This window comes from Bufo gargarizans, chromosome 10 (genome assembly GCF_014858855.1).
Source record: "Bufo gargarizans isolate SCDJY-AF-19 chromosome 10, ASM1485885v1, whole genome shotgun sequence".
NCBI lineage: Eukaryota > Metazoa > Chordata > Amphibia > Anura > Bufonidae > Bufo > Bufo gargarizans.
This window is the reverse complement of record NC_058089.1, coordinates 13645068-13789246: the sequence shown is the minus strand read 5'-3', so window position 1 is coordinate 13789246 and position 144179 is coordinate 13645068. Positions and strand designations below refer to the sequence as shown.

The following is a 144179-nucleotide window of genomic DNA, read 5'->3' as shown; positions in this document are numbered from 1 at the left end:
GAAGACATATTACATGGCCACAGCTCTCTATAGGGCTGCCCACCTCACCCCAAGGTTTGCTACAGTGTATCAGTGCAGGTAATGCTAATCACAATAATAATAATATAACATAACAATATTATAATTCATTATAATACTAATAGTAATAAGTCAAATACACTTTTCATCCCCTAATGAACAGCCAGCACTAACCGGGGTTGACCCCTGTAATAGGCATCTCTTAATGAGTGTGGCCCCCGTCTGAGCCGCCCTATAGCCCCGCTGCCTCCCTCCTCCTGCAGCTATTATAATGCCCCCTCCATTCACAGGCTGTCTCCGGAGGATTATACTGTAATAGCAAAGGAACAGTAAAGAAGAAGAAAAAAGAGTAGAATTCACTTCAATCACAGCTGTTCTGTGAAAGGAAAAAAAGAATTTGTGAAAGTGTCGGGAATAGTGATGATTTATATCAGGCAGGTGCCATACGGTACACAAGAAGCTTTCTGTGCTTAACTAGAAACCATAGGAGGGCATCTGCTGTGTGTGATATAAATGCCGCAGCGGAAGAGTGGAGGCACTAGGACCGCTCTCCCACCTGACACATAGAATGGGGCCCACCCAGGATCCCAACTGGAAACACTGTATCATCTTCTACTGACATTCTGCTGAGTGGGGGTGGTGCAATCACTTCTATCAGCCCACCCCCGAGTATGACTAACATTAACATACGCCAGATAAAAGTGATGGCACCGCCCCCGATTATGACTCACACTAACATGGGGCTGATAGAAGTGATGGCTCCACCCCCGATTATGACTTACACTAACATGGGGCTGAAAGAAGTGATGGCACCTCCCCCGATTATGACTCACAATAACATGGGGCTAATAGAAATAATGGCTCCACCCCCGATTATGAATCACAGTAACACAGGGCTGATAGAAGTGATTGCCCCGCCCCCGATTATGACTCACACTAACACGGGGCTGATAGAAGTGATGGCACCGCCCCCGATTATGGCTTACATTAACATGGGGCTGATAGAAGTGATGGCACCGCCCCCGATTATGACTCACACTAACATGGGGCTGATAGAAGTGATGGCACCGCCCCGATTATGACTCACAGTAACACAGGGCTGATAGAAGTGATTGCCCCGCCCCCGATTATGACTCACACTAACACGGGGCTGATAGAAGTGATGGCACCGCCCCCGATTATAAATCACAATAACATGGGGCTAATAGAAATGATGGCTCCACCCCCGATTATGACTCACACTAACATGGGGCTGATAGAAGTGATTGCACCGCCCCCGATTATGCCTCACACTAACATGGGGAGGATAGAAGTGATTGCCCCGCCCCCGATTATGACTCACACTAACACGGGGCTGATAGAAGTGATGGCACCGCCCCCAATTATGGCTTACACTAACATGGGGCTGATAGAAGTGATGGCACAGCCCCCGATTATGACTCACACTAATATGAGGCTGATAGAAGTGATGGCTCCACCCCCGATTATGACTCACGCTAACATGGGGGTGATAGAAGAGATGGCACCGCCCCCGATTATAACTCACACTAAGATGGGGCTGATAGAAGTGATGGCCCCGCCCCCGATTATGACTCACACTAACATGGGGCTGATAGAAGTGATGGCTCCACCCCCGATTATGACTCACACTAACATGGGGCTGATAGAAGTGATGGCTCCACCCTCGATTATGACTCACACTAACATGGGGCTGATAGAAGTGATGGCACCGCCCCCGATTAAAAATCACACTAACATGGGGAGGATAGAAGGGATTGCACCGCCCCCGATTATGCCTCACACTAACATGGGGCTGATAGAAGTGATGGCTCCAACCCCGATTATGCCTCACACTAACATGGGGCTGATAGAAGTGATGGCACCGCCCCCGATTATGGCTCACACTAACATGGGGCTGATAGAAGTGATGGCACCGCCCCCGATTATGACTCACACTAACATGGGGCTGATAGAAGTGATGGCACCCCCCCCGATTATGGCTCACACTAACATGGAGCTGATAGAAGTGATGGCACCGCCCCCGATTATGACTCACACTAACATTGGGCTGATAGAAGTGATGGCACCGCCCCCGATTATGCCTCACACTAACATGGGGCTGATAGAAGTGATGGCTCCACCCTCGATTATGACTCACACTAACATGGGGCTGATAGAAGTGATGGCACCGCCCCCGATTAAAAATCACACTAACATGGGGAGGATAGAAGGGATTGCACCGCCCCCGATTATGCCTCACACTAACATGGGGCTGATAGAAGTGATGGCTCCAACCCCGATTATGCCTCACACTAACATGGGGCTGATAGAAGTGATGGCACCGCCCCCGATTATGGCTCACACTAACATGGGGCTGATAGAAGTGATGGCACCGCCCCCGATTATGACTCACACTAACATGGGGCTGATAGAAGTGATGGCACCGCCCCCGATTAAAAATCACACTAACATGGGGAGGATAGAAGGGATTGCACCGCCCCCGATTATGCCTCACACTAACATGGGGCTGATAGAAGTGATGGCTCCAACCCCGATTATGCCTCACACTAACATGGGGCTGATAGAAGTGATGGCACCGCCCCCGATTATGGCTCACACTAACATGGGGCTGATAGAAGTGATGGCACCGCCCCCGATTATGACTCACACTAACATGGGGCTGATAGAAGTGATGGCACCGCCCCCGATTATGGCTCACACTAACATGGAGCTGATAGAAGTGATGGCACCGCCCCCGATTATGACTCACACTAACATTGGGCAGATAGAAGTGATGGCACCGCCCCCGATTATGCCTCACACTAACATGGGGCTGATAGAAGTGATGGCACCGCCCCCGATTATGGCTCACACTAACATGGGGCTGATAGAAGTGATGGCTCCAACCCCGATTATGCCTCACACTAACATGGGGCTGATAGAAGTGATGGCTCCACCCCCGATTATGACTCACACTAACATGGGGCTGATAGAAGTGATGGCACCACCCCCGATTATGACTCACTCTAACATAGGGCTGATAGAAGTGATGGCTCCACCCCCGATTATGGCTCACACTAACATGGGGAGGATAGAAGTGATTACACCGCCCCCGATTATGCCTCACACTAACATGGGGCTGATAGAAGTGATGGCTCCAACCCCGATTATGCCTCACACTAACATGGGGCTGATAGAAGTGATGGCTCCAACCCCGATTATGCCTCACACTAACATGGGGCTGATAGAAGTGATGGCTCCACCCCCGATTATGACTCACACTAACATGGGGCTGATAGAAGTGATGGCACCACCCCCGATTATGACTCACTCTAACATAGGGCTGATAGAAGTGATGGCTCCACCCCCGATTATGGCTCACACTAACATGGGGAGGATAGAAGTGATTGCACCGCCCCCGATTATGCCTCACACTAACATGGGGCTGATAGAAGTGATGGCTCCACCCCCGATTATGACTTACACTAACATGGGGCTGATAGAAGTGATGGCTCCAACCCCGATTATGCCTCACACTAACATGGGGCTGATAGAAGTAATGGCTCCACCCCCGATTATGACTCACACTAACATGGGGCTGATAGAAGTGATGGCACCGCCCCCGATTAAAAATCACACTAACATGGGGCTGATAGAAGTGATGGCACCGCCCCCGATTATGGCTCACGCCGGCATCATAGTATGTCGGATATCTGTATGTATCTTTGTATCTATAGGTCTTTATGCGTCTACGTATATATAATGCCCAGTGGTCATTGAATTGTGTTTTGACAGTCGGACAAGGTGCCCCAGCGGTCTCGTCATGCTCAATGCCGTCACCTTCATATCTATATCCACATGAAGGAAGCCCATACATACAAAGCTCCTCTTGTACACAGCACCCCAATATCATGATCACCCCCCCTTCTCTATAAGCGGGTGCTCACCTTCTTACAGGGCGCTCCGCCTGCCGCTCGCTCTATCACTTCCTGAACAATTAGTCCTGTTTTCCCTTCTCATTGGGGACTCCCAAATGTTGTCTGTGTATGGAGAGGGAAGGAAAATAGGTCTCAGCGCCCGTCCCATGGTGCTTTTCAGCTTGAACTTGCATCTGTTCCTTCTTTTCATGTCTCCTCTGTAGTAAAGAGCTGTCACATTAGGCGGTGGGTGGGGGGCTTCTTACCTCACCTTTTGTTTGTAAATTCTTGGCTAATTGGTCGGCTACAGGGGGCTACACGGCCATGCCAAGAGGGGGCTACACGGCCATGCCAAGAGGGGGCTACATGGCCATGCCAAGAGGGGGCTACACGGCCATGCGGAGAGGGGGCTACACGGCCATGCGGAGAGGGGGCTACACGGCCATGCGGAGAGGGGGCTACACGGCCATGCAGGGGAGGGGGCTACACGGCCATGCCGAGAGGGGGCTACACGGCCATGCCGAGAGGGAGCTACACGGCCATACGGAGAGGGGGCTACATAGCCATGCCAAGAGGGGGCTACACGGCCATGCGGAGAGGGGGCTACACGGCCATGCCAAGAGGGGGCTACACGGCCATGCCAAGAGGGGGCTACACGGCCATGCCGAGAGGGGGCTACACGGCCATACGGAGAGGGGGCTACATAGCCATGCGGAGAGGGGCTACACAGCCATGCCGAGAGGGGGCTACACAGCCATGCTGAGAGGGGGCTACACGGCCATGCGGAGAGGGGGCTACATAGCCATGCGGAGAGGGGCTACACAGCCATGCTGAGAGGGGGCTACACGTTCATGTGGAGAGGGGGCTACACAGATATGTGGAGAGGGGGGCTACATGACCACGCGGAGGGATGGCTACACAGACACATGGAAGGGGGGCTACACAGCCATGCGAAGAGAGGGCTACATGACCACATGCACAGGGGGCTACATGACCACATGCAGAGGTGGGCGCTCAGCCACGCGGGGAGAAGGGGTGGTTCAGCTGCAAGAGGAGTAAGGAGGCCTCAGCCGCACATTTGGGGGGGGGGGGGGGGGGGCTCCCGCAAAGCAAAAACTGTTGGAGAATTAAGGTCATTAATTTCCCACTTTCAAGGCGCTGCCACCCAGCCGCAGATAAAGTCAGCCCAATATTCTGCTCCTCAAGTTTCTCCTGATTTTTTTTTCCTGCCGGCCCATTTATCTCCATGCTGTCAATTAGAGGGAAAAGCAAAGAAGTAATTAGGAACTGTGCAATTTTAATTAGCTGTTTTGATAATTAAACTAATTGGTTCCCTTGTGTTTCCGCAATGTGCGCAGAGCACTTTTTTGATATCTGGGCTGACGATTTCCCATCCGTTGGTTAATTAGTCACTTTTGCATTAAAAAGGAGCCTTTCTTAATAGCCTTAATTTGCAGTTGAAAAGAGGATCTACCGTCAATAATTTGTGTAATTGGTAACTGTTTGATTGTAATTTAGAAGCACGGCCGGGCAGCGCTGCATGCCTAATTCCTAATGACTAGGATTAAAGTAGGATTAAATGTTCGCTAGGAAGGATTTTTTCCTCCTATGTAATTGTTGAACACTGCCTCTATTTATGGTAACGAGTATTAATTGCCTGTGTTTTTGGTGGACGTGGCAGAAAGGCATATAATGAGCTATTGATGTATCGCGTCACGAGGACAGCAACGTGAAACGCGCTAGAGGTGACTTTTCTGGGGGGCAGAAACTTAATAGGAAGGACGAGGAGCAGGAGTTGGGAGGGATGAAGGTCATCTGGATGAACTGGAAGTCCTTCTCCATGGAAGTATGATCGCCTAAAAATGGTTGTTTTCCTTTTCTTATCAGAACTTGACCTCAGCAGCAACCTCCTACAAGCTCATGAATAGAATGCCAGAAACAGAGTGAAGACTGACACTGGGACGTGAAGGCCCCATTAACATTGATCAAATGTCTATTTGGGAAGTATCCCCTCCATGTCACTAGGAGATGGAGATGTCTGTAGTGATGGCTTAACGTCTGCTTTGCTTCTCAATACAACTCTACAGTATGTGAGGTACTGGAACCATGAACACTGGAAACCCCCTTTAAGAAAGGGTAAACGGGGATGATGACTATCCTTCCCTGTGTGTGACTGTAGCCTGGTCATGTTTCTAGGCTGTAGGATGAAACCTACAGGAGAACTTGGAAACTTGTAGATTTTGCTCCCGGCTGGACTTGAACTCAGCAATGAAAGGAGAACTGTGACTAGAGATGAGCGAACCCGTGGAAGTTTGGATTCGGGACCCGAACTTGACCCCGAACCCGGACCTTATTGAAGTCAACCGGGACCCGAAGCTCACTTTATAATTTTCCGATATAACATGGTTATAGCGGAAAATAATAGCATTGTTAAGACAGAATGCGAAAGAATATGTCAATTTAAGGGTTAAAAAACACAACTCACCTCAGGCACATGATCGCGCTGCCGCAGTGTTTTCTATCTTCTTTCAGCAGGACCTGCAAAAGGACCTGTGATGACATCACCACGACCAAGTCACATCACGTAAGCGCGGTGACGTCATCGCAGGTCCTTCTATCTTCATTCAGCAGGACCTGTCAAAGAGCCTGCGATGACGTCACCGCGCTCAGTGACATCATAGCAGGTCCTTTGGCAGGTCCTTCAGAAGGAAGATAGAAGACATTGCGCAGCGCAATCATTTTCTACTGGAAAATAATAAAATGACCTGAACCCAGACTTTAGTGAAAAAGTCCCGGTTCAGGTCCAGGTTCCCGAACTCGCAAAGTTTGGTACGAACCTGAACTTTGCAGTTTGGGTTCCCTCATCCCTAATCAGTCCACCCGTCTCCTGGTGGCCGCTGTGAAGACTTCATGCTCAGCTTCTTCCTGTTCTATGAACTTTGTGCTACATTGTATCTTTCCATCATTGACCTGGCAACATTGTTATTAGTGAGATACAAAGATCACACGGAGCAGATGCGGCCAATAAATGAAGAGGATGAAACCTCATCACAGGAAGGTCAGAGGAAGTGTCAGACCTGGTGAAGGATGAGGAACACCGGCTGTACATCAAGTTCCTAAAGTCCAGAACCGTGCTCAGTCCCTCATCCTTGCACCCAAAGTCCAGAGTGTTCTGATTTTAATCAAAAATCCAAAGTTCAGAATTGGTGGGACTGAGCATTGGTCCTCAGTAGGGCCCTGACAACAACCATCGTCCTCCTCTCCTAGACTGCACAGTATTGTCCTTTTTATAGCTGAAGTTTGTGCTTCACAGCTGCTTTTTTTGTACTGTCAAAGGACACAAGACATTACAGCCACTGCCCATGGGTCACCTACCTGCATTTAGATATGTGACTGTAGAGCACTGAAGAGGACCACGAAGACACCATGGTGATGTGACTGGCACTGGGGGCACCAGGTGATTCTTGGAACCCCGAGGTAGTCTCTAAGGGCCACATGTCTGGCATGGGGTAGACTGTAACTAACACTAGCAGCAAATGTGACTATATCAGTGAAGATCTTTCTTGCTGGCTTTGGAGCAATTAATGGGCACAATTGTGGGGGCACCAAGTGACCACGCACAGGTCCCTCTGTAGCTCTGCCTGGCACATGTCCCACTGGGATTGTTGTATGATGCGAAGCAGAAACCAGCATTTAGGCGAAGTGATTTGTGTTTTGGGTCTAAAAATACATTGCAGGAGATTTGTCATCCGGAGGTTTGCGCATCCATCATCCTGTACACAACAATCCCCAGAACTTTGCGCCTCGCCTCCTACGTGACTCTCAGCGACACCTCGCTATATAATAATGAACTACTTTAAATACATTTTTAATTTGAGAACTATTTTGACAAGTGTCATCCGCCGATTTTTCTTGGCAGGAAAGAGGGGAAAATGTCACAACCGAATCTCGTAAAATTATAATGAAAAAATAAACCCAAACGTCACCATGGCAAGAAACAACGTGTCCCATAATATAGTGAGGTGTAAGAGGAGGCGCTAAAATACAGACACTTCGAAGTCTGGGACGTCGGCCATAAATTAATAAAGTGTTATATTATTACCGGAATCATAAAGTCATATTACATCCGTGATTCACCCAAGAGCAGCAGACAGATATTAAAACCCTCATCATGTACTTACCCACACGGAGCAGTATTATAGTGGTTATATTCTTGTACATAGGAGGCAGTATTATAGTAGTTATATTCTTGTACATAGGAGGCAGTATTATAGTAGTTATATTCTTGTACATAGGAGCGGTATTATAGTAGTTATATTCTTGTACATAGGAGCAGTATTATAGTGGTTATATTCTTGTACATAGGAGCGGTATTATAGTGGTTATATTCTTGTACATAGGAGCAGTATTATAGTGGTTATATTCTTGTACATAGGAGCAGTATTATAGCAGTTATATTCTTGTACATAGGAGCAGTATTATAGTAGTTATATTCTTGTACATAGGAGCAGTATTATAGTAGTTATATCCTTGTACATAGGAGGCAGTATTATAGTAGTTATATTCCTGCACATAGGAGCAGTATTATAGTAGTTATATTCTTGTACATAGGAGCAGTATTATAGTAGTTATATTCTTGTACATAGGAGCAGTATTATAGTAGTTATATTATTGTACACAGGAGCAGTATTATAGTAGTTATATTCTTGTACATAGGAGCAGTATTATAGTAGTTATATTCTTGTACATAGGAGCAGTATTATAGTAGTTATATTCTTGACATTGGAGCAGTATTATAGTAGTTATATTCTTGTACATAGGGGCAGTATTATAGCATTTATATTCTTGTACATAGGAGGCAGTATTATAGTAGTTATATTCTTGTACATAGGAGCAGTATTATAGTAGTTATATTCTTGTACATAGGAGGCAGTATTATAGTAGTTATATTCTTGTACATAGGAGGCAGTATTATAGTAGTTATATTCCTGTACATAGGAGCAGTATTATAGTAGTTATATTCTTGTACATAGGGGCAGTATTATAGCAGTTATATTCTTGTACATAGGAGGCAGTATTATAGTAGTTATATTCTTGTACATAGGAGCAGTATTATAGTAGTTATATTCTTGTACATAGGAGGCAGTATTATAGTAGTTATATTCTTGTACATAGGAGGCAGTATTATAGTAGTTATATTCCTGTACATAGGAGCAGTATTATAGTAGTTATATTCTTGTACATAGGAGCAGTATTATAGTAGTTATATTCTTGTACATAGGAGCAGTACTATAGTAGTTATATTCCTGTACATAGGAGCAGTATTATAGTAGTTATATTCTTGTACATAGGAGCAGTATTATAGTAGTTATATTCTTGTACATAGGAGCAGTATTATAGTAGTTATATTCTTGTACATAGAGGCAGTATTATAGTAGTTATATTCTTGTACATAGGAGGCAGTATTATAGTAGTTATATTCTTGTACATAGGAGCAGTATTATAGTAGTTATATTCTTGTACATAGGAGCAGTATTATAGTAGTTATATTCTTGTACATAGGAGCAGTATTATAGTAGTTATATTCTTGTACATAAGAGCAGTATTATAGTAGTTATATTCTTGTACATAGGAGGCAGTATTATAGTAGTTATATTCTTGTACATAGGAGGCAGTATTATAGTAGTTATATTCTTGTACATAGGAGCAGTATTATAGTAGTTATATTCCTGTACATAGGAGCAGTATTATAGTAGTTATATTCTTGTACATAGGAGCAGTATTATAGTAGGTATATTCTTGTACATAGGAGCAGTATTATAGTAGTTATATTCTTGTACATAGGAGGCAGTATTATAGTAGTTATATTCTTGTACAATTGTTCGTCCTGATATAGTTAGTTGAAAATGTACCCACTGGTCTCCGCTTTCTGCTCCTTTTTCAGTCTCTTATGGTCACACTTGCTCTTCGGTTAATAAGCTTATTTATCCCTTCAGGGTTCATGAACCTCTATTGCCTTCTATGGATATAACCGCAGTGTTTATAACGTGACACCTCTTATGGTGATAATAATAATTAGTGCTGGTCACTCGTTTACAGCGACTAATTATCTCTTAGTTATTTTGTCTATATCTCTTAGCTTTGCCTATTGCATCTCCTTAAAGGGCCAGTCCAATCTTCTGCAAATAAATATTAATAATTGTATAATTAAAATTTTTGCAAATTTCTGATATCTTTTGCGTTTTAACTCCTCGACATCTTTAAGATCTCTGTATGCCGTCAGAGAAAATGCTAAAAATTCGGAGACTGAAAACCTTCAGTAGATTAAGGGTTATCCGAGTTATGGAAAAAAGAAAAACCTTATAAAACTCATCAGGACATACATATACATTAGTTAAGCTTGATTTCTTAAGAGAAAACCCCATACTTATACCTTTGCTTGGTTCTGCTATTCATGCTGCAGCAAGGCTGTGGGGGCGTGTACCAACAATGCCTGAGCCCGCCTGCATGGATATTTGTAGGTGTGAATAATCTGCCCTTCCCCGCCCCCTGCACTGCACACAAAAGCAGTCACATGATCATCTCCGAGCTCACACAGGCAGAAGATCTTCCTGTCACATTGCAGATCGATCTATAACTCTAGATATACCTCATATATATATATATATATATATATATATATATATATATATATATACACAGTACAGACCAAAAGTTTGGATACACCTTCTCATTCAAAGAGTTTTCTTTATTTTCATGACTATGACAATTGTAGATTCACACTGAAGGCATCAAAACTATGAATTATCACATGTGGAATTATATACATAACAAAAAAGTGTGAAACAACTGAAAATATGTCATATTCTAGGTTCTTCAAAGTAGCCGCCTTTTGCTTTGATTACTGCTTTGCACACTCTTGGCATTCTCTTGATGAGCTTCAAGAGGTAGTCACCTGAAATGGTCTTCCCACAGTCTTGAAGGAGTTCCCAGAGATGCTTAGCACTTGTTGGCCCTTTTGCCTTCACTCTGCGGTCCAGCTCACCCCAAACCATCTCGATTGGGTTCAGGTCCGGTGACTGTGGAGGCCAGGTCATCTGGCGCAGCACCCATCACTCTCCTCCATGGTCAAATAGCCCTTACACAGCCTGGAGGTGTGTTTGGGGTCATTGTCCTGTTGAAAAATAAATGATGGTCCAACTAAACGCAAACCGGATGGAATAGCATGCCGCTGCAAGATGCTGTGGTAGCCATGCTGGTTCAGTATGCCTTCAATTCTGAATAAATCCCCAACAGTGTCACCAGCAAAGCCCCCCCACACCATCACACCTCCTCCTCCATGCTTCACGGTGGGAACCAGGCATGTAGAGTCCATCCGTTCACCTTTTCTGCATCGCACAAAGACACGGTGGTTGGAACCAAAGATCTCAAATTTGGACCCATCAGACCAAAGCACAGATTTCCACTGGTCTAATGTCCATTCCTTGTGTTCTTTAGCCCAAACAAGTCTCTTCTGCTTGTTGCCTGTCCTTAGCAGTGGTTTCCTAGCAGATCTTCTACCATGAAGGCCTGATTCACACAGTCTCCTCTTAACAGTTGTTCTAGAGATGTGTCTGCTGCTAGAACTCTGGGTGGCATTGACCTGGTCTCTATACTGCGCTGCTGTTAACCTGCGATTTCTGAGGCTGGTGACTCGGATGAACTTATCCTCCGCAGCAGAGGTGACTCTTGGTCTTCCTTTCCTGGGGCGGTCCGCATGTGAGCCAGTTTCTTTGTAGCGCTTGATGGTTTTTGTGACTGCACTTGGGGACACTTTCAAAGTTTTCCCAATTTTTCAGACTGACTGACCTTCATTTCTTAAAGTAATGATGGCCACAACGCAACTGATGGTCCCAACCCCATTTATAAGGCAAGACATCCCACTTATTACACCTGACAGGGCACACCTGTGAAGTGAAGACCATTTCAGGTGACTACCTCTTGGAGCTCATCAAGAGAATGCCAAGAGTGTGCAAAGCAGTAATCAAAGCAAAAGGTGGCTACTGTGAAGAACCTAGAATATGACATATTTTCAGTTGTTTCACACTTTTTTGTTATGTATATAATTCCACATGTGATAATTCATAGTTTTATAGCTTATGTATATCTTAGGTATAGCTTACATATAACTTAGGTATAGCTTAGATACAGCTTAGGTACAGCTTAGGTATAGCTTAGATACAGCTTAGGTATAGCTTTGATATCGTTTAGGTATAGATTACTTATAGCTTAGATATAGCTTAATTATAGCTTAGATATAGCTTAGGTATCGCTTAAAGAGGACCTTTCACTAGTTTAAAAACTAAAAACTAACTATATCAGTGGGCAGAGCGGCGCCCAGGGGTCCCCCTGCACTTACTAGTATGTCTGGGCGCTGCTCCGTTCGCCCGGTATAGGCTCCGGTTGTCCCTTGCTGCAGCGCTGGCCAATCGTAGCGCACAGCTCATAGCCTGGGACTCCCAGGCTATGAGCTGTGCGCTACGATTGGCCAGCGCTGCAGCAAGGGACAACCCTAATACAAAAACTCCACCCAGTACAACAGAGGGAGCTGCAGACACCGGAGCCTATACCGGACGAACGGAGCGGCGCCAAGACATACTAGTAAGTGCAGGGGGACCCCTGGGCGCCGCTCTGTCCACTGATATAGTTAGGTTTTAGTTTTTAAACTAGTGAAAGGTCCTCTTTAAATATAGCTCTGTATGTAATATATAAGTATATCTAAGCTGTACTTTGCTTTGTTCCAGGGCGTGGCGTTTGGTCCTGACGGCTAGTGGAATAGGGCAATGCTAATTTGATGAGGCTGCTGGCGGCCACACAGAGCGCTGACGTTTCGTGTACAGAGCCAGGCCACTCACTAAGGCAGGGATAAGCCTGTACACGAAACGTCAGCGCAGGGAGCTTGCTGGATGACGTCGCGGATCCCGTGACCCACATCAGCACAGAAGAAACAAGACATTATATATAAAGAGAGGGATTAACAAAGGTAATAATAGTAGATTTGTTATAATGCTGATTGGCCTATATTTATATGACTCGGACAACCCTTCACTTTCTATTGCTGGGGGTTTGCTATATTTATATCAGTACTTTGATACAAAGTAATAGGAGAGATTAGTGTTGATCTCAGAGAGGATGGTTTATAGGGATTCTGTCACCAGGTTTCACCCCTGTCAGCTAAACATATGCTGATGTTCAGGGCCTCAGCAGGATTCCTAATGTGGGCTTCTAAATGTGATCCGTAGCCTTATTTTGCTAAAAAACAGGTTTTACTAACCTGTCACTCAAAGAAATAAGGTGCCCAAGGGGATGTCAAGGGATGCAAGGTGCCGGTCGCACCCGCCGCCGTTCGTGCCCAGCGCCGCCTTTCCAGACTTCTGCACCACCTCCTAATCATCTGTGCCGCCTCTCGCTCTCCTTCCCTCCCCCCTCCTCCTGCTGCTATAAGATCTCGCGCGTGAAAACTAAAACGCTAGTGTGAAAGTAGCCTTACAATCCACGCTGAACTCTTCTTGCTCTCAAAGCAGAGGGCTTGTTACAATGTAAAAGTTAGCTAAACATGACGAGGTGTCTTATTATTGGGTTGGGGGCCGAAGGGGGGCCAGTGAATAAAGCTGCTCCATTTTTCCTGTGGTGAAAGTGTCCCGTCTGCAGGGCCCCCAGATTTTGTATTGGGTGATAAGGTCACTTACACAATATAATGTAACCCCAATAATCACAGGTGTGGGGCAGTCAGGTGGGTCCATACGCCCTTACTTTCCTATAGAATTATAGTGCAGCAGCAGGACTGGGAGCCGTCACTTCCCGGCATCAGGACCAGACTGCCATCATGTAAACAGCGAGAGCGAGACTTGGACACGATCGCCTCCTCCCACTCGGCTCTGCTACATCCATGTAGCTACAAAACTAGAGATCGGAGACCAATGGAACAAAGTCTCACCTCCAGACAGACGACTATTGGGGGACAGATGTAACCCCCAGAGTGACCTTTGGGTGAGAGAGCTCTGTGCACATTCACCCCATCCATGTTGGCGGACATGTTTCATTTCTTCATTTTACAAGATCTCTTGATTGCTGTAGGTGAATAGGAACATTACTGACCCACCCTGAGCCCGTTTTGCTTACAGAGCTGAGGGTTTGTTGCTATGTATCAGTGCAAGTCAGAGCTACAGATCAGCCTGGTTTGTCCTGCTGCCGTGTATTGGATTCTCTGCGCTGATACATTGTAACTTTTTTGTTGCTGCATTGAATAAGCCACACTCCATTCACATCATGTGGAGACTGTAGAGGCGAGTGATGAGGAAGATGATGAGGGTTATAATCAGGATGAATATGGTGAAGATGCTGTTGATGATGATGCTGTTGTTAATGATGCAGATAATGGTAACAATGTGATGATTAGGCTGATGATGAGCGAATCAATTTGTAACGAATCGGGTCCATTACGAGTTTCACAAAAATGTATCCCAAAGCTTATATCGGTTCACTTTGTATGAATCCAGTAAAACAGAGCATAGCAGCATTTTCCTGCACATGTAGGTGGGCAAAACCGAAGCTGACATGACCCTGGAAGGATGGGGGGGGGGGGGGGCTTCTTGTGATTGGCTTATAATCTGACCGGGAGATGCGAGCGCAGCGTCGTTCCGTGTGGATGAAGGTGGATGTAGTGTCTGACATCTAGTCTAGTGTAACAGCGACAGTACAGGGACAGAATAGAAAGAAAGAATTGTGTCAGGGAAAGCTGTTTGAGGGAGTGAGGGGCTGGGGTACAGTGCTTAATAATACAGCTGCTGCAGAACCTCATTCTAGCAGTTCTGTGTTACAAAGCCAGCCACCTGAACATTTCTTTTTCATTTGAACAGAGAGAAAGCAGTTTTTTCCCTTGAAACCTCAGGTTTCTACACAGGCGTATTGCCAGCACCTCAATAGCATTCTGCTGCTGAGCAACTGCATTCTTTAAAAAAATAAAATAAATGTTTTATTGTAAAAGCACATTTAAAAAAAAACGCATTGCTTCACAGCAAAAGCATTTTATGGCAATAACATCATTTTTGTACCAGTGAAGTTAAACACAAATTATACCATAGACAGAAATATTAGCAGCCCTTCCTACATCGTTATATTGGTGGTGGGGGAGGGAATAATTACAATAGAGGTTTGCGACTTGTTGAACCCGACTGATTAGATACGGACGATCTATCCAGAGCATAGGTAATCACCCAAAAAACCTTTAAATTACAGAAAACACCCTTGCAATTTTTGTATAACTGTTTCATAACTTTTGTGACGTTACCAAACTTGTGACTATTCATTTAGGAAGATTGTGAGTTTTCATGGGACCTCATAATAAAGTATCTGCAGTAAGGAAGGTTTAAAAATGAAAGACCCAGGCGTTCTCATCCCAGAGGCAGAATGTGGGGAGCAGCAATAGCCGACTGGCCAGAAATAGGAGCAGCAGGAGTAATAGTAGTAGTAACAACAGCAGCTGTAGTAGTAGTAATAGTAGCAGCAGCAGTAGTAGTAGTAGCAACAGCAGCTGTAGTAGTAGTAGTAATAGTAGCAGCAGCAGTAGTAGTAGTAGCAACAGCAGCAGTAGTAATAGTAGCAGCAGTAGTAGTAGTAGCAACAGCAGCAGTAATAGTAGCAGCAGTAGTAGTAGTAGACTGCCGCTGTCTGCCTGACTACCATCATGTTTTATACTGTATGGCTGCTGCTAATCTCCTACTGCAACCACTATTAATGCTACTACTACCACTACTACTACTACACCACTACTACTACCAGCACTACTACTACAATTGCCACTTCTACCACTAATACTACTACCACCACCACTACTACCAGCACTACTACTACTGCCACTGCTACCACTACTACCACTACTACTACCACCACTACTACTACCAGCACTACTACTACTACTGCCACCACTACTACTACCACTACCAGCACTACTACTACTGCCACTGCTACCACTACCACCACCACTACTACCAGCACTACTACTACTACCACCACTACTACTACCAACACTACTGCCACTGCTACCACTACTAGCACCACCACTACCAGCACTACTGCTACAACCACCACTATTACTACCACCACTATTACTACCACTACTCTTACTACTACCACTACTACTGCCACTGCTACCATTGCTACTACTACTGCCTTGTATGTCCCATGCTGCTTCTGCTGCCACTACTATTGCGGCCAATGCCTCATATTACCCCACTCTTTCCACATCCACACTACGCTGCTGCTGCTCCCAATTAAAAGGGAGACCTTTTCCAGGCTTGCTCAGAACAAGCTGCTGTTTCTTTTGACAATTAACACTTGTGTGTATAATAACGGTCATTCTGCCCCCTTAACACATCATTTTTGGATGCTGGTGCAGAATAAGCCACTTCTGACAATTATCACTTGTGGTAGAACAGCATAAAGCAGGAGGAATGGGATAAAATCAGAGAGAATTTCAGAGAATGGGGAGGAATGAGATCTGGAGTTTGTATGTTCTCCCCGTGTTTGCGTGGGTTTCCTCAGGGTTCTCCGGTTTCCTCCCACACTCCAAAGACAGACTGATAGGGACCTTAGATTGTGAGCCCCATTGGGGACAGTTGGATGATAATGTCTGTAAAGCGCTGCGGAATTAGTAGCGCTATATAAGTGTATATAATAAATAAATAAATAAATATGATAGGAGAGGATGGGGATAGAACAAAATCTAATTGGAGGCAATGGCTGAGAACAGTAGAGGTTGGCGGCCATTAGAGAACGGTGTGTAATGGGAGATTATGACGGGGAATGGGACATAATGGGAGAGAAAGAGATGGACTGGGAGGTAAAGGGAAAGGGATATTAATGCCCATTGTGCCCCTTCATAGTAGTAATGCCCATTGTGCTCTCCTTACAGTAGTAATGCCCATTGTCCCCCCTTCACAGTAGTAATGCCCATTGTGTCCCTTCATAATAATGGCCATTGCACCCCCTTCATAGTAGTAATGCCCTCTGTACCCCCCTCATAGTAATAATGTCCATTGTGCCACCTTCATAATAGTAATGCCCATTGTGCCGCCTTCACAGTAGTAATGCCCATTTTGCCCCCTTCACAGTAGTAATGGCCATTTTGCCCCTTCATAGTAGTAATGCCCTCTGTGCCCCCTTCATAGTAGTAATTCCCTCTGTGCCCCCTTCATAGTAATAATGCCCATTGTGTCCCCATCATATTAATAATGCCCATGTGCCCCCTTCGTATTAGTAATGCCCATTGTGCCCCCTTCACAGTAGTAATGCCCATTGTGTCCCTTCATAGTAATAATGTCCATTGCACCCCCTTCATAGCGGTAATGCCCTCTGTACCCCCCTCATAGTAATAATGCCCATTGTGCCACCTTCATAGTAGAAATGTCCTCTGTGCCCCCATCATAGTAATAATGCCCATTGTGCCCCCTTCATATTAGTAATGCCTATTGCACCCTCTTCATAGTAGTAATGCCCTCAGTGACTACTGACCTTGTCCCGTTCCTGAAGATCACATCCAGCTCTCTCCTGCAGACACACATCACTCCGCATCCCTGTGTGGGAGGGGCTTAGGCAGATTCCCAGGCTGCAGGCTCCTCCCACACAGGCCAGCAACGCGATCTGTGTCTGCAGGCTGAATGGTGGAGCAGAAGGCTGGAGAAGGGAAGGAGCGCGGGCAGCAGCTCTGTATTGATGGCAGCGCTCATTGCTTCTGGGCTCTGGCACCCTCCTGACAGTGGGCACCGGGGGCAGATCACTACCCCCCTTCCCCTTAGACATATAGTAGCAGGGAGCGGGCACAGCACATCTAGTCATAACTTGACTACTACCACTTCTACTGGCAATCCTCCTCCTACTACTATGATTACTCCTACACCTAATATTACTACTACTTCTACTCTCACTACTGCTATTACTACTACTTCTACATCATTTATAACTACTCTAACTACTACTACTCCAAACACTGCTATTAATATAACTCCTAATACTACTTCTATTATAACTACTACTAGTGCATATTATTACTACTACTTCTATTACCACTCCTTCTACTCCCACCATATTTACTACTACTACACCTACTATTACTCCTCTACTACTATAACTACTACACCTACAAATGCTATTACCCCAACTACTTTAACTCTCACTACTGCTATTACTATTGTTCCTACTACTACATCAATTATATTACTACTCCCAACACTGCTACTTCTGTTCCCACTATTACTCCAACTGAATATTACTATCACTGCTATTACTAATACTACTATACTCCTCCTATGATTACTCTTTCTTCTCCTGCCTCTACTACTAATAGTAATAATTGTATGCTTTCCCTCTCAACCTTATCTTTAGGCCTCTTGCTCACGACCGTATGTATTTTGCAGTCCACAAAAAATGGAACCGCAAAAAATATGGATGACATCCGCGTGCATTCCGTATTTTGCGGAACAGCTGGCCCTCCATAGAACAGTCCTATCCTTGTCCGTAATGCAGACAAGAACAGGACAAGTTCTATCTTTTAGCGGAATGGATATACGGAAATACGGAAATGGAATGCACGCGGAGCACCTTCTCTTTTTTTTTGCGAACCCATTGAAATGAATGGTTTCGCATACGTTCCGCAAAAAAAAAATGGAACAGAAACGGAATGAAAATGGTAAACTTATTTTTCCCATCCACTGACAGCAAGCAGAGATCTTGATAATGGTTAGGAACGGATGAACAATTTTTAACAGTAGCTTGTGATTATTTACAGCGACGTCCTCAGTTGCGCTTACTGTGAATCCATACGTCCTGGCGATCGCACCGCGCCAACAAGCGGCATCCACGTCCTCCCCTCGGCTTGGCAGCCAGAGCGCCAGCTGTCCCCGTCACTTCTCTCACACAAGGTGCACTTTGAAGATAATACTCGCCATTGCCAAAAGTGCGACTTCTCTGCTGTCAGCCTCTGTGCGGTAAATCCAGGCGCCCGGATTAAGAAAAATTACTGGGGATTCGAGATTCGTAAGCACAAAACAAAAGGCAAAAATTCAATGCAGCGCAGCGATCCCCGAGCAGAGGAAGAAGAGAACAAAAGCAAAAGTGCGCGGGATGAGCAGCACAAAGCCAGCGCGGAGTCAGAGCGCCCCTCGGATTACCGGAGGAGGACGCTCAGCCCCAGGGGACGCCCCAGCTTCTCCAAGTCCTCAGTGTCACCTTAGCTTTCATTATGTCATGGACTATGGGAATTAGAGAGCAGCGCACAACCGCATCCTGAGAGACAGAGAGCGACAGAGAAATAGAGAGACAGAGAGAAATAGAGAGACAGAGAGAAATAGAGAGACAGAGAGAGATAGAGAGACAGAGAGAAATAGAGAGAGACAGAGAGAAATAGAGAGATAGAGAGACAGAGAGAAATAGAGAGAGACAGAGAGAAATAGAGAGAGACAGAGAGAAATAGAGAGACAGAGAGAAATAGAGAGAGAGACAGAGAGAAATAGAGAGAGACAGAGAGAAATAGAGAGACAGAGAGAAATAGAGAGAGACAGAGTAATAGAGAGACAGAGAGAAATAGAGAGAGACAGAGAGAAATAGAGAGAGACAGAGAGAGACAGAGAGAAATAGAGAGCGACAGAGAGAAATAGAGAGACAGAGAGAAATAGAGAGCGAGACAGAGAGAAATAGAGAGACAGAGAGAGATAGAGAGACAGAGAGAAATAGAGAGCGACAGAGAAATAGAGAGAGACAGAGAGAAATAGAGAGAGACAGAGAGAAATAGAGAGACAGAGAGAAATAGAGAGACAGAGAAATAGAGAGACAGAGAGAAATAGAGAGACAGAGAAATAGAGAGACATAGAGAGACAGAGAGAGATAGAGAGACAGAGAGAAATAGAGAGAGACAGAGAGAAATAGAGAGATAGAGAGACAGAGAGAAATAGAGAGAGACAGAGAGAAATAGAGAGACAGAGAGAAATAGAGAGAGACAGAGAGAAATAGAGAGACAGAGAGAAATAGAGAGAGACAGAGAGAAATAGAGAGACAGAGAGAAATAGAGAGAGACAGAGTAATAGAGAGACAGAGAGAAATAGAGAGAGACAGAGAGAAATAGAGAGAGACAGAGAGAAATAGAGAGCGACAGAGAGAAATAGAGAGACAGAGAGAAATAGAGAGCGAGACAGAGAGAAATAGAGAGACAGAGAGAGATAGAGAGACAGAGAGAAATAGAGAGCGACAGAGAAATAGAGAGAGACAGAGAGAAATAGAGACAGAGAGAAATAGAGAGACAGAGAGAAATAGAGAGACAGGGAGAAATAAAGAGCGGGACAGAGAGAAATAGAGAGACAGGGAGAAATAAAGAGCGGGACAGAGAGAAATAGAGAGCGACAGAGAAATAGAGAGACAGAGAAATAGAGACAGAGAGCGACAGAGAGAAATAGAGAGCGACAGAGAGAAATAGAGAGAGACAGAGAGAAATAGAGAGACAGAGAGAAATAGAGAGACAGAGAGAAATAGAGAGCGAGACAGAGAGAGATAGAGAGCGAGACAGAAAAGGAGAACTACAGAGACAGAGAAATACAGAGCGATAGAAAGGGAGTAAGAAATAGAGAGCAGCGTACAACCGCATCCTGAGAGACAGAGAGAAATAGAGAGAGACAGAGAGAAATAGAGAGCAACAGAAAGAAATAGAGAGCAGCGTACAACCGCATCCTGAGAGACAGAGAGAAATAGAGAGAGACAGAGAGAAATAGAGAGCAACAGAAAGAAATAGAGAGCAGCGTACAACCGCATCCTGAGAGATAGAGAGCGACAGAAAGAAATAGAGAGCAACAGAGAGAAAAAGAGAGAGATAGAGACAGAGAAAGTGAGAGAGCAAGAAATAGAGAGACAAATAGAGAGAATGAGAAAAAGAGAGAGCCAGAAACAGATATATATACAGTATAGAGAGAGAAATAGACAGATAAATGGAGAGACATTGAAATAGAGAGACAGAGTGGGAGATGGAGAGAGCGAAAAAGAGAAAAAGAAAAAGAGATACACAGAGAGCAAGAGACAGAGCGAGAAACAGAGAGAGAAAGCATGAAATAAAAAGAGAGTGAGAGACAGAGAGAGAACTAGAGAGCTGGAGCTCAGATTGCATCAGTCTGTGACACTGGAGATTTGCAATCACTTCCATTACTGAGGGCGGCAGAGGGGATCACCGGCCCTTGCTCAGGGGCCACGGGCCCTCCTGCCTCACAGGACGCAGTCATCCTTGACCTGTAATAACTGCAGCCTGATGTCATAACTCTGGGAGCGCCATCCTTGTGCCCATGACTGTGCCATTGTAACAGCTGATACTCTGTGATGTCATCACATGCCCCAGTGATGTCACTGCCCCAGGAGCACCTTTCCTGGGCTTAGGCTCAAGCAGCCCCTTCTGCATAAGGGGCAGTGTTATAGAGCAGCCCAGATCTCAGCTTCCTCCTCCTGTATAAGAGGAAGTGTCATAGAGGAGCCCGGATCTCAGCTTCCTCCTCCTGTGTAAGAGGAAGTATCATAGAGGAGCACAGATCTCAGCCTGTGTAAGAGGAAGTATCATAGAGGAGCACAGATCTCAGCTTTCTTCTCCTGTATAACAGGAAGAGTCATAGAGGAGCCCTGATCTCAGCTTCCTCCTCCTGTATTAGAGGAAGTGTCATAGAGGAGCCCAAATCTCAGTTTCCTCTTCCTGTATAAGGGGCAGTGTCATAGAAGAGCCCAGATCTCAGCTTCATCCTCCTGTATAAGGGGCAGTGTCATACAGGAGCCCTGATCTCAGCTTCCTCCTCCTGTATAAGAGTCAGTGTCATAGAAGAGCCCAGATCTCAGCTTCCTCCTCGTGTATAAGGGGCAGTGTAATACAGGAGACTAGATCTCAGCTTCCTCCTCCTGTAAAGGGAGCCCAGATCTCAGCTTCCTCCTCCTGTATAAGAGCCAGTGTCATAGAGGAGCCCTGATCTCAGGTTCCTCCTCCTGTATAAGGGGCAGTGTCATATAGGAACCCTGATCTCAGCTTCCTCCTCCTGTATAAGAGTCAGTGTCATAGAAGAGCCCAGATCTCAGCTTCCTCCTCCTGTAAGAGGGCAGTGTAATACAGGAGACTAGATCTCAGCTTCCTCCTCCTGTAAAGGGAGCCCAGATCTCAGCTTCCTCCTCCTGTATAAGAGCCAGTGTCATAGAGGAGCCCAGATCTCAGCTTCCTTCTGCTGTATAAAAGGCAGTGTCATACAGGAGCCCAGATCTCAGCTTCCTCCTCCTGTATAAGGGGCAGTGTCATACAGGAGCCCAGATCTCAGCTTCCTCCTCCTGTATAAGGGGCAGTGTCATACAGGAGCCCAGATCTCAGCTTCCTCCTCCTGTATAAGAGGCAGTGTCATACAGGAGCCCAGATCTCAGCTTCATATTCCTATATAATGGGCAGTGTCATCCAGGAGCCCAGATCTCAGCTTCCTCCTCCTGTATAAGAGGCAGTGTCATCCAGGAGCCTAGATCTCAGCTTCATTTTCCTGTATAAGGGGCAGTGTCATACAGGAGCCCAGATCTCAGCTTCCTCCTCCTGTATAAGAGGCAGTGTCATACAGGAGCCCAGATCTCAGCTTCTTTCTGCCCTGGGGTAATTAGTGTCCTTGCAGTTAAATAATCCTCAGACCCGGAGCTCAGCCAATTATGTTTGTGTATTGAATAATTGATTCCGAGGAGGGGGGGGGGAATAATCAGATCCCGGGATAATGAAGTGATTTAATTAACGAGGATCTGAGGGTCTCTGGGAGGAAAAGCATTTCTCCGGCAGCAGCCGAACCAGCAGCACAGATAGCAGGACAAGCAGAACCAGCAGCACAGATAGCAGAACCAGCAGCACATATAGCAGAACAAGCAGAACCAGCAGCACAGGCAGCAGAACAAGCAGAACCAGTCGAAGAACCAGCAGCACAGGCAGCAGAACCAGCAGCAAAGATAGCAGAACCAGCAGCACATATAGCAGAACAAACAGAACCAGCAGCACAGGCAGCAGAACCAGCCGAAGAACCAGCAGCACAGGCAGCAGAACCAGCAGCACAGGCAGCAGAACCAGCAGCACAGATAGCAGAACAAGCAGCACAGATAGCAGAACCAGCAGCACAGATAGCAGAACAAGCAGAAGAACAAGCAGCACAGGCAGCACAACCAGCAGCAGAACAAGCAGCATAGTTAGCAGAACCAGCAGCACAGGCAGCAGAACCAGCAGAAGAACAAGCAGCACAGATAGCAGGACAAGCAGAACCAGCAGCAGAACCAGCAGCACAGGCAGCAAAACCAGCAGAACAAGCAGCACAGATAGCTGGACAAGCAGAACCAGCAGCACAGGCAGCAGCAGCAGAACCAGCAGCAGCAGAACCAGCAGCACAGTCTCCGGGAGATCATTTACTATTATTGCTCCTCAGAATATAATTTCAGACTTCGGGGCCCCCAGCAGCGGCTCCTCACATGACAGGGGGGCCCCGGGGGCTGTAGTTTCCGCGGCGGAGGGGCGGTCTGTGGATGTGATCCGGCTCGGTCTTCTCTCCTCTCCGTGTTGGAGGCTCCCGGTGACGGCGGAGCGGCCGGGCTCCCTGCAGCCCCCGGGGGGATGGTGCTGGACAAGGAGGACGGTGAGTGCACGGACACTTCTTCCTATTACCGGTGCGGGGGCTGTGCGTATGGGGTGGCTCTGTACCCGGCTCCGTACTATCTCTGCTGACTGCTCCCCTCTGGTCCCCGCTGTCTCTGCTCACCTCTCTGTTCCCTTCTCTTTTTGCAGCCTGGCTGCTCACCTCTTCACAGCGGTCTGTACTCCAAAATGTTCCCTACTTTTTCATCACTTTGCTCTGCACCCTGCTGTGCACCCCACCCAGCTCTCTACTCTCTCTGCGCTCAATTCTTCCCCCTGCTGTGCACCCCTTTTTGTACTTCTCTGTGCACCCCTGTCTGTACTTCTCTGCGCACCCCTCTCTGCACCCTGCTGCGCACCCTGCTCTGCACCCCTTTTTGCACTTGTCTGTGCACCCCTGTCTGTACTTCTCTGAGTTGCCCTCTCTACACCCTGCTACACACCCCTCTCTGCACCCTGCTGTGCACCCCTTTTTGCACTTCTCTGTGCACCCCTGTCTGTACTTTTCTGTTGCCCTCTCTGTACCCTGCTGTGCACCACTTTTTGTACTTCTCTGTGTTCCCCTCTCTGCACCCCTCTCTGCACCCCTCTCTGCACCCTCCTGCGCACCCCTCTCAGTACACCTCTCTGCATCCTCCTGTGCACCCCTCTCCATACACCTCTCTGCACCCTCCTGTGCACCCCTCTCCACACACCTCTCTGCACCCTCCTGTGCACCCCTCTCTGCACCCTCCTGCGCACCCCTCTCCGTACACCTCTTTGCACCCTCCTGTGCACCCCTCTCCATACACCTCTCTGCACCCTCCTGTGCACCCCTCTCCATACACTTCTCTGCACCCTCCTGCGCACCCCTCTCCATACACCTCTCTGCACCCTCCTGCGCACCCCTCTCCATACACCTCTCTGCACCCTCCTGCGCACCCCTCTCCGTACACCTCTCTGCACCCTCCTGCGCACCCCTCTCCGTACACCTCTCTGCACCCTCCTGTGCACCCCTCTCCGTACACCTCTCTGCACCCTCCTGCGCACCCCTCTCCGTACACCTCTCTGCACCCTCCTGCGCACCCCTCTCCGTACACCTCTCTGCACCCTCCTGCGCACCCCTCTCCATACACCTCTCTCCACCCTCCTGCGCACCCCTCTCCGTACACCTCTCTCCACCCTCCTGCGCACCCCTCTCCGTACACCTCTCTGCACCCTCCTGCGCACCCCTCTCCGTACACCTCTCTCCACCCTCCTGCGCACCCCTCTCCATACACCTCTCTGCACCCTCCTGCGCACCCCTCTCCATACACCTCTCTGCACCCTCCTGCGCACCCCTCTCCGTACACCTCTCTGCACCCTCCTGCGCACCCCTCTCCGTACACCTCTCTGCACCCTCCTGCGCACCCCTCTCCGTACACCTCTCTGCACCCTCCTGCGCACCCCTCTCCGTACACCTCTCTGCACCCTCCTGTGCACCCCTCTCCGTACACCTCTCTGCACCCTCCTGTGCACCCCTCTCCGTACACCTCTCTGCACCCTCCTGCGCACCCATACACCTCTCTGCACCCTCCTGCGCACCCCTCTCTTACTTCCCTAGCCTTGCACAGATGGCGGTGCTGTGATTGCTGCGGGCTCCTTCGCTCTCTCATCTCTGGGTTTTTTGGGCTCATTGATTCCCGGTGTCTGCAGATTCCTCCTATTAATAGACTGGAGCAGGAGGCATCAGACGCCGCTGAGGGAGAAATCCTTGGGCTGTAGCGGAACTAATTTACTTTTCAAATGAGACATGTGAAGGACGGGAAGCAAGTTTGGGGTTGTCGGCAGATCTCGTCTGGCTGCAGGGACTGGGAAGGGCCGAGGGGGGGCAGACGATTCTCAGGGAAAGATGCAAATTATTTCTTAATTGAAGAATAGGAAATTTTGCAAAGGTTGAAAATCCAGGGTTGAAGGAGGCGACAATGAGACAGAATGGGCGACGTTGTGTGGAGAGTCATGGCTTGTGCACAACCGGACATCCATTCTCACGATGAGCTGTGCGCCTGACACTAGGTTTACTGTAGTCAGATATTAGGGGACCTGCGGACAGGGAAGGGTTAATGGAGTTGAGTCATTAGTTATTGGCCTTAGTTTGTCATCACCCTCATCATCCTCACCACATTACGAGCTGTGTACTTGCAGACGCTGGGTTTACGGTAGTCAGATATTAGGGACCTGCAGGCAGGGAAGGGTTAATGGAGTTGCCGGTTCCTCGGTTTCGGCCTCGGCAGCTGGTGAGGGGCATTTCACCTTTCAGGATCAGTGTCAGCGCCAGCACTTTACTTAAAATCTTTCCAATCCATCTCCAAAAGAGGCTTCTGTGGCTGCAGCCGTCGCTTTTAATAGCCGGCCAGATGTCTGACATTGATCTCCTGTTAAAAAGGTGCAATTATCGGAGAGTAGAGAGCGGCGGCTTCAGATCTGAGAGGGTCGTTATTTGCACTTTAGGATAAGACGGGGGCAGGTGTCTCCAAGACGACAAATGCACGAGAAGGATGAGCTGTGCGCCTGGTGATGGAGTGTGCACCGTGTGCTACATCAGGGGGAGCAGGGGGTACGGTGCTTCTGTCAGGGAGTGTTTCGCCCCCTCCAGCGGCTCGCTATAAGTTCTGGAGATGGTCCTTCCAGTTCTACTGTTTTCCAAAGTCCAGAACTGGACAGAGAAACTTGATCCAAGAACTGTGTAGAACTATATGTAACGGTGTGGGACTGTATGTAACGGTGTGGGACTGTATGTAACGGTGTGGGACTGTATGTAACGGTGTGGGACTGTATGTAACGGTGTGGGACTGTATGTAACGGTGTGGGACTGTATGTAACGGTGTGGGACTGTATGTAACAGTGTGGGACTGTATGTAACGGTGTGGGACTGTATGTAACGGTGTGGGACTGTATGTAACGGTGTGGGACTGTATGTAACAGTGTGGGACTGTATGTAACGGTGCGAGACTATAAGTGACAGTGTGGGTCTATAAGTAACAGTGTGGGACTGTATGTAACAGTGTGGGACTATAAGTAACAGTGTGGGACTGTATGTAACGGTGTGGGTCTATAAGTAACAGTGTGGGACTGTATGTAACAGTGTGGGACTATAAGTAACAGTGTGGGACTGTATGTAACAGTGTGGGACTATAAGTAACAGTGTGGGACTGTATGTAACGGTGTGGGTCTATAAGTAACAGTGTGGGACTGTATGTAACGGTGTGGGACTGTATGTAACGGTGTGGGACTGTATGTAACGGTGTGGGACTGTATGTAACGGTGTGGGACTGTATGTAACGGTGTGGGACTGTATGTAACGGTGTGGGACTGTATGTAACGGTGTGGGACTGTATGTAACGGTGTGGGACTGTATGTAACGGTGTGGAACTGTATGTAACGGTGTGGGACTGTATGTAACGGTTTGGGACTGTATGTAACGGTGTGGGACTGTATGTAACGGTTTGGGACTGTATGTAACGGTGTGGGACTGTATGTAACATTGTGGGACTGTATGTAACGGTGCGAGACTATAACTAACGGTGTGGGACTGTATGTAACGGTGCAAGACTATATGTAACTGTGTGGGACTATAAGTAACTGTGGGACTATATGTAACAGTGAGAGACTATAAGTAACTGTGGGACTGTATGTAACATTTTGGGACTGTATGTAACATTGTGGGACTGTATGTAACATTGTGGGACTGTATGTAACAGTGTGGAACTGTATGTAACGGTGTGGGTCTATAAGTAACAGTGTGGGACTGTATGTAACAGTGTGGGACTGTATGTAACAGTGTGGGACTATAAGTAACAGTGTGGGACTGTATGTAACAGTGTGGGACTATAAGTAACAGTGTGGGACTATAAGTAACAGTGTGGGACTATAAGTAACAGTGTGGGACTGTATGTAACAGTGTGGGACTGTATGTAACAGTTTGGGACTATAAGTAACAGTGTGGGACTGTATGTAACAGTGTGGGACTATAAGTAACAGTGTGGGACTATAAGTAACAGTGTGGGACTATAAGTAACAGTGTGGGACTATAAGTAACAGTGTGGGACTATAAGTAACAGTGTGGGACTGTATGTAACAGTGTGGGACTGTATGTAACGGTGTGGGTCTATAAGTAACAGTGTGGGACTGTATGTATTGGTGTGGGTCTATAAGTAACAGTGTGGGACTGTATGTATTGGTGTGGGACTGTATGTATTGGTGTGGGACTGTATGTAACGGTGTGGGACTGTATGTAACAGTGTGGGACTGTATGTAACAGTGCGGGACTATATGTAAAGGTGCAAGACCATATGTAATGCTGTGGGACTGTATGAATATACGTAACAATATGACACTATGTATAACATGAGGCTATATACATATATATGACCCTACGTACGTGTAATATGAGGTATATTATGTGTATCTATCTATAACTTTGCAAGACTGCATATAACATGAGACTATATATAATCTAGGTGGGACTATGGGGGGCGTTTATTACAGGCAGCGTTTTACGCACCCACCTTTATCCGTCTCCCGCAGGTGTCAGATACACCACAGTTATTTACAGCTGTACAACTCTATAGGGGCCGTCCGAGCACCGGACCCGAGCCTCGGCCAGGAAGTGGCTGGTGTGCATCTTGGTTATGGTTTGTCAGTCTTCTGATGTGAATTATAATGTCTGAGTCCCACGCCGCCCACTTTCTGCCTCGTGACGCCCACTCCATTAGTTTAAGTCGCTCCAAAATGTGTGAAGTGGAGGGACTGACATTTCCTCTCTCTCTCTCTCTCTCTCTCTCTCTCTCTCTATCTATCTATATATATATATATATATATATATATATATGTGTGTGTGTGTCAGATTCTATATAACGTGACAAGGATATTATGTAGGACATTATGAAACTGGTGTAATGTAGAACTGGCTTAGTTGCAACCAGTCCAATTCCACATTTTATTTTTGACAGCTCCTTTGGAAAATGAATTGTGGAATCTGATTGGATGCTATAGGCAACTAAACCAGTTCTACTTCATAATGGTCTCCATTACTTCCAGGGGATGCAGGTAGTGGGCCCGGAATGCATGTTGGTACCTGCATCCCCTTGAAGTAATGGAGGCCATTATGGCACCAAAAATGGTAAAAGGCAGAGTGGACCCAGCATGCATGTGGAACCAACACTTTCTGAACTTTATGGCGGCCATTATGGTGCATAACAGGTAGTATTTGGTGTTAGGTTCCCGTCTTACAGAGATCGCCTTGACGTTTGGCAGACGGGCCGAAATGGTTTTGTACAAGCATCTCACTTGATAAATAAGCGTAGCATTAGCACTATAATATTTTTTGTGACTATGGCATTATTGTACTTTATCTGGTTCTAGCCATGGCAGCGTGCACCTGCGCATTGGGATGTGCTGACTAACCCCCCTTTTGTTTTTGCAGAAGACTATATGTAACATTGTGGGACTGTACATAGTGACTGTAGACTAAATGTAACTTTGTGGGACTGTATACAGTGACAGTAGACTGTATGTAACATTGTGGGACTGTATATAATGACTGTAGACTGTATGTAACATTGTGGGACTGTATATAATGACAGTAGACTGTATGTAACATTGTAGGGCTGTATATAGTGACAGTAGACTGTATGTAACATTGTGGGACTGTATATAGTGACTGTAGACTGTATGTAACATTTTAGGACTGTATATAGTGACAGTAGACTATATGTAACATTGTGGGACTGTATATAGTGACAGTAGACTGTATGTAACATTGTAGGGCTGTATATAGTGACTGTAGACTATATGTAACATTGTGGGACTGTATATAGTGACTGTAGACTGTATGTAACATTGTAGGGCTGTATATAGTGACTGTAGACTGTATGTAACATTGTAGGGCTGTATATAGTGACAGTAGACTGTATGTAACATTGTAGGGCTGTATATAGTGACTGTAGACTATATGTAACATTGTGGGACTGTATATAGTGACTGTAGACTGTATGTAACATTGTGGGACTGTATATAGTGACTGTAGACTGTATGTGACATTGTGGGACTGTATATAGTGACTGTAGACTATGTGTAACATTGTGGGACTGTATATAGTGACTGTAGACTGTATGTAACATTGTAGGGCTGTATATAGTGACTGTAGACTGTATGTGACATTGTGGGACTGTATATAGTGACTGTAGACTGTATGTAACATTGTGGCACTGTATATAATGACAGTAGACTGTATGTAACATTGTGGGACTGTATATAGTGACTGTAGACTGTATGTAACATTGTAGGGCTGTATATAGTGACTGTAGACTGTATGTGACATTGTGGGACTGTATATAGTGACTGTAGACTGTATGTAACATTGTGGGACTGTATATAGTGACTGTAGACTGTATGTAACATTGTGGCACTGTATATAGTGACAGTAGACTGTATGTAACATTGTAGGGCTGTATATAGTGACTGTAGACTGTATGTAACATTTTAGGACTGTATATAGTGACAGTAGACTATATGTAACATTGTGGGACTGTATATAGTGACAGTAGACTGTATGTAACATTGTAGGGCTGTATATAGTGACTGTAGACTATATGTAACATTGTGGGACTGTATATAGTGACTGTAGACTATATGTAACATTGTGGGACTGTATATAGTGACAGTAGACTGTATGTAACATTGTAGGGCTGTATATAGTGACTGTAGACTGTATGTAACATTGTAGGGCTGTATATAATGACAGTAGACTGTATGTAACATTGTAGGGCTGTATATAGTGACTGTAGACTGTATGTAACATTGTGGGACTGTATATAGACATATATAAGGAGTAGTAATACACATATAATATACACCTCCATCATCAGAGCACAATGCTATAAAACAGGCACAGACATTATGAGGAAACTCCACAATAAACTTGACAGCGACAATCTCCCCAGACAGCCCTTGACCCAGGAGCTTACACTCTTATGATAGTGATGTTCATACATAGAAATCCCTGGCAGCTTTATAACAAATGGAGCCGATAATCACGACACTTCCAGGATCTCTGTTTCTGTCCTTTGGTCGGAGTGCCACCTGTGGTATTACTCCAGTCCATGACTCCAGGTGGAGTTCCCCTTGATTTCCAGTATCGGCCACACCTTCGCCCCGGCTCCATCTTGTCTGGCGGCGGCAGAGGTCACCTTGCTGCTCCATTATAGCTGGAGTGGACATGATTGCACCTCCACTAATGCCACTTTACATTCTGTGCCAATCTGTTCTTTCCGGTAATAAAAATTTATACAGACGGCGAATCCTGCATGGCGGCCGCGCTGGAAGTAATTGGAGATTCTGTTTTAAGTAGCATATTTTTCATTACGCCGCAATGAAATGACTTAAAAAGATTGCAGGCCGCGCTGATCAATACTCCTGTGCGTAACGCTTCCTTTAATCATGCAAAGTAAGTGACATTTTCAGTACGTGTAGCTGAGGGCTACGAGCGGAGGGCGCGCTGCCGTAGAGCCCGGAGCCCAGCAGGAGCTTCCCCAGCCAAGAGCAGAGCCGCACATCTGACGGTCAGCTCTTTCAAGACATCACAGTGAACTCGGAAAACTCAAAGCCAACAAGATGACTGGATGATGAGGGTTGTCACACTGGAAGATCTCATGAAAGGTGCAGGAGATGCTACCGATCGTCTACAAATATATAAAGGCCTAAAGGCCAAAGGATGAGACCCCCCCCCCCCCCCCCCCCTCTCACTCCCAGACCGGAACAGCCTGCGGGTACATGTGAAGCACAGCTGGAAGTAGTACTGCCCTATATGTCACCTGCAGTCCCATGTAACACACTGTTGGACTTTTAGCAATTCATATGTCTTGGCCACAGCAAACATGAGTCACACTGCAAACCCATTCCTTCCTGTATCAGCTCTGCTACACTGTGATGCTTGACACTGACACATCACACCCAGAATCGCCCTGTAGCCGTTCCCTAAAGCTTTAAAGAGTGATTTTTGTTTGAAGTTTTTGTCAAAAGTTAATTTTACAAGTGAATATGAGAAAATCAAGATAAATGCCTCTTTCTCCACTTATCAAACTCCTCTGTCTCCTGTGGTGATCACTCGCCCTCAATTTACAGCTAAAATCTGTCTACAGTGAATACAAGTTATAATCTAATGGATCTATCTAATATCTATCTAATATCTGTCTAATATCTATCTCATATCTATCTAATATCTGTCTCTTCTATCTATCTATCTCTCTATCTTATATCTATCTATCTCTCTATCTATCTCATATCTATCTAATATCTGTCTCTTCTATCTATCTATCTATCTATCTATCTCTCTATCTATCTATCTCATATCTATCTATCTATATATCTTATATCTATCTCATATCTATCTAATATCTGTCTCTTCTATCTATCTATCTCTCTATCTATCTATCTCATATCTATCTATCTCTCTATCTATCTATCTCATATCTATCTATCTATCTATCTATCTATCTATCTATCTTATATCTATCTATTATCTATCTATCTCATATCTATCTATCTCATATCTATCTATCTTATATCTATCTCATATCTATCTATCTATCTCATATCTATCTATCTATCTATCTATCTATCTATCTATCTCCTATCTATCTATCTATCTATCTATCTATCTATCTATCTATCTCCTATCTATCTATCTATCTATCTCATATCTATCTATCTCCTATCTATCTATCTATCTATCTATCTATCTATCTCATATCTATCTATCTAAAGCAATAATCTGGCAGCACTACATCCAACTTAAATAAAAAAGGATGCACGCCCGAAGGGACTAGACTATTGCCCAATACACAAAGTAGCAAACAGGCAGCACTCCAAAATCAGTAGAAAATGAAAAAAATGCTTTTATTCACCCAAGTGGATACACAACGTTTCGGCTCAACACTTCTCCAGCTTGAGAAAGGCTCTAGTGTTGAGCCGAAACGTTGTGTATCCACTTGGGTGAATAAAAGCATTTTTTTCATTTTCTACTGATTTTGGAGTGCTGCCTGTTTGCTACTCTATCTATCTACCCTGTATTTTATCTATCTCATATCTATCTGTCTATCCTGTCTGTCTATCCTGTCTGTCTATCCTGTCTGTCTCTTACGTCAGGTCAGGGATATAATATTTTTTGCTGCAATTTGTGTGCTCCGGATTCTCGTACCGGTCGCTGACACATCATTTCCCTTTAAATATTTTCTCTTATTTTCCTTTTATTAAAAATAAGAATCATTTTATGAAACTCACAGCCGAGCGGCGGGGGGGGGGGGGAGTGTTGGCGATCGGTGGGGAGCGGCGGGGATCGCGGGGGGGGGGGGGGAGTGTTGGCGATCGGTGGGGAGCGGCGGCCGCACTTTTGTTTGTTTGGTTCCAGCATAAAACCGAAATTGGCAGAATCCTTTTATTTTTGGGTAGAGTAATCTTTATGTGAAAATATTTGACTTATTACGATGCGTCATAAACCTGTCACTCGGCTTTATGTCAGACAGACGAGCGGCAACAACACGATTAGTTACATTTATAGAGCGAAACCACAGTGTGGGGTTAACCCCGTCACTGCCAGAGCCCGCGACGGAGGCGAAATCCCAATCCACTCCAGGAACATTGTAGAACATGGCAAGAGTGTTTGTTATTATATTGTTACTATTATTATTTTATTTATTTATTTATCTTTTCCGTTTATAACTCGTGTGATCTCAAGTTCTAACTATTTTTTTCCAATTTTTTTTTTTAATTTATTCCATCTGTTTAATTTCTCCTGCAGTTTTCTATAGAAATGACCCTGGAGCTCGTTATCGTGGGGTCTATGGCGGGAGATGATAATACATTAGATGATGATAAACACTTAAGTTGAAAGTAGCCCGGACCCTTTTCCCCTCTCCCCGACTCCTTTTGCCTCTGTAGGTTTCACTCCTGATTTTGGCTGATACTGAAGGGGCCAAGTTCTCTGAATCTTTGCATTATGTTTGAGACGTTTTGACATTGCAAGGAACCAACTTCTGAGACATTTTCACATGATGGGATTGTCACAGCCAAGGAGGGGACAGCAAATATTCATATCGTTTTTCAATGTGTGAATGTCAGTGAATGGAACCAGGGAGGATAGCCAGAAAAATCTGGTATATTTTATTTGCTATTTGTTGTTTTACATTTTCATATTTCTTAAATGTATTTACTTATTAGTAAATAATAACTATTTGGTTTTTTAAATGGTTTTCATATTAGAAATTGTGCATGGAAATTTGTGGCCTTAAAGGGAAAGTCCTGTCAAAAATTTACATGTACTTTTTCTTTATTTTTTGTGGCTATGCGAAACTTGAAAAAGTTTTTACTGTAGCAGACAATTCCCAGATCCAACAGCGTACTTTTCAGCTACACTGTGTAGACTGGGACAGGGTTAGCAGAGTCCTCTCATCTTATTATCATTATAGGGTAGGGTCAGAAGAGTCATCTTGTTTCATTAGAGGGTGGGGTCAGCAAAGTCATCTCGTTTTCATCCAAGGACAGAGTCACCAGAGTCGTTTCACAGTTATTAGAAGGCAGCAGTATCATCTCATGGACATTAGAGATCAGAGTCAGCAGAGTCATCTGATCTCTTTAGAGGGTAGGAACAGCAGAGTAATCTCATTTTCATTAGAGTGTGAAGTCAGCAGTCATCTCATTATCATTAGAGGGGGAAGTCAACAGTTATCGCTTTAGAGGGTGGTTTCAGCTGTCATCTCATCACTTAAGCACAGGGTCAGCAGAGTCATCTCATTATCATTATAGGGAGGGGTCAGCAGAGTCATGTCATTTGTTTATAGGGCAGGGTCAGCAGAGTCATCTCATCATTAGATCAGCAGAGTCATGTCATTTGTTTAGAGGGCAGGGTCGGCAGAGTCATCTCATTATCATTAGCGGGTGGGATCAGCAGTCATCTCATCATTAAAGCATAGTGTCAGCAGCGTCCTCTCATTTGATTAGAGGTGAGGTCAGCAGTCATCGCATTATCATTAGAGGTAGGGTCAGCATACACGGCGTTATGTGTCTCCATAATGGCCGCCACCAGGGAAGTTCTAAACTATAAATAGTATAATTCTCTTCTCTTCTTGTTTTTTTGGATTTTTTGCCTCACTAATTACCTGGTCAGTGTGTTGCCAGATGTTGTGCGCGCGCCGCCTCATACATTACGCTTGTCAGGAACGTCCCAGGAGATTCGTTAATAGGATGCAGCACCTAGAATTTGCTTTATGGAAAACAGCGACTAATTAACACTATGGGGGAATTTATCATGAGGGGAATATCTGCAGTCAGCTCTGCGCTGTCGCACTTTGTCGCATGTTGTTTGATGAATCGGCCCCATCCTTAAACCTTACACTTCTGTCTGGAGGAGCTGCTCCAGCTTTCCTATTCCGCCTCCTACTGCAGGCAGATCGTAACTTTGTAAAAGTGATAAATGTGAAGTGAATCTCATTAACGTAGCAGGCCACGCCCACTTCCACGCCCATATTTCAAAACCGGAGTGAGCGGTGGAAAAATGCAAAAACGTTGATAAGTCCAAAAAGTCACAAACTCCCCATTTTGCAACTTTTTGAACTTTTTAAAGCATGACAAATCAGGGCCTATATATCTATAGATGATGGCGGCCGCCAGTGGGGGCAGGGCTTACAGATGGCGAATAGTTCTACAACCGATCCTACAATAAGAGACTGTGGCCACAACCGCTCGGTGTAAATGGTGCCAGTGATTGGATACATTGTATCATCATCATGCACATATCCGTCCATTCCATCACTGCTAGCGGAGGAAGAGGAAACTAAAACGCATTTCCGATTCTCCTAATGAGATCAATGCAACAAGCATCTAAAATAAATTACACAGGAGCAAAAGTAGGACACAGCTATGCTCAGGGCTCCAGGTTGTATGATCAGAGGCTGAACACCTCCATACTTTACACTGCAGCTGTCAGCACATAGAGGGATGATTACATTATAGCAAGGATGGAAGATTGCACACTGGGTAGTGACTGATTCTGCAGCTCTTCTTCCATTGGATGGGAAACCCCTTTTAAAGGTTTAAATAGCATTTATCATGTAGAGAAAGTTACTACCAGGCACTTCCTAATGTATTGTGATTCTCCATGTTGCCTCCTTTGCTGGCCGGATTTATTTTTTCATCGCATTATACACGGCTCGTTTCCATGGTTACAGACCACCCTGCAATCCGGCAGCAGTGGCTGCGCTTGCAGACTATAGGAAAAAGCACTACCCTATGTGCGCTCCCACGGTCCTGGCCACCAGAGAAGCCGAGGCCTACGCTTTTTCCTATAGTGCGCAAGCACGACCACCGCTGATGGATAATCACAATACATTAGTAAGTGCCTTGTATTAACTTTCTCTACATCATTAATGCCACTTACTGAAGGTGAGAGGACCCCTTTAAGGCTAAATGATCAGGATTGCGTGTGGGAAATCCGCACCGTAGGTCATGTACATTGTATTCTATGAGAATTCTCGTGTACACAATGCAGATTTTTTTTTCTGTGTGGATTTTAAAATCTGCAGCAATTTATTTTATTTTTCCTGACCGGATTTTCTCCATTCACTTCAACGAGGAGAGAAAAATCCACATCAAATCTGCACCGACTGATGCGGATTGTCCACACGGATTTCCCTGCGAACACCTACGGATTTCAGTGCGCACATGAATCCTGAACGTGAGCATTTACCCGAACGCTTCTGATGGGGAACAAGTGCTAAAACAAAGCTGCATCGCCGAGGAGCTGTCAGTGGTGGCGACAGATGTATTATAGGGAGCGGCAGCGTTGATAGCCGCACGCAAACCTGTCGTATTATGTAGCGTCACCAATTCTTAGACTTTACACAATTTGCACCAAGTCAAACATTCGCTTTTACTGGGAAGGTCGAGTAATAGTCGAGGGGATCAGCGGCGGGAAAAGCGGGCGAAAACATAAGAAGGGAATTGCTCATAGTGCAATCCCCTAATATATACATGGTGGCTTCAGCAGGGAAGAAACGCGGCAGCAGATGTAAGGCGGTCCTGTCGGCAGCAGCACGGTGACGACAGACGAGACGTCTGCACTTAGACTTGGCGTTTCTAGTCCATTTCTGACTGTTCACATCTGAGGGTTTGCTACCGTGGAATCCATTCTAGATAATCCTGTCAGGAGAGCGTGCCAGGAGAGCGCGCCGCGTGCTGCTGTGCTTAGGTTCCCGAAGATTGTCTGCACCGGACACAACTGTAGCAAACCCTCAGCTGTGAAGCGTCTAAGGCGACTTTCACACTCGCGTTTCTATTTTCCGGTATTGAGATCCGTCATGTGGTCTCAATACCGGAAAAAAAAAACATTTCTGTTTTGTCCCCATTGATTGTCAATGTGGACAAAACGTAACTGAACAGAACGGAGTGCGCCAGAATGCATTCTGTTCCGTTTGGTTGTGTTCCTATGCGTGCTGCGGTTTTCTTTCTGTCATGGGATGGGGAGCAAGACGGATCCGTCATGACCCACAATGCAAGTCAATGGGGATGGATCTGTTATCTCTGACACAACAGAAAACGGATCCGTCCTCCATTGACTTTCAGTGGTGTTCATGACGGATCCGTCTTGGCTATGTTGCAGATAATAAAACCGGATCCGTTCATAATGGATGCAGATGGTTGTATTAGGCTGCTTTCACACTCGCGTCTGGTGCGGATCCGTCATGGATCTGCACAGACGGATCCGTTCATATAATACAACCATCTGCATCCGTTCAGAACGGATCCGTTTGTATAATCTGTAGCATAGCCATGACGGATCCGTCTTGAACACCATTGAAAGTCAATGGATGATGGATCAGTTTTCTATTGTGTCAGTGAAAACGGATCCGTCCCCATTGACTTACATTGTGTGCCAGGATCCGTTTGGCTGCAGGCAGCGTTTCGGTGTCCGCCTCTGGAGAGAGGAATGGAGATGGATCGGAGGTGAACTGACGCATTCTGAGCGGATCCTTTTCCATTCAGAATGCATTAGGGCCAAACTGATCCGTTTTGGACCGCTGAGCCCTAAACCGATCTCACAAACGGAAAGCCAAAAGCGTGAAAGTCAGTAACGGAAGCGTTTTTGCTGAACCCTGCCGGATCCAGCAAAAACGGAAGTGTGAAAGTCGCCTTGGGTCTGTGCAGGTGGAGACAAGGCTTTGCTGATGATGAGATTTTGGTGGTCGCCGGGATCGATACATTGAGGATAAAATGTTGCAATTCCTCCGATTTCTCATTTGCAGCTTTTTAGATCCATTATTCCGGCAACAAGTAGAGACAAGAAAACTGGAAACCTCATCATTAAGTAAATGCCCCCCCCCCCCCCGGCCAGGAGCGGGCTCGGCTTAGTAGCAATGGCGCTGTGGCGTCTGCAGGTGGCGCTGCGCAGCAGCCTTCAGCCCCCATTAAACCGTGTCAGTAGGATAAAGGCTCTATGGGAAGAGATTGGAATTTATTCAGTAGCACGAGTACAAAGCTGATAAATTGAGGCAGGAGCAGCGGCGGCGGCAGCACCCCCGCTCCGGCTCCGTTCTCTCTTCCTTTTTTTTCTCCCCCTTCCCCGTTTTTTCCTTTTCTTTGCTCGGTTGATTGCGTGTTTAGCTGCCGGGTGATCCAGGAAGGATCCAGCATTCACCGGGGACAGACACTTCCAAAGAAGCCGCCTCCGAGCTGCAGTTGCATTGAGACAGATGATTGTGGGCAGCGGAGGAGGGTCCTCGGCAGAGCCCTGATCTCGCCCGCAGTCTCCCTGCTGGTAAAGTGGGGCGCGATCGCTCTTGTAAAGTGCTTTCCTGAAGGATGTAATTCTCGCTGAGTGCCCTCTAGGTTAAAAGCTGGACAAGTTGGTAATCAGAGAGCCGGGGCTCGGCGGTGGCGGCGGCGGCGGACGCTCTGCTTGGCTGCCTGTGGTTTGTCTTTGCTGTTTTCCTGGGACTGGTTGAGTTGTGTCGGAGATTAAGCGCTGACCCCCGGGACGGACTCCTCTCGGCTCCTGAAATGATGGTGCTAGACAAGGAGGACGGTAGGTGGGCTGATGGCGACCTCTCCTCAATGCATTATAGATGTGCTTCAATATATATGCAAATGGGGCCGGGATAAATGTGTCTGCATGTGGCCGGCGAGCTCCATAACAATGGCTCCACTACGGCTGGAAGTTGTGGGGGTGACGGCCGAGCGCCGAGCGTCTCCGCCGGCTGCGGATGAACTGCTCCGAGGCCAGACGGGACATTTCCATTTTATATTTAGGAGGAGGAGACAGGGTTAATGAGCGAAGCACTGCACCCCCCAGACCTCCCACCATATGTCTGTAGTAAAGTTATATAGGGATCGCCAAGGTGATCATCACCCCCATCATCCCCATAGGAAGATAAATTTCTCAATAGAAGAGTACCAGAGATTAGAGAGTTACATGGAGAGCGGTGATTAGAGAGTTATATGGAGAGCGGAGATTAGAGAGTTATATGGAGAGCGGTGATTAGAGAGTTATATGGAGAGCGGTGATTAGAGAGTTATATGGAGAGCAGTGATTAGAGAGTTATATGGAGAGCGGTGATTAGAGAGTATTATAGAGAGCGGTGATTAGAGAGTAATATGGAGAGCAGTGATTAGAGAGTAATATGGAGAGCGGTGATTATAGTTATATGGAGAGCGGTGATTATAGTTATATGGAGAGCGGTGATTAGAGAGTTATATGGAGAGCAGTGATTATAGTTATATGGAGAGCGGTGATTAGAGAGTAATATGGAGAGCGGTGATTAGAGAGTTATATGGAGAGCGGTGATTAGAGAGTAATATGGAGAGGTGATTAGAGAGTTATATGGAGAGCAGTGATTAGAGAGTTATATGGAGAGCGGTGATTAGAGAGTTATATGGAGAGCGGTGATTAGAGAGTTACATGGAGAGCGGTGATTAGAGAGTTATATGGAGAGCGGTGATTAGAGAGTTATATGGAGAGCGGTGATTAGAGAGTTATATGGAGAGCGGTGATTAGAGAGTTATATGGAGAGCGGTGATTAGAGAGTTACATGGAGAGCGGTGATTAGAGAGTTATATGGAGAGCGGTGATTAGAGAGTTATATGGAGAGCGGTGATTAGAGAGTTATATGGAGAGCAGAGATTAAAGAGTAATATGGAGAGCGGTGATTAGAGAGTAATATGGAGAGCGGTGATTAGAGAGTAATATGGAGAGCGGTGATTAGAGAGTATTATAGAGAGCGGTGATTAGAGAGTTATATGGAGAGCAGTGATTAGAGAGGTATATGGAGAGCGGAGATTAGAGAGTAATATGGAGAGCGGTGATTAGGTATATGGAGAGGGTATTAGAGTATGGAGAGCGGTGATTAGAGAGTTATATGGAGAGCGGTGATTAGAGAGTTATATGGAGAGCGGAGATTAGAGAGTATTATGGAGAGCGTTGATTAGAGAGTAATATGGAGAGCGGTCATTAGAGAGTTATATGGAGAGCGGAGATTAGAGAGTTATATGGAGAGCGGTGATTAGAGAGTAATATGGAGAGCGGTGATTAGAGAGTAATATGGAGAGCGGTGATTAGAGAGTATTATGGAGAGCGGTCATTAGAGAGTTATATGGAGAGCGGAGATTAGAGAGTTATATGAAGAGCGGTGATTATAGTTATATGGATAGCGGAGATTAGAGAGTTATATGGAGAACGGAGATTAGAGAGTTATATGGAGAGCGGTGATTAGAGAGTATTATGGAGAGCGTTGATTAGAGAGTTATATGAGGAGCTATTATAAATGCTGACAAGGTGACACATATATCAGTACTATTCACACACAATGTATATTCTGGTACTGTGATCAGGACAGCGATTAACGGTAACGAGCGCAGAGATTGGAGGGGATCCTTGTGTCCCCACCTGTTATAGAAGTGTCAGGATCCAATGGTCATAAACGGAGAGTTATCAGTCATAAAACGACCGCCATCTATATGACTGTAATGCTCAAAGTATCCATCTGTCTGTGCAGCAATGGTGTATTATTAGTATATTGTCCCATGACATGTATTATATACAGCACTTTATATGATTTATTATAGGAGGTCAGCTGGAGAGAGGATGACTGTAGTACAAGAGAATACAGTCTATGGCCCCCTGTTATCAGCCATTTCAGGGGAGAGGATGACTGTAGGACAGGAGAATGCAGTCTATTGCCCCCTGTTATCAGCCATTTCAGGGCAGAGGACTGACTGTAGGACAGGAGAATACAGTCTATTGCCCCCTGTTATCAGCCATTTCAGGGCAGAGGATGACTGTAGGACAGGAGAATACAGTCTATTGCCCCCTGTTATCAGCCATTTCAGGGGAGAGGATGACTGTAGGACAGGAGAATACAGTCTATTGCCCCCTGTTATCAGCCATTTCAGAGGAGAGGATGACTGTAGGACAGGAGAATACAGTCTATTGCCCCCTGTTATCGGCCATTTCAGGGGAGAGGATGACTGTAGGACAGGAGAATACAGTCTATTGCCCCCTGTTATCAGCCATTTCAGGGGAGAGGATGACTGTAGGACAGGAGAATACAGTCTATTGCCCCCTGTTATCAGCCATTTCAGGGGGGAGGATGACTGTAGGACAGGAGAATACAGTCTATTGCCCCCTGTTATCAGCCATTTCAGGGGAGAGGATGACTGTAGGACAGGAGAATACAGTCTATTGCCCCCTGTTATCAGCCATTTCAGGGGAGAGGATGACTGTAGGACAGGAGAATACAGTCTATTGCCCCTGTTATCAGCCATTTCAGTGGAGAGGATGACTGTAGGACAGGAGAATACAGTCTATTGCCCCCTGTTATCAGCCATTTCAGTGGAGAGGATGACTGTAGGACAGGAGAATACAGTCTACTGCCCCCTGTTATCAGCCATTTCAGGGGAGAGGATGACTGTAGGACAGGAGAATACAGTCTATTGCCCCCTGTTATCAGCCATTTCAGAGGAGAGGATGACTGTAGGACAGGAGAATACAGTCTATTGCCCCCTGTTATCAGCCATTTCAGGGGAGAGGATGACTGTAGGACAGGAGAATACAATCTATTGCCCCCTGTTATCAGCCATTTCAGGAGAGAGGATGACTGTAGGACAAGAGAATACAGTCTATTGCCCCCTGTTATCAGCCATTTCAGGGGAGAGGATGACTGTAGGACAGGAGAATACAGTCTATTGCCCCCTGTTATCAGCCATTTCAGGGGGGAGGATGACTGTAGGACAGGAGAATACAGTCTATTGCACCCTGTTATCTGCCATTTCAGGGGGGAGGATGACTGTAGGACAGGAGAATACAGTCTATTGCTCCCTGTTATCAGCCATTTCAGGGGAGAGGATGACTGTAGGACAGGAGAATACAGTCTATTGCTCCCTGTTATCAGCCATTTCAGGGGAGAGGATGACTGTAGGACAGGAGAATACAGTCTATTGCCCCCTGTTATCAGCCATTTCAGGGGAGAGGATGGCTGTAGGACAGGAGAATACAGTCTATTGCTCCCTGTTATCAGCCATTTCAGGGGAGGGGATGACTGTAGGACAGGAGAATACAGTCTATTGCCCCCTGTTATCAGCCATTTCAGGGGAGAGGATGACTGTAGGACAGGAGAATACAGTCTATTGCCCCTGTTATCAGCCATTTCAGTGGAGAGGATGACTGTAGGACAGGAGAATACAGTCTATTGCCCCCTGTTATCAGCCATTTCAGTGGAGAGGATGACTGTAGGACAGGAGAATACAGTCTATTTCTCCCTGTTATCAGCCATTTCAGGGGAGAGGATGACTGTAGGACAGGAGAATACAGTCTATTGCCCCCTGTTATCAGCCATTTCAGGGGAGAGGATGACTGTAGGACAGGAGAATACAGTCTACTGCCCCCTGTTATCAGCCATTTCAGGGGAGAGGATGACTGTAGGACAGGAGAATACAGTCTATTGCTCCCTGTTATCAGCCATTTCAGGGGAGAGGATGACTGTAGGACAGGAGAATACAGTCTATTGCTCCCTGTTATCAGCCATTTCAGGGGAGAGGACGACTGTAGGACAGGAGAATACAGTCTATTGCCCCCTGTTCTCAGCCATATTCAGTAAAATGCTGCAGGACAATACTGTGATAAATGTGAGGAGATTTCAAGCAGATAAAAAGTAACGACTTCATTCCGTTAATTGTAACCACTGATATTCGTGTCCTCGTTACATTATATCTTAAATAGAGGACGATGACACCGGCCGAGGTTCTTTTAGGATAGCTTCTTTCGTGGTGTTTTATTTATTTCCCAAAAAATCACCGCAGACCAAGATCCGCTAAACATCTGCACATGATACATTAGGTATGCTTCAAAAATACATTGTTTCAAAGATATCATTGTTCATTACACCTGGAATTTTTTGCCTTATAACTAAAGATGACCCGTCCACACCGTGTGACATGCGTACATTGTGTAGGATGACCCCCTGACACATGACCCCACTGCGTGCGCAGACGCTGTGCCGTCTCTTGTCGATATCTATTGATTTTTCTGTAGATCATTTATAACATTAAATGGAAAATCACTAGAAAAATGTGAAAAACGTCTCAGATCACGCAGATTCATCGCGGGTCGCACCGTCCTGCAGTTTGGGCGCAGACCCATTAATTTCTATGGGACTGCAAGAAATGCGGACAAGGCACGGATGTCATCCATGTGTCAGTCCTGCATACTGTAGAAAATTTCCTATTGGTTAGAGACAAGAATACGCCGTTCTACTATTACACCGGCGTGAACATGGTCGGTATCTGTATTTTGCGGTCATGTGCATGAGGCCTCATGGAGATGTTCTCCTCTGTTGGTCATGCTTTCTTGTATCCCAATAAGGCCTCATGCACACGGCCGTTGTTGTGGTCCGCATCCGAGACGCATTATGTGCGGCTCGGGTGCGGACCCATTCACTTCAATGGGGCTGCAAAAGATGCGGACGGCACTCCGTGTTCTGTCCGCATCCATTGCTCCGTTCCGTGGCCCCGAAAAAAAATGGGCTTCCATTTTTTGTGGATCCGTGATTTGCGGACCGCAAAAAACGGAACGGTCGTGTGCATGAGGCCTAAGGCTACGCCGGTCTTTTTGTAGTCACACAGGTGTAGATTGGGCTCAAAGATTAAAGTCGTGTATGACAGCGCAGTATTTCTCGGAGGCGTTATCGGGCCATAGTACACACACGTGGGGGCGCAGTGTATCCTGCAGAGCCAAGCAGTGAGGGGAGCAGGGGCTTGGGCCTTATTCACACCCGGTGCCCCTTTCCGATGCTGCGTTTTGTTGTATTTCTTTCAAAATATTACAGAAAAACTAGTTTATTGAAATGTTAAAAATATCACTTAAAAAATCAAAACACGATACATGAGAATCCAGCAATACCGAGACTGCACGCCTGGAATCATTATTATTATTATTATTATTATTATCTTTTTTATAGAACCATGAAGTTGTGGAGTAACTTATGATATTCAGAATCAATATTATTATTATTGTCATTTATATTCTCATCGTTTGGATTTGGTTTCTAATTTTATTTTGTTATATTTTCTTTCTATTAGTTACATTATTATCTTTATTGTCGGCTTTGGAAGGATTAAGAGAGAGTTCACATCACCGTTATTTTTTCGTTCTTTTGATCCATCAAAAGAACAGAAAAATTAAGGAAAAAGCTGATACTGTAAAAAAACGGATCCTGTGTATGTGATATGCACATTTGGCATCCTTTTGAGGCATTTCTTGTCTGAGATCCGTTTTTTAGACAAATAAAAACGGATTTCAGGTGGAAATGGCTCAGATGTATGGCAGATGTGCATAACTGACGCACAGAATCCGTTTTTTTTCTTTCTGTAAGGCCTCTTTCACACGACCGTATGGCCACTTTTTCCTGATCTGTTGTTCTGTTTTTTGTTTCCGTTGTGGTTCCGTTTGGGTTCCATTTTTCCGTCCCGTTTTTCCGTATGGCCTATACAGTATACAGTAATTACATAGAAAAAATTGGTCCGGGCATAACAACTTTCAATAGATGGTTCTGCAAAAAACGGAACGGATATGGAAGACATACGGATGTGTTCCATTTTTTTTGTGGACCCATTGACTTGAATGGAGCCACGGACCGTGATTTGCGTACAAGAATAGGACAATGCTCAAAATCTAGCGGAACGGAATTGCGGACATACGGAAACAGAATGCTCACGGAGTACATTCTGTTTTTTTTGCGGACCCATTGAAATGAATGGTTCCGTATACAGACCGTATACGGAACGCAATAAACGGCCCGTATACAGAACGCAAAAAACATTCGTGTGAACGAGCCCTTCTTCTGACAGACCAGAAGAACAGAAAATTAACGGTGAAGTGAACTCTCGCTGATGCAGCCGTTTCTGCTCCGAGGGCCACACTGTCTGATTGTGCCGCCACAAGAAAGCTTGAAGGGGCTCTCCAGTAGTGAAAAGCATCATGGCTGCTTTTGTCCAAAAACAGTGCCAGCCCTGTCCGCAGTTTGTGTGTGATGTAATATACGGATCACTTCATTGGAGCAGAGCTGTAATACCAGACGCAGCCTGCAGACAGGGGTGGCACTGTCTCTGGAAGTGAACAGACACAATTTTCAGTCGTGAAGACCCTTAGTAATGGAGGACACTTCTGGCATATGGACAGTGTATACCGGGCATATATGATGGGTGGGGGTTGACCACTACTTTAGATTCGGGATTCCCTGTGCTAAAATATCTGCAGAAACCATAAAGACACTTTGTGCATCAGAATCGATTTTAGGATATTCCCCTTGGTGCGTTGGCGGTGTCAGGTGTCCAGTGTGACCTGTAGGGGGCGCTGGTCGGAGGAGTCCGCTTTGTCATGGGCGGTGACAATTTTTGTGTCTGTTGATTGACACATTTGTTACTCCTTAGCCACACCCCCTGTATTTGGGGTAACGCAGTGTTTGCAGCTCGCTTCCTAGCGTCCCCCGTCCTTGTCTACCATCAGATGCAACAACCGATATGGCCCCCACGGATTATTATTACCCAGCTTTCCCAGAGGCAGATAAAAATAAGAATACAAATATTACACAATGATGAGGATTGATTCTGATTCAGGATTTGGGGTTTAGTGGCTGATACATTGCGACAAACACACCTCACTATAGTCTATGAAAACGCAGATCCTCCTGAGAGCGTCATGTCCTATGATGGAGATATAAACCGTGGGGAAGATGTCTGACGAGGGAGGAGAACAACAAGTCCCAGATCAGATCCGCGACTTGTGATCTCCTGCCCCGGATGGGAGTAGTCAGCCACTCTGCTGTGATTATAGACTTGCTTTGTGCTCATGTCCAGTGGTTGGTTCATGTTGGGGGTTGTAGTGCTCGGAGTACAGTATATAGTATAGTATTAGAATTGTATCATGGTCATGTCCAGTGGTTAGTTCATGTTGGGGGTTGTAGTGCTCTGTGTAGGTGGTATAATAATCGAATTTTATTATGGTCACATCCAGTGGTCAGGTCATATTGGGGGTTGTAGTGTTCTATGTCAACATTGATTGGGACACTAAGCTCTGCTGCTCCTGTTACATCCTCCAGATCCCATTCATTTATGGTTTGCAAACCTCTAAAGACTTGGTCGGTGAGAGGTGGATGTTTAGGAAAAAAAGAGCATCTGATTATTGCACTTAAGAAAAAATTGTTCTTCACAAAAAAAGGCGCAAGTGGCAGAAGAGAAAATGGACTCTGATCATCAAAGCTGTGAATGAACAGGTCAGAGATGGCAGCGCAGTCACAGCATAAGAGGAGCCAGACAGTAGATTGCAATGGGTTGCAGGACTGAAATGTTATTTCTTTGTCTACTATGTAGCCGATAACACAGCCCTGTGCATCATAGAGAGACAGTCTACTATATAGCAGATAACACAGCCCTGTGCATCATAGAGAGGCAGTCTACTATATAGCAGATAATACAGCCCTGTGCATCATAGAGAGACAGTCTACTATATAGCAGATAACACAGCCCTGTGCATCATAGCTAGTCTCCTATATAGCAGATAATAGAGCCCTGTGCATCATAGAGAGACAGTCTACTATATAGCTGATAACACAGCCCTGTGCATCATAGCTAGTCTCCTATATAGCAGATAATAGAGCCCTGTGCATCATAGAGAGACAGTCTACTATATAGCTGATAATACAACTCTGTGCATCATAGCTAGTCTCCTATATAGCAGATAATAGAGCCCTGTGCATCATAGAGAGACAGTCTACTATATAGCAGATAATACAACCCTGTGCACCATAGAGACACAGTCTACTATATAGCAGATAATACAACCCTGTGCATCATAGAGAGACAGTCTACTATATAGCAGATAATACAACCCTGTGCATCATAGAGAGACAGTCTACTATATAGCAGATAATAAAACCCTGTACATCATAGACACTCTACTATATATCAGATAATACAACCCTGTGCATCAGAGTGACAGTCTACTGTATAGCAAATAATACAACCCTGTGGTCATAAAAAGACGGTCTACTATATAGCATATAATACAAGTCTGTACAGAGATATAGTCTGCCATAGAGCAGATTATAAAAGTATGTGCATCACAGAGACACAGTCTCCTGGACAGCAGATAATACAACCTTGTGCATCAAAGAAAGACAGCACATGTAGAGGCAGTGTACTGTAGTATGTGTAGTATGGAGAGGCAGTGTACTGTACAGCAGATAATACAGGTCTGTGTGGTATGGAGAGGCAGTGCACTGTACAGCAGATAATACAGGTCTGTGTAGTATGGAGAGGCAGTGCACTGTACAGCAGATAATACAGGTCTGTGTAGTATGGAGAGGCAGTGTACTGTACAGCAGATAATACAGGTCTGTGTAGTATGGAGAGGCAGTGTACTGTACAGCAGATAATCCAGGTCTGTGTAGTATGGAGAGGCAGTGTACTGTACAGCAGATAATACAGGTCTGTGTAGTATGGAGAAGCAGTGTACTGTACAGCAGATAATACAGGTCTGTGTAGTATGGAGAGGCAGTGTACTGTACAGCAGATAATCCAGGTCTGTGTAGTATGGAGAGGCAGTGTACTGTACAGCAGATAATACAGGTCTGTGTAGTATGGAGAAGCAGTGTACTGTACAGCAGATAATACAGGTGTGTGTAGTATGGAGAGGCAGTGTACTGTACAGCAGATAATACAGGTCTGTGCAGTATGGAGAGGCAGTGTACTGTACAGCAGATAATCCAGGTCTGTGTAGTATGGAGAGGCAGTGTACTGTACAGCAGAGAATACAGGTCTGTGCAGTATGGAGAGGCAGTGCACTGTACAGCAGATAATACAGGTCTGTGTAGTATGGAGAGGCAGTGTACTGTACAGCAGATAATACAGGTCTGTGTGGTATGGAGAGGCAGTGTACTGTACAGCAGATAATACAGGTCTGTGTAGTATGGAGAGGCAGTGTACTGTACAGCAGATAATACAGGTCTGTGCAGTATAGAGAGGCAGTGTACTGTACAGCAGAAACTGTGCAACAACTACAAGTGGACTTATGTTGCTTTTTTCATACTTTTTGTGGACGGTCACTTACCTGATGCCCGTCTTTGCTGATCTTCGCATGGAAAAGACTGATGAATACATTAGACGCCATACTGAAGAAATAATGGGATGAGAGAGAAGAGTCAGGAATAGATGTGACTGTAGTTAATGGGACAGAAATAAAAGTCCTTTGTCTATCGATCTATTGATTGTGCTGCTCTTTTTATTACTTCAAGTGAATGTTCCTCTTCAGTCTTGAGCGCAGCTCTGGAGACGCCGTAAATGTCTGCTGCACGCTTCATTCATTGAAACGTCATTTACTAAAAACTTCATTCATTGTATGATTTATAGTCACTACAGTACCGCACTTTACTATCTGCAAGGATTGTATAGCTTCCTGGTTTATGAACAGAATGCCAGAACGACAGTGAAGACTGACACACACAGCACAATAAGACGGTATAACACTACAGGATGATGCGCCATTTAGGGTGGGTGGAAACTACTACGGGCTCTGTAATTCCGCAGACACAGAACATGAAAATCTGTGGCAAATCCTAAAATTCTATGTGGATCTATCAGCATGGGCACAGTTGATGATGTGATCGTCGTAAATTAGGCGCCTCCTCCGGCAGTCCGCGTGCCTATGATGAAATCTACTCCAGTCCCTGACTGGAAACAGACATCAATTTTAGTGAAATTTTTTTGGGGCGATGTCCTTACGCCCCCGCCACTCCCCAGTAGCAAGGACTGAGTAAAAACTACTATGTGACAAAATTTTGTCGCATTGGTATTTAAAGAGTTACACCAAGCTGGTGTTAAGTAAATGAGTTAGTGAATGACCCCCAATGTGTGACTGTTTCCTCCCAGAGGATTGGATACATTGTAACAAACCTTCCCTGTGAGCAAGTCTAGGTTAGGGCATCTGACTGTAAATAAGAATGTCTCCATTCACTGACAGCAAGCAGAGATTTTACCAGCAGTGTTTTAGACAGTTGCAGAACGCTTTATTCACTGTCAGCACGTGACTGACAGAGGCTTCCATACTTGGCCCTTGGTGTCCCCGGGGCCCCGCACCTGTCTCTTCTGCCCTTGCCTGTACATCAGCAGCGCTCCATGTCTGGCTAATGTACCCGGATTAACTCAGCTGTAAATTGTGTCTTCTGGACATCTTTCTGGAAGATTCCTGGTGATTCATGATTTGCTTTTAACGGCTATTGGTAAATGTAGGAGGTGATGCGATGGGCATTAGCGGAGAGGATGCACAGGAGCATGTAATGCAGTCAATACTCCGCATTAACTACCGGGGCCCAATTACAGGAGCGGGAGAGTGGCTTTTAAGAGCATTAGGACTTGCAGAAGAGCTGAGATCACCTGCCGCTTCTTACCTAAAAGCTTCACCCTTTAGAGTCCGGGGAGCAGCTCAGTCGAGGACACCGCAGGCGCGCCGAGCACCAGGGACCTGCCCCGGCGTCCGCAGGACTGACGCCCCCACCTCTAAGGGAGTATATATGGAATATTTCTACACAGTTTCGCCGGAGTTCACGTTTGCAGAATTTGTGTCAAATTTATCAAATGTTGCAGCTTGTTTGATACATTTGTCGCATCTTTAAACCTGACCCTTATTTGTCCAGAAATCTGTCTCCAGTTTTTACGCCACCGCCTAATGGGTTTTCCAGAAATCACATGATAAATCTGGAGTGAAACATGTCTGACCACACAATGTAAAACTGGCAAAAGTCTCACAGTTGGGCGCAAAACGGCACCTGCGCCAAAATGTGTGACTCATTTTCTACCAGAAAACGGACGCAGAACTGTGGAGATTTCCCCTCTGAGAGTAACAGGGATCAGTCTAAGGGTGCAATGCTCTGCAATCTTCTAGAGGGGCCCCATTTCACATAGACGCTATTATAGCCTACATTTAGAGCGCTCTGGTGCCCGCTGTAGTCACTGCAATGTAGACTGGGGATCCTGGGGGGGATCATTCTCAGGCCCCTCTCCCCCCAGAGTGATGCACAACATGTGCCCGTCCCTATAATTGCCCAGAATATATGGGAATCACATTTACTAGGTGACCTTCACAGTACAGGGGCCCCGGGCCCCAAAGGATTCTCTGGTCTTTGGAGAGGATATTCCAGTCCAGCACAGCAAGCGGCTTTCATACTGCATAAACTGTGTCTTTGTCTGCTTGCTGTCGGTGAATAAAAACATTCTTGACCTAGTCCTGTACAGACAGCTGCTTCCTACAGGCAGACAACAACTATTAGCCTGGAGCCCAGGAGACAAGAGGGGGCCCCCTGTTATCAGCCACTACAGAGGAGAGGATGACTGTAGGACAGGAGAATACAGTCTATTGCCCCCTGTTATCAGCCATTTCAGGGGAGAGGATGACTGTAGGACAGGAGAATACAGTCTATTGCCCCCTGTTATCAGCCATTTCAGGGGAGAGGACGACTGTAGGACAGGAGAATACAGTCTATTGCCCCCTGTTATCAGCCATTTCAGGGGAGAGGATGACTGTAGGACAGGAGAATACAGTCTATTGCCCCCTGTTATCAGCCATTTCAGGGGAGAGGATTACTGTAGGACAGGAGAATACAGTCTATTGCTCCCTGTTATCAGCCATTTCAGGGGAGAGGATGACTGTAGGACAGGAGAATACAGTCTATTGCCCCCTGTTATCAGCCATTTCAGGGGAGAGGATTACTGTAGGACAGGAGAATACAGTCTATTGCCCCCTGTTATCGGCCATTTCAGGGGAGAGGATTACTGTAGGACAGGAGAATACAGTCTATTGCCCCCTGTTATCAGCCATTTCAGGGGAGAGGATGACTGTAGGACAGGAGAATACAGTCTATTGCCCCCTGTTATCAGCCATTTCAGAGGAGAGGATGACTGTAGGACAGGAGAATACAGTCTATTGCCCCCTGTTATCAGCCATTTCAGGGGAGAGGATGACTGTAGGACAGGAGAATACAGTCTATTGCCCCCTGTTATCAGCCATTTCAGAGGAGAGGATGACTGTAGGACAGGAGAATACAGTCTATTGCTCCCTATTATCAGCCATTTCAGGGGAGAGGATGACTGTAGGACAGGAGAATACAGTCTATTGCCCCCTGTTATCAGCCATTTCAGAGGAGAGGATGACTGTAGGACAGGAGAATACAGTCTATTGCCCCTGTTATCAGCCATTTCAGGGGAGAGGATGACTGTAGGACAGGAGAATACAGTCTATTGCTCCCTGTTATCAGCCATTTCAGGGGATAGGATGACTGTAGGACAGGAGAATACAGTCTATTGCCCCCTGTTATCAGCCATTTCAGGGGATAGGATGACTGTAGGACAGGAGAATACAGTCTATTGCTCCCTGTTATCAGCCATTTCAGGGGAGAGGATGACTGTAGGACAGGAGAATACAGTCTATTGCTCCCTGTTATCAGCCATTTCAGAGGAGAGGATGACTGTAGGACAGGAGAATACAGTCTATTGCCCCTGTTATCAGCCATTTCAGGGGAGAGGATGACTGTAGGACAGGAGAATACAGTCTATGTCCCCTGTTATCAGCCATTTCAGGGGGGAGAGGATGACTGTAGGACAGGAGAATACAGTCTATTGCCCCCTGTTATCAGCCATTTCAGGGGAGGAGGATGACTGTAGGACAGGAGAATACAGTCTATTGCCCCCTGTTATCAGCCATTTCAGGGGGAGAGGATGACTGTAGGACAGGAGAATACAGTCTATTGCCCCCTGTTATCAGCCATTTCAGGGGAGAGGATGACTGTAGGACAGGAGAATACAGTCTATTGCCCCCTGTTATCAGCCATTTCAGGGGAGAGGATGACTGTAGGACAGGAGAATACAGTCTATTGCCCCTGTTATCAGCCATTTCAGGGGAGAGGATGACTGTAGGACAGGAGAATACAGTCTATTGCCCCCTGTTATCAGCCATTTCAGGGGAGAGGATGACTGTAGGACAGGAGAATACAGTCTATTGCCTCCCTGTTATCAGCCATTTCAGGGGAGAGGATGACTGTAGGACAGGAGGATACAGTCTATTGCCCCCTGTTATCAGCCATTTCAGAGGAGAGGATGACTGTAGGACAGGAGAATACAGTCTATTGCCCCCTGTTATCAGCCATTTCAGGGGGGAGGATGACTGTAGGACAGGAGAATACAATCTATTGCCCCCTGTTATCAGCCATTTCAGGGGAGAGGATGACTGTAGGACAGGAGGATACAGTCTATTGCCCCCTGTTATCAGCCATTTCAGGGGAGAGGATGACTGTAGGACAGGAGAATACAGTCTATTGCCCCCTGTTATCAGCCATTTCAGGGGAGAGGATGACTGTAGGACAGGAGAATACAGTCTATTGCCCCCTGTTATCAGCCATTTCAGGGGAGAGGATGACTGTAGGACAGGAGAATACAGTCTATTGCCCCCTGTTATCAGCCATTTCAGGGGAGAGGATGACTGTAGGACAGGAGAATACAGATTATTGCCCCCTGTTATCAGCCTTTTCAGGGCAGAGGATGACTGTAGGACAGGAGAATACAGTCTATTGCCCCCTGTTATCAGCTATTTCAGGGGATAGGATGACTGTAGGACAGGAGGATACAGTCTATTGCCCCCTGTTATCAGCCATTTCAGGGGGGAGGATGACTGTAGGACAGGAGAATACAGTCTATTGCCCCCTGTTATCAGCCATTTCAGGGGAGAGGATGACTGTAGGACAGGAGAATACAGTCTATTGCCCCTGTTATCAGCCATTTCAGGAGAGAGGATGACTGTAGGACAGGAGGATACAGTCTATTGCCCCCTGTTATCAGCCATTTCAGGGGAGAGTATGACAGTAGGACAGGAGAATACAGTCTATTGCCCCCTGTTATCAGCCATTTCAGAGGAGAGGATGACTGTAGGACAGGAGAATACAGTCTATTGCCCCCTGTTATCAGCCATTTCAGAGGAGAGGATGACTGTAGGACAGGAGAATACAGTCTATTGCCCCCTGTTATCAGCCATTTCAGGGGGGAGGATGACTGTAGGACAGGAGGATACAGTCTATTGCCCCCTGTTATCAGCCATGACTTTGCTCCGATCTCTTCTGCTGCTGACCTCTTATAAGGTGCTGATTTTCAGGGTTGGCTCTGCGGATACGTTCAGCTTACATGTAGTTATTACATCATTAGTAGACTCTAACGATGGCGGCACATGATATTAGGACACTTTCCGATATCCTGCACCTGGTGGCGGAGCCTGCGGTCTGGGAGGCCGCGATATCTGGCTCCTCCTCCTATGGCGTCTTTGATGTTCGTCTGGTCATGGATTCTTCTCCCTCCAGCAGCCGCGGACCACTCCATGCTCCTGTCCCCAAAATGGATTATAACAAGCAGCTCTCAGAAGCGGCCGGCCTTTGCCCCAGTCACACGAAATGCGATTACCGTCTGCGCCGCCGTGGCGACTCTCATTAAAGGCGCCTTCACTTTGCCTTAAATAAAAGTAAAACCTCAGCGCCTCCTTGGATGTTTCCCTTCCCCTGCTCTCTCTTTTTATTATTTACTTAAATTCTTCAAGCGCGACACTTGGCGAAATTTGTACATTCATGAAATGATTGATTTGGAAGCAATATTTCACATAAATACGCGGCGGCGATCTATCAGCGGCTGTAATAAAGCCGGGCTGCAGGCTGTGATTTTATTTTCAAATAATAAGAATTGCTTTATTCTTTTTACTCGGGTTTCCATGGTAATTTGGTCGCGGCGCGGTGTTATATTGATTCAGAAAGTGGACAGTAATATTTCTTTTGTGTTATTCCGTTTCTTGGGGTTGATTTCTAATTTCCACTGTGAGATTACTTTTATAAATTTCTTAAGTCCTTCTACGTTTTTTACCTCCTCGCGAGGACGGGTAATTTTCTCCTGTTCACCGCTATTTGGCGAGCTTATTGGTTTGCTCTTCTTTTAAATTAAACTTGCAGCTTTTCAAATACCACAATGACATCGACGTCTCTGTCTGCGCCATTATTGGAGAGGAAATATGGGTCTGTTCAGTGGCTGATGATTTGCACTCGAGCCTTTGTTCGGGCGCCGCACGTGGAGGAAATCGCTTGACGTTATTATTATTTTATTATTATGTACATTTTTCAGATTACTTTATTGTTTAGTCTTCGGCCCCTGCAGATTACTGTCGCCATTATTTCTGGAGCATGACCGCCATGGCCAAGGCCAGCGTTGCACTGGATGCTTCCCTCTTCTGTATCCTCCTTCTATGGCGCACTGACAAATAACTGTTTATATATGTAATCTTTATATAAGAAGTGCATAAATAATACTGCCTTACACTGGCCGCCATGTATGATGCCATCACCATACACCGCACAAATGTTGTACTCCATCGTGCCCAAGTGACCGAATAATTGCTCCAGATATAAGAAAATCTAATAACAGGGTTATATCGTAACCAAATAATGCAGTGCGGTGCCACCGTCACCATACTACCGCCAAAAAATACTCAAATAATACCAACATGTAATGACCGACTAACAGCTCCGTGTATAAAGTATACATCTAATAACAGACTCTCTTTTGGGCTCTGTGGTGGTCTCTGTCTATTTCTCTCTCTCTGTCTATTTCTATCTCTATGGCTGTCTCTCTGCCTCTTTCTCTCTCTCTGTCTCGCTCTCTGGCTGTCTCTCTCTCTCTCTGCCTCTTTCTCTCTCTCTGGCTGTCTCTCTCTCTCTGTCTCTCTCTCTCTCTCTGGCTGTCTCTCTCTCTCTGTCTCTCTCTCTCTGCCTCTTTCTCTCTCTCTGGCTGTCTCTGCCTCTTTCTCTCTCTCTGGCTGTCTCTCTCTCTCTGCCTCTTTCTCTGGCTGTCTCTCTGTCTCTCTCTCTGGCTGTCTCTCTCTGCTGTCTCTCTCTCTGTCTCTCTCTGGCTGTCTCTCTCTCTCTCTGCCTCTTTCTCTCTCTCTGGCTGTCTCTCTCTCTGGCTGTCTCTCTCTCTCTGTCTCTCTCTCTGGCTGTCTCTCTCTCTGGCTGTCTCTCTCTCTCTCTGGCTGTCTCTCTGCCTCTTTCTCTCTCTCTGGCTGTCTCTCTGTCTCTCTCTCTGGCTGTCTCTCTCTCTGTCTCTCTCTCTGGCTGTCTCTCTCTCTGTCTCTCTCTCTCTGGCTGTCTCTCTCTCTGTCTCTCTCTCTGGCTGTCTGTCTCTCTCTCTGTCTCTCTCTCTGGCTGTCTCTCTCTCTCTCTCTTGCTGTCTCTCTCTCTGTCTCTCTCTCTGCCTCACTCTCTGGCTGTCTCTCTCTCTCTGCCTCTTTCTCTCTCTCTGGCTGTCTCTCTCTCTCTCTGTCTCTCTCTGGCTGTCTCTCTGTCTCTCTCTCTGGCTGTCTCTCTCTCTGGCTGTCTCTCTCTGGCTGTCTCTCTCTCTGGCTGTCTCTCTCTCTCTGGCTGTCTCTCTCTCTCTGGCTGTCTCTCTCTCTCTGTCTCTCTCTCTGGCTGTCTCTCTCTCTCTCTCTCTTGCTGTCTCTCTCTCTGTCTCTCTCTCTGCCTCACTCTCTGGCTGTCTCTCTCTCTGCCTCTCTCTCTCTCTCTCTGGCTGTCTCTCTCCCTCTCTCTGTCTCTCTCTGGCTGTCTCTCTCTCTCTGTCTCTCTGTCTCTCTCTCTCTCTCTGCCTCTTTCTCTCTCTCTCTGCCTCTTTCTCTCTCTCTGGCTGCCTCTCTCTCTGGCTGTCTCTCTCTCTCTCTCTCGTCTCTCTCTGGCTGTCTCTCTCTCGCTGTCTCTCTGTCTCTCTCTCTCTCTCTGCCTCTTTCTCTCTCTCTCTGCCTCTTTCTCTCTCTCTGCCTCTTTCTCTCTCTCTGGCTGCCTCTCTCTCTGGCTGTCTCTTATCCTGGTGTAATCGGGCATTAGCGGATGCTGTGGATCTGTTATCTGGCGGTGCGCGGGGTGAATTGGCAGCTTGGAGCGGTGACCGTTCCCGGACTCCGGACTCTTCTCGCTGTCGCCTTCTCCTGATCTTGGAATATATTAATATCCAGGATCGGTCTGACAACCGCTGACGGCCGCCACTGCTGGGCAGTTACCCCTCCCCCACCTGTACTATTACCATGTGTAATATTTATAGTGAAATAATGTTTTATGTAAAGAGTTTTTTCCCTAGCCCTGCACCGTGCATAAAATACATGGGTCGATGACGTATTCAGCTCTGCTACATCAGTATAATCATATAATATGAAGAAACACGCGGCAGACATTGTAATCTGTCTCATCCTCAGTGTGCAGAATCTATTCATTTCAGGAGTCGCCCATGAAGCTCAGTTCACCTGATGGGATTTGATAATTGGACAGTTGAGCGGTAATCTCCCCCCTCACCGGAGCCATGTTTACAAACTGATGCTGCAGTGTGGAACGTGCGCAGAGCCCCCGGGAATGTGATTAACAGGCAGCAAGATTCTCTCTACTCGGGTGAAATGAAAGGGGTCACCGGAACCTGCTGCATCCACAGGGAATCAGGTTATAGCGGAATAAAGTCCGATTCAATGTGTGAAGCGATAAGTGGAATCCTTACTGCAGATAGCAATAATACTGCTCCTATGTACAAGAATATAACTACTATAATACTGCCTCCTATGTACAAGAATATAACTACTATAATACTGCCTCCTATGTACAAGAATATAACTGCTATAATACTGTCTCCTATGTACAAGAATATAACTGCTATAATACTGACCCTATGTACAAGAATATAACTACTATAATACTGCTCCTATGTACAAGAATATAACTACTATAATACTGCCTCCTATGTACAAGAATATAACTACTATAATACTGCTCCTATGTACAAGAATATAACTACTATAATACTGCTCCTATGTACAAGAATATAACTACTATAATACTGCCTCCTATGTACAAGAATATAACTACTATAATACTGCTCCTATGTACAAGAATATAACTACTATAATACTGCTCCTATGTACAAGAATATAACTACTATAATACTGCTCCTATGTACAAGAATATAACTACTATAAGGCCTCTTTCACACGGGCGTCATGTTTTTTGCCCGGATAAGAGGCGGGTGCGTTGCGGGAAAATGCGCGATTTTTCTGCGCGAGTGCAAAACATTGTCATGCGTTTTGCACTCGCGTGAGAAAAATCGCGCATGTTTGGTACCTAGACCCGAACTTCTTCACAGAAGTTCGGGCTTGGGATTGATGTTCTGAAGATTGTATTATTTTCCGTTATAACATGGTTATAAGGGAAAATAATAGCATTCTGACTACAGAATGCTTTGTATAATAGTGCTGGAAGGGTTAAAAATAATAAAAAAGTTAACTCACCTTCTCCTCTTGTTCGCGCAGATGCCACTCTGTTCTTTAGCTGTGGACTGAATGACCTGAGGTGACGTCAGATCACATGCTCCAATCACATGGTCCATCACCATGGTGATGGAGCATGTGATCTGACGTCATCAAAGGTCCTTTAGCCCACAGATAAAGAACAGACCGGCATCTGCGCTAACAAGAGGAGAAGGTGAGTTAACTTTTTTATTATTTTTAACCCCTCCAGCACTATTATACAAAGCATTCTGTATTCAGAATGCTATTATTTTCCCTTATAACCATGTTATAAGGGAAAATAATACAGTGAATAGACTGTCACCTAGAACCCATGCGTGAAAATCGCACCGCATCCGCACTTGCTTGCGGATGCATGCGATTTTCACGCAACCCCATTCATTTCTATAGGGCCTGCGTTACGTGAAAAACGCACAAAGAGGAGCATGCTGCGATTTTCACGCAACGCACAAGTGATGCGTGAAAATCACCGCTCGTGTGCACAGTCTCATAGAAATGAATGGGTCAGGATTCAGTGCGGGTGCAATGCGTTCACCGCACGCATCGCACCCGCACGGAAAACTCGCCCGTGTGAAAGGGGCCTAATACTGCCTCCTATGTACAAGAATATAACTACTATAATACTGCTCCTATGTACAAGAATATAACTACTATAATACTGCCTCCTATGTACAAGAATATAACTACTGTAATACTGCCTCCTCTGTACAAGAATATAACTACTATAATACTGCCTCCTATGTACAAGAATATAACTGCTATAATACTGCCTCCTATGTACAAGAATATAACTACTATAATACTGCTCCTATGTACAAGAATAATACTACTATAATACTGCTCCTATGTACAAGAATATAACTACTATAATACTGCTCCTATGTACAAGAATAATACTACTATAATACTGCTCCTATGTACAAGAATATAACTACTATAATACTGCTCCTATGTACAAGAATATAAATACTATAATACTGCCTCCTATGTACAAGAATATAACTACTATAATACTGCTCCTATGTACAATAATATAACTACTATAATACTGCCTCCTATGTACAAGAATATAACTACTATAATACTGCCTCCTATGTACAAGAATATAACTACTATAATACTGCTCCTATGTACAAGGATATAACTACTATAATACTGCCTCCTATGTACATGGATATAACTACTATAATACTGCCTCCTATGTACAAGAATATAACTGCTATAATACTGCTCCTATGTACAAGAATATAACTACTATAATACTGCTCCTCTGTACAAGAATATAACTACTATAATACGTCCTCCTATGTACAAGAATATAACTACTATAATACTGCCTCCTCTGTACAAGAATATAACTACTATAATACTGCCTCCTATGTACAAGAAAATAACTACTATAATACTGCCTCCTATGTACAAGAATATAACTACTATAATACTGCTCCTATGTACAAGAATATAACTACTATAATACTGCTCCTATGTACAAGAATATAACTACTATAATACTGCCTCCTATGTACAAGAATATAACTACTATAATGCTGCTCCTATGTACAAGGATATAACTACTATAATACTGCCTCCTATGTACATGGATATAACTACTATAATACTGCCTCCTATGTACAAGAATATAACTGCTATAATACTGCTCCTATGTACAAGAATATAACTACTATAATACTGCTCCTCTGTACAAGAATATAACTACTATAATACGTCCTCCTATGTACAGGAATATAACTACTATAATACTGCTCCTATGTACAAGAATATAACTACTGTAATACTGCTCCTATGTACAAGAAAATAACTACTATAATACTGCCTCCTATGTACAAGAATATAACTACTATAATACTGCTCCTATGTACAAGAATATAACTACTATAATACTGCTCCTATGTACAAGAATATAACTACTATAATACTGCCTCCTATGTACAAGAATATAACTACTATAATACTGCTCCTATGTACAAGAATATAACTACTATAATACTGCTCCTATGTACAAGAAAATAACTACTATAATACTGCTCCTATGTACAGGAATATGACTACTATAATACCGCCTCTTATATACTCCTATATGGCCATTTAAAAGAGTAAATTGATCGCTCTTATACTTGTCAGTATTACATGTTGTTTATACATTTTTTTTCTGTTACATTAAGTTGATACAAGAAATGAATGTTTTTTTTTTCTTTCTTTCCTTCTTTGTTTCTCTTTTTCTCTCTGATTGCGTCTTTCTTTCTCTGTCTCTTTTTCTCTCTGGGCCTCTTTCACACGACCGTGTGGCTTTTTCAGTGTTTCGTGGTCTCTTTTTCACAGATCCGTTGTTCCGTTTTTTTGTTTCCGTTGTGTTTCCATTTCTGTTGTGTTTTTCAGTTCCATTTTTCCGTATGGCATATACAGTAATTACATAGAAAAAATTGGTCTGGGCACAACATTTTCGATAGATTGTACCGCAAAAAACGGAATGGATACGGAAGACATACGGATTTGCGGGCAATAATAGGACATGTTCTATCTTTCAACGTAACGGAAAAACGGAAGTACGGAAATGGAATACATACGGAAAAAACTTGGAGCGGTGACCGTTCCCGGACTCTTCTCGCTGTCGCCTTCTCCTGCTCTTGGAATATATTAATATCCAGGATCCGTCTGACGGCCGCCACTACTGAGCAGTTACCCCTCCCCCACCTGTACTATTACCATGTGTAATTATACAGGTGCATCGACTGGGGCCCGGATTGAGGGGCCCTGGGGCCCTTGTAGTATGTTTCAGTTTAGGTCAAGACCTCAGATTTAGGTGTTTGTTAAGGCGACTGTCACACTAGTGTTTTAGTTTTCCGGTATTGAGATCAGTCATAGGGTCTCAGTACCGGAAAAAAACGCTTCCGTTTTGCCCCCATTCATTGTCAATGGAGACAAAACGTAACTGAACAGAACGGAGCGCTCCAAAATGCATTCCGTTTAGTTGCGTTCTCATACCGGAGAGCACCATGCTGCGGTTTGCTTTCCGTACTGGGATGCTGAGCAAGACACAATCTGCCACAATAGAAAACGGATCCGTCTTGTCAATGTTACAGATAATACAATCGGATCCATAACGGATGCAGGCGGTTGTATTATCAGTAACGGAAGCGTTTTTGCTGAACCCCGCCGGATCCAGTAAAGACACTAGTGTGAAAGTCGCCTTAGGTTCCATTCACAAGTCCGTAGAATGTGTCCGCACCCGTTCCGCAATTATCTGGGACGGGTGGGGACCCATTCATCCTCTATAGGGCAGGAATGGATGCGGACAGCACACAGTGTACTGTCCGCATCCGCATTTTCAGAGCGCGCCCCCGATCTTCCGGTCTCCGGAAAAAAATAGAATATGTCCAAATCGCAATTGCGGACAAGAATAGGCAGTTCTATGGGGTGCCGGCCGGGTGTATTGCGGATCCGCAGAACACTACGGACGTGTGAATGGGCCCTTACTCTGTATATTTGTAATACATCTCCAGATGTCACTGGAGTATAAGACAGAATGTAACCGCAGCTCTGGATGTGATGAGTGTATAAAACTTTGGGGCTAATACTTTTTATTATTTGCTAGTATTAATTTTAAGCTAAAAATCAATTTTCAAATGGTTTTCATAAAAAAATGCGAACCTCTGTCTTTGTGCAGCCTTGAGTTTCTGCAGTAGCAGGATCTGAATTTTCACTCTGTTCCGTCAGGCAGCTCAGCTGATGGCCCCTTATCTCTGATCAGAAAAAAGTGTCATTCACATCTCCAGAAAAACCGGTAACCCTTTGTGACAGAACGGCTCAATATTTTTATAAACCATAGAAAAAACATATTTTTTGTCCAAAATAAGTAAAATGCAATCCTAAAAAAGAATTGCCCCCCAAAGGTGTACATAGCCTTTATCAAAAATAATTGTGGCTGCAGCTCTGGTATTGAATATGGTACGATGCATGATGTAGAGTATAACATGGAACAGCAGAAATGTGAATGCAGCTCTGAAGGTGATAAAATTATGTTATAATAACAGAATGTTGAATGTAATTACATATGCATAAGGTAAGATGTAAAGCAGAACGGTGAATGCTGCTCTGGATGCGATTACAATTAGGACATGGTGAACTAGAAGAAGTGGGAATGAAGCATGATGAAATAGCATTATTGTGACTGCAGCTCTGGATGAGCCTGGAGTATAACTCATAAAGTAAGATGAGGTTTTTCACTGCAGCTCTGGATGTGGCTGGTGTATAACTCATAATGTAAGAGCAGGTTTCTGACTGCAGCTCTGGATGTGACTAGAGTGTAACACCATGTAAGAGCAGGTTTAAGATTGCTGCTCTGGATGTGACTGTGTAAGAGCAGGTTTATGACTGCAGCTCTGGTTGTGACTGGAGTATAACTACATTTAAGAGCAAGTTTATGACTGCAGCTCTGGATATGACTGGAATATATGTCATAAAGTAAGAGCAGGTTTATGGCTGCAGCTCTGGTTGTGACTGGAGCATAGACCTATGTGATGTGATGATGCCAGGGGTTCTGTGTTGTCTTAATTCCTTGTGTGCCGCCTTCCGCTGCCTCATTCCTCTTAATAACATAATATCCTGCATCTCCGGCAGTTCATAGAAAGTCTCACAAATCCCTAATAGAATCTCCTCACCGGCTGCCATCAAAGCAAATATGCTAATTACCTCCGTCAGTGGAGATTACTCAGGGAAATCGCTGCTTCTAACGATGAAGATGACATTAACAATATCGTTATTCACAGACGTTCGCATCAGTATCTGGGGGGTAACGCCATAAATCCCGCTGCATTAGAGGGACGCGCCGCAACAGCAGACTTTATAACTGAGCCTGACACATAGTGACAAATACTTCAATAATTCTACACCCAAAGTGGAAACGTCGCCCGGAGGCGAAAGCGAGAAATTCTCATGTTCTTCGTATCCATAGATGATACAGTTGTGACCCGGGGGAGGTAAAATCCAGAAATTGATGTCCGTTTTCAACCCCTTATAGACGAGCTCGACCTGTACCTACAGGGAGTCACTGTGTACAGTGCTTCCCATCTTCTATTATACCCCAGAGCTGCACTCACTATTCTGCTGGTGCAGTCACTGTGTACATACATTACTTATCCTGTACTGATCCTGAGTTACATCCTGTATTATACCCCAGAGCTGCACTCACTATTCTGCTGGTGGAGTCACTGTGTACATACATTACTTATCCTGTACTGATCCTGAGTTACATCCTGTATTATACTCCAGAGCTGCACTCTCTATTCTGCTGGTGCAGTCACTGTGTACATACATTACTTATCCTGTACTGATCCTGAGTTACATCCTGTATTATACTCCAGAGCTGCACTCACTATTCTGCTGGTGCAGTCACTGTGTACATACATTACTTATCCTGTACTGATCCTGAGTTACATCCTGTATTATACTCCAGAGCTGCACTCACTATTCTGCTGGTGCAGTCACTGTGTGCATACATTACTTATCCTGTACTGATCCTGAGTTACATCCTGTATTATACTCCAGAGCTGCACTCACTATTCTGCTGGTGCAGTCACTGTGTACATACATTACTTATCCTGTACTGATCCTGAGTTACATCCTGTATTATACTCCAGAGCTGCACTCACTATTCTGCTTGTGAAGTCACTGTGTACATACATTACTTATCCTGTACTATTCCTGAGTAACATCCTGTATTATACTCCAGAGCTGCACTCACTATTCTGCTGGTGGGGGGACTGTGTACATACATTACTTATCCTGCACTGATCCTGAGTTATATCCTGTATTATACTCCAGAGCTGCACTCACTATTCTGCTGGTGCAGTCACTGTGTACATACATTACTTATCCTGTACTGATCCTGAGTTACATCCTGTATTATACTCCAGAGCTGCACTCACTATTCTGCTGGTGCAGTCACTGTGTACATACATTACTTATCCTGTACTGATCCTGAGTTACATCCTGTATTATACTCCAGAGCTGCACTCACTATTCTGCTGGTGCAGTCACTGTGTACATACATTACTTATCCTGTACTGATCCTGAGTTACATCCTGTATTATACTCCAGAGCTGCACTCACTATTCTGCTGGTGCAGTCACTGTGTACATACATTACTTATCCTGTCCTGATCCTGAGTTACATCCTGTATTATACTCCAGAGCTGCACTCACTATTCTGCTGGTGCAGTCACTGTGTACATACATTACTTATCCTGTCCTGATCCTGAGTTACATCCTGTATTATACTCCAGAGCTGCACTCACTATTCTGCTGGTGCAGTCACTGTGTACATACATTACTTATCCTGTCCTGATCCTGAGTTACATCCTGTATTATACTCCAGAGCTGCACTCACTATTCTGCTGGTGCAGTCACTGTGTACATACATTACTTATCCTGTCCTGATCCTGAGTTACATCCTGTATTATACTCCAGAGCTGCACTTCCTATTCTGCTGGTGCAGTCACTGTGTACATACATTACCTATCCTGTACTGATCCTGAGTTACATCCTGTATTATACTCCAGAGCTGCACTCACTATTCTGCTGGTGCAGTCACTGTGTACATACATTACTTATCCTGTACTGATCCTGAGTTACATCCTGTATTATACTCCAGAGCTGCACTCACTATTCTGCTGGTGCAGTCACTGTGTACATACATTACTTATCCTGTACTGATCCTGAGTTACATCCTGTATTATACTCCAGAGCTGCACTCTCTATTCTGCTGGTGCAGTCACTGTGTACATATATTACTTATCCTGTACTGATCCTGAGTTACATCCTGTACTATACTCCAGAGCTGCACTCACTATTCTGCTGGTGCAGTCACTGTGTACATACATTACTTATCCTGTACTGATCCTGAGTTACATCCTGTATTATACTCCAGAGCTGCACTCACTATTCTGCTGGTGCAGTCACTGTGTACATACATTACTTATCCTGTACTGATCCTGAGTTACATCCTGTATTATACTCCAGAGCTGCACTCACTATTCTGCTGGTGCAGTCACTGTGTGCATACATTACTTATCCTGTACTGATCCTGAGTTACATCCTGTATTATACTCCAGAGCTGCACTCACTATTCTGCTGGTGCAGTCACTGTGTACATACATTACTTATCCTGTACTGATCCTGAGTTACATCCTGTATTATACTCCAGAGCTGCACTCACTATTCTGCTGGTGAAGTCACTGTGTACATACATTACTTATCCTGTACTATTCCTGAGTTACATCCTGTGTTATACTCCAGAGCTGCACTCACTATTCTGCTGGTGGGGGGACTGTGTACATACATTACTTATCCTGCACTGATCCTGAGTTATATCCTGTATTTTACTCCAGAGCTGCACTCACTATTCTGCTGGTGCAGTCACTGTGTACATACATTACTTATCCTGTACTGATCCTGAGTTACATCCTGTATTATACTCCAGAGCTGCGCTCACTATTCTGCTGGTGCAGTCACTGTGTACATACATTACTTATCCTGTACTGATCCTGAGTTACATCCTGTATTATACTCCAGAGCTGCACTCACTATTCTGCTGGTGCAGTCACTGTGTACATACATTACTTACATCCTGTTCTGATCCTGAGTTACATCCTGTATTATACTCCAGAGCTGCACTCACTATTCTGCTGGTGCAGTCACTGTGTACATACATTACTTATCCTGTCCTGATCCTGAGTTACATCCTGTATTATACTCCAGAGCTGCAATCACTATTCTGCTGGTGCAGTCACTGTGTACATACATTACTTATCCTGTACTATTCCTGAGTTACATCCTGTGTTATACTCCAGAGCTGCACTCACTATTCTGCTGGTGCAGACACTGTGTACATACATTACTTATCCTGTACTGATCCTGAGTTACATCCTGTATTATCCTCCAGAGCTGCACTCACTATTCTGCTGGTGGAGTCACTGTGTACATACATTACTTATCCTGTACTGATCCTGAGTTACATCCTGTATTATACTCCAGAGCTGCACTCATTATTCTGTTGTTACATCCTGTTACATATGCTAATGACATCTAGAGCTGCATTCACAATTCTGCTGCATGTCATATACTGCAGTCCTCAATGAAAAGCTGCCATATGGCTGATGTTGCCGGCTGATCGCGGGTGATCTGCCCTCTCGTTAGATGACGTCATAGTCCTGCAGAGGGCGCTCTGATTAATTAACATCTGTTTTTATTCCTCTGATACATTGTAACATTAGAATGGAGAATAATCTCTTCATTCACGGAGGGGGGTTGGCGATTAGTAGAAATGTTCTGATTGGTTCACAATGGGGAGGGGCCTATGTGCAGAGCTGTTTTCCAGCCCTCGGATTGGACGGGTTGGTTAGAGGGCCCCGTAGCGCCCGTAGTTTCTCCCGATTCCGGTCTTTACAGATGGAGCCGCTGCGGTGCAGCATTTCCGTGAGGGTTCGTTTCCGGATTATCAGAATTCCTGAGCCTTTCTATAGCGGACTCTTACTACATATATTTACCGTCACAGCCCCTGCGCGGGGGGAGTGGCCGCCTCTCTCCACGACCCTGCGCCCCTCACGTACGGGGTCTCCCCAGCCCCTGCCGCAGGACCAGCTTTGTTCACCGCTGTTGTAATAAAACAATTAAAATTTATTGTGACATTCAGATTTAATTAAAAAGTGCAGAGTTAGAAAAGTAAAGCACAACGAGGCGCGCGACCGCCGCCCCGAAAAACTAATTAGACTTGTATTTTAAATAGTTTATGAGCCGCTAATCATGGCTGTAAATCATCGGTAGCGAAGGAGACGCCATTAACGCCGCGCTGTTTACTTCCTGACTATCAGGAACAAATTGATCTGGAGGTAAATTTATTAACCTCTGGGGAAGAAATCATTAGCTCTTTCTGTAAATATTCCCCAGGTGCCTTTATTACCGCGCTCGCCGCCTCCTCATTATACTCCGAGACGTCGAGGTGCTCTGCCAGCCACCGGGAAGTTTCAATGTCATCAAAAGGTTAAAAAGTTGCCATCCAATCATCTTCCAGCCGCATCACATGATCGCGTCCTGTATGAAGTCATCAGCGTAACCAGACTGCCATGACGTCAGCTGGTGAATGTGTCCTTAGCTCCTCCTCTCTGGGAAAATTCACAGCAGCACAGAGGATTTCAGGAGAGTTGTGTGCTGATCTTGCGGAGGTCGCAGACTGAAAGTTACAGAGGATTTCAGGAGATGGGTGCACTGATCTTGTGGAGGGCACAGGACGAGAGTTACATAGTGGAAGGAGCAGGGTACCAGCAGCGCAGAGGATTTCAGGAGAGGAGTGTGATGATCTTGTAAAGGTCACAGGCTGAGAGTTACATAGTGGAAGGAACAGGGTCCCCAACAGCACAGAGGATTTCAGGAGAAAAGCATAACAGATTTCGCATGCATCTTCTTTTACTTATTACTGTACTCAAGGAGATGTGTAAAATTTTGCAAAAGTTGTAATAATAAATACATTTGATAGTCATCACCATGCTCAGTGAGGTGGTGAGGGGTTCAGGCCTCACCCAGGTTTTTTCCTGCTCTTCCTCCACCACTGATATATTAACAATCTGAAAATATTATAAAAAGTAGTAGACTTTCTACCCTTCAGAGCTGCATTCACTTTTCTGCTGGTGCAGACACTGTGTACATTAAATTACTTATCCTGTACTGATCCTGAGTTACATCCTGTATTATACTCCAGAGCTGCACTCACTATTCTGCTGGGGCAGTCACTGTGTACATACATAAAATTACTTCTCCTGTACTGATCCTGAGTTATATCCTGTATTATACTCCAGAGCTGCACTCACTATTCTGCTGGTGCACTCACTGTGTACATACATTACTTATCCTGTACTGATCCTGAGTTACATCCTGTATTATACTCCAGAGCTGCACTCACTATTCTGCTGGTGCACTCACTGTGTACATACATTACTTATCCTGTACTGATCCTGAGTTACATCCTGTATTATACTGCAGAGCTGCACTCACTATTCTGCTGGTGCACTCACTGTGTACATACATTACTTATCCTGTACGGATCCTGAGTTACATCCTGTATTATACTCCAGAGCTGCACTCACTATTCTGCTGGTGCAGTCACTGTGTACATACATTACTTATCCTGTACGGATCCTGAGTTACATCCTGTATTATACTCCAGAGCTGCACTCACTATTCTGCTGGTGCAGTCACTGTGCACATACATTACTTATCCTGTACTGATCCTGATTTACATCCTGTATTATACTCCAGAGCTGCACTCACTATTCTGCTGGTGCAGTCACTGTGTACATACATTACTTATCCTGTACTGACCCTGAGTTACATCCTGTATAATACTGCAGAGCTGCACTCACTATTCTGCTGGTGTAGTCACTGTGTTACATACATTACTTATCCTGTACTGATCCTGAGTTACATCCTGTATTATACTGCAGAGCTGCACTCACTATTCTGCTGGTGCACTCACTGTGTACATACATTAATTATCCTGTACGGATCCTGAGTTACATCCTGTATTATACTCCAGAGCTGCACTCACTATTCTGCTGGTGCAGTCACTGTGTTACATACATTACTTATCCTGTACTGATCCTGAGTTACATCCTGTATTATACCCCAGAGCTGCACTCACTATTCTGCTGGTGCAGTCACTGTGTACATACATTACTTATCCTGTACTGATCCTGAGTTACATCCTGTATTATACTCCAGAGCTGCACTCACTATTCTGCTGGTGTAGTCACTGTGTTACATACATTTCTTATCCTGTACTGATCCTGAGTTACATCCTGTATTATACTCCAGAGCTGCACTCACTATTCTGCTGATGCAGTCACTGTGTACATACATTACTTATCCTGTACTGATCCTGAGTTACATCCTGTATTATACTCCAGAGCTGCACTCACTATTCTGCTGATGCAGTCACTGTGTACATACATTACTTATCCTGTACTGACCCTGAGTTACATCCTGTATTATACTCCAGAGCTGCACTCACTGTTCTATAAATGTTCCTACAGCAGAGATCAGTAACCTTTGGCATTACATCTGATGTGCACCTACAACTCCCAGCATGCACACTTACTTGGGTGTTTTCGGAACTCCCACAGAAGTGAAAGAAGGATTCTGAGAGTTGTAGTTTTAGAACAGCCAGAGGTTGCTGATCCTTGAGGATCTCATGTCATTATATCAGTGACATCATCAGCAGGGGGCGGGGCCGTGACAACCTCTCAGACAGGATATAGAGGCCGGTGTTTCGGCAGCAACTATAGCACTATGTAGATATCACATTGTCGGTGTTGTCTGATGTGTTTTCTTATTAACCCCCCCCCCCATGAGACCCCTAGACATACATTGGGGGGGGGGGGGGGGGGCAGCGGCTAGTGCTCGGCCGGTGATAAGAGCCTCGTTTGGTTCTTCCGCTTCTCCCCATTTCTCGGCTCCTATCACTGAGAGAGCAGAAAAGGGTTTTACAAAATGTTTCAAACATCGGAATCGTCGCTGATTAATTCCCATCTTTAATATATTAACCTCAGAATGGCTGCTCCGTGTTGTGTTTCCCAGGGGAGCGCTGCTCTGGAGTATGTATGCAGATTCACTGTTTCAATAGAAATAAAGTTTATTGCCATGGAAACTATTAGAATCTCATTAAATATATTTTTGGAAAGATTAAGAGAAGGATGTAATTTACTGGTTAGAACGCTGAGCAAATATAGCTTCAGAGCTGAACTCACTGGGATACAATATCTTTAATGGTGACAGCCGCTCCGTACATGTGATGCTGCCTTTGTTTTCTCTAAAATGCTGCAATCAGTGGAAATCGCTTCATATGAGAAAAAGTTTATGATCCATTCAGAGAGAACTGAGGAGGATTTACCAGAGCAAAACCCGGAGCCAAGAGCCCCCGTGTACAGGAGGAGCCTGAGCATGGCACACGTCTGACCTGCTGCTATAACCCGGGCATCATGGAGCATGCTGGTATAACCTGGGCATCTCCTGTATATAATTATACATGTACAGCTGGTATAACCTGGGGATCTCCTGTATATAATTATACATGTACAGCTGGTATAACCTGGGCATCTCCTGTATATAATTATACATGTACAGCTGGTATAACCTGGGCATCTCCTGTATATAATTATATATGTACAGCTGGTATAACCTGGGCATCTCCAGTATATAATTATATATGTACAGCTGGTATAACCTGGGCATCTCCTGTATATAATTATATATGTACAGCTGGTATAACCTGGGCATCTTCTGTATATAATTATATATGTACAGCTGGTATAACCTGGGCATCTCCTGTATATAATTATATATGTACAGCTGGTATAACCTAGGGATCTCCTGTATATAATTATACATGTACAGCTGGTATAACCTAGGGATCTCCTGTATATAATTATATATGTACAGCTGGTATAACCTGGGCATCTTCTGTATATAATTATATATGTACAGCTGGTATAACCTAGGGATCTCCTGTATATAATTATATATGTACAGCTGGTATAACCTGGGGATCTCCTGTATATAATATATATGTACAGCTGGTATAACCTGGGCATCTCCTGTATATAATTATATATGTACAGCTGGTATAACCTAGGGATCTCCTGTATATAATTATACATGTACAGCTGGTATAACCTGGGGATCTCCTGTATATAATATATATGTACAGCTGGTATAACCTGGGCATCTCCTGTATATAATTATATATGTACAGCTGGTATAACCTGGGTATCTTCTGTATATAATTATATATGTATAGCTGGTATAACCTGGGCATCTCCTGTATATAATATATATGTACAGCTGGTATAACCTGGGCATCTCCTGTATATAATTATATATGTACAGCTGGTATAACCTGGGTATCTCCTGTATATAATATATATGTACAGCTGGTATAACCTGGGCATCTCCTGTATATAATTATATATGTACAGCTGGTATAACCTGGGCATCTCCTGTATATAATTATATATGTACAGCTGGTATAACCTGGGCATCTCCTGTATATAATTATATATGTACAGCTGGTATAACCTGGGCATCTCCTGTATATAATTATATATGTACAGCTGGTATAACCTGGGCATCTCCTGTATATAATTATATATGTACAGCTGGTATAACCTGGGCATCTGCTGTATATAATTATATATGTACAGCTGGTATAACCTGGGCATCTCCTGTATATAATTATATATGTACAGCTGGTATAACCTGGGTATCCCCTGTATATAATTATATATGTACAGCTGGTATAACCTGGGCATCTCCTGTATATAATTATATATGTACAGCTGGTATAACCTGGGCATCTCCTGTATATAATTATATATGCACAGCTGGTATAGGTTATACATCTTCTTGTATATAGTGATATAGAGCATGCTGGTATAACCTGGGCATCTCCTGTATATAATTATATATGTACAGCTGGTACAACCTGGGGATCTCCTGTATATAATTATATATGTACAGCTGGTATAACCTGGGTATCCCCTGTATATAATTATATATGTACAGCCGGTATAACCTGGGTATCCCCTGTATATAATTATATATGTACAGCCGGTATAACCTGGGCATCTCCTGTATATAATTATATATGTACAGCTGGTATAACCTGGGCATCTCCTGTATATAATTATATGTGTACAGCTGGTATAACCTGGGCATCTCCTGTATATAATTATATATGTACAGCCGGTATAACCTGGGCATCTCCTGTATATAATTATATATGTACAGCCGGTATAACCTGGGCATCTCCTGTATATAATTATATATGTACAGCTGGTATAACCTGGGTATGTAGAGTAGATTATTTTCACTTTCCTAAACATTACATTTTTATCAATAATAACTGTTCCCTGTAGATAGGAGAGTATACCTGCAGACACTGGGGAGGTTCTCAGATACGGGTGACATTAGATCTTGAGGTCTTTATTTGTTTTTTATTTTGCTGTAAATTACAGATATACATTTATTAGGTAAATACGTGAAATAATGTAGGGGGGGGGGGGGGGTGACCAGTGTCAGACAGTGGACTCTACAAGTAATCTGAGGCCTCGTTCACACGTCAGTGAGACACGAACAGCGCACGTACCCATTGACTTCAATGTGTTCACACCAGTGGTTTTCCGTTGACCATGGGTGAGGGGAGAAATCATGGCGGCCTGCACTACTGTGGTCCGTGATGTGGAGCAGCGATGCCCAGTCACACAGGAATACTAATGACACATGGAGGCCAGAAAAAACGGACACACGGACTAAACACGGATTATTCGCAAAATCTTCATGGCTATTCAATGCCATTCAAGATAAGAACATCGCAGGTTTTAGATGGCGCCTGTGGGCAGCCGCCTTTCATAATGTATTTTCTTCTTATATCTACGGATAATCGTCTCCATTGCAACCAGCACATATCCGATGGACGCTACCGGCAACCACATTCTCAAAAACTGCGTAGAAATGGCTTTCTTATTATATCTCTGTATAATCTACTTCATTAAAAACCATCAGTAATGTCTGAACGGTTGCTACGGGCAACTACATTTCAGAAAAATGTCGGAACTGATTTTAGAATTTTTTTTCTTTATAATCTGCTCCGTTGCTACGGGCAACCACATCTCATAAGCTTTATAATGATCTGAGGTGGATGCAGGGTGCCTGGCAGAACGCCACCAATCTAACCGACCTAACAGCGGCGCGATGGGAATCCAAAAGAAATCCCGTACAATAGAAGGCACCCTGGGAGGGACCAGCTGGGGCATCCAGATTGATGTAGGTTGTCAGTAGTTTATTAAGCAGAAAGATACAACGCGTTTCAGGCCGTTATCTCCCCTTCATCAGGTACAAACTGCATGTACAACACATTAAAAACACACTAAAAAAAGGGGTCAAAGGTCGGGGGGATGGTTGGGGGTGGTCCAGGGGTGTGGACCCCCAAGAAGAAGCACCAAATGCAGACCAAAATAGTAAAATAAACAGGCACATCGATAAAATACACTAAGACATTGGTGGTTCAAATGGTCAAACATAAGAATTATTTATAAATAAATCAGTATTAAAAAAATCACTGAGAAGGGTCACATGATCAAGCCGGGATCACGTGACCGCAGTGGGGGTCACGTGACGTCTGGTTTCCTTGGTCGCCAGATGCATAGTATGCAGGCTAGGCTGGAGAGGCCTGGCAGGAGGAGGAGCGCCGTGGTCACGTGACCTCAGGGCCGGTCATGTGGATACCACGTTGCTAGGCAATCTGACGCAGAGGTCAGCGCTGTATGAGGGAGCGGCAGTGACAGGAGGACCCCATGGGGAAAAGGAAGAAACTGTGGGCGTCAAACAGATAATGAATTCATAAAGGAAATAATGAAAGAACGTGGGCACTGGTTAATAATAATAATAATAATAATAATAATATATATCAAAAAATAAAAATTAATAATAATCTATAAAAAATGTATAATGGAGACTATATTCACAAATGTGGGGTAAGAGTGTAGAGTAGGGACATGAGGATTATAAAGGAACGGGGATGATGACTGATGATAATGATGGAGGTGACGGGTGGTGAAGAGGAGTAAAAATATAACAATCGTGACAGTCGGACAATCGGTGAACTGTGACAGGTGACATCGTCACACGGTTGGATGAATTATTGCAAGAATAAATGAGATGCGAGAGACATCATTAATGGGTGATACGGGATTGGTGAAATAATAGTAGTAATGACAGACTAATAATAGCAAAAAGTATTACGTGGTTGAATGAAAAATAATATTAAAAACAGATAAGTAAATAAATGAATAAAAAATGTTCGGCAGTGGAGGCCCTATCTTACAGCTTGATTTGGAGGCCTCATTCAGACCATGTGGGTTGAGGTTCTACCTCTGCCGTCTCCGTGATGTCCGGATGATGTTACGGCAGTCCCCGCTGCAAGCCTAGAGACTCTGCGCCGGAGATACTTATTCTTAATATTAGCCCTGTGTCCGTTGAGTCTCTTGCGTAAAGTCTGGATAGTCCGTCCTATATATTGTAGGCCGCACGGGCATTCCAATCGGTAACGGCCGATCCACAGTGTAGAAGGTCACCGTTATAGTTGCTACGATAAACAGTAGACGCGCAAATAGAGCTACAGCAGAGACACTCGGGAGGTGGCACTCAACGCTGCCCAATGGTTGCCCTGGTGGAGACGGAGACGAAATGCACTGTCTCTGAGGTCGTTAGGTACTAGGGGCCAGGATGTTCTTGAGGGTCTTGGCCCTCCTGAACGTAAGTCGGGGTCGGGTGGGCAGAATTTTGGCTAAGTGGGAATCTAGCTTGAGAATTTGCCAGTGTTTTGACGGCCCTAATATCATTATGGTGACTGTTGTACGTGGTGATACAGTTAGTACTCCATACGCCCTTTGTATTACTGCCGCTTCCTGTGGGATTGGTAATAGGTTTCTTTTCATTATTGGTTTTAGATAAACAATCATTTTGTGAAAGGGCTTTGTCTCTAGTCAAAAGCTGCTTCAATGATTGTGGGCGGGAATCCTTTATGAAGAAATCTTGCGCGGATCATTTTGCTCTGAACGGTGAAATCGCGAGAGCAGTGACGTCGCCCCCGTCTGGACGGACTCAGCAGGGAGTTTGTCTTCCACTTCTTATGATGAGAGCTGGAGTGGTCTAAAAGGGCGGGTCACCATTTCCTTTGCACTAATACTTAGTTCCAAATCTAGATATTTGATTTTTGAATGATCGTGTGACCCCGACAGGGTGATACCCCAGTTGGCAGCATTCAGGGGTGAAATCAAGTTTTCGATTGAAGGGGTATCGCCATTCCATATAAATATTAGATCGTCGATGTAGCGACAATAGAAAATAATGTTGTCTGTCCAGAAATGGGACTTGTAGATGAATGTGTCTTCAAAGACCCCCATGAAAAGGTTTGCGATACTGGGGGCGCGAAACACGTGCCCATCGCGGTCCCTTTGGTTTGTAGATGCAGAGTGTCTTCAAAAGGTGACCACGTTATGCGTCAGGATGAATCTGATACAATCTGCAATAAATACTCTGTGTGTGTCCGGTAATAATGGGTCGTTATCTAGAAAATGTTTGGTGCATTAGATGCCTAAATCGTGCTGGATGTTGGAGTATAAGGCCATAGCATCCAGGGCTAGCCAACGGTAGGTGTCCCTCCACCTGACATCTTGTAGGGCCTTTATAGGGGAAGTGGAATCCGAGGTAGGAGGGTAAATTTAGGACATATTTCTGTAGGAGGACATCGATATAGTGGGATGAATTACATGTGAGTGATGATATCCCCGAAATGATGGGGCGACCCGGTGGGTTGGTACTGTTCTTATGACTTTTGGGTAGATGGTAGAAAGTAGCTGCTACAGGGTCTGTGACGAGAATGTGTATATGGGACGAGTATATGGGATGCTGAACCGATGAGGGATTTGAAAGCTAGGTGATCCTCTGTCGCTGGGTCTTCTGTGAGTGGTAGATAGTGCTCGGTATCGGACAGAATGCGGAGTGCCTCTCGGATGTAATCCCCCCATTGTGGATGACTACCGCACCTCCTTTGTCTGCTGCACGGATGACGATATCAGTACTATCCTCTAGCTGTTTGATTGCTAGCTTCTCATTGATGCTGATTGTTATTAGAGACGGGTTTTTGGTGGATGGTTCGGAAAGTGTCAACAAAATTGCCCTTGTGGTGAATGAGGCCTCAGATTTGTGGTGACGAACTGGAGTGTTTCGGAAGTTGGACCAACTATGGAGGACTCTTTGGCCGAGTTCTCAAGGATGCTGAAGTGCCTCTTGAGAGCGCGCCGCTCATAGCCAGGGAAAAGAGACCCGCTCCAGTCTCCGCCTAGTATAACCAAGTCGGCTAATTAGAATATAAGGCGCCGAAATCAACGGGGGCCAAAAAAGGTGCGATGACATCAGTGGGGGCCGCCCTAAAAGGTAAGACCCTAATTAGACTAGGCTAAACAGATGAAAGGTCCTCTTTATAGGGGTTGTCTCATTCCAGCAGACGGCATTGATCATGTAGAGAAAGTTACTACCAGGCACTTCCTAATGTATTGTGACTGTCCATATTGCTTCCTTTGCTGGCCGGATTCATTTTTCCATCACATTATACACTGTTTCCATGGTTACAGACCACCCAGCAGTGGTTGACATGCATGCATGTAATAAGAGAAAACGCCTTTTCCCGTAGTGTGTAAGCACGACCACCGCAGACGGATTGCAGGGTGGTCATTACCATGGAAACGAGCAGTGTATAATGTGATGGAAAAATGAATCCAGCCAGGAAAGTAAGCAATATGGAGAATCACAATACATTAGTTATACATGATAAATGCCGACTGCCGAAGTGAGAGGACCCCTTTAAGGGCCCCCTTCTCGTGGCTCCTGTGCACAGGTCCTTTTATGTCTCATGTTGTAATAATGGCGGTGTGCTGGCGGCGCCGCTCGTCTCCACCGTCTCTCAGGGACATGAAGACTTATTACTTTCTATTAAGACAGATTGGATCTATTTCTTCCGGAGAAGTGCGGGGAGTGGCGGTGCGGTTATCGCCAGGCGCAGGGGCGCTATTCAGCTCCTCCGGACAGGGCTGCACATCTTCGCGCCTCTCTAAGCCTTTCTTCGTTCATCTGAAGAGGCCACTTTTTCATTTTGAGGAGATTACGGGGAATGTCACATGTGGAGCAGCGGGAGTCTCGTCCGCTTTCTACTTCACACATCAATCAATCGCTCCCGATTCCCGTCCTCTATAATTTCAGGTAAAGGGGGGGGGGAGCTCCGCACGGGGACAACTTCAGGAGGAGGAGGCTCATCATTTCCTGCACAGACTGGGGAAGATGTACTACTCCCATAGATGGGAGACCTGCACCGGGGCTGATCGCACGCTCTGACTGATTGCTTTACTTTGGGAGAGAATTTTCCGCTAGAATAATTTTACGATATAATTATGGGACAATTCTGGCGCAAAATGTTTCATGTTAGATCACCTAGATCACACCTAATTCCACTGAAGGGGTTATCCCATGACTAATGTAAAAAATGAAAATCATACAGCACATGACAACCTCTTTCTAACAAAGCCAGAACCAGCCACGGACCTGACACGGGTCCAGAGATCTCCACATTCACTGCTCTGATAGATTTATATCAAGCTGACTGCTCAGGGGCGTGTCCTTTCTGATAAAGCTCAGGGGGCATGTCCTTTCTGGTGAAGCTCAGGAGGCGTGTCTCAGCTCTCCCTATCACAGCTCAGGGGGCGTGTCTCAGCACTGCCTATCACAGCTCAGGAGGCAGATGAAGGATGAAACTGAGCATGTGCGGCCATCTCAGTGAGCAGGTCAAAGAAATAAAAATAAAAAAATAAAAGCAGGTGGCGCCATACAGATACATTTTATTGGATAACTCTGCAGCTATACTACATTTTTAATTACATGCAATTGCAAAAGTATTCAGATCCAGGGGCTGGTTTGAAAACTGTAGAATATTTTTCACGGGAAAACCCATTTAAGTCCTATGTTCCTTCATGGGTGAGGGGCAGATATTTTCTGTAAACTTAGATGGAACAAATTGTAAGACACTTTGTTGAATTTACATCAGAACTTAGGTTCACTGACATGAGTACAGCTCTGGAGTATAGTAAACAATACATAATGTGTGTACACAGTCCCCCCCACCAGCAGAATAGTGAGTGCAGCTCTGGAGTATAATACAGGATGTAACTCAGGATCAGTACAGGATAAGTAATGTATGTACACAGTGACTGCACCAGCAGAATAGTGAGTGCAGCTCTGGAGTATAATACAGGATGTAACTCAGGATCAGCGCAGGATAAGTAATGTATGTGCACAGTGACTGCACCAGCAGAATAGTGAGTGCAGCTCTGGAGTATAATACAGGATGTAACTCAGGATCAGTACAGGATAAGTAATGTATGTATACAGTGACTGCACCAGCAGAATATTGAGTGCAGCTCTGAAGTATAATACAGGATGTAACTCAGGATCAGCACAGGATAAGTAATGTATGTACACAGTAACTGCACCAGCAGAATAGTGAGTGCAGCTCTGGAGTATAATACAGGATGTAACTCAGGATCAGCACAGGATAAGTAATGTATGTACACAGTAACTGCACCAGCAGAATAGTGAGTGCAGCTCTGGAGTATAATACAGGATGTAACTCAGGATCAGCACAGGATAAGTAATGTATGTACACAGTAACTGCACCAGCAGAATAGTGAGTGCAGCTCTGGAGTATAATACAGGATGTAACTCAGGATCAGCACAGGATAAGTAATGTATGTACACAGTAACTGCACCAGCAGAATAGTGAGTGCAGCTCTGGAGTATAATACAGGATGTAACTCGGGATCAGTACAGGATAAGTAATGTATGTACACAGTGACTGCACCAGCAGAATAGTGAGTGCAGCTCTGGAGTATAATACAGGATGTAACTCAGGATCAGTACAGGATAAGTAATGTATGTGCACAGTGACTGCACGAGCAGAATAGTGAGTGCAGCTCTGGGGTATAATAGAGGATGTAACTCAGGATCAGTACAGGATAAGTGATGTATGTACACAGTGACTGCACCAGCAGAATAGTGAGCGCAGCTCTGGAGTATAATATATGATGTAACTGAGGATCAGTACAGGATAAGTAATGTCTGTACACAGTGACTGCACCAGCAGAATAGTGAGTGCAGCTCTGGAGTATAATACAGGATGTAACTCAGGATCAGTACAGGATAAGTAATGTATGTACACAGTGACTGCACCAGCAGAATAGTGAGTGCAGCTCTGGAGTATAATACAGGATGTAACTCAGAATCAGTACAGGATAAGTAATGTATGTACACAGTGACTGCACCAGCAGAATAGTGAGTGCAGCTCTGGAGTATAATACAGGATGTAACTCAGGAGCAGTACAGGATAAGTAATGTATGTACACAGTGACTGCACCAGCAGAATAGTGAGTGCAGCTCTGGAGTATAATACAGGATGTAACTCAGGGTCAGTACAGGATAAGTAATGTATGTACACAGTGACCGCACCAGCAGAATAGTGAGTGCAGCTCTGCAGTATAATACAGGATGTAACTCAGGATAAGTACAGGATAAGTAATGTACGTACACAGTGACTGCACCAGCAGAATTGTGAGTGCAGCTCTGGAGTATAATACAGGGTGTAACGCAGGATCAGAACAGGATAAGTAATGTGTGTACACAGTGACTGCACCAGCAGAATAGTGAGTGCAGCTGTGGAGTATAATACAGGATGTAACTCAGGATCAGTACAGGATAAGTAATGTATGTACACAGTGACTGCACCAGCAGAATAGTGAGTGCAGCTCTGGAGTATAATACAGGATGTAACTCAGGATAAGTACAGGATAAGTAATGTATGTACACAGTGACTGCACCAGCAGAATAGTGAGTGCAGCTCTGGAGTATAATACAGGATGTAACTCAGGATCAGTACAGGATAAGTAATGTATGTACACAGTGACTGCACCAGCAGAATAGTGAGTGCAGCTCTGGAGTATAATACAGGATGTAACTCAGGATCAGTACAGGATAAGTAATGTATGTACACAGTGACTGCACCAGCAGAATAGTGAGTGCAGCTCTGGAGTATAATACTGGATGTAACTCAGGATCAGTACAGGATAAGTAATGTATGTACACAGTGACTGCACCAGCAGAATAGTGAGTGCAGCTCTGGAGTATAATACAGGATGTAACTCAGGATCAGTACAGGATAAGTAATGTATGTACACAGTGACTGCACCAGCAGAATAGTGAGTGCAGCTCTGGGGTATAATACAGGATGTAACTCAGGATCAGTACAGGATAAGTAATGTATGTACACAGTGACTGCACCAGCAGAATAGTGAGTGCAGCTCTGGAGTACAATACCGGATGTAACTCGGGATCAGTATGTACACAGTGACTGCACTTTCTATACAGATAATGTACATTTCCTTGTGTAATACAGAGATGAATATTTGGTGTGTCGCTTCCATTTACCGGAGCCTCGCCTACAGTTACCCGGAATACTGCGCCGTTTTCTTCACTTCCTCCTAATCTTTTGAGGCTTCTGGCAGCACCTGAGCCTCGTGCGTTGTGTTGACAGATGCACCTGAGCGCCTGCTCTGAGGTCTCGCCAGGATGATGATTTAGAGCTGGGATTCCGTGTTAATAAAAGCTGTGATGTCAGGGGCACAGGTAGGACTGGGAAAATCCACTTCACATTTACTGACACTTTACAGACGCAAAAAGCAATTAAGCGGAGTCAACAAGCACTGCAGCCCCTTCAGTACACAGTAAGCAGTGGTAAGCGTCCGGGGGAGGGGTGCAGCGCCATGTAGGAGCGCTGATGACATCACAGGAAGATGGTACGATGAGAGATCACATTGGTGCCCCTCGTTATTGGGCTGCGGTGGTCTGCACTGCGACCTCCAGCTGTACTACAGCTCCCAGCATGCACACTTGATTGGTTGTTTTTGGAACTCCAATACAGTGGGATGGAGCCTGCTAGGAGTTGTAGTTGGGGGTCATTTATTAAGGCTGGCGTTTTAGACTCCGTGTGCTAGTGGTGGGTCCACCGGAGTTATGCCGATTTGCCGGCCTCTACATAACTTTGGTGCATCCACCGCAGGTCCAAATCGATGACAGCGCCCTTGCTGGCGTAGATCCACAATACTTTCTATGCATAAAACAGGTGGAGGCGGCCAACTGTCCCTGCCCCCTTCGTCACCCATGCCCCCTTGTTACACCTGGTGTGAGCAGGAAACAATCTGTTTCAGATATACGCAAAAAAACTGGCAAATATCTGATAGTAAATGACCCCCAAAGTGTTTTGGATGAGATTCCGGACAAGACCCTTTAATGATTTCAGGGGAAGTCTCAGTGCATACCGTCCATGGCTGGCGGGACGGAATCACTAGAATGACACAGTGGGCGTTAGCATGATGTCGCGCCACTGTCGGCGCCCGGTCATCTCTTAGAATTAATAACTGAGCGTAAACCTGATGTGGGACTTTATAGGTGACGTTTATCAAGCTCGGCTGTTTTTGGCCATGAAATGTTCCCGGCGCATTTCATTCTTCCGTCTTCTGCAGAGGATTTATTAACAGTCGCACAGCGGTTGATGAATTAGACTCGGCGTCTCGCTATTAGTCGGCCCTCTGGTGGTCGGTTTTCAGTACGACAGGTTCATATTCACTTAGACTGGTCTCATTTATCTGTGCATCTGTGTGGAGAAAAGTCTCATGTCTCCCGGAAAGTGCGACCTTCACTGAAAACCCCTGGGGTGGAGCAGAAATTAGACTGTTTTTGTGACAAATTCAGGTGTAAAAAAGACGCCCCTTCATAAATAGGTCGGGAAAAAAAGTAGCAAAAGTTAGAAAACATCTAAAAAATCAAAATGGGCAAACGAGGCCCAAAAGCCTCCAAAACTGGCGCAATTTCAGTAGTAAATGCGACTACAAAAATAAGGCGAGCAGCATATTTTAGATAAAAAACAGGCGGAAACACTTGAGTAAATGTCACCCAATGAATAATCCGATTTTCCTGCCTCCGCGGTGTGATGTCAGTGTGGCGCCTCTCGATACATCGGTGCTGCCCGTCCCGCCACTCACACGTCTCTGCTACACTGTATATCAATCCGTGCCCATTAGGTGCGACGTCTCCGCGTGCTGGTCTTTCTCTCTGCAGCGCTCCGGACGGGGACAGCGGCTGATTATATATTATAAAGGATCACGTGACAATTTCACGGGTGAATAGTCATTTCCGCACATTTCCTGCTGGATTCCTTCTAGAGCTGCGTACACAGGTGGATCTGATTTCTAGAGAACTGTCAAAGGGATCCCAGTTGATTTCTGGAAAAGGGACGCTATCGCTTTAAGAGGACACGCCGCCCTGACAGCCCCCAGTGCAAATGGTTTGGGCGCAAATGACTTTTTCGTATGACGACCAGGACGCAAATGACAGTTTTCAGTTCTGTGTCCTAATGGCTCAGGAGGCAGCGCGGAGACGCCCTCGCTGTAAATCCGGCCATTAATAACATGCGCTTTGTGACACCCAGGATGGAAGCCATTTTGACTATGCAATTTCTCACTGCGGCCCATGAGGCATTGGAACGTTTAGCCGTACATCACCCACAGGAGGCAGCGCGGGTGCCACAATACCAGGGTAGATGGCATCCTACGGGCTGACGTGTAAGTATGTGCGCCCCCTGCTGGTGTCATACAAGACTCTAGTCACATCCAGAGCTGCATTCCAACGTGCGCTTCCTTCTGCGTGAAGTCTGTCGGTCTGAATGAGCCCCTGCGTCGGCGATGCGAGCACGCTTCCACTGATCAGCCTTTTAAGGGAATATATTGTGAAAATGCAAACTTTTTGCGTCTGTGTAATTCGTACTAAATGTGTCGCACGTGATCAATGTGGCGCCTCTTTAAAACTGTCTACGGATGTCACTCCCCTCCCCCGTAACTGGAGTGAAATTGTCACTTTTTTAGTAATTTTTTTTTTAAAAAGAGGCATTTCTTCTGGCGTCGCCCTCCACGTCACATTTACACCTTCTTTTCAAAGTAGCAAGAGAGACATAAAGTCATAATTTCATTAAAAAGTCGGTGAGGTGACGTCATAGAACCGACAGACAAGACTTAATACGCCCCCTTCAATTCAACATTTTCAAGATTTCACAGCTGGAGATTTGTTACAATGTTGTACTCTGAGCCTCAGGCTTCGTTCACATCAGCGTTCAGCCTTTCCGTTAAACGGAGCAGGAGAACGGAAATTACGTATTCGTCACATAACTGAGCCGAACTGAGCCTACGGACCCCATAGACTATAATGGGCAGGGCCGGCCACCGCGTAGAGCGCACTCTTGCTGGGGGCGCCGGCGCTCTGGAGTCTGGCCGCAATAGAAGTCACAGTAGCAGACTGCTACTAGCAGTGGCGTTGCGAGGGGGGTGCAGCGGGTGTGGGCCGCACCAGGTGACATGTCCGGACCCAACACGCACGCCTGCGCAGTCAGCCCCGCCCATTTTAACCTACACTGTCCCAGCTCCCTGGCGGTGGCGGCCCCGGCGCTGCACTATCCTCCTGAGCGTGTACAGCGTCAGGACGTAGTGAGCGCACTATGACTTGATGCTGCACGCTGTCGGGTGACAGTGCAGCGCCGGCGGGAAGACGGGAGCGCGAGGAAGAGGAGCCGCAGCGCTTTAGGGAAGTATTGTAGTATGTAGTTAGTTCTGCCTGCCGCGATGAGGGGGCATTGGGGGTCTGAGTGGGCTGATATGAGGTTTGATGGGGGCTGAGTAGGCTAATGGGGGGCTGAGTGGGGGTCTTTGGCTGATCTGAGGTCGGATGGGGGGGTCTGTGCGCTGATCTGAGGTTTGATGGGGGCTGAGTAGGCTAATGGGGGGCTGAGTGGGGGTCTTTGGCTGATCTGAGGTCGGATGGGGGGTCTGTGAGCTGATCTGAGGTCGGATGGGGGGTCTTTGGCTGATCTGAGTTCGGATGGGGGGTCTGTGAGCTGATCTGAGGTCGGATGGGGGGTCTTTGGCTGATCTGAGTTCGGATGGGGGGTCTGTGGGCTGATCTGAGGGCTGATCTGAGGTCGGATGGGGGGTCTTTGGCTGATCTGAGTTCGGATGGGGGGTCTGTGGGCTGATCTGAGGTTTGATGGGGGCTGAGTAGGCTAATGGGGGGCTGAGTGGGGGTCTTTGGCTGATCTGAGGTCGGATGGGGGGGTCTGTGCGCTGATCTGAGGTTTGATGGGGGCTGAGTAGGCTAATGGGGGGCTGAGTGGGGGTCTTTGGCTGATCTGAGGTCGGATGGGGGGGTCTGTGCGCTGATCTGAGGTTTGATGGGGGCTGAGTAGGCTAATGGGGGGCTGAGTGGGGGTCTTTGGCTGATCTGAGGTCGGATGGGGGGGTCTGTGCGCTGATCTGAGGTTTGATGGGGGCTGAGTAGGCTAATGGGGGGCTGAGTGGGGGTCTTTGGCTGATCTGAGGTCGGATGGGGGGGTCTGTGAGCTGATCTGAGGTCGGATGGGGGGTCTTTGGCTGATCTGAGTTCGGATGGGGGGTCTGTGGGCTGATCTGAGGGCTGATCTGAGGTCGGATGGGGGGTCTTTGGCTGATCTGAGGTCGGATGGGGGGGTCTGTGCGCTGATCTGAGGTTTGATGGGGGCTGAGTAGGCTAATGGGGGGCTGAGTGGGGGTCTTTGGCTGATCTGAGGTCGGATGGGGGGTCTGTGAGCTGATCTGAGGTCGGATGGGGGGTCTTTGGCTGATCTGAGTTCGGATGGGGGGTCTGTGGGCTGATCTGAGGGCTGATCTGAGGTCGGATGGGGGGTCTTTGGCTGATCTGAGGTCGGATGGGGGGTCTGTGGGCTGATCTGAGGGCTGATCTGAGGTCGGATGGGGGGTCTTTGGCTGATCTGAGGTCGGATGGGGTCTGTGGGCTGTTATGAGATCTCTCTGCTAGTCTGCCACTACACACTTGCCCTTGTTATGTTTGGAAATCTTGTTGGCACTTGATATATGGGCAATGCTGCTATTTTATGTTTTGAATATGAGAAAATGTTTACAATTAAAATGTTTTAATTCAATGTTCTATTTTACTATTTTTATTATTTGGTCGAAAGGCTGATCGGGGGGAGGGGGGATTGTAACGGGGCTGCTGCAGAGATCTAAAATTAGGTGGTCAAGTAAAATGTTGCATCCAACAATCATTAAATAGGTGCTTGACAAAAAAGGGGCGGGCCAAAGGGCGGAGTCAAGGGGGCGGCAAAATTAGCTTTTGCCTATGGTGGCAAAAATCCTTGCACCAGCCCTGATAATGGGGTCCATTAGGTTTCTGCTCAGAAGATGATTTTGGAGCGGAGACAAAAGTTGTGCGCGCAGGACCCCAATATAGTCTATGGGCTCCTTAGGTTCCGTTCGGCTCAGCTATGTGCTCCGAGAACGGAAAGGCTGAGCGGTGATGTGAACAAAGCCTTGTCTTTGCAGTCTTTACAGTTTGTTACAATGTATCGGTACAGGTAACTTGTATCAGGCTGGAGTCCAGTCTCAGTAGCTCTGCGATGAAATGTTCTAGAACTTTCTAGTGCAGGGTTTGTGGCCTTCTGACAACGCTCCAGGTCTCTGCTTCCTGTGTAGAGACATTTGTATCAAGTCTTGTATCTTCTCAGTTGTGATACTTTGGGGCAGATTTATCAAAACTGGTCTAAGGCAACCAGTCAGATTCCACCTTCTATTTCAGAGCTTCTTTTGGAAAATGACAGCTGGAATCTGATTGGCTGCTGTGGTTTTACTTTACATCAGTCAACCCTCTAGGCAAAACAGCAGCACAAATCTCTGTTCTGGTGGTTTGGTACAGTGTATCAGTCTGGGGTCAAGGCTATTTAGCTCACAGAGGATTGTCTAGACTAGATGCAGTAGTAACAAACCCTCAGCCTACGACAGGGCTTCAGCCTCTGGATTATTTTACACAAAGGGGATCATTTATCAAAGACTGTATTTTTACGCCGGTCCTTAGAGCTCCTGGTGCAGGTCTCATCATAAATTAGGTGCAGCGCCTGACGGGAGTAGTTTCCATTCTTTTAGGCCTCATGCACACAACAGTATTTTTTCACGGTACGCAAAACGGGGTTCCGTTGTTGCGTGATCCGTTTCCGTTTCCGTGTGTCTTCCTTGATTTTTGGAGGATCACCAGACATGAAGGAAAGTGGAAAAAAATCTAAGTCGTTTGCCTTGCAAATGATAGGAAAAAAACGGACAAAGATCATGGACGCGGATGACAATCTTGTGTGCCTCCGTGTTTTTTCACGGACCCATTGACTTGAATGGGTCCGCGAACCGTTGTCCGTGAAAAAAATAGGACAGGTCATATTTTTTTGATGGACTGAAAACACGGATCACGGACGTGGATGACAAACGGTGCATTAGCCGAGTTTTCCACGGACCCATTGAAAGTCAATGGGTCCGCAGAATATCACGGAAAACGGGACAACGGACACGGAACACAACAAGGCATGAGGCCTTACACCGGTTTCCAGGAGTAAATGTTAGTAAATTTGTCAGGGAGGAGAAACCCCCCCCCCCCCCCCCCTCCCTATTGGGAAGAATGGCGCAATAGTCTTGTGACTATTTTATGCCAAAAATGGTGTAAAAATGTCCTTAATAAACCTGACTGAATCACAGCACCTTTGTCTTTTGCGTATCTAAGCCTAGGATTTGTGACACTGTCTGCTGAACTGTGTATCTAATCTAATGATGTGTGATACTGTCTGCTGAGCTGCGTATCTAATCCTGTCCTGTGTGATACTGTCTGCTGAACTGTGTATCTAATCTAATGATGTGTGATACTATCTGCTGAGCTGTGTATCTAATCCTGTCCTGTGTGATACTGTCTGCTGAGCTGTGTATCTAATCTAATGATGTGTGATACTGTCTGCTGAGCTGCGTATCTAATCCTGTACTGTGTGATACTGTCTGCTGAACTGTGTATCTAATCTAATGATGTGTGATACTATCTGCTGAGCTGTGTATCTAATCCTGTCCTGTGTGATACTGTCTGCTGAGCTATATATCTAAGCCCATGGCATGTGATACTGTCTGTAAACTGCTGTATCTAATCCTAGCATATATCTAATCGTATCATGTGTGATACAATCTTCTAAGCTGCATATCTAATAATGTGTGATACTGTATCTAATCCTAGCATATGCGCTCCAGTGTAGAGAAGCTCCCCGCACTCCCTGCCCGATCTGTAATGGTCTGTAATGACTGCACTCTCTGACTTGGTAAAGTGCGGTTATTTTTTGGCAGCATCGCTTCGGATCGCAGTCAGTAAAGGTCGTTCATAGATTCTATTTTAGGCAAATACGCCGACAAAACAAAGCAGGAAGCGACGGTAACGAGCTATTCTTCCATACATGCATTAGTGACCCAGCGCCGCTCTACCCCGCTCTAATACCTGTCAGCTGCTTTCAGCCCTGGAGCCATTATGTTCACGTCTCTAGGCTTTTTAAAAGGATATTATGGAAACATAAGGGGAAGGGTCCGGCTGAAATCAAAAACCTCCAGCGTCATGTAACACAGTGATGTACCCAACATACTACATACCGATAAACATAATCATGGATCGTGAGTATATAATACTGCTCCTATGTACAAGAATATAACTGCTATAATACTGCTCCATAGTACAAGAATATAACTACTATAATACTGCTCCTATGTACAAGGATATAACTACTATAATACTGCCTCCTATGTACAAGATTATAACTACTATAATACTGCTCCTATGTACAGGAATATAACTACTATAATACTGCTCCTATGTACAGGAATATAACTACTATAATACTGCTCCTATGTACAGGAATATAACTACTATAATACTGCCTCCTATGTACAGGAATATAACTGCTATAATACTGCTCCTATGTACAAGAATATAACTACTATAATACTGCCTCCTATGTACAAGAATATAACTACTATAATACTGCTCCTATGTACCAGAATATAACTACTATAATACTGCTCCTATGTACAAGAATATACCTACTATAATACTGCTCCTATGTACAGGAATATAACTACTATAATACTGCTCCTATGTACAAGAATATACCTACTATAATACTGCTCCTATGTACAGGAATATAACTACTATATTACTGCTCCTATGTACAAGGATATAACTACTATAATACTGCCTCCTATGTACAAGGATATAACTACTATAATACTGCTCCTATGTACAAGAATATAACTACTATAATACTGCCTCCTATGTACAAGAATATAACTACTATAATACTGCTCCTATGTACAAGAATATAACTACTATAATACTGCTGCTATGTACAAGAATATAACTACTATAATACTGCTCCTATGTACAAGAATATAACTACTATAATACTGCCTCCTATGTACAAGAATATAACTACTATAATACTGCTCCTATGTATAGGAATATAACTACTATAATACTGCTCCTATGTACAAGAATATAACTACTATAATACTGCCTCCTATGTACAAGAATAATACTACTATAATACTGCTCCTATGTACAAGAATATAACTACTATAATACTGCTGCTATGTACAAGAATATAACTACTATAATACTGCCCCTATGTACAAGAATATAACTACTATAATACTGCTCCTATGTACAAGAATATAACTACTATAATACTGCTCCTATGTACAGGAATATAACTACTATAATACTGCTCCTATGTACAGGAATATAACTACTATAATACTGCTCCTATGTACAAGAATATAACTACTATAATACTGCCTCCTATGTACAAGAATAATACTACTATAATCTGCTATGTACAAGAATATAACTAACTATACTGCCCCTAGTACAAGATATAACTACCTATATACTGCTCCTATGTACAAGAATATAACTACTATAATACTGTCTATGTACAGGAATAGTAACTACTATAATACTGCTCCTATGTACAGAATATATCTACTATAATACTGCTCCTATGTACAAGAATATAACTACTATAATACTGCCTCTCTGTACAAGAATATAACTACTATAATACTGCTCTATGTACAAGAATATAACTACTATAATACTGCTCCTATGTACAAGAATATAACTACTATAATACTGGTCCTATGTACAAGAATATAATACTATAATACTGCTCCTATGTACAGGATATAACTACTATAATACTGCTCCTATGTACAAGGAATATAACTACTATAATACTGCTATAATACTTGGTCCTATGTACAAGAATATAACTACTATAATACTGCTCCTATGTACAAGAATATAACTACTATAATACTGCTGCTATGTACAAGAATATAACTACTATAATACTGCCCCTATGTACAAGAATATAACTACTATAATACTGCTCCTATGTACAAGAATATAACTACTATAATACTGCTCCTATGTACAGAATATAACTACTATAATACTGCTCCTATGTACAGGAATATAACTACTATAATACTGCTCCTATGTTCAGATCAGGTTCTTTGCGCCGCTCCCCTTCTCTTATGCTCTCAGGTGTCTTTTATACTTCAGACATGGACACTGGAGATTACGGCATTTTTACTTCTTGGCGATTCTTGAGATTACCGCCACCCCTCTGTCCTTCCTGTGTGTGTGGGGGGGGGGGGGGGGGGGTCATTTTGCGGGGCAGGTTTAGGGCCTCTATTGTCACAGTACAGGAATGTTTTATGTAATTAGTCTTCTTAGAGTCTCTGTAGAATTAGCAATTAGTCGCCATTAATTGGGGGGGTCTTTTGCCAGCCCTGGGGGGGGCGGCGCGGTCTCCTGGGGATTGTGTGTCCTCCTCTTCCCCCAATTAGGGTTGTTTTTCCTGCACAGTAATGAGCCGCGGGTCCTTAAAAGGTGTGAAGTGAAGGTGTTCATAGTGTGTGGCCCCCAGGGGGATTCTGGGGGTCCCAAGCGCTGGTGGAACAGGATATGAGGGACGATCATTAGGCGCACTTATCTGGGCTAATGGGGGAGGGGGTAACGCTCCCCACAGGGTTAACGACCTGAAATTCACTATTTTAATGAAAATTCGGACAAAGGGAGACTTCACAATTGACGTCTGCAACCTGCAGCTTCCCAGTGATCGTAGAACTACTACTCCTAGCATCCCCTGACAATTCTCCCTTACCGAATCAGTGATGAGGAGTAATAATAGGGTCTTCTCACCGGGTGACAGGTGCGACTGCTGCCACTGTGTCATGCCTCTGCTACTAACCTGCCTGTGTGTCAGTCAGAACTTTAACTCTGGCATTCTGTTCATGTACAGGAAGCCATAGATTGTGTAATAGATATGGGGGAGAGGCAGAACAGCAGCCGGATCCTCAGTGTGGATCTAAGACTTCAGTATATCCGTGATTAGAGCAGTGAGCTAATGGAGCAGCGCTGCAGTGTAAAGCATGGGGGAAGTAGAGCAGCAAGCTGACAGGAGTTGGATTTCAGATAACCTACGCCTCCAATAAACGATGCAGATAAACTGGAATCACTGTTTAGAGCAATGACCTAATGGAGCGGCAGAGCAGTGTAAAGCATGGGGAAGCAGAGCAGCAGCCTCAGCCTCTGATGTAAGAAGAGGAAATCTTCAGGCCAGTTTAAAGCAACTTATCTGGAGGGACTGTTCCTAGCTGCAGTGTAGAGCATGGGGGCAAAGATGCAACAAAATACTGATGTTAGCCTTCAAAGACAATACAGCTGAGCTGAAGTCACTGATCATAGCTGTGCCATAATGGAGCAGAACTGCAGTGTAAAGTATGTGGAGGGAAACGCAGGAGATGGATTCCAGACTACTATGCACCCTAATAGACAATGGGGGTCATTTACAAACATGGTTATGTCAGTTTTTGGCATAAAAATGTTGCATGACCCTCTTATGTATATTGTGCGTTAGACGCTTAAGAGTGTTGAGGGTACGGCGGGGGCGTGCCGGGGGCGGGGCCAGGACTTCTGCCCCGACACATTCACCAACATTTACTCCTGGCAACAGGGACTGGTCGAGTTTATATGCCAGGTGCAAATGTTTGCAGAGGGTGCACCTAATTAATGACCAGGCTGAAATGACATTTATCGCCAGGTGTAAACAGGAGCAGAGAATGGCGCCGCTCGACGTCCGCAAATCTCTATTTCAGAAAGTGTAAAGCGCCATTCTGTGACTTGCGCAACAGAGAATCCGCCATTAATCCTGCAGAGAGGCTCTGGAGACGTCCTCACATACCTGAGACAGTAAGTGTCCGCGCCCTATACATCACATATGGGAGGTCGCAGGTTCCCAGCAGTCGTTCCCATCTTCCAAACCTCAATGGATGATGTCATTTTGCTAACACATTTTGTGCCTCAGTTCCTCTGCATGCTGTCAGTGAATGGAAGCACTCCTGTTTCTCTGACCTATAATGCTTGCCCTGAACATCTGTTACAATTGTATCTAATCCAGACGTCTCTTTTATCTGCCTTGATACATTGTTGCAAACTGTCAGGACAGGACAGTCACACGCGAAGGCCCCTCTGCCAGTATTTGGCGCCTGGTAAGGGGGGTCCGGCCGCAGGGTTGGCATTGGGACCCAGGGTGGAGGTTAACCCTCAGTAAGAACAGGTCATGTGGCCCCTTCTTATAGTTGCTTTGTGTCTGAAGGGTTAAGATGCCCGCCTGATTGCCCTGTAGCGCTGCGCCCGCCGCCGTCCTTCCCGTCACATTGTCCCTTCCTCAAAGCCCGCTAAGCTCTTTGAGGAGCAGATGACAGGTGCGCGCAGATCCGGCCGATACGCTTCTCACTTTTATATTCTTCATCTCCTTTCGTTAATTAAAACTTTCCGGAGGTAAATTTAATTTCTATCTAGATGGAATGATTGAGGCGCGAGATGAAAACTGCGCAAATCTGGAGGCCGATAAGCGGCTGAGGAGGCGCCGAATTCATTAGGATCCTATGAAGATCAGACGTCTCAATGGAAAAGCGTTATCAGATGGTGGCGGGGGAAGGGCGCGACAATCATCTCCTCACCCGCAGTAATGGGGGAGCTGGGGAACAAGATCATGGGGGGGGGGGGGGGGTAAGGGGCACATGAGCGCGACCCCTGTGTAATCCTGGCTGTTTCTGGGAAAGTTGGGCGAGAGCCAAAAGCTCCTACAGGGCGGTCACCCAGCTTCTCCACCGAGACCACAGCAGCTCCCAGTATCACTGTGTTACTGGTCATTCAGGAGTCTGGAAGAGCGGAGTGATCGCCCCGCAGAGCGGCCATATTGGTCATCACCCAGCTTTCCTGGAGACAGAAGTAACTGCTGGTGTCAGTCACTGGGATCCCTTCTGACAGGCGGAGGATTCTGGGAGCGTAACGCGCGTCAGGGAAGGGCTGGTTAACGCATTTCTCCAGCGGCGGCAAATACATTCAGCATTTAAATGTATTAACTGCAGCGGGGGGGGGGGGGGCACAGACGGGAAGAGCGGCGTTTTAAATCATTAGCCGCGCCGGCGACATCTCCAGAAAAGGGACTTTTAAAGCCTTAAGGCTGGAGCGCGGTCGCCGCGGCAGTGCGGATACGATGGATTGATACGTTGTTTGTGTGAAGCGTCTTAAGTGCTGTCGTCGGAGGCTTTTAGCGGCGGGTCACCCATTACTGTAAGAAGTGTCCGCGCCTCACAAGCGGCGTCAGCCCGCAGGAAAGCGGGGAAATGTCAGCGCCGCCATTACTGAGCTCCCCAGCCGTCCGCCTCCATCTCTGCTCTGTGTAACAGTAATACGCGGCAGCGCCATGTTGTCTCCTGTAGATACTCACTGCCCCACGGACACTTACCTCCGGGGCGATTGTTCTGTACGTGTCCTGTGGGTGCATGTGTCTGTAAGACCTATGGGGCCCCGACATGGCTCCTGCTGCCTCAAAATACCCCCAGTATCGTCATCTGCCCCCCGCCCTGGCACATTTGTAAGGTTGGTGATTGGGCCCTTGTGGAGATAAGTCATGGGGCCCCAGTACTTTTCTTTAGCACAATGTGCCCTACACTGTACAGTACTCAGTGACAGCACTTAGGATAGATTGGTCATGTCTGCTGTACCTTCAAGATGGATTGGTCATGTCTGCTCCCCCTTTGGGATAGATTTGTCATGTCTGCTCGTCCTTCAGGATGGATTGGTCATGTCTGCTCCTCCTTTAAGCTAGATTGATCATGTCTGCTCCCTCTCTGGGATGGATTGGTCATGTCTACTCCCACTTAGGCATGGATTAACCATGTCTGCTCCGCCTTCGGGATGGATTGGTCATGTCTGCTCCGCCTTCGGGATGGATTGGTCATGTCTGCTCCCCCTTTGGGATAGATTTGTCATGTCTGCTCGTCCTTCAGGATGGATTGGTCATGTCTGCTCCTCCTTTAGGATAGATTGATCATGTCTGCTCCCTCTCTGGGATGGATTGGTCATGTCTACTCCCACTTAGGCATGGATTAATCATGTCTGCTCCGCCTTCGGGATGGATTGTTCATGTCTGCTCCGCCTTCAGGATGGATTGTTCATGTCTGCTCCACCTTCAGGATGGATTGGTCATGTCTGTTCTTTCTTCAGGAGAATTATTTAAAATACACTTTCCTCAAAGGGGCTCGTTGAGCAGAGATTGCTGTGTGTCAGTGGGATATCAGTGGCTGCTGCAGTGGCCGGGTTTGGGGTGGGCCCAACGATACGCTGGGTCCCCTGGACACCGTTGAGGTGTCACCAAGTGTTGTTGCTCTCCTGGAGGGGTGGTAAGGAGTGGTGCACCCCAATGGTAAAAAAGTCCAGAGAGTCGGGGTCTGCAGTAATCAGATGGCTTCTTTACTAGAGGAATTCAGGTGCAAAACAATACAGGCGAGGCATAGGGCTGGCTTCTCCAGTCTCCTCCCTAGAACGAGGCATAGGGCTGGCTTCTCCAGTCTCCTCCCTGAGACGAGGCATGGGGCTGGCTTCTCCAGTCTCCTCCCTGAGACGAGGCATAGGGCTGGCTTCTCCAGTCTCCTCCCTGAGATGAGGCATAGGGCTGGCTTCTCCAGTCTCCTCCCTGAGATGAGGCATAAGACCGGCTTCTCCAGTCTCCTCCCTGAGATGAGGCATAGGGCTGGCTTCTCCAGTCTCCTCCCTGAGACGAGGCATAGGACCGGCTTCTCCAGTCTCCTCCCTGAGACGAGGCATAGGGCCGGCTTCTCCAGTCTCCTCCCTGAGACGAGGCATAGGGCCGGCTTCTCCAGTCTCCTCCCTGAGATGAGGCATAAGGCTGGCTTCTCCAGTCTCCTCCCTAGAACCAGGCATAGGGCTGGCTTCTCCAGTCTCCTCTCTGAGATGAGGCATAGGGCTGGCTTCTCCAGTCTCCTCCCTGAGATGAGGCATAGGACCGGCTTCTCCAGTCTCCTCCCTGACATGAGGCATAGGGCTGGCTTCTCCAGTCTCCTCCCTGAGATGAGGCATAGGACCGGCTTCTCCAGTCTCCTCCCTGACATGAGGCATAAGACCGGCTTCTCCAGTCTCCTCCCTGAGATGAGGCATAGGGCTGGCTTCTCCAGTCTCCTCCCTGAGACGAGGCATAGGACCGGCTTCTCCAGTCTCCTCCCTGAGACAAGGCATAGGGCTGGCTTCTCCAGTCTCCTCCCTAGAACCAGGCATAGGGCTGGCTTCTCCAGTCTCCTCCCTGAGATGAGGCATAGGGCTGGCTTCTCCAGTCTCCTCCCTAGAACCAGGCATAGGGCTGGCTTCTCCAGTCTCCTCCCTGAGATGAGGCATAGGGCTGGCTTCTCCAGTCTCCTCCCTGAGATGAGGCATAAGACCGGCTTCTCCAGTCTCCTCCCTGAGATGAGGCATAGGGCTGGCTTCTCCAGTCTCCTCCCTGAGACGAGGCATAGGACCGGCTTCTCCAGTCTCCTCCCTGAGACGAGGCATAGGGCCGGCTTCTCCAGTCTCCTCCCTGAGACGAGGCATAGGGCCGGCTTCTCCAGTCTCCTCCCTGAGATGAGGCATAAGGCTGGCTTCTCCAGTCTCCTCCCTAGAACCAGGCATAGGGCCGGCTTCTCCAGTCTCCTCTCTGAGATGAGGCATAGGGCTGGCTTCTCCAGTCTCCTCCCTGAGATGAGGCATAGGACCGGCTTCTCCAGTCTCCTCCCTGACATGAGGCATAGGGCTGGCTTCTCCAGTCTCCTCCCTGACATGAGGCATAGGACCGGCTTCTCCAGTCTCCTCCCTGACATGAGGCATAAGACCGGCTTCTCCAGTCTCCTCCCTGAGATGAGGCATAGGGCTGGCTTCTCCAGTCTCCTCCCTGAGACGAGGCATAGGACCGGCTTCTCCAGTCTCCTCCCTGAGACAAGGCATAGGGCTGGCTTCTCCAGTCTCCTCCCTAGAACCAGGCATAGGGCTGGCTTCTCCAGTCTCCTCCCTGAGATGAGGCATAGGGCTGGCTTCTCCAGTCTCCTCCCTAGAACCAGGCATAGGGCTGGCTTCTCCAGTCTCCTCCCTGAGATGAGGCATAGGGCTGGCTTCTCCAGTCTCCTCCCTAGAACCAGGCATAGGGCCGGCTTCTCCAGTCTCCTCTCTGAGATGAGGCATAGAGCTGGCTTCTCCAGTCTCCTCCCTGAGAAGAGGCATAGGGCTGGCTTCTCCAGTCTCCTCCCTAGTACGAGGCATAGGGCTGCCTTCTCCAGTCTCCTCCCTGGCAGAAAAAGGGTTTGATGCTGAGGAAAGGCCTGAGCGAGCTGTCCCTCTCTCAGAAGGCTGGTACCCTGGCCAAAGGCTGGAGGCCCAGGGTCTGTGGCAGAGTATCCCCATTTTAGCGTCTCCTTCAGGTCACTTATACGGTTTGGCAGAGTCTCTCCTACTAAACACTGGTCCCTATCTTTAGACAACTAGGGGCTTAGAACCTTCTAGTGGGAGGTGGGGTGAAGAAGCACAGCCTAAACAGAAACAATGTTACAATTTCTTCCTATCATTCACGATACAAGTCTATGGCAATGATGCAGCAGTTTTTCCAGACGTAAACAACAGAGCTAAGCCAGACAATGAGAAGGTATATGAGATGAAAGGTGCAGATTCATGGTGACATGTCCGCTCTCTCCTCCTCTAGGCGTGCCGATGCTCTCCGTACAGCCCAAAGGCAAACAGAAAGGCTGCGCCGGCTGCAACCGGAAGATAAAGGACCGCTACCTGCTGAAGGCCCTGGACAAGTACTGGCATGAGGACTGCCTGAAGTGCGCCTGCTGCGACTGCCGCCTCGGGGAGGTCGGATCCACCCTCTACACAAAAGCCAATCTCATTCTATGTCGCCGAGATTACCTGAGGTGAGGACGAGAAGACGCTATACTGTATGTGTGTCACACTGATGATGTCATCACTGGAACCAACGATGTCATTGTTATGGAGCAGCAGAGATTTATTATTTCTCATTACTTACATATATCTAACAAAAAGAGAACTCCAGCAGTTATGATGTTGAAGGGTGAACTTTTATTAAAGTGCGGCCTTTACAAACAGTGACGTTTCGGCCTAATGTGGCCTTTATCAAACTGCTGCCACTTAGAGAAGATGGGAAAGTGTAGGAAATAGCTGCGCTAAGAGAATCTGGGTACTGTGCAGGCGCATTTATCTACTCGTGCGCCTGCACAGTACCCAGATTCTCTCAGCGCAGCTATCTCCTACACTTTCCCATCTTCTCTAAGTGGCAGCAGTTTGATAAAGGTCACATTAGGCCGAAACGTCACTGTTTGTAAAGGCCGCGCTTTAATAAAAGTTCACCCTTCCGCATCATAACTGCTGGAGTTCTCTTTATTGTTATATTCGGGGTGGGAACCCGACTCCGAGCATTTATTGGCAGAGTGCCATGAAGTTTTACGTTAGAATTATATATATCTACTAGACAATAACGGGCGCTAGAACAGTAGTGCATAAACATTAGCAGGAACAGTCTATATTAAATGGCACTGACTGGTGGCTGTGGCTGAAACTGCTGGCACTGTGACTGGTGGCACTGACTGGTGGTGCTGAGACTGCTGGTACTGTGACTGGTGGCTGTGGCTGGTGGCACTGACTGGTGGCTGCAGTGTCGGACTGGGGTACCTAGGGCCCACCAGTAAAATGTATTTTGGGCGCCCACTGTACAGATACATTCAAATATAATAAATAATCTAACAAGTTTTTTTATATGAACATAGGCTGGTTGAGGTGTAGTGCAGTAAGTCTGCTGCGTTATGTGCCACTTGTGCAGGGGGTGGGAGACTAGGGGCCCACCTTGCTCAGGGGCTCACCGGGGGATTCCCCTGTACCCCTGTGGGCCTGGGTGGTTGAGACTGCTGGCACTGTGGCTGGTGGCACTGACTGATGGCTGAGACGGCTGGCACTGACTCGTGGTGCTGAGACTGCTGGCAGCAACTAGTGGCTGAGACTGCTTGTACTGTGACTGGTGGCTGAGACGGTTGGCACTGACTGGTGGCTGGTGGCACTTTCTGATGGCTGAGAGGGCTGGCACTGACTGGTGGCACTGACTGAAGGTTGAGACAGCTGGCACTGTGACTGGCACTGTGACTGGTGGCACTGACTGATGGTTGAGACAGCTGGCACTGACTGATGGCACTGTGACTGGTGGCACTGACTGAAGGCTGAGACAGCTGGCACTGACTGATGGCACTGTGACTGTTGACACTGACTGATGGTTGAGATGGCTGGCACTGACTGATAGTTGAGACAGCTGGCACTGACTGATGGCACTGTGACTGGTGGCACTGACTGATGGTTGAGACAGCTGGCACTGACTGATGGCACTGTGACTGATGGTTGAGACAGCTCGCACTGACTGATGGCACTGTGACTGGTGGCACTGACTGAAGGCTGAGACAGCTGGCACTGACTGATGGCACTGTGACTGTTGACACTGACTGATGGTTGAGATGGCTGGCACTGACTGATAGTTGAGACAGCTGGCACTGACTGATGGCACTGTGACTGGTGGCACTGACTGATGGTTGAGACAGCTGGCACTGACTGATGGCACTGTGACTGGTGGCACTGACTGATGGTTGAGACAGCTGGCACTGACTGATGGCACTGTGACTGGTGGCACTGACTGATGGTTGAGACTGGTGGCACTGACTGAAGGCTGAGACAGCTGGCACTGACTGATGGCACTGTGACTGTTGACACTGACTGATGGTTGAGATGGCTGGCACTGACTGGTGGCTGAGACTGCTGGCACTGTGACTGGTGGCACTGACTTATGGCTGAGACGGCTGACACTGACTGCTGGCACTGTGACTGGTGGCACTGACTTATGGCTGAGATGGCTGACACTGACTGCTGGCACTGTGACTGGTGGCACTGACTTATGGCTGAGACGGCTGACACTGACTGGTGGCACGGACTGATGGTTGAGACAGCTGGCACTGACTGGTGGCACTGACTTATGGCACTGTGACTGGTGGCACTGACTTATGGCTGAGACGGCTGACACTGACTGGTGGTGCTGAGACTGCTGGCAGCGGCTGCTGTCTGTGGCTGAGAGTGCTGGGACTGTGCGGCTGTCTGATGCACGAACAGTAATGGCGGCGCTCCGATGTGGAAAGCACACCATAACCTGCAAGCAGTGGCAGTGATTGGCCAATGCGCAGATGTGGGTGGTGCATGTAGAGCTGTGTGATGATTGGTTGGCGCGCCGTGTGCGCTGGTATGTGCAGCGGTGATTGGGCGGCGCACTGGTGTGGTTGGTGCGGGCGCCGCGCATGTGCAGTTCGATTAGCGGCACACACGGACACGCAGCCCTCACACAGGGCTTTTATGTTATGTTCCTCCCTCCTTCCCTATAGTATCTCCTATATAATTAAAACCCTCTGTGCCTGCGATGTGTCCGTGCATGTGTGCCGATGTTAAATGCGCATGCGCAGCGACCTATCAGCACACACGCTGCCCACACCTGCGCACCGCCCAATCAACGCTGCTAGCATAGGCGGGACCTGCACTGGGGACCCGTCCTCATTGGCAGTACTCCCGGCACAGTCTCTTCTCTATGGCGCCTCCTACGCCCGGCACAGTCTCTTCTCTATGGCGCCTCTTACGCCCGGCACAGTCTCTTCTCTATTGCGCCTCTTACGCCCGGCACAGTCTCTTCTCTATGGCGCTTCTTACGCCCGGCACAGTCTCTTCTCTATGGCGCCTCTTACGCCCGGCACAGTCTCTTCTCTATGGCGCCTCTTACGCCCGGCACAGTCTCTTCTCTATGGCGCCTCTTACGCCCGGCACAGTCTCTTCTCTATGGCGCCTCTTACGCCCGGCACAGTCTCTTCTCTATGGCGCCTCTTACGCCCAGCACAGTCTCTTCTCTATTGCGCCTCTTACGCCCAGCACAGTCTCTTCTCTATGGCGCTTCTTACGCCCGGCACAGTCTCTTCTCCATGGCGCCTCTTACGCCCGGCACAGTCTCTTCTCTATGGCGCCTCTTACGCCCGGCACAGTCTCTTCTCTATGGCGCCTCCTACGCCCGGCACAGTCTCTTCTCTATGGCGCCTCTTACGCCCGGCACAGTCTCTTCTCTATGGCGCCTCTTATGCCCGGCACAGTCTCTTCTCTATGGCGCCTCTTACGCCTGGCACAGTCTCTTCTCTATGGCGCCTCTTTCACCCGGCACAGTCTCTTCTCTATGGCGCCTCTTACGCCCGACACAGTCTCTTCTCTATGGCGCCTCCTACGCCCGGCACAGTCTCTTCTCTATGGCGCCTCCTACGCCCGGCACAGTCTCTTCTCTATGGCGCCTCTTACGCCCGGCACAGTCTCTTCTCTATGACGCCTCTTACGCCCGGCACAGTCTCTTCTCTATGGCGCCTCTTACGCCCGGCACAGTCACTTCTCTATGACGCCTCTTACGCCTGGCACAGTCTCTTCTCTATGGCGCCTCTTACGCCCGGCACAGTCTCTTCTCTATGGCGCCTCTTACACCCGGCACAGTCTCTTCTCTATGGCGCCTCTTACACCCGGCACAGTCTCTTCTCTATGGCGCCTCTTACACCCGGCACAGTCTCTTCTCTATGGCGCCTCGTACACCCGGCACAGTCTCTTCTCTATGGCGCCTCTTACACCCGGCACAGTCTCTTCTCTATGGCGCCTCTTACGCCGGGCACAGTCTCTTCTCTATGGCGCCTCTTACGCCCGGCACAGTCTCTTCTCTATGGCGCCTCTTACACCCGGCACAGTCTCTTCTCTATGGCGCCTCTTACACCCGGCACAGTCTCTTCTCTATGGCGCCTCTTACACCCGGCACAGTCTCTTCTCTATGGCGCCTCGTACACCCGGCACAGTCTCTTCTCTATGGCGCCTCTTACACCCGGCACAGTCTCTTCTCTATGGCGCCTCTTACGCCGGGCACAGTCTCTTCTCTATGGCGCCTCTTACGCCCGGCACTGGCTGGGATCGCACTATGTGCTGAGGGCCTACTGGCTGGGGTGTGCGGCTCCACAGCGGACTGACTCCACCATGATTACACTACATTGTGGGCTGTCACCCCAGAAGGGGAGGAGCACGCTGTCCGCGGGGACGCGTCATTACCCGGCAGGCCCTGTTCGGGTGCCCAGGGCTGAGCTCTCACCTGAGACCGGCTTCCAGCGTGTGGGGCACGGAGTCCAGGATGCTGCAGCTCCTCGACCGACTCATCTCCGCCGTCCTCCTGGTTACACGATGAGAGAGCCCAAGGCTCGGAGTCCGTAACCTCCCCCAGGACACTCCCACAGCGGCGTCCAGCGGGCACCGGACCGGGGCTTGAGACCGGGCACCGGGAGTCTCCCACTGCGGCCGACCAATCTTCGCCCCTGCAGCGAGCAGGAGAGATGATTATCTCCAGAGCCGGGTACTGGGGGGCCCTGACAGTGCAGCACACACAGCCCCCGCCCCCGAATTATGTGGCCCTTTTTTTTCCGGACATCTCTACACTCCAGGCGCTCTTCTCCTTGTACACACCGGGCGCGCAGGTATGGGCGGTGCAGGCGGTGCTCGTGCATGTGTGCTGATTGGTCGGCGTGCCGTGCATGGGCATTTACCATCGGCACGGACACAGCGCAGGCACAGAGGGCTTTTATTATATAGTAGAAGATTATTATGAGGTGTAGATTATAACATGTGATCGGTGCTGGTTCCTCTGTGTGATGTCAGCGGTCACAGCGCCTATAGATTATCGTATAGAGCGGAGCCGCAGCTGGCGGCCGGGCAGTGGCGTCATGTAGGGACATGGGGGAGTGACAACCTCTCAGACATAATGTACAGGCAGGTTGTCAGCAGTAATAGATAAATAGATGTTCCTGTAGTATAAGGTGTGATCACATGTCATTATATCAGTGATGTCATCAGCAGGGGGCGGGGCTGTGACAACCTCTCAGACATAATGTACAGGCAGGTAGTCAGCAGTTTGGTGTAGAGAATGAAGTATTTGCCACATCTGCCTCCCGTCCCCATTATAGTGGAGGGGGTCGGGGCGGACTTCCGGCAGAAAACGTTAGTACGGATCCAGCCGGCTGTTCCCCTATCGTCAGTGTGAAAGTAGCGTCACCCGGTTGCTCCTCTCACTGTAGAATTAGTTTTATTGTTTTTTCTTGCTACACTTTGTTATTTTGTTGACAAATAGAAGGATATTTCTCCATTTCCGGTTTCCTTTGTCTGTAGTTTTCTTCAGTGTCTGATCCGTTTTTTTGTCACGCTGACCCATTCTTTTCTATGGATTCAGTCACACTTGGCACTTTTTGCGGATCGGCGCGGCCGTTCTATGCCGCGCCGATACTTTTCGTGTCCATGTTTGCAGATGATAATCGTCTTTTCTGTTGATGCACACACACTGAAGCTATCTGTGTATTTTGGATGCGTTTTCTGCGGACTGAAATACGGACGCGTGTGCCCTCATCACTCGTCACATCTACGCCAAGGTTATAAATAAATAACTTCTACCCGGAAACTGCTTGTCGCTGTGATGTCACCGGTCATTATAAGCAGTATTATGGATTCACACTATTTATAAATTTTATTTCACCGTCAGTGTTTTAGCCACACCCCTTTCTGAATGGCGCTTAGTTCCTCTTCGATCGCGGCGCTCACCTCTGTGACGTTCTTCATAAATGACGCCATTGCGCACCTGGCGCGGTATTATTGACAACATAACCACGGCTGGACATGGCGAGCGGCTTCACAGGGCCCGAGGCCTTCTAATAGCGCCACATATCATTCCTCAGCGCTGCGTGCTCTCGCCCAAGGATGCGGGCGCCGTCTGAGATTTCCGCTCGCTCATATTTACAGGCGGACACCGTATGTTATAATCGTAATTATACGAGACAAAAGTCGCCAAGGTCGCTGCACTGAATCTTCCGGCGGCACGCAGTTCTTCGCAATACTTTTATTTCTTCTTCCAACCTCATTCCCTCTCAGGATCATAAAAAACGTAAAGGGCCGCGGCGGACGCCATTAGAGATCCTTTCTGCCAGGACATAAAAAGATACCGTTTTTTTGAATTTAGTCTCTCCGATGGAACGATTTAGGCCTCATACACACGACCGTTGTTCTGGTGCTGTCCGCATCCGTTGCTCCGTTCTGTGGTCCACGCTTTGCGGACAAAAATAGGACATGCTATATTTTTTTGCGGACCATAGTTATATTAAAGGTTGTCCATCTGTGTTTTGCGGATCCGTGATTTGCGGACCGCAAAACACACAACGGTTGTGTGCATGTAGCCTTATGGTGTGACGACAGAGGGCGCCATTACCTCTGGGGGTATCTCGCCATCCTGTTATTAGGAGGTCTGTCATAAAGGCCTCAGAGCTGCCATCACCTACATGTTCCTGCATCCCATTGTCATGCGTTGCACTCGCGTGAGAAAAATCGTGCATGTTTGGTACCCAAACCCGGACTTCTTCACAGAAGTTCGGGCTTGGGATTGATGTTCTGAAGATTGTATTATTTTCCCTTATAAAATGGTTATAAGGGAAAATAATAGCATTCTGAATACAAAATGCATAGTAAAACAGCGCTAGAGGGGTTAAAAAAAATAATAATTTTTTTTAACTCACCTTAGTCCACTTGATCGCGAAGCCCGGCATCTCCTTGTGTCTCCTCTGCTGCTGAGCGGCTGAACAGGACCTGGGGTGAGCTGCTGCATTAAATAGAGGTTAAGGACCTTTGATGACGTCACTCCGGTCATCACATGGTACGTCACATGATCTTTTACCATGGTGATTCACCATGGTAAAAGACCATGTGATGACCGGAGTGACGTCATCAAAGGTCCTTAACCTCTATTTAATGCAGCAGCTCACCCCAGGTCCTGTTGAGCGCAGAGGAGACACAAGGAGATGCCGGCTTCGTGATCAAGTGGACTAAGGTGAGTTAAATTATTTTTTATTTTTTTTTAACCCCTCCAGCACTGTTTTACTATGCATTCTGTATTCAGAATGCTATTATTTTCCCTTATAACCATGTTATAAAAAAAAATAATAATGATCGGGTCTCCATCCTGATCGTCTCCTAGCAACCGTGCGTGAAAATCGCACCACATCCGTACTTGCTTGAGGATGCTTGCGATTTTCACGCTTCCCATTCACTTCTATGGGGCCTGCGTCACGTCAAAATCGGACAATATAGAGCTTGCTGTGATTTCCACTAAACGCACAAGTGATGCGTGAAAAACAACGCTCATGTGCACAGCCCCATAGAAATGAATGGGTCCGGATTTAGTGCGGGTGCTATACATTCACCGCACGCATCGCACCCGCACGGAAAACTCGCCCGTGTGAAAGGGGCCTTAATAAATGACCTAATTTGGGGGAGGAAGAGGGTCCGTATAAAGCAGAGTCAGAAGGGGGGCTATCACTATTTTTTTTCTGCGCAGATACAAGGATGCTGTAATTAGAGGGAATGCACTTGGGCAGGATCTAAGGTCACTTGATAATATTTTCATGCACTTAGAAGCAGCACAGTTTGGAGCCTTGGACACTAGATGTTTAACCCCGAGGACTCTGCAGAGGGTCTGGGATACATTGAAAACGACTCTGCAGGGGTCACATGGTTTCCATTTTACCCCGTTGTGGGAGAATCGGAATTTATCGGAATTTTTGAATAACTGATCACTCTTATTGGAGTTGTAGGGGGGTCACTAGAGGGGCCGTCTGTTTATTGCAGATCCCTTTAAAGTCTTAGGGGACTTCAATTTCCCAAATATCTCGTTCTTAGACCGATTTATGTTTGAAACATGCACACGAAGAAGCCACACTCAATAAAACATATGATCGCTCAACAACATGCATTTTTTATTATAGTTTTTTTCACTTAGGGAAATAGATTAAAATGGCACAGATCTACTCGAAAATGCGAGACTCGCTGTCCACGGCGATTTCTTTTAAAAGTATAACTAAATGGGAGCAGGAACTGAAAACCTCCCCGGCCACAGATTTTCAAAAATATGAAAAAGGGAGTATCGGCCGCCAGCTACAGACTGATGCAGTTTAGGATTTTGCACAGGTTGTACCGTACACCGTAAATGCTAATAACAGAGGGCGTGAATTTATTTGTCAATGCTGGATATATTCCTCTTTTATGGGAATGTTGTGTGATAAAGCGGTTTTGGGAGCACTGCAGGGGGATCTTGTGCACCGGATATGACTTCTGTGATTTTGGGTTCCTATATAGCAGAAAACCCTAAGGCCCCTTTCACACGGACGAGTATTCCGCACGGATGCGATGCATGATGTGAACGCATTGCACCCGCACGGAATCCCGACCCATTCATTTCTATGGGGCTGTGCACACGAGCGGTGATTTTCTCGCATCACTTGTGCGTTGCGTGAAAATTGCAGCGTGCTCTATATTGTTTTCCACGCAACGCAGGCCCCATAGAAGTGAATGGGGCTGTGTGAAAATCGCAAGAATCTGCAAGCAAGTGCAGATGCGGTGCGATTTTCCCGCACGGTTGCTAGGATGGAGACCCGATCATTATTATGATGGTTATAAGGGAAAATAATAGCATTCTGAATACAGAATGCATAGTACAATAGCGCTGGAGGGGTTAAAAAAATAAAAAATAATTTAACTCACCTTAATCCACTTGCTCGCGCAGCCGGAATCTCTCCTGTCTTCTTCTGTGCTGTGTGCAGGAACAGGACCTGTGGTGACATCACTCCGGTCATCACATGATCCATCACCATGGTAAAAGATCATGTGATGGACCATGTGATGACCGGAGTAACATCACCACAGGTCCTGTTACTGCGCACAGCAAAGAAGAAGACAGAAGAGATGCCGGCTGCGCGAGCAAGTGGATTAAGATGAGTTAAAAATATATCTTTTTTTTTTAACCCCTCCAGCGCTATTGTACTATACAGTCTGTATTCAGAATGCTATTATTTTCCCTTATAACCATGTTATAAGGGAAATAATACAATCTACAGAACCCCGATCCCAAGCCCGAACTTCTGTGAAGAAGTCCAGGTACAGGTCTGGGTACCAAACATGACGATTTATAATGTTTTGCACTTGCACGGAAAAATCGTGCATGTTTCCGCAACGCACCCGCACCTTTTCCCGCAACACCCGTGTGAAAGAGGCCCAATTCTTCCGTACATCAATTAATCTGGCTGAAGGGCTGCTCGATAGCAGAGGTCCTGATAGTCCAGAGATGGGGCCCCACTTCTCCCGCATTTGAGGAGTGGAGACGGATTATGTCCTAAATAAAGCTTTGTGAGGAGGTTGAGAGGCGGAGAAGGCGAGGCACGCGATGTCCCTCTGTCTGGTAGGAGTGAGGTGGACTGATTATGTCGGTGTGCTGGGTGGAGTATGTGGGGGGTACGAGGGGGGGGGGGTACGGGGTTCGGGCTATCAGCGACAGCAGCCGGGGGGGGGGGGGGATAGTTGGGATTGAAGGTATTAGGCTCGAGTCTGCAGAGCTGGATTTAATGTTATTGTCTGTGAGGATGTTACAAATATAGTTATATCTTTTTTATATGTTTATAAGTCTTTTTTTCCCGCTTTGTTTGTAAGTATAACTGATGAAAATAAAATATTTATAAAAAAAAAAAAAATCATCAGAACTTTGCTGTGTTACCAGCTGTACTGCAGTCACACCCAAAGCTGTATTCACAACTCTGGCGTTACGTCATGTCCTCTGCTCCAATCACCTCCAGAACTATAGTCTCAATTCTTCTGTTACTCTATATCTTAAACTCCAGTCACACCCAAAGCTGCAATCACAGTTCCGTTTGCCAATGTGCACCTCTATCTGCAGCTTTGAGTGGGAACCAGCAGAACAGTGAATGCAGCTCTGGGTGTGACTGGAGTATGACAGAGTGCAGTTTGCTGTCCTGTGGGTGTCCCGTGTAATGAAGGCCGCCCCGCTTCTGTCTCCTCACAGGCTCTTTGGGACCACAGGAAACTGCGCTGCGTGCAGTAAACTCATCCCCGCCTTCGAGATGGTGATGCGCGCCCGGGAGAACGTCTACCACCTGGACTGCTTCGCCTGCCAGCTCTGCAACCAGAGGTGAGGACAGGGACCAGTGTGAACAGTGCCCTGCAGTAATGGGGCGGCACCTCGCAGAGTATTACTCCACCTGGGGCGGAAAGCGCAATGGCCACCGACTTGGTGCACTGACCTCTCTACAGACCTGCAGAACATCGCACTCTCTACCCCCTGTCAGATACCTAGTTATATATCCTGCAGACTATTACACCACTGACCCCTCTAGAGACCTGAAGAACATCGCACCCTCTACCTCCTGACAGATACATATAGTGATATACCCTGCAGATTATCACACCACGGACCTCTCTAGAGATCTGCAGAACATTGCACAGTCTACCTCCTGTCAGATGCCTAGTTATATATCCTGCTGACTATTACACCACTGACCCCTCTAGAGACCTGCAGAACATCGCACCCTCTACCTCCTGACAGATACATTTAGTGATATACCCTGCAGATTATCACACACGGGACCTCTCTAGAGATCTGCAGAACATTGCACAGTCTACCTCCTGTCAGATACCTAGTTATATATCCTGCAGATTACTACACCACTGACCTCTCTAGAGATCTGCAGAACATTACTCTGTCCTTTCTACCTCCTGACAGATACATAGTGATATATCCTGCAGATTATTACACCACTGACCTCTCCAGAGATCTGCAGAACATCGCTCTCTACCTACCAACAGATACATAGCGATATATCCTGCAGATTATAACACCACTGACCTATAGGGACCTGCAGAACATTGCTTTAGGCCTCATGCACACGACCGTTGTGTGTTTTGCTGTCTGCAAATTGCGGATCCGCAAAACACGGATGGCGTCTGTGCGCGTTCAGCAAATTGCAGAACGGCATGGGCTGCCATTAATAAAAATGCCTATTCTTGTCCGCAAAACCGGCAACAATAGGACGGGTTATGTTTTTTTTGCGGACCACGGAACGGAGCAACGGATGCGGAAAGCACACGGAGTCCTGTCCGCATCTTTTGTGGCCCCATTGAAGTAATTGGTAAACAACGGCCGTGTGCATGAGGCCTAATACTGTCAGTTGCAATTTTGCTGCGACCAAGGGCTCGTTCGTGGTTCGCAGGCCTCCTGTGCACTGATGGTCGGGATCTCCATATTCACATCTCCCTCCTCCAGTGAGAGAAGTGACTCTGGTCTTAGTGCACCACCTAGTGGCAGCCAGCAGCAGTGCACCATCCCTGGAGTTATCCTGCACATAGCATGATAGGTGGTGTAGTTGTTGGGATCGCTGAGATCTGCAGGATTTCTAGATCCTTCTGATATTACTGGCTCATGCGAGGGTTTGACTCTCTTCACCTACAGGGGGCGTCACTGATCTCTTCCTCACATGATTTTACTTTGATCCTGGATTTTCATTTAAAGGGGTTTTCCCAACCAAAATATTTAACCGTTTTCAGCCAGCCGCAGGATCTGAATAATTTAGTAATTTCATGTAATTTAAACTGTTAACTACTGACTTATTCACCAATATCTGTCGGTATAGCGCCACCACGTTTGCTCATTTTTAAATTTCTTTCTCCACCTCTCTGAGATGGAAGCACATGCTCCGCTCCGTTGATTAACCGCCACTAGCTGCAGTAGAAAGGACACGCCCCTGAGAAAGGACACACCCCCTGAGAAAGGACACCCCCCCCCCCCCCCCGAGAAAGGACACCCCCCCCCCCCCGAAAAAGGACACACACCCCTGAGAAAGGACACACACCCCTGAGAAAGGACACACACCCCTGAGAAAGGAGAAAGGACATGCTCCTGAGAAAGGCCACGCTCCTGAGAAATGACACACTCTCCTGAGAAAGGACACGCCCCTGAGAAAGGACATCCCCCTGAGAAAGGACACACACCCCTGAGAAAGGACACACTCCCCTGAGAAAGGACATCCCCCTGAGAAAGGACACACTCCCCTGAGAAAGGACATCCCCCTGAGAAAGGACATCCCCCTGAGAAAGGACACACTCCCCTGAGAAAGGACACACTCCCCTGAGAAAGGACACGCCCCTGAGAAAGGACACACACCCCTGAGAAAGGACACACACCCCTGAGAAAGGACACACTCCCCTGAGAAAGGACATCCCCCTGAGAAAGGACACACTCCCCTGAGAAAGGACATCCCCCTGAGAAAGGACATCCCCCTGAGAAAGGACATCCCCCTGAGAAAGGACACACACCCCTGAGAAAGGACACACTCCCCTGAGAAAGGACATCCCCCTGAGAAAGGACACACTCCCCTGAGAAAGGACATCCCCCTGAGAAAGGACATCCCCCTGAGAAAGGACACACTCCCCTGAGAAAGGACACATCCCCCTGAGAAAGGACACTCCCCTGAGAAAGGACACACTCCCCTGAGAAAGGACACACCCCCTGAGAAAGGACACACGCCCCTAAAAAATTACACACGCCCCTGAGAAAGGACACACCCCTGAGAAATTACACACGCCCCTGAGAAAGGACACACCCCTAAGCTGTCAGTTCAAAATAAATCTAGCTGAGCCATTGGAGCAGTGAGTGGGGAGATCTCAGGATCCATGTGAGGTTGTCATGAACTATATGGAGTCTGATTTTAATTTTTACATGAATTATTGGAAAACCCCTTTAAATTTTTTTAAAGAAAATGTTGAATTAAAAACTGGAAACAAAGTGAATATCAATTGTTACATAAAGGCGAAGGCCGAGGCTCCTTAAAGGGCCAGTCCTCTATAAATAAAGCCATACTGATCTTCGCTCCTGTTTTTCTTGCAGATTTTGTGTGGGAGACAAGTTTTTTCTGAAGAACAATATGATCTTGTGTCAGATGGACTATGAGGAGGGGCAGCTGAACGGAAGCTTCGAGTCCCAGGTTCAATAACCACCGCAGAACGGACGTGACCAGCGCCCGGGGGCTTGCCTGCAATATCTTCTGAATTCTCGGCCCCCCGCCCCAAGGACTGTGTACAGTGTAGTCGCCTGTCTGTCTGTGGGACCCGGGAGGGGGTGGGGGGCCGCGGCCCACCCTGTACAGCCCGTTTTATGTATATAAACTGAACATTTATTTTATGAAGATGTAATGCAATTTTATTACTGTGTGAAATTAAAGATTATGAATGTTTACTGATCGGAGGTCACGTCAAGGTCATACGCGCCATTGTCCGAACGTCCATTGCTGTGTGCCTGACACAGGCTGGGGTCATCTATAAGGAGGGGCCCCACTATAGCTAAGACCCCCAGAGAGCCAACGTCACTAATTAGAGGCGCTCTGTCCTCCCATAATCCCCTGCTCCAGGGCGCTTTGTCTTATATGTCATTTAATCCTCAGCTTTCAGGTTCATAAATAGAATGTTAGAATTGCAGTGCAGACTGACACTTGTCGCAGAGCGGGGTGATGGTGCTGTACACAGCAGTGTAGATTTATGTGCCATTCAGGGTTTCTGACAAGCTGGATGACAATTACTATGATCGCAGCTGTAAGTGGTGGTGCTGATCAGCGCAATCTTCTCCTGAAATCCTCTGTGGGAACCCTGCTCCTTCCACTATGTAACTCTCAGGGCTCATGCACACGGCCGCTGTGTGCCCGTTGTATGCATTGGGGACCGCAATTTGCTGGTAACGTACGTGCAGCGTCCGGGACGGGTCGAGACCCATTCAACTTGAATGGGTCCATGATCCGTCCGCACCACAATAAAATAAAACATGCTTCTATTAGTGCTTCCGCGGGGTTTCGTGCCTCCGTTCCGCACCGCATCTCCGGATTGCGGACCTATTCTAGTGATGCGTGGTGCATGCGGCCGGTGCCTGCATATTACGGACCCGCTGTTTGGGGGCCGCAATACGGCCACTACCAGGCAACGGCCGTGTGCATGAGGCCTCATCCTGTGACCTCCACAAGATCCCTCTCCTAAAATCCTCTGTGCTGCTGTGATTCTGCTGCGCATGAGAAGCATTTCAGTTCAGGTCCGGACATCAATCACCTGGCGCTGAGAAGTAGCGCACAGACATGACATATGGCGGGTCTGCGCGCCAATCCTACAAGACACATGTTTCCCTTTGTTCCCAGTTTAGGAGATGATCTGATGTTGGATCTGAAATCCTCGTCTTCTAAATGGACTGAAGAAACAGCGTCTGCTCGTGCCAGAACCTGCGCCGCGAAAAGACTGAAGAAACAGTGTCCGCTCGTGCCAGAACCTGCGCCATGAAAAGACTGAAGAAACAGCGTCCGCTCGTGCCAGATCCTGCGCCGCGAAAAGACTGAAGAAACAGTGTCCGCTCGTGCCAGAACCTGCGCCATGAAAAGACTGAAGAAACAGCGTCCGCTCGTGCCAGATCCTGCGCCGCGAAAAGACTGAAGAAACAGCGTCTGCTCGTGCCAGATCCTGCGCCGCGAAAAGACTGAAGAAACAGTGTCCGCTCGTGCCAGAACCTGCGCCATGAAAAGACTGAAGAAACAGCGTCCGCTCGTGCCAGATCCTGCGCCGCGAAAAGACTGAAGAAACAGTGTCCGCTCGTGCCAGAACCTGCGCCATGAAAAGACTGAAGAAACAGCGTCCGCTCGTGCCAGATCCTGCGCCGCGAAAAGACTGAAGAAACAGTGTCTGCTCGTGCCAGTTCCTGCGCCGCGAAAAGACTGAAGAAACAGCGTCGGCTCGTGCCAGATCCTGCACCGTGAAAAGACTGAAGAAACAGCATCCGCTCGTGCCAGATCCTGCGCCACGAAAAGACTGAAAAAACAGCGTCTGCTCGTGCCAGATCCTGCGCCGTGAAAAGACTGAAGAAACAGCGTCCGGTCGTGCCAGATCCTGCGCTGTGAAAAGACTAAAGAAACAGCGTCCGCTCGTGCCAGATCCTGCGCTGTGAAAACACTAAAGAAACAGCGTCCGCTCGTGCCAGATCCTGCGCCGTGAAAAGACTGAAGAAACAGCGTCCGCTCGTGCCAGATCCTGCGCTGTGAAAAGACTGAAGAAACAGCATCCGCTCGTGCTAGATCCTGCGCCGTGAAAAGACTGAAGAAACAGCGTCCGCTCGTGCCAGATCCTGCGCCGTGAAAAGACTAAAGAAACAGCGTCTGCTTGTGCCAGATCCTGCGCCGCGAAAAGATTGAAGAAACAGCGTCCGCTCGTGCCAGATCCCGCGCCGCAAAAAGACTGAAGAAACAGCGTTCGCTCGTGCCAGATCCTGCGCCGTGAGAAGACTGAAGAAACAGCGTCCGCTCGTGTCAGATCCTGCGCCGTGAAAAGACTGAAGAAACAGCGTCCGCTCGTGCCAGATCCTGCGCCACGAAAAGACTGAAGAAACAGCGTCCGCTCGTGCCAGATCCTGCTCTGCGAAAAGACTGAAGAAACAGCATCCGCTCGTGCCAGATCCTGCGCCATGAAAAGACTGAAGAAACAGCGTCTGCTCGTGCCAGATCCTGCGCCGCGAAAAGACTGAAGAAACAGCGTCCGCTCATGCCAGATCCTGCGCTGCGAAAAGACTGAAGAAACAGCATCCGCTCGTGCCAGATCCTGCGCCATGAAAAGACTGAAGAAACAGCGTCTGCTCGTGCCAGATCCTGCGCCGTGAAAAGACTGAAGAAACAGCGTCGGCTTGTGCCAGATCCTGCGCTGCGAAAAGACTGAAGAAACAGCATCCGCTCGTGCCAGATCCTGCGCTGCGAAAATACTGAAGAAACAGCGTCCGCTCGTGCCAGATCCTGCAGTGCGAAAAGACTGAAGAAACAGCATCCACTCGTGCCAGATCCTGCGCCGTGAAAAGACTGAAGAAACAGCGTCGGCTTGTGCCAGATCCTGCGCTGCGAAAAGACTGAAGAAACAGCATCCGCTCGTGCCAGATCCTGCGCCGTGAAAAGACAGCGTCGGCTTGTGCCAGATCCTGCGCTGCGAAAAGACTGAAGAAACAGCGTCCGCTCGTGCCAGATCCTGCGCTGCGAAAAGACTGAAGAAACAGCATCCGCTCGTGCCAGATCCTGCGCTGCGAAAATACTGAAGAAACAGCGTCCGCTCGTGCCAGATCCTGCGCTGTGAAAAGACTGAAGAAACAGCATACGCTCGTGCCAGATCCTGCGCCGTGAAAAGACTGAAGAAACAGCGTCCGCTCGTGCCAGATCCTGCGCTGCGAAAATACTGAAGAAACAGCGTCCGCTCGTGCCAGATCCTGCGCTGTGAAAAGACTGAAGAAACAGCATACGCTCGTGCCAGATCCTGCGCTGTGAAAAGACTGAAGAAACAGCGTCCGCTCGTGCCAGATCCTGCGCCATGAAAAGACTGAAGAAACAGCGTCCGCTCGTGCCAGATCCTGCGCCACGAAAAGACTGAAGAAACAGCGTCGGCTTGTGCCAGATCCTGCGCTGCGAAAAGACTGAAGAAACAGCATCCGCTCGTGCCAGATCCTGCGCTGCGAAAATACTGAAGAAACAGCGTCCGCTCGTGCCAGATCCTGCACCGTTAAAAGACTGAAGAAACAGCGTCCGCTCGTGCCATATCCTGCAGTGCGAAAAGACTGAAGAAACAGCATCCGCTCGTGCCAGATCCTGCGCCGTGAAAAGACTGAAGAAACAGCGTCGGCTTGTGCCAGATCCTGCGCTGCGAAAAGACTGAAGAAACAGCATCCGCTCGTGCCAGATCCTGCGCCGTGAAAAGACAGCGTCGGCTTGTGCCAGATCCTGCGCTGCGAAAAGACTGAAGAAACAGCGTCCGCTCGTGCCAGATCCTGCGCTGCGAAAAGACTGAAGAAACAGCGTCCGCTCGTGCCAGATCCTGCGCTGCGAAAATACTGAAGAAACAGCGTCCGCTCGTGCCAGATCCTGCGCTGTGAAAAGACTGAAGAAACAGCATACGCTCGTGCCAGATCCTGCGCCGTGAAAAGACTGAAGAAACAGCGTCCGCTCGTGCCAGATCCTGCGCTGCGAAAAGACTGAAGAAACAGCGTCCGCTCGTGCCAGATCCTGCGCTGTGAAAAGACTGAAGAAACAGCGTCCGCTCGTGCCAGATCCTGCGCCATGAAAAGACTGAAGAAACAGCGTCCGCTCGTGCCAGATCCTGCGCCACGAAAAGACTGAAGAAACAGCGTCTGCTCGTGCCAGATCCTGCGCTGCGAAAAGACTAAAGAAACAGCGTCCGCTCGTGCCAGATTCTGCGCCGTGAAAAGACTGAAGAAACAGTGTCCGCTCGTGCCAGATCCTGCTCCACGAAAAGACTGAAGAAACAGCGTCCGCTCGTGCCAGATCCTGCGTCATGAAAAGACTGAAGAAGCAGCAGTCCGCTCGAGCCAGATCCTGCGCAGTGAAAAGACTGAAGAAACAGGTTCTGCTCGTGCCAGATCCTGCACCGCGAATAAACTGAAGAAACAGCGTCCGCTCCTGCCAGATCCTGCGCCACGAAAAGACTGAAGAAACAGCGTCCACTCGTGCCAGAACCTGCGCCATGAAAAGACTGAAGAAACAGCGTCCGCTCGTGCCAGATCCTGCGCCACGAAAAGACTGAAGAAACAGCGTCCGCTCGTGCCAGATCCTGCACCGCGAAAAGACTGAAGAAACAGCGTCCGCTCGTGCCAGATCCTGCGCCGTGAAAAGACTGAAGAAACAGCGTCTGCTCGTGCCAGATCCTGCGCTGTGAAAAGACTAAAGAAACAGCGTCCACTCGTACGAGATCCTGCGCCACGAAAAGACTGAAGAAACAGCGTCTGCTCGTGCCAGATCCTGCGCCGCAAAAAGACTGAAGAAACAGCGTCTGCTCGTGCCAGATCCTGCGCCGCAAAAAGACTGAAGAAACAGCGTCCGATCGTGCCAGATCCTGCGCAGTGAAAAGACTGAAGAAACAGCGTCCGATCGTGCCAGATCCTGCGCTGCGAAAAGACTGAAGAAACAGCGTCTGCTCGTGCCAGATCCTGCGCCACAAAAAGACTGAAGAAACAGCGTCTGCTCGTGCCAGATCCTGCGCAGTGAAAAGACTGAAGAAACAGCGTCCGCTCGTGCCAGATCCTGCGCTGTGAAAAGACTGAAGAAACAGCGTCCGCTCATGCCAGATCCTGTGCCACGAAAAGACTGGAAATTGGAAGAAAAAACACAAAACAAAACTCTTCAAAAGACGCCAAAATCCTGCGCAGCTAAGAGACGCAGCGCGGCCGCCGAGCAGAATCTACTTAACAACCGTCTCTCAGCCCAAACGCAGTAGGAGCCCCGCATCCCGGCCACCATTATGGCGGCGTGTGTCACTCCAGTGATTACTGTGGAGGAGGAGGCGACCATGTGCAGCATGTATATGGCTCTATGGGGGACGACCCTGCGGGTATACATCTCCGCATTCTTATGCTCTGCCTTTCCTATTGCTTGACCTCTGTGTCAGTCTTCACTGTAGTTCTGGCATTCTATTCATGTATCAGGTAGCACAGGATGAACACATATCTAAATCCCCATCATCCATTTACACCAAGTGATTTCTGAAAATGAATCTTACATTTCCTGCAATGAAAAGTTACAACATTTAACTTTTTATAGAAATTCCTCACTGTTTCAATATATCTGCTTGCTGTCATATAATAGGAACCTTTGTTGATTATGTCCAGTTTATAAATCAGTCCTGGTCATGTAAAGGATGTGCTGCGCGGCACATTACTGTACAGTTATCAGAGCTGCGCCCTGTACCGCACCCTGCACCGCTGTAAGCGTCATGTGACCGGCAGTGCCACCTGTGCCTGCTGCATCTGACAGCAGAGAAGGTGCCAGCAGCAGTGACACCATGCCAGGCAGTACTAGAAGAATTGTGAATGCAGCTCTGGATGTGACTGGAGCATAAGGCATGATGAAGTGGCAGCATTGCAACTGCAGCTTTGGATGTGACTGTAGTACAGGACATGATGTAACGGCAGAATAATGAATGCAGCTTTGGATGTGACTGGAGTATAAGGCATGATGAAGTGGCAGCATTGCAACTGTATCTTTGGATGTGACTGTAGTACAAGACATGATGTAACAACAGAATAGTGAATGCAGCTTTAGATGTGACTGAAATACAGGACATGATGTAGCTGCAGAATTTTGAATGCAGATTTATATGTTACTAGAGAAGAAAATGCGGTGAAGTGGCAGCATTGCATTTGCAGCTTTGCATGTGACTGTAGTACAGGACATAATGTACCAGAAGAATAGTGACAGCAGCCTTGGATGTGACAGGAGTATAAGACATAATGTAACAGCAGAATTGTGAATGCAGCTCTGGATGTGACTGGAGCATAAGATGATGGTTTCTCATCTGGATCCTGCAAGTTGAGGTTGGTATGTGAGTGGAGCATTTTCGCAGCTTCTGACAATATATTGACTCCTCGGATTTCTTGGCTGACAACTGAGAACATCGTCCATCAGAAGTTCCATCGGCAGCTCTCTGCCCGCTGCAGCACGCCAAGAGTTAATGACAGGCTGCTCACTGGGGAGGTTTTACACCAGAGCGGAGCATCATTTAATGTCTTAAAGATGGCCGCCGGGCATAAACGTTCTAGATCGCAATTTCCAGATAATGCGATCCGGTCCCTGGGGGCGTCCTCAAAATACAAGTTATCAGCGGTGAACGGCCGCCTGACCGCGCGCAGCCACAAACCCTGCTTGATGGGCTTTTAAAGCGGACAGTCGAGGGAAATTAGAGCCGCCAATCGCACAACTGCCGCCGCCACCGGTTCTGTTACTGGTTCTGCAGGTCACCAACCCAATTCCCCAAAGAGGATTAGCGGAAAGTCTCCGATCCATTCTTCATGTAGGATCGCCCTGTGGCCGCGGATCAGACGCACGAAGCCGCGCATTCGCCAATGATCCGTTACAGAAAGAGGCCATAAAGTAATGAGTTTGTGTCTTCATTGTAGTTCTGGTGTTGTAGTGCTGAACCAGGAAGCGCAGGATGAGCAACTCAGAATCAGTACAGGATAAGTAATGTACGTACACAGTGACTGCACCAGCAGAATTGTGAGTGCAGCTCTGGAGTATAATACAGGGTGTAACGCAGGATCAGAACAGGATAAGTAATGTGTGTACACAGTGACTGCACCAGCAGAATAGTGAGTGCAGCTCTGGAGTATAATGCAGGATATAACCCAGGATCAGTACAGGATAAGTAATGTATGTACACAGTGACTGCACCAGCAGAATAGTGAGTGCAGCTCTGGAGTATAATACAGGATGTAACTCAGGATCAGTACAGGATAAGTAATGTATGTACACAGTGACTGCACCAGCAGAATAGTGAGTGCAGCTCTGGAGTATAATACAGGATGTAACTCAGGATCAGTACAGGATAAGTAATGTATGTACACAGTGACTGCACCAGCAGAATAGTGAGTGCAGCTCTGGAGTATAATACAGGATGTAACTCAGGATCAGTACAGGATAAGTAATGTATGTACACAGTGACTGCAGCAGGAATAGTGAGTGCAGCTCTGGAGTATAATACAGGATGTAACTCCGGATCAGTACAGGATAAGTAATGTATGTACACACTGACTGCACCAGCAGAATAGTGAGTGCAGCTCTGGAGTATAATACAGGATGTAACTCAGGATCAGTACAGGATAAGTAATGTATGTACACAGTGACTGCAGCAGGAATAGTGAGTGCAGCTCTGGAGTATAATACAGGATATAACCCAGGATCAGTACAGGATAAGTAATGTATGTACACAGTGACTGCACCAGCAGAATAGTGAGTGCAGCTCTGGAGTATAATACAGGATATAACCCAGGATCAGTACAGGATAAGTAATGTATGTACACAGTGACTGCACCAGCAGAATAGTGAGTGCAGCTCTGGAGTATAATACAGGATGTAACTCAGGATCAGTACAGGATAAGTAATGTATGTACACCGTGACTGCACCAGCAGAATAGTGAGTGCAGCTCTGGAGTATAATACAGGATGTAACTCCGGATCAGTACAGGATAAGTAATGTATGTACACAGTGACTGCAGCAGGAATAGTGAGTGCAGCTCTGGAGTATAATACAGGATGTAACTCAGGATCAGTACAGGATAAGTAATGTATGTTCACAGTGACTGCACCAGCAGAATAGTGAGTGCAGCTCTGGAGTATAATACAGGATGTAACTCAGGATCAGTACAGGATAAGTAATGTATGTACACACTGACTCCACCAGCAGAATAGTGAGTGCAGCTCTGGAGTATAATACAGGATGTAACTCAGGATCAGTACAGGATAAGTAATGTATGTACACCGTGACTGCACCAGCAGAATAGTGAGTGCAGCTCTGGAGTATAATACAGGATGTAACTCTGGATCAGTACAGGATAAGTAATGTATGTACACAGTGACTGCACCAGCAGAATAGTGAGTGCAGCTCTGGAGTATAATACAGGATGTAACTAGGTGATTTTCCTAGTCTATGACGGAAAGTCATGGTTTTTTTAAAGACACGGAGGCGAGTATTGCTATCTCCTTCTTTACTGTCCACCAATAGCAGTAAAGAAAAAATTTACATCACATAACGTAACCATAGTAACATCACCCTCCCCTCACAGTCCATATAACAGACGGCTCCTCCTCTCAATCCTCCTCTTTCTTTACGAGCCTGACACCATGACCGGAACCACCGAACACGAAACCGGAACCTGGAAACGGGAAACGACCAGCACGGAACCACCGGAACATCCCAACGAAACCCAGCAACTCGGATCACCGGATCTTCTTTTCAACGAAAGCCAACATGGCTACAACTGGAACAGGTCAATGGAGACCCGAAGCGAATCAACTTCCTCCTGAAAGTAATAAACAGGTCAAGTAATGGGCAGAACAAAACATCGCAAGTCCAACGCGATCCTGCCAGAATAAACATCTTAAGTCGACATAGCCGACACATCATGCAAATCAGACTGAAAACCGCATAAATACATCGTAAGGGAGGGAAACCCAGGGCGGGCAATACTCGCCTCCGTGTCTTTAATAAAACCATGACTTTCCGTCATAGACTAGGAAAATCACCTAGTTTTACAGCAAGACACGGAGGCTCCTATTGCTAAGTTTAAAGTTGAGCAATAACAGCAGAAAACAAATGTGGAGGCGGTCTAAAATAATACTCCCTGAATGTTGACGCCGAAGACCAGTCCGCCAGACGTAGGATATCCTCCAATCGAGCACCCGAAACAGCCAAAGCGGTAGCCGATGCGCCTCTAGCGGAATGAGCAGTAAATATGGAAGTATCAATTCCTGCTAACGACATAACCCACTTCATCCAGCGCGCCAAAGTAGGGCTGGACACAGGACCAAACGGATGCCGAATGGACAAGAAAAGCTGAGGAACCGAAGACGACCGGTAAGCACGCGTCCGGGACTCATACTCCCTCAAACAAGCCACTGGGCAAAGAGCCGGCGAAGAAGGGAAAGACGGATAAGACACCGACCTAATGTTGGTCTTCGTACGTCTGGAAATATTGAAGGTGACCCCCTCCGGAGTAAAGGACCTGGCGTCGTGATCAAGCGCTCGAACATCTGAGACCCGCTTGCAGGAAATAAGGCAAAAAAGAACCAATAACTTGGCCGACAACTGCCGCACCGTGAGATCCGGGTTACCAGGCCAGTTGGACAAAAAAGACAAGACTAAAGACACATCCCAAGTCGTGGTAAAGCGAGGCCGGGGAGGACGAGACATGCGGGAACCGCGAAGCAAACGACATACGGAAGGGTGCTGTCCCGCAGGGACACCATCAAAACCCTGATGAGAAGATGAAATAGCGGACCTGAACAAATTAATCGTCCGATAAGCCTTACCCGCTTCGAAGAGGGAGGTAAGAAAATCCAAAAGCTGAGTCACAGGGGCCGAAACGGGATCCAAGTCCCGTTCCACGCACCAACCAGACCAAGATCGCCAGGCTGCCCGATAAGATTTTCTGGTGCCGGGAGCCCATGCGTTGTCCAAAAGGCGTCTAGTTGCCTCCGAAATATCGCCGACTTCTCCAGGTGTCCTGAGATCCGGCACGCGACCAGCCGTAGAGATCCGTCCGACAGGAGCGGGTGGTGTAATCCTCGAGGGTCCTGGAGGAGATCCATCCGAAACGGGAGGAGAAAAGGCACATCTATCAGGAGACCCAGCAGCGACGGGAACCACGCCTGAGTCCCCCAGAAAGGGACCACCACCACCAACTCGGCCAGCTGACGACGAACATGTAACATCATCCTCGGGATCATAGCAAATGGCGGGAATGCATACATCAGCGGACCGGACCACGGTTGAAGGAACGCGTCCACCGCCTCCGCTGCCGGATCCGGACGCCAGCTGAAAAATCGCGGAAGTTGGGTGTTGAGACGTGAGGCAAATAGGTCTATAGCAAAAGGACCCCAATTCCTGGATAACTCGGAAAAAATCTCCGGAGCCAGCATCCAATCGCTGCTGTCCGTAAGGTAGCGGGAGCCCCAATCCGCCCGACTGTTGTGGAGTCCCGGGAGATATTCCGCCTGAACCATGACCTCCCTGGAGAGACAAAAAGACCAGAAATCTTTCGCCAACCGAGCCAAGGTAGCCGAGCGCGTACCTCCCAACCGGTTGATGTATCGCACTGCAGACACATTGTCCATCCGGAGACGAATGCACGCCCGAGCCATCCCGTTGGTGAAACTCCGAATGGCAAAGGAACCGGCAAGAAGTTCCAACGCGTTGATATGAAGACGCGCCTCTTCCGTGGACCACCGGCCGCCCGTGGAGATCCCGTTGCAGTGGGCACCCCAGCCGTGAAGACTGGCGTCCGACTCGACAGTGAAATCGGGTTGTAAACCGAATATTGCCCTGCCGTTCCAGGCTTCCAGGTTGTCGATCCACCAAGTGATCTCTTCCCGAGATTCCGGGTCCAGGGTCAGAGTGTCTGCGAACGCAGCGCCAGAGCGGAGATGTGCTATTTTCAAGCGCTGAAGGGCCCTGTAGTGCAAAGGGGCTGGAAACACCGCTTGGATAGAAGAGGCGAGGAGACCGATGATTCTGGCCAGATGGCGTAGGGACACCAGAGGCAGAGACAGGGCATGTCTGAGTTCCTTGCGTATGGAACGCAGCTTCGACGTGGGTAGAGAGAGGGATTCCGACATCGAATCCACGGTGAAACCCAAAAATTCCATCCTCTGCGATGGTACCAAGCACGACTTCTCGTGGTTTACGAGAAAACCGAGACGGGCTAGAAGGTCCGTCGTCCAGCGAAGATGTATTAACAGAGTCTGGGCCGACTGATGCATGATAAGAATGTCGTCCAGGTATATGATGAGGCGGACCCCACGACTGCGGAGCCAGGCCACAACCGGACGCATCAGCTTGGTGAAACACCATGGCGCTGAGGAAAGGCCGAAAGGGAGGCACGAGAAACGCCAGATCTCTCCCTTCCACACGAAACGCAGCAGGTCCCTGGAAGGGGCGGACACCGGGACTGTCAAGTAAGCGTCCTTGAGGTCCAGTTTCACAAACCAATCGCCCGGCATAAGGAGATCTCGGAGTAGATGGATGCCCTCCATCTTGAAGTGGCGATAGCGGACAATCGCATTCAGAGCCCGCAAATTGATAACCGGGCGCATCTGACCCCCTTTTTTCTGGACCAGAAAGATAGAGCTGACGACCCCTGTCGTGTGTGGCGGTGCCCTCTCGATCGCCCGCTTGTGGTAGAGGGAGGTGAGTTCTAGGTCCACCAGCGCGGCGTCGGGGCGAGACAGCAGGGAGGTGGGAGGGGATGGAATCTGGTCCGGCGAACCCACGAGTTCCACGTGGAAGCCTTCTATAGTGGACAAAACCCAAGGGTCGGATGTTATCGCCGCCCAAGCAGGGGAAAAACGACGGAGTCTGCCCCCTATGCAATGATCCAAAGAAACCCCCCTCGGGGGAGGACTTACCGAAAGGACGTCGTGAAGACTGATTCCCTCTGTAAGATCTGCCACGCCATTGTCCACCTCTGGCAGGGAAGAAAGGGGATGGAAATCTCTGTTCCTGGAAGGCGGGGCGTTGATGAAAGGAGCCTCTGCCCGCGTTGCGGGGTTGAAAATTGGAACGGCCGGACAGACGGCCCCTAGCACTGCCGGCCCTGGTGGAGACCCGTCCCTGGAATACTCTCCTAATGGAAGATTGGGCCTTATCTAGGGCAGTGAATGCTCCCACGAACCGACTCAAATCCTTAATAAAGGAGTCGCCAAAAAGATGACCCTGAGCATCTGCGCCTGATTCAGTCAGGGCCAGGTTGGCCAGTTTCGGGTCTATTTTAAATAGAATTGCCTTTCTTCTCTCAATTGCTAGAGAGGAATTGGCGTTGCCAGCGATGCAGATCGCTCGTTGGATCCAGCCACTCATTTCCTCAGGGTCAATAGGGGACCCATCTGACCTGGCATTCTCAGCCATCTCAAACAATTTGGTCAGAGGACCAAACACATCCAGGAGCTTGTCCTGACAGCTACGCAGAGCTGAGTCTAACCCCTTACGGGGATTCCAGCCGGACTTGGCGAGAAATTGTGAGACCTTAGGATCCACCACAGGGGTGTCACATACCTTATTAGGTACAATGGGCCTAGGGCATTCAGCCTTCATCTTATTGCGCGCCTCCTTGCTAAGGGGGCGGCGGACCCAGTGCTCCAGGTATTTGCCAACATGGTCTGTCGGCAGCCACTCCGCCGATCTGGGATGGTGGAGGGCGTTAGGGTCAAACATGGGCTCTCCCAAAGAGTCAATCAGGGAAGAAGCCGGAGCAACCGAAGCAGAGGAATCCTTCACTTGAGAAGTTGAAGGAGTGGGGCAGTGTGGGGCACTGGGACCCGACTGCGTTTCGTGCTCAGAATCAGCACTAGCCTCAGCAAAAGCCTCCTCATCTGACCCGATCTCAGCGTCAGAATCGCTTACTTGTTGCGCTCTAGCGCTTTTCCAAGGCCGCTCCCGTTCTGCCTGGCGGGGAAAGGCTCTCTTACGCGATCTATGCGCGTGTTCAAGGGTGGCCGGAGGCGCACCAGTCAATTGTTCCTGTGATACAGGAATATCCACAGATGGAGGTAGCTGGGCAGTGGGGGCCGCAGGCTGCGCAGACCATGAAACCGGGCGCCAAGCCAGTGCCTGTGCAATAGTCTGCGACAGCACAGAGGACATAGAGTCCATTGCAGCAGTGATTGCGGCCGAGACAGAGCGCTGCAGCGCTACTGCCTGTGTGTCAACTTCATTAAGGGCATCCCTCTCAGGGGGTGAAGGTGCAGAGGCCTCAGGGGCTGGATCAGATAGAGGCATAATGGGCAAAACGAAGCTATCCCTATATATATAACTGATGGGGAAGACAGGCTACACTGAGCCAAAGTGGGGATAAAGGACGAGTCTAGCAAACCGGGGAGAAGCTAAATCGCAGGGCAAGCAGCGCAGGGAAGGAAACAGGGTTAGTCACCCAATGTAGCGGAGCGCCGGAGCAAGCGACTGGATCGCAGGACGGATGCGGAGAAACAGGAAGTGCCGCCGAGGTCGCGCGAGACCCGGCAGGAGTATCGCAAGAAAAAACTAAAATGGCCGCCGAAATCCCGCGAGAACAAGCGGGAGACGGCCAAAGGAGTACCAAAATGGCCGCCGGGATCTCGCGAGATCACGCGGCCATAGGCAGAGACAGAGGAGAGCGCGGGAAAACGCCGCGCCAATGTGGGTAAGACGGAACCTGCAATAGAATATTATAATGGCGCACAGTGAAACCGCTCAAAGCGGAACCTATGGGGAGGGAAAACGGACCCAAAATGTGAGGAAAATAAAACAGCGACCGCAATGGGAGCAGGGAATTAGTCCCAAGCCATGAGCAGCATGATAAATGCTGACAGAAGCAAGTAATATAAGCAAGTGACAAATAAGAAGCAATATAAACACAATGCAAACTACAGACACAGGAGCTGCCAAAATGAGTACTTATCTTGGTGGCAGCAGCAAAGAAAGAGGAGGATTGAGAGGAGGAGCCGTCTGTTATATGGACTGTGAGGGGAGGGTGATGTTACTATGGTTACGTTATGTGATGTAAATTTTTTCTTTGCTGCTATTGGTGGACAGTAAAGAAGGAGATAGCAATAGGAGCCTCCGTGTCTTGCTGTAAAACTCAGGATCAGTACAGGATAAGTAATGTATGTACACAGTGACTGCACCAGCAGAATAGTGAGTGCAGCTCTGGAGTATAATACAGGATGTAACTCAGGATCAGTACAGGATAAGTAATGTATGTACACAGTGACTGCACCAGCAGAATAGTGAGTGCAGCTCTGGAGTATAATACAGGATGTAACTCAGGATCAGTACAGGATAAGTAATGTATGTACACAGTGACTGCACCAGCAGAATAGTGAGTGCAGCTCTGGAGTATAATACAGGATGTAACTCAGGATCAGTACAGGATAAGTAATGTATGTACACAAGTGACTGCACCAGCAGAATAGTGAGTGCAGCTCTGGAGTATAATACAGGATGTAACTCAGGATCAGTACAGGATAAGTAATGTATGTACACAGTGACTGCACCAGCAGAATAGTGAGTGCAGCTCTGGAGTATAATACAGGATGTAACTCAGGATCAGTACAGGATAAGTAATGTATGTACACAGTGACTGCACCAGCAGAATAGTGAGTACAGCTCTGGAGTATAATACAGGATGTAACTCAGGATCAGTACAGGATAAGTAATGTATGTACACAGTGACTCCACCAGCAGAATAGTGAGTGCAGCTCTGGAGTATAATACAGGATGTAACTCAGGATCAGTACAGGATAAGTAATGTATGTACACAGTGACTCCACCAGCAGAATAGTGAGTGCAGCTCTGGGGTATAATACAGGATGTAACTCAGGATCAGTACAGGATAAGTAATGTATGTACACAGTGACTGCACCAGCAGAATAGTGAGTGCAGCTCTGGAGTATAATACAGGATGTAACTCAGGATCAGTACAGGATAAGTAATGTATGTACACAGTGACTGCACCAGCAGAATAGTGAGTGCAGCTCTGGAGTATAATACAGGATGTAACTCAGGATCAGTACAGGATAAGTAATGTATGTACACAGTGACTGCACCAGCAGAATAGTGAGTGCAGCTCTGGAGTATAATACAGGATGTAACTCAGGATCAGTACAGGATAAGTAATGTATGTACACAGTGACTGCACCAGCAGAATAGTGAGTGCAGCTCTGGAGTATAATACAGGATGTAACTCTGGATCAGTACAGGATAAGTAATGTATGTACACAGTGACTGCACCAGCAGAATAGTGAGTGCAGCTCTGGAGTATAATACAGGATGTAACTCAGGATCAGTACAGGATAAGTAATGTATGTACACAGTGACTGCACCAGCAGAATAGTGAGTGCAGCTCTGGAGTATAATACAGGATGTAACTCAGGATCAGTACAGGATAAGTAATGTATGTACACAGTGACTGCACCAGCAGAATAGTGAGTGCAGCTCTGGAGTATAATACAGGATGTAACTCAGGATCAGTACAGGATAAGTAATGTATGTACACCGTGACTGCACCAGCAGAATAGTGAGTGCAGCTCTGGAGTATAATACAGGATGTAACTCAGGATCAGTACAGGATAAGTAATGTATGTACACAGTGACTGCACCAGCAGAATAGTGAGTGCAGCTCTGGAGTATAATACAGGATGTAACTCAGGATCAGTACAGGATAAGTAATGTATGTACACAGTGACTGCACCAGCAGAATAGTGAGTGCAGCTCTGGAGTATAATACAGGATGTAACTCAGGATCAGTACAGGATAAGTAATGTATGTACACAGTGACTGCACCAGCAGAATAGTGAGTGCCGCTCTGGAGTATAATACAGGATGTAACTCAGGATCAGTACAGGATAAGTAATGTATGTACACCGTGACTGCACCAGCAGAATAGTGAGTGCAGCTCTGGAGTATAATACAGGATGTAACTCAGGATCAGTACAGGATAAGTAATGTATGTACACAGTGACTGCACCAGCAGAATAGTGAGTGCAGCTCTGGAGTATAATACAGGATGTAACTCGGGATCATTAATAATAACTATGTTTCTTTTATACATTTCATTTTAAGAAATTTGTCTATAAATTGTAGTTATTCTCTTTGTTAGGTCTCTTGCACACAAATGTATTGCGGGTTGGACGAGGACCCATTCATTTCAATGGGGCAGCAAAAGATGTGGCCAGTACACCGTGAGCTGTCTGCATCTGTATATCCGTTCTGTGCCAACCACAAACATATAGAACGTCCTATTCTTGTCCGCATTATGGAGAAGGATAAGACTGTTCTTTTATGGGCCTGATGTTCGCAAAATCCAAAACGCACATGCCAGTATCCGTGTTTTGTTGATCCGCTATAGTAACAGGCTCTGGTCGTGTGCATGAGCCCTTATGAAGCGACACAGAATGTGTAATATGTGTCCTGTCACAATATACACATCAGCCCCCAAAAAGCCTTCTTCTCAATCCACCAGGGAATATTTATCCGGAGGTTACTGAATGAGGGAAAAAGGGCAGAATTATCCAGCAGTCGGGCGGCTGTAAATCATCATCTTTCTCTCAGTTCATGAGTTCACTGTGAGAATGAAGCCACAGTCACCAAAGCGTTATAATGTCCTCAACTCCATTTATTATCCAATTAACTTCACATCTTATTAAGAAACTGGATTTCTCATAAAATCCAAAAAAAAAATTCCTCACAGTATCTGGGGTGACATTTCCTGGTAACGTCAGAGATACAAACCTGTATAACAGCAGCCTAGGGAGATTATAATTTACAAGAGATTGATTAGAAAATTCCATCTATATAATGACTCCAGATACAAAGTATAGAAATCAATGTTTACTTAAATAATAATGTTCCTCATGGGAAAAACTATAAAGAACGTGAGAGACGCCGTAAATTATCCACCCAAAAATGCACTGAGAGACAGAAATTCCTAATACAAAGTATAAAGTCGCCTAATAGATTTCTAATGAAAAAGATACCTAATTTTCAACATACAACCTATGAAGAATACAAGAATATAACTGCTATAATACTGCTCCTATGTACAAGAATATAACTACTATAATACTGCCTCCTATGTACAGGAAAATAACTACTATAATACTGCTCCTATGTACAAGAATATAACTAATATAATGCTGCCTCCTATGTACAAGAATATAACTACTATAATACTGCTCCTATGTACAAGAATATAATTACTATAATACTGCACCTATGTACAAGACTATAACTACTATAATACTGCTCCTATGTACAAGAATATAACTACTATAATACTGCACCTATGTACAAGACTATAACTACTATAATACTGCTCCTATGTACAAGAATATAACTACTGTAATACTGCCTCCTATGCACAAGAATATAACTACTATAATACTGCCTCCTATGTACAAGAATATAACTACTATAATACTGCCTCCTATGTACAAGAATATAACTACTATAATACTGCTCCTATGTACAAGAATATAACTACTATAATACTGCTCCTATGTACAAGAATATAACTACTATAATACTGCCTCCTATGTACAAGAATATAACTACTATAATACTGCCTCCTATGTACAAGGATATAACTACTATAATACTGCTCCTATGTACAAGAATATAACTAATATAATGCTGCTCCTATGTACAAGAATATAACTACTATAATACTGCCTCCTATGTACAGGAATATAACTACTATAATACTGCTCCTATGTACAAGAATATAACTACTATAATACTGCTCCTATGTACAAGACTATAACTACTATAATACTGCCTCCTATGTACAATAATATAACTACTATAATACTGCTCCTATGTACAAGAATATAACTACTATAATACTGCTCCTATGTACAAGACTATAACTACTATAATACTGCCTCCTATGTACAAGAATATAACTACTATAATACTGCTCCTATGTACAAGAATATAACTACTATAATACTGCTCCTATGTACAAGAATATAACTACTATAATACTGCTCCTATGTACAGGAATTTAACTACTATAATACTGCTCCTATGTACAAGAATATAACTAATATAATGTTGCCTCCTATGTACAAGAATATAACTAATATAATGCTTGCCTCCTATGTACAAGAATATAACTACTATAATACTGCTCCTATGTACAAGAATATAACTACTATAATACTGCTCCTATGTACAAGAATATAAACTACTATAATACTGCTCCTATGTACAAGAATATAACTACTATAATACTGCCTCCTATGTACAAGAATATAACTACTATAATACTGCCTCCTATGTACAAGAATATAACTACTAGATACTGCTCCTATGTACAAGAATATAACTACTCTAATACTGCTCCTATATACAAGAATATAACTACTATAATACTGCTCCCTATGTACAAGAATATAACTACTATAATACTGCTCCTATTGTACAAGGAATATAACTACTATAATATTGCTCCTATGTACAAGAATATAACTATATAATACTGTCTCCTATTACAAGAATATAACTACTAAATACTGCTCCTATGTACAAGAATATAACTACTATATACTGCTCCTATGTACAAGAATATAACTACTATAATACTGCTCCTATGTACAAGAATATAACTACTATGATACTGCTCCTATGTACAAGAATATAACTACTATAATACTGCTCCTATGTACAAGAATATAACTACTATAATACTGCCTCCTATGTACAAGAAAATAACTACTATAATACTGCTCCTTTGTACAAGAATATCACTACTATAATACTGCCTCCTATGTACAAGAATATCACTACTATAATACTGCCTCCTATGTACAAGAATATAACTACTATAATACTGCTCCTATGTACAAGAATATAACTACTATAATACTGCCTCCTATGTACAAGAATATAACTACTATGATACTGCTCCTATGTACAAGAATATAACTACTATAATACTTCTCCTATGTACAGGAATATAACTGCTATAATACTGCTCCTATGTACAAGAATATAACTACTATAATACTGCTCCTATGTACAAGAATATAACTACTATAATACTGCTCCTATGTACAAGAATATAACTACTGTAATACTGCTCCTATGTACAAGAATATAACTACTATAATACTGCTCCTATGTACAGAATATAACTACTATAATACTGCCTCCTATGTACCAGGAAATAACTACTATAATACTGCTCCTATGTACAAGAATATAACTAATATAATGCTGCCTCCTATGTACAAGAATATAACTACTATAATACTGCTCCTATGTACAAGAATATAATTACTATAATACTGCACCTATGTACAAGACTATAACTACTATAATACTGCTCCTATGTACAAGAATATAACTACTATAATACTGCACCTATGTACAAGACTATAACTACTATAATACTGCTCCTATGTACAAGAATATAACTACTGTAATACTGCCTCCTATGCACAAGAATATAACTACTATAATACTGCCTCCTATGTACAAGAATATAACTACTATAATACTGCCTCCTATGTACAAGAATATAACTACTATAATACTGCTCCTATGTACAAGAATATAACTACTATAATACTGCTCCTATGTACAAGAATATAACTACTATAATACTGCCTCCTATGTACAAGAATATAACTACTATAATACTGCCTCCTATGTACAAGGATATAACTACTATAATACTGCTCCTATGTACAAGAATATAACTAATATAATGCTGCTCCTATGTACAAGAATATAACTACTATAATACTGCCTCCTATGTACAAGGAATATAACTACTATAATACTGCTCCTATGTACAAGAATATAACTACTATAATACTGCTCCTATGTACAAGACTATAACTACTATAATACTGCCTCCTATGTACAATAATATAACTACTATAATACTGCTCCTATGTACAAGAATATAACTACTATAATACTGCTCCTATGTACAAGACTATAACTACTATAATACTGCCTCCTATGTACAAGAATATAACTACTATAATACTGCTCCTATGTACAAGAATATAACTACTATAATACTGCTCCTATGTACAAGAATATAACTACTATAATACTGCCTCCTATGTACAGGAATTTAACTACTATAATACTGCTCCTATGTACAAGAATATAACTAATATAATGTTGCCTCCTATGTACAAGAATATAACTAATATAATGTTGCCTCCTATGTACAAGAATATAACTACTATAATACTGCTCCTATGTACAAGAATATAACTACTATAATACTGCTCCTATGTACAAGAATATAAATACTATAATACTGCTCCTATGTACAAGAATATAACTACTATAATACTGCCTCCTATGTACAAGAATATAACTACTATAATACTGCCTCCTATGTACAAGAATATAACTACTATGATACTGCTCCTATGTACAAGAATATAACTACTCTAATACTGCTCCTATATACAAGAATATAATTACTATAATACTGCACCTATGTACAAGAATATAACTACTATAATACTGCCTCCTATGTACAGGAATATAACTACTATAATACTGCTCCTATGTACAAGAATATAACTAATATAATGTTGTCTCCTATTTACAAGAATATAACTACTATAATACTGCTCCTATGTACAAGAATATAACTACTATAATACTGCTCCTATGTACAAGAATATAACTACTATAATACTGCTCCTATGTACAAGAATATAACTACTATGATACTGCTCCTATGTACAAGAATATAACTACTATAATACTGCTCCTATGTACAAGAATATAACTACTATAATACTGCCTCCTATGTACAAGAAAATAACTACTATAATACTGCTCCTTTGTACAAGAATATCACTACTATAATACTGCCTCCTATGTACAAGAATATCACTACTATAATACTGCCTCCTATGTACAAGAATATAACTACTATAATACTGCTCCTATGTACAAGAATATAACTACTATAATACTGCCTCCTATGTACAAGAATATAACTACTATGATACTGCTCCTATGTACAAGAATATAACTACTATAATACTTCTCCTATGTACAGGAATATAACTGCTATAATACTGCTCCTATGTACAAGAATATAACTACTATAATACTGCTCCTATGTACAAGAATATAACTACTATAATACTGCTCCTATGTACAAGAATATAACTACTGTAATACTGCTCCTATGTACAAGAATATAACTACTATAATACTGCTCCTATGTACAAGAATATAACTACTATAATACTGCCTCCTATGTACAGGAAAATAACTACTATAATACTGCTCCTATGTACAAGAATATAACTAATATAATGCTGCCTCCTATGTACAAGAATATAACTACTATAATACTGCTCCTATGTACAAGAATATAATTACTATAATACTGCACCTATGTACAAGACTATAACTACTATAATACTGCTCCTATGTACAAGAATATAACTACTATAATACTGCACCTATGTACAAGACTATAACTACTATAATACTGCTCCTATGTACAAGAATATAACTACTGTAATACTGCCTCCTATGCACAAGAATATAACTACTATAATACTGCCTCCTATGTACAAGAATATAACTACTATAATACTGCCTCCTATGTACAAGAATATAACTACTATAATACTGCTCCTATGTACAAGAATATAACTACTATAATACTGCTCCTATGTACAAGAATATAACTACTATAATACTGCCTCCTATGTACAAGAATATAACTACTATAATACTGCCTCCTATGTACAAGGATATAACTACTATAATACTGCTCCTATGTACAAGAATATAACTAATATAATGCTGCTCCTATGTACAAGAATATAACTACTATAATACTGCCTCCTATGTACAGGAATATAACTACTATAATACTGCTCCTATGTACAAGAATATAACTACTATAATACTGCTCCTATGTACAAGAATATAACTACTATAATACTGCTCCTATGTACAAGAATATAACTACTATAATACTGCCTCCTATGTACAGGAATTTAACTACTATAATACTGCTCCTATGTACAAGAATATAACTAATATAATGTTGCCTCCTATGTACAAGAATATAACTACTATAATACTGCTCCTATGTACAAGAATATAACTACTATAATACTGCTCCTATGTACAAGAATATAACTACTATAATACTGCTCCTATGTACAAGAATATAACTACTATAATACTGCTCCTATGTACAAGAATATAACTACTATGATACTGCTCCTATGTACAAGAATATAACTACTCTAATACTGCTCCTATATACAAGAATATAACTACTATAATACTGCTCCTATATACAAGAATATAACTACTATAATACTGCCTCCTATGTACAGGAATATAACTACTATAATACTGCTCCTATGTACAAGAATATAACTAATATAATGTTGCCTCCTATTTACAAGAATATAACTACTATAATACTGCTCCTATGTACAAGAATATAACTACTATAATACTGCTCCTATGTACAAGAATATAACTACTATAATACTGCCTCCTATGTACAAGAATAACTACTATAATACTGCTCCTATGTACAAGAATATAACTGCTATAATACTGCTCCTATGTACAAGAATATAACTACTATAATACTTCTCCTATGTACAGGAATATAACTGCTATAATACTGCTCCTATGTACAAGAATATAACTACTATAATACTGCTCCTATGTACAAGAATATAACTACTATAATACTGCTCCTATGTACAAGAATATAACTACTGTATACTGCTCCTATGTACAAGAATATAACTACTATAATACTGCTCCTATGTACAAGAATATAACTACTATAATACTGCTCCTATGTACAAGAATATAACTACTATAATACTGCTCCTATGTACAAGAATATAACTACTATAATACTGCTCCTATGTACAAGAATATAACTACTATAATACTGCTCCTATGTACAAGAATAGAACTACTATACTACTGCTCCTATGTACAAGAATATAACTACTATAATACTGCCTCCTATGTACAAGAATATAACTACTATAATACTGCTCCTATGTACAAGAATAGAACTACTATAATACTGCTCCTTATGGCCTAGTGACAGTGTATCGTGTACTGTCCCTGTGTACGGTATGCAGATGTTCTGATGTTACCAGGAGACATGTTTGGAGTAATATTCTGCAGCCTGGTCCTGACTTGTTCTCTTCCAGGGACCGTTCATGTGTCACTAAACTGTGAGGCTTCTAATCCTTTGCTCATGCTCCATGTGATTGGACACATTGTTACAATGTATCACATGGAATATTCCGCACATTTTCATCTGAATGAGGATTGATACTTTTATTCATATACAAAATAATACGGAAATCAATAAATTCAATAAATTGTTCTATGAAGTGGTCCCGCCATGGAGAGCTGCAGGAGCTTGTGCTTAAGGCTACTTTCACACTCGCGTTTGGTGCGGATCCGTTCAGAACGGATCTGTTTGTATTATCTTTAACATAGCCAGGACGCCAGTGTGAAAGTAGCCTTAGGTGTGGGGATTACTGTCAGAAGACCGAGTTCAGATCCTAAGGGTGGGGGAGGGGGGGTTTACTGGGGGAAGAGTCCGTTTCGGAAGCTTGATACATCTGCCTGCACGTTTGAAGGTGGAGAAGTTGGGAATTGACCTGATATTCCGGGGCAGAGTATTCCAGAGGTAGGTGCAGCTCAAGAAAAGTCTTGAAGATGGGAGTGAGAGCTACGAATTATGGAACTTCAGACTCTCCAGATTATCAGACCTTCTGGATAATCAGATTTTCTGGGTTACCAAACATTCTTGATCGTCGGGCTTTCTGGATGATCAGTCTTTTTGGATTATCATACTTTCCAGATTATAAGGCTCTCTGGGTGATCATTTGCCATCATGGTCTGGAGTTTGCCATCTTGCTGGTGATCCAGATGATTTCTTCCCTGTGACCTTCCTCCTCGTCTGTTGATGATGTGCCGCCTCTGGACGACCTTCAGGCTTCAGTGAAGGTCGACGTTTAGATGTTTCCTTCATTTTTAGCAACTATTTATGGATTCGGTCCAATGACATTCAGGGTGAGGGCGTCCCCTTCTTCTGGCGAGCGCCGCTTATCTCATGTTTGTTCCTCATGAAGGTCAATGGTGTTTGGACTATGACGATTAAACACTGATGAGGAGGCTGCACGATGCCCAATGTCATGAGGGGACCTCACCATGTCCTCTGCAGGAGCAGAATCTGCTCCTTGTCCTGGACTCTAAGCTGAAAGCATGTCAGGTCCGGCCCGGTCTCCTGGCAATATATGATGGTCTATTGCAGTGGCGTAGCGTGGGTTACCAGCACCCGGGGCGAGCCCTGTATTGCACCCCCCAACCTGTGGACACGCCCCTTTTACAGATAATGTAGCAATCCTATATAACGCTACAGATAACACAGTGATAACTGTGTACAGATAATGTAGTAGATGTCACCTGCAGTCCTATGTAACAACACAGATAGCACGGTGATAACTGTGTACAGATAATGTAGTAGATGTCACCTGCAGTCCTATGTAACAACACAGATAGCACGGTGATAACTGTGTACAGATAATGTAGTAGATGTCACCTGCAGTCCTATGTAACAACACAGATAGCACGGTGATAACTGTGTACAGATAATGTAGCAGTCCTATATAACCCTACAGATAACATGGTGGTAAGTCTCTAAGTACAGATGATGTAGTAGATGTCACCTGCAGTCCTATGTAACACCACAGATAACCCAGTGATAACTCTCCGAGTACAGATAATGTAGTAGATGTCATCTGCAGTCCTATGCAACACCACAGATAATGTAGTAGATGGGTGTGAGGCCCCAGAATACAGAACACGCACAGTGTGACCTGAAGTCTGGGGCCAGGCTGCGGCAGGGTCGGACATGTTCTCAATCCACCCCCCAACCCTACCGTGAAACAGATATGTGTTTGTACATTACAGACATCACTACATAATATACAGTATAATACAGCAGCACACACCTCGTCCATCCAGTGACAGTCTCCTGTGATGTAGACTTTCCTCAGCGTCTTCACTCGGAGATAAGACCATAAGACCGCCATCACACCTTCCTTCAGCCGCGTCTCATCTCTGCAGAGTTTTATTATTATTAGTTATTATTATATATTATTGCCCCTCTGTATAATATAAAACGGTGCCCATTCTTTCTAAATATACCGGCCTCCTTTGTATCTCTTCTGCCCACCTCCATAGCGCCCCCAGTATGGCCCCCAGTACTTACATAAAAAATATATAAATACTCATCTCGCGAGACCCGGCGCAGGAGGTCTCGGTGATATAATCGCGATCTCCTGGACTCCTGCGCCGCTCTGCTGCTTCTTAAAGCTTTAGGCCAAGGGGAACGGAGGGAATGGGAGCCATAGGCTTCCATTACCCTCATTTTACTGCCTTCTGCCTGGCGCCCCTTACAATTTGGCGCCTGGGGCAACGCCCCCCCCCCCCTGGCCCCCCCTACGCTATGCCCCTGGTCTATTGAAAACCTCTGCGTGTATATTGGGAGGTCCGCACACCTGGAAACGAGATCTATACCAGTGAGGAGTTAGACCGCGGGAATCTCCTCTGCAGCCTGCCCCCTCCTGGCCATGCCATGCACACGTTTTCCAGTTGTGGCGAGGGTGTCGCAAAAAATTTGTGACTTTAAGGGTCCTTTCACACTAGCGTTATTCTTTTCTGGTATTGAAATCCGGTAAAGGGTCTCAATACCAAAAAAAAACGCTTACGTTTTGTCCCAATACATTCTGAATGGAAAGCAATCCGCTCAGTATGCATCAGGAAGTCTTCCTTTCCGTCCCTTGCACGATATTTGACCGGACAAAATACCGCACTTTCCATTGAAATGTATTAATGCCTGAACCAGTACCAAGTATTCCGGAAGTTGCCGCATCGCCGGATCCAGTTTTCCAGATGATACCGGAAAGACGGATCCGGTATTTCAGAATAAGTCTAACGGATCCGGAAAAAAAGATCTGAATGTCTGCTCCAATGTCCCTAAACTGATAGTTTGGGGTCTTTTCTGGAAATGGTTGGTTTAGTTTCTGATAAGAGTTGGGATGTGTAAAGGGGGTCCCGGTCTGTAAACAGAGGGGGGTCTGGTTCTGTATTTTTAGGGAATCTATATCAATTTATGGGTCTGTGTTTGGCCACATATGTATAAAAGGGGGGTCTTGGGTCTTTATAAAGAGAAGTCATCCTGGGGTCTCTGGCAAGGTCTGGTGTGGAGTTTCCATAAAGTAGGTTCAGATATGGGGTCTATATGTACGTTTCAGGGGTCTGGTTTGTGGTCACTATTCATATTGGGGGTCACGCTTTCTCCAAGCACTTTGCACAGGGTACTTTTTATTCCCATCTCCCTAGGACCCTTCTCAGTGGGTGGCACTTAGGTCATGCTAAAAATTCCAAGAGCCAAGGAACAGATGAATTGATGGGTTACATAAATGACCTAACCGCGATAGACCTGCTCATCCTGAGCTCTCGTGTTCTTTAAGATTGAAGAGGAAAGTGACTCTGAATAAGGTAGCAGGAATCAGGGTGCATGGAAAGCTGGGTGACAACCAGGAGGGAGACCCAACGAGAGACACTCCAGGCTCTGGATCTCTAGGTCATGTCCGATCCTCACCAGACAGAAACACAGCCACCGAAAAAAACACGAAGCCCAGGAACATTCATGTCCATTCTGCACAGAATAATTCCCACTGTCCCCAACTGGTAAAATAAAAGGGTTCAGCCCAAACCAGAAAAGCTTCCCAGTACACAGAATGTGAGGGCAACGCGTTCCCGCAGCAACGGCATTGAGAATCGCCTGAATAGCTCACAGTCACAAATAGGAAGGGGCATTAATGTAAACAGCCTTGATACCGAGAACAAAGTCAAACACAAATTCATACAAAAACAAGAAAAAAACTGCAAAACAAGAGACTCGCAGCCGACGCAGCCTTGAAATCTGCGTCACTTATCTCATTAATGGATTTGATAGAATTTTTTACTTTTCAGAAAAACAGAACAGAGAAAAATGTTTCTTTTATGAAACCTGAGTGACAGATTCTTTCTTTATGTAACAAGACTCATAATCACATTAGAGTAGGGGGAGGGGCCACACGGCGCCATATACATATATATACATATATAATTATACCCAGGTTATACCAGCATGGTCCATATCACTATATACAGGAGATACCCAGGTTATACCAGCTGTACATATGTATTTATATACAGGACATACCCAGGTTATACCATCATGGTCCATATTACTATATACAAGAAGATAGATAACTGATACCAGCTGTCCATATATAATTATATACAGGAGATGCCCAGGTTATACCAGCTGTACATATATAATTATATACAGGAGATGCCCAGGTTATACCAGCTGTACATATATAATTATATACAGGAGATGCCCAGGTTATACCAGCTGTACATATATAATTATATACAGGAGATACCCAGGTTATACCAGCTGTACATATATAATTATATACAGGAGATGCCCAGGTTATACCAGCTGTACATATATAATTATATACAGGAGATGCCCAGGTTATACCAGCAGTACAGATATAATTAGATACAGGAGATGCCCAGGTTATACCAGCAGTACAGATATAATTAGATACAGGAGATGCCCAGGTTATACCAGCTGTACATATATAATTATATACAGGAGATACCCAGGTTATACCAGCTGTACTTATATAATTATATACAGGAGATGCCCAGGTTATACCAGCTGTACATATATAAGTATATACAGGAGATGCCCAGGTTATACCAGCAGTACAGATATAATTAGATACAGGAGATGCCCAGGTTATACCAGCTGTACATATATAATTATATACAGGAGATGCCCAGGTTATACCAGCTGTACATATGTATTTATATACAGGACATACCCAGGTTATACCATCATGGTCCATATTACTATATACAAGAAGATAGATAACTGATACCAGCTGTCCATATATAATTATATACAGGAGATGCCCAGGTTATACCAGCTGTACATATATAATTATATACAGGAGATGCCCAGGTTATACCAGCTGTACATATATAATTATATACAGGAGATGCCCAGGTTATACCAGCTGTACATATATAATTATATACAGGAGATACCCAGGTTATACCAGCTGTACATATATAATTATATACAGGAGATGCCCAGGTTATACCAGCTGTACATATATAATTATATACAGGAGATGCCCAGGTTATACCAGCAGTACAGATATAATTAGATACAGGAGATGCCCAGGTTATACCAGCAGTACAGATATAATTAGATACAGGAGATGCCCAGGTTATACCAGCTGTACATATATAATTATATACAGGAGATACCCAGGTTATACCAGCTGTACTTATATAATTATATACAGGAGATACCCAGGTTATACCAGCATTGTCCATATCACTATATACAAGAAGATGTATAACTTATACCAGCTGTACATGTATAATTATATACAAGAGATGCCCAGGTTATACCAGCTGTACATATATCATTATATACAGGAGATACCCAGGTTATACCAGCTGTACATGTATAATTATATACAGGAGATGCCCAGGTTTTACAGCAAGACACGGAGGCTCCTATTGCTTTCTCCTTCTTTACTGTCCACCAATAGCAGCAAAGAAAAAAATTTTACATCACATAACGTAACCATAGTAACATCACCCTCCCCTCACAGTCCATATAACAGACGGCTCCTCCTCTCAATCCTCCTCTTTCTTTGCTGCTGCCACCAAGATAAGTACATGTTTTTTATGGCAGCTCATTTATGTTTAATCTGATTGTGCCTGTTCTATAGATTTGGCTTATTTTAACGTGTTTGGGATTTTCTGCACGTTCCCTGTGCAGTTATTGTGTTGTGGCCTCTTGGGGGTTTTCTTACCCTGGGGCCGTTTTCATTTCTGGGGGTATTTATCCTATTTATCTTATTTATCGTTTATGGACTGATCCTTTGGTCTCCCCCCTCTTTTGTGCCGCTTGCGGTGTCTCCGGTTCTCCCTCTGTCCCCCTTCCAGTGGATTTTTACCTGTTCGGACGCATCGTTCCCGCGCTACCGTCTTCTCTATGGCCGCGAGATCTCGGCGGCCATCTTGGTACCCCTTTTCGGCCGCCTCCCGCTTGTTCTCGCGGGATTTCGGCGGCCATTTTGGTTTTAGTCAGTGCTTGCCGCCGGGTCTCGTGAGACTTCGGCGGCCATTTTCTTTCGTCGCATTCCTCCGGCTGTGCGGTCGCATCGTTCCGGAGCTCCGGTTTGACGGGTGACTAACCCTATTTCCTTGCCCTGCTGTCGGCCCATTAGTTTGGCCTACACTCCGCTTATCGCCCCCTGCTCCCTCCTAGACCCTGAGGCTAGTTAGCTGTCCCTCCTTGTTACCTTTATATTATTACATCCCTGCCATGCCGCTCTCAGACCCTACCCCTGAGGCTGCAGCTCCTTCATCCCCTGTGAGGGATATTCAGATTATGGATGACACCCAGGCAGTAGCGCTGCAGCGCTCTGTCTCTGCCGCAATTTCTGCTGCGATGGACTCAATGTCCTCTGTGCTGTCGCAGTCGATAGCACAGGCACTGGCTGGCCAACCTGCTTCAGGGCCTGTGCTGCCTGCGGCTCCTTTAGCTCAGCAACCTCCAGTTATGAACCCTCCTGTGCCACAGGACCAATTGACTGGTGCGCCTCCGGCCACCCATGAACACGCGCATAGATCGCGTAAAAGGGCCTATCCACGCCAGGCAGAACGGGCGCGGTCTTGGAAAAGCGCTAGAGCGCAATTGATGAGTGATTCTGACGCCGAGCTTGGGTCAGATGAGGAGGCATTTGCTGGAGCTAGTGCAGGTTCAGAGGAAGAGGCTCATTCGGGGCCCAGTAACGCCCCTTGCCCCACCCCTTCTACTTCCCAAGTGAAGGATGCCTCTTCTGTAGCCGTTCCTGCATCTTCCCTTATTGACCCGTTGGGAGAACCCATGTTTGACCCTGACGTCCTCCACCATCCCAGATCGGCGGAATGGCTTCCTGCAGATCATGTGGGGAAATATCTGGAGTATTGGGTCCGCCGCCCCCTTAGTAAGGAGGCGCGCAATAAGATGAGGGCTGAATGCCCCAGGCCTATCGTGCCTAACAAGGTGTGTGACACACCCGTGGTTGACCCCAAAGTCACCCAATTTCTGGCCAAGTCGGGCTGGAACCCCCGCAAGGGTCTGGACTCAGCTCTCCGTAGCTGTCAGGATAAGCTCCTGGATATCTTTGGTCCCCTGGCCAAGTTGTTTGAATTGGCGGAGAGCGCCAGATCGGATGGGTCCCAGATTGACCCAGAAGAGATGAGGGGCTGGGTTCAGCGTGCGATCTGCATCGCTGGGAATACCAACACATCTCTATCAATAGAGAGACGCAAGTCCATCCTTTTTAAGGTGGATCCCAAATTGGCCAACCTGGCTCTTACTGAGTCCGGCGCAGACGCCCAGGGTCATCTGTTCGGCGACTCCTTTATTAAGGATCTGAGCCGCTTCGTAGGTGCTTTTACGGCCCTAGATAAGGCCCAGTCCTCCATTAGGAGAGTGTTTCAGGGACGGGTCTCCACCAGGGCCGGCAGTACTAGGGGCCGTCTGTCCGGCCGTTCCAATTTCCAAGCCCGTAATGCGGGCAGAGGCTCCTACCATCAACGTCCCGCATTTCAGGAACAGAAGTTCCCATCCCCCTTCTTCCCGGCCAGAGGTGGACAATGGCGTGGCAGATCCTATCGAGGAAATCAATCTTCACGACGCCCTTACGGTAAGTCCTCCCCCCTCGGGGGATTCTTTGGATCATTGCATAGGGGGCAGACTCCGTCGTTTTTCCCCCGCTTGGGCGGAGATAACGTCCGACCCTTGGGTGTTGTCCACGGTGGAAGGTTTCCACGTGGAACTGGTGGGCTCTCCAGACCTCATTGCCCCACCTCCCACCTCCCGTTTCTCCCACCCCGGCACCGCCCAGGTGGATCTGGAGCTCCTTTCCCTCTACCACAAGCAGGCCATCGAAAGGGCCCCGCGGGGTTCACGGGGGGTGCTCAGCTCCATGTTCTTGGTCCAGAAGAAGGGGGGTCAGATGCGCCCGGTCATCAACCTGCGGGCTCTGAATGCGATTGTCCGATATCGCCACTTCAAGATGGAGGGCATCCATCTACTTCGGGATCTTCTCCTGCCGGGCGACTGGTTTGTGAAGCTGGACCTCAAGGACACTTACTTGACGGTTCCTATTGCCGCTCCTTCCAGGGACTTACTGCGTTTCCTGTGGAACGGGGAGATCTGGCGATTCACGTGTCTCCCGTTTGGCCTGTCCTCGGCCCCGTGGTGTTTTACGAAGTTGATGCGTCCGGTAGTGGCATGGCTCCGCAGTCGCGGGGTCCGCCTCATAATCTACCTGGACGACATGCTTCTCATGCATCAATCGGCCCCGACCTTACTGGTCCACCTGCGCTGGACGACGGACCTGCTCTCCCGTCTTGGGTTCCTGATCAACCACGAGAAATCGTGTTTGACCCCGTCTCAGAGGATGGAGTTCTTGGGCTTTACGGTGGACTCCGTACTGACCTCCCTCTCTCTACCCACGTCGAAGTTAGTCTCCATTCGCAAGGAACTCAGACGTGCCCTCGCCATACCGCAATTATCCCTCCGCCATTTGGCCAGGATCATCGGCCTCCTTGCCTCCTCGATCCAAGCGGTGTTTCCGGCCCCTCTTCATTACAGGGCTCTTCAACGGTTGAAGATCGCGCACCTCCGTGCTGGCGCTTCCTTCGCAGACACTCTGATCCTGGACCCAGAATCAAGGGAGGAGCTTGTGTGGTGGATCGACAACCTGAGGGCGTGGAACGGCAGGGCGATTTTCGGTCTCCAGCCAGAACTCACGATCGAGTCAGACGCCAGTCTCCACGGCTGGGGGGCCCACTGCAATGGAATCTCCACAGGCGGTCGGTGGTCTGTGGACGAGACTCGGCTGCATATCAACGCGTTGGAGCTCCTGGCCAGTTCGTTTGCCATTCGGAGTTTCACCAGTGGTATGGCTCACGCGTGCATTCGTTTGCGGATGGACAATGTCTCTGCCGTGCGATACATCAACCGATTGGGAGGAACACGCTCGGCGACTTTGGCCCGGTTGGCGAAGGACTTCTGGTCGTTTTGTCTCTCCCGGGAGGTCATGGTTCAGGCGGAATATCTCCCTGGCCTTCACAACGGCCGAGCCGATTGGGGCTCTCGCTACCTGAGGGACAGCAGCGATTGGATGCTGGCACCAGAGACCTTCTCCGTGTTGTCCGGATACTGGGGTCCGTTTGGGATCGACCTGTTTGCCTCACGCCTCAATACCCAACTCCCGCGTTTTTTCAGCTGGCGTCCGGATCCGGCGGCGGAGGCAGTGGACGCGTTTCTCCAGTCCTGGTCCGGGTTCCTGATGTACGCATTCCCCCCGTTCGCGATGATCCCGAGGATGCTGTTGCAGGTGCGTCGTCAGCTGGCCGAGTTGGTGGTGGTGGTCCCCTTTTGGGGGACTCAGGCTTGGTTCCCGTCTCTCCTGGGTCTCCTGATCGATGTTCCTCTTCTTCTTCCGACTCGGACGGATCTCCTCCAGGACCCACAGGGTTTTCACCACCCTCTTCTGTCGGACGGGTCCCTGCGCCTGGTGGCATGCCGAATCTCAGGACGCCTGGAGAGGTCGTCGATATTTCTGAAGCAACTAGACGCCTTTTGGACAACGCGTGGGCTCCCGGCACCAGAAAATCTTATCGGGCAGCCTGGCGATCTTGGGCTGTTTGGTGCGTGGAACGGGACTTGGATCCCGTTTCGGCCCCTGTGATTCATCTTTTGGACTTTCTTACTTCTCTTTTCGAGGCGGGGAAGGCCTATCGGACGATTAATTTGTGCAGGTCCGCGATTTCGTCCACGCATCAGGGTTTTGAGGGCGTCCCTGCGGGACAGCATCCTTCTGTGTGCCGTTTGCTTCGCGGTTCCCGCATGTCTCGTCCTCCCCGGCCTCGCTTCACCACGACCTGGGACGTGTCGGTCGTCTTGTCCTTTTTGTCCAACTGGCCTGGTAACCCTGATCTCACTTTGAGGCAGTTGTCGGCCAAGTTATTGGTTCTTTTTTGCCTCATTTCCTGCAAGCGGGTTTCCGATGTTCGAGCGCTTGATCACGACGCCAGGTCCTTTACTCCGGAGGGGGTCACCTTCAATATTTCCAGACGTACGAAGACCAACATTAGGTCGGTGTCTTATCCGTCTTTTCCTTCTTCGCCGGCTCTTTGCCCGGTGGCTTGTTTGAAGGAGTACGAGTCCCGGACGCGTGCTTACCGGTCGTCTTCGGTTCCTCAGCTTTTCTTGTCCATTCGGCATCCGTTTGGTCCTGTCTCCAGCCCTACTTTGGCTCGCTGGATGAAGTGGGTTATGTCGTTGGCAGGAATTGATACTTCCATATTTACTGCTCATTCCGCTAGAGGCGCGTCGGCTACCGCTTTGGCTGTTTCGGGTGCTCGTTTGGAGGATATCCTACGTCTGGCGGACTGGTCTTCGGCGTCAACATTCAGGGAGTATTATTTTAGACCGCCTCCTCATTTGTTTTCTGCTGTTATTGCTCAACTTTAAACTTAGCAATAGGAGCCTCCGTGTCTTTTCTGTAAAACTAGGTGATTTTCCTAGTCTATGACGGAAAGTCATGGTTTTATTAAAGACACGGAGGCGAGTATTGCCCGCCCTGGGGTTCCCTCCCTTACTATGTATTTCTGTGGTTTGCAGTATGATTTGCATGCTATGTATGCTGTGTCGACTCGAGATGTTTACTCTGGCAGGTTCGCGTTTGACTTGCGATGTTTTGTTCTGCCCATTACTTAACCTGTTTATTGCTTTCAGGGGGAAGTTGATTTGCTTCGGGTCTCCATTGACTTGTTCCAGTTGTAGCCATGTTGGCTTTCGTTGAAAAGAAGATCCGGTGCTCCGAGTTGCTGGTTTTCGTTGGGATGTTCCGGTGGTTCCGTGCTGGTCGTTTCCCGTTTCCAGGTTCCGGTTTCGTGTTCGGTGGTTCCGGTCATGGTGTCAGGCTCGTAAAGAAAGAGGAGGATTGAGAGGAGGAGCCGTCTGTTATATGGACTGTGAGGGGAGGGTGATGTTACTATGGTTACGTTATGTGATGTAAAAAATTTTTCTTTGCTGCTATTGGTGGACAGTAAAGAAGGAGATAGCAATACTCGCCTCCGTGTCTTTAATAAAACCATGACTTTCCGTCATAGACTAGGAAAATCACCTAGTTATACCAGCTGTACTTATATAATTATATACAGGAGATGCCCAGGTTATACCAGCTGTACATATATAGTATATACAGGAGATGCCCAGGTTATACCAGCTGTACATATATAGTATATACAGGAGATGCCCAGGTTATACCAGCATTGTCCATATCACTATATACAAGAAGATGTATAACTTATACCAGCTGTACATATATAATTATATACAGTAGATACCCGGGTTATACCAGCATGCTCCATATCACTATATACAAGTTTGATACCTTTAAATGGCTAACAAATATAGAAGCAATGATGTTAAATAACGAGCTTTCCAGACATCACCAGTCCCTTCATCAGGCGTCCTACTAGAATGTATGAAGAAACAGCAATAGATATACAGTAAGAACAGAGACCTGGGGGAATGAAAAATAACAGAACAACATATCAAAGATTTTGAGAATGAGTCCTTGTGCCCAGGGCCATCTTTACCAAGAGGCAAAAGGGGCAGCTGCTTTTTGAGCCCTGCTAGCCACTGCTCCGGGTGTCAGGCTGTCAGCTACAGAGGGGGTGCTGAGTCCAGGCATCATACTGTTAGAGCTGTGAATGTGATCTAGGACCTTAGATGACATCATCACCATGTGACCAGTAACCTAGCAATATTACTGGTCACATGGCTATGAGGTCATCACAGGTCCTACCAGGAGTGTTGCTGCAAGAGAAGTTTGCCTTAACTGTGGAGCTTTTTTTGTCCAGATTACATCAGAAAAAGGTGACAGGGGCTGTTATGCTAATATACTGTAAACTACTGTATAGTGGGGTTCTGTATACTGTGTGGGAGCCTGTATACTGTGGGGGGCTGTATACTGTGGGGGCCGGTATACTGTGGGGAGCCTGATTACTGTGGTGGGCCTGTATACTGTGGGGTAGCCTGTATACTGTGTGGGGGGGGGCTGTATAGTGTGGGGGGGCTGTATACTGTGTGGAGGCCTGTATACTGTGTGGGGGCCTGTATAGTGTGGTGGGGGCCTGTATAGTGTGACGGGGGCCTGTATAGTGTGTGGGGAGGCCTGTATAGTGTGTGGAGGGTCTGTATACAGTGTGGGGGG

The 144179-nt window shown here is 46.2% G+C and overlaps 2 protein-coding genes across 3 annotated transcripts; both read left to right on the top strand.

Annotated features, from left to right (window-relative positions):
* Nucleotides 1-1096: 1096 nt before the first annotated feature.
* Nucleotides 1097-5882, top strand: LOC122920770 (proline-rich extensin-like protein EPR1). Its single transcript, XM_044270494.1, has 3 exons — nt 1097-3718; nt 5656-5781; nt 5823-5882. Exons 1-3 carry the CDS (start codon nt 1097-1099, stop codon nt 5880-5882), a joined length of 2808 nt encoding a protein of 935 aa, XP_044126429.1.
* A 17498-nt stretch (nt 5883-23380) lies between these two features.
* Nucleotides 23381-108890, top strand: LMO1 (LIM domain only 1). Of its 2 annotated transcripts, none has more exons than XM_044270608.1 (4): nt 23381-23629; nt 95372-95585; nt 105662-105787; nt 108539-108890. In XM_044270608.1, the coding sequence occupies exons 1-4, from the start codon at nt 23608-23610 to the stop codon at nt 108642-108644; spliced, it is 468 nt and encodes a 155-aa protein (XP_044126543.1). In that variant the 5' UTR covers nt 23381-23607; the 3' UTR covers nt 108645-108890. The 2 variants fall into 2 exon arrangements, with proteins under 2 accessions (XP_044126543.1, XP_044126542.1); XM_044270607.1 differs by lacking the exon at nt 23381-23629 and adding an exon at nt 38584-38722.
* The last annotated feature ends 35289 nt before the right edge of the window (nt 108891-144179 follow it).

Bases quoted from the DNA above. Each gene is read 5' to 3' on its own strand.
- LOC122920770 (XM_044270494.1), top strand. From the start codon at position 1,097: ATGACTCACAGTAACACAGGGCTGATAGAAGTGATTGCCCCGCCCCCG. The intron at 3,719-5,655 runs GTATGTCGGATA...TCGCGTCACGAG, and splicing joins TGGCTCACGCCGGCATCATA to GACAGCAACGTGAAACGCGC. The intron at 5,782-5,822 runs GTATGATCGCCT...TTTTCTTATCAG, and splicing joins GGAAGTCCTTCTCCATGGAA to AACTTGACCTCAGCAGCAAC.
- LMO1 (XM_044270607.1), top strand. From the start codon at position 38,698: ATGATGGTGCTAGACAAGGAGGACG. The intron at 38,723-95,371 runs GTAGGTGGGCTG...CTCCTCCTCTAG, and splicing joins GGTGCTAGACAAGGAGGACG to GCGTGCCGATGCTCTCCGTA. The intron at 105,788-108,538 runs GTGAGGACAGGG...TTTTTCTTGCAG, and splicing joins TGCCAGCTCTGCAACCAGAG to ATTTTGTGTGGGAGACAAGT.